This window comes from Apodemus sylvaticus, chromosome 20, assembly GCF_947179515.1.
Source record: "Apodemus sylvaticus chromosome 20, mApoSyl1.1, whole genome shotgun sequence".
Taxonomy (NCBI): Eukaryota; Metazoa; Chordata; class Mammalia; order Rodentia; family Muridae; genus Apodemus; species Apodemus sylvaticus.
In genome coordinates, this window is record NC_067491.1 from 47,212,758 (window position 1) to 47,356,936 (window position 144,179).

The 144,179-nt window shown below is 40.4% G+C and overlaps 3 protein-coding genes across 6 annotated transcripts; 1 reads left to right on the plus strand and 2 right to left on the minus strand.

Moving 5' to 3' along the window:
* Nucleotides 1-9,154: 9,154 nt before the first annotated feature.
* Nup37 (nucleoporin 37) lies at nucleotides 9,155-38,421 on the minus strand. Of its 2 annotated transcripts, none has more exons than XM_052165022.1 (10): nucleotides 38,330-38,421; nucleotides 37,001-37,218; nucleotides 31,758-31,882; nucleotides 29,110-29,182; nucleotides 24,852-24,946; nucleotides 13,528-13,618; nucleotides 12,916-13,097; nucleotides 12,537-12,587; nucleotides 10,364-10,457; nucleotides 9,155-9,416 (listed from the first exon to the last, which is right to left on the minus strand). In XM_052165022.1, the coding sequence occupies exons 2-10, from the start codon at nucleotides 37,154-37,156 to the stop codon at nucleotides 9,303-9,305; spliced, it is 981 nt and encodes a 326-aa protein (XP_052020982.1). In that variant the 5' UTR covers nucleotides 37,157-37,218; nucleotides 38,330-38,421; the 3' UTR covers nucleotides 9,155-9,302. The 2 variants fall into 2 exon arrangements, with proteins under 2 accessions (XP_052020982.1, XP_052020983.1); XM_052165023.1 differs by lacking the exon at nucleotides 38,330-38,421 and adding an exon at nucleotides 38,232-38,323.
* Nucleotides 38,422-38,449: 28 nt separating this feature from the next.
* On the plus strand, nucleotides 38,450-87,901 carry Parpbp (PARP1 binding protein). 3 transcript variants are annotated; one of them, XM_052165019.1, is made up of 12 exons: nucleotides 38,456-38,549; nucleotides 40,306-40,350; nucleotides 41,618-41,773; nucleotides 45,280-45,510; nucleotides 50,241-50,342; nucleotides 58,479-58,649; nucleotides 59,799-59,953; nucleotides 76,285-76,465; nucleotides 80,615-80,778; nucleotides 82,020-82,101; nucleotides 85,582-85,717; nucleotides 86,117-87,901. In XM_052165019.1, exons 3-12 carry the CDS (start codon nucleotides 41,621-41,623, stop codon nucleotides 86,446-86,448), a joined length of 1,707 nt encoding a protein of 568 aa, XP_052020979.1. In that variant the 5' UTR covers nucleotides 38,456-38,549; nucleotides 40,306-40,350; nucleotides 41,618-41,620; the 3' UTR covers nucleotides 86,449-87,901. The 3 variants fall into 3 exon arrangements, with proteins under 3 accessions (XP_052020978.1, XP_052020980.1, XP_052020979.1); XM_052165018.1 differs by lacking the exon at nucleotides 40,306-40,350 and having other exon boundaries at nucleotides 38,450-38,549; XM_052165020.1 differs by lacking the exon at nucleotides 40,306-40,350 and having other exon boundaries at nucleotides 38,450-38,549; nucleotides 85,585-85,717.
* Pmch (pro-melanin concentrating hormone) lies at nucleotides 87,379-88,151 on the minus strand. The gene is made up of 2 exons (XM_052165056.1): nucleotides 87,903-88,151; nucleotides 87,379-87,585 (listed from the first exon to the last, which is right to left on the minus strand). The coding sequence occupies exons 1-2, from the start codon at nucleotides 88,149-88,151 to the stop codon at nucleotides 87,379-87,381; spliced, it is 456 nt and encodes a 151-aa protein (XP_052021016.1).
* Nucleotides 88,152-144,179: the final 56,028 nt, after the last annotated feature.

Here is a 144,179-nt window from a genome sequence, read left to right on the forward strand (position 1 = left end):
TCATCCGTCATCATGCATAGTTTCTGACAGCAGTGCCCTTCTTATTCTAAAAATGGAATTTCTAGGACTAGTAAAACCCAATCCATACCTAGCAGTTTTGGCAAACTACCAGGAATCTTCTGACATATATGCTCTTGTGCATACTTTCCCCGCCCTGGCAAAAAAATTAAAACATATTGCCAGATCTCATTTACTATGGTGAATTTTGGAAGAAGGCCGAGCAGATCATAATGAACACTGACTTTAAGGAGACAGACTTTACCTGTCCCTTCTTACATTTTTTTTTCACCTAATAAAACAGTCTTTCGAATTTTAAGCACTTACTTTTGTTTTGTGGGTGATTGGTAGATGGCTGAAATTTAATTTTTTTTTCTCAGATAAGTTCTTATCTGTTCTTGGTGGAACAGATAAGAAATAGGCTTCCATTTGCACTCTTTCACATGTTTTAAGATGAAGAGGTCAGAAGAGCACAGAACTGGTTCATAACCCCAGAAAGAAAGAAATGGCTCTTACTCTTACCCCCTTCTCTAGGCCCCATTCCTTAGGAGTGATGTAACCCCTCTGCGGAGACTCAGTTAAGGGAAGGAATTGTAGTCTAATTATTCCAGTGTGTCTGTTTGAGCCTACTGCTAAGTGATCTGGTTTTCTTAAGGCCACTCAGAACACTGGGCCATACATTTATACGCTGCTGGTGGGAGACTAGATTTAGAAAGCCAGTCACCTCAAGGGAAGGGGCCAAAACACATTCAGTCAGAAAGTCCTCGGTAAAGCAATAGATAGCTCAATGTTATTCTCCAAGTTTTTAACATTTTATTAATTAGCTAATTAAATAGTAAAATGTTAAAAGTCTTTGGAGGAGGAAATTCTGTCTCACTTTTCTATTCCTGGGACTTTTACCTAAGGAGGTGACTGATACAGAGGAGCTAGTAGCATTGGAAGTGTTACTGGTCAGCTGACTAGGGTCTTTCTTCTCTACTAGGTAAGAATTGTAGGTATGTGGGAAGCCATTATGGTGCTGGAAAATCTAGGTAAGTGTCTGTCTTAGTTTGAGTTTTATTGCTGTGAAGGGACAACATGACCAAGGCAATGCTTATAAAGGCGAGCATTTAATTAGAGCTGGCTTACAGGTTCAGAAGTTCAGTTCATTATCATCATGGTGGGAAGCATGGCAGCATCCAGGCAGACACGGTACTGGAGGAGATGAGAGTTCTACATCTCCATCCAAAACGTAGCCAGGAGGAAGGTTTGATTGGTGGAGCCTGAATCTAGGAGTCCTCAAAGCCAACCCACACAGTGACTCGCCTCCTCCAACAAGGCCACACCTCCTAATAGTGCCACTCCCTGTGACCCAGCACTGGAGCACATGAATCTATGGGGACCAAACCTATTCAGACCACCACAGCACCCAAGTCCTATAGCTGGGATTCACAGACATAGTGGCTTACAGTTCCTTCGGGCTCTAGGATACGAGGCTGAAGGCTCATAGCTCTGGGGCTTAAGGACCGGCAGCCCTGGCAGTTGTCACCGTTAGCTTCAGTGAGCAGCAAGCAGAAGTATGTGACATCTTCTAGTCCTGCTCTCTCACACAGGCTGTGAATGTCCAGGGTCACAGCTCTTGAGTTCGGATTCTTGGTCCTCTGGCTTGGATAACCTCTGCTTGTCCTCCAGTAAGGAAAGCCTGAAGTGCCCAGTCTCGAGTTCTTTCCCTCATCTGCTTTTCTTCTGTCCATCTCATCCTCCACCAATGCTGCCTCGGCTGTTCTCGGGAGCTCCCCGACAGCTGTGTCACCGCTGTCACCACTGCAGCGTCTGCTGCTGTCCTTCCTTCACTCTGCTAAGGGTGAGAAATCAAATGCAGGCAAGAAAAGACCTCTCTCTAGAGAAGTCATCGAAGGGTCTCAGGTTGCACATCGCAGGGCAGTACAAGCGGTAGTCTTCCTGCCCCACCTGGGTATCCATCCCATAAACAGACACCTAGAAGTGCTTGCTGACAGGAGCCTGAGATAGCTGTCTCCTGAGAGGCTCTGCCAGAGCCTGACAAATACAGAGGTGGATGCTCACAGCCAACCATTGGACTGAGCATGGGGTCCCTGATGGAGGAGTTGGAGAAAGGACTGAAGGAGCTGAAGGTGTTTGCAACCCCATAGGAAGAACAACAATGTCAACCAACCAACCAACCAACCAGACCCCAGAGTTCCTAGGGACTGACCCACCCACCAAAGACTACACATGGAGGAACCCATGGCTCTAGCCGTGGATGTAGCAGAGGATGGCACTTCCGGGCATCAATGTGAGAAGAGGCCCTTGGTTCTGTGAAGGCTAGATTCTCCAGTTTAGGGGAATGCCAGGGCAGTGAGGTGGGAGTGGGTGGGTGGGTGGGGACCACCCTCATAGAAGCAGGGGGAGGGGGGATGGGTTAGTGGGGTTCCAGAGGGGAAATCAGGAAAGGGGATTAACATTTGAAATATAAATACATAAAATATCTAATAACCTAATGAACCTCCACTTGACCAAGGGTTTTTTGATGGCACAAAGTTCCGTGTGAGATGTTTAAAACAATCGCTAACTGGGACAGGGCCTTTAGGAGTATAGTTATGACTCTGTGGTTACTGGCTAGCCTCCTCAGAGTGTCCACTGCTGGCGGGAGGGCGGTCCAGCTACATGCTAAGCTGACAGTCCTCTGCTAGAGGCAGCCAAAACACTAGGGAAGGGTCTGACGGTTGTCAGTTAGGGAGTCCAAGATCCCTGGCTTCCAATACCTGGCTCAAAGAAGAAATGAATATGGAGAGGGTGATTACAATAGACACATCATTAGCAGTGGTTGAGCTGCCCACACCGACTGACACTGTGGCAAGGCTAACTCTGCTCTAGGGAGAGGGACCATGACCTAACCCCTAACCACGAAAAGGAGGCAAGACTTCACGTCATGCCAGTAAGAGAAATGCCAGACCTTGGTTGGGAGACAAGGAAACACGAAAGCCTTCACTGAGGCTTTTCTCATGAAGTCAAGGCAGGGCAAACAGCTTAGGATTAACTAGTTTAAATGACTGTGGAGCTCCTGAAGTCAGCATCAGAGCTGCCATTTGTTTGGAGTAAGAAACACGGCAGACCTCGGTCACCAGCCTCTGCTTAGTTCTGCCCACCTTTAAAGAAAAGGTCTATTTTTTAAAATGCAGGGAGTTTATGCCACTCTCAGCTGCTTTTCATTAAGCTCACCTGGCTTTTTCTGTAGGTGACTCAGCACCTGGACCTCTGAAAGCAGTCAGGTTATTTTGAATCACAGCTTCATCCAGGCATTGAGATGGACCCCTAGCAGCTCCGCATCAGCGTTTCCTCTTGAAGCTTTGTTTCTGGACTTCAAAACAACGTTGGACTTGTGTTAGAACTGATTAAAAAAAAAAAAAGACGAGTCCAAAAGTTATGAGTACAACAGCTCAGAACAGTGGTAGTGTGGGCCAGCATGAGAATCACTCTTCTATCCTGTTTTGATTTCTACTTTTTTTTTCATTATTGGAGACCATACCTTGGGGCCTTCCATGTGCTAGGCAAATGCTTTACAACTGAGCTATTTCCTGAAGTAGAGAAGGACACAGAGGGGGAGAGGGAGGAGGAGGGGGAGAGGGAAGTATGGTGAGGCATCTAATAGTCACCGGACAAAAGGAGACATATTGCTGAGGAAATATGCATATTAAATGGAAACGAAAAATTATTTCTGGAGATCAATGAACAATATCTTGTCTTTCCTCCTTTATTTTCTAGGCTAGATTCCACTAGTTTACCTTCTGTACCTTGCTTTAGAAAGCCTTTCTCCTATGTAACTGTGGCAGAAATGACTGAAGTATCCTGAAGTATCTCAATACCAAAAACAAACCCAGAACCACATAAAAGCCACCAAGAAGAAAGAGCAACCTGGATGTATTAACATTAGGAATGTAACTTTCTCCAGATTGCTGAATAAGGACTCCACATGCCAACGTGTTGAAGGCTAAAGGCTTTACTGGTAGCCTTATTTCCCCTTCCTAGTTTAAAATTTTGGCGGGAGGAGGAGGTGGCAGATATCAGGACACATTATATCAATGTCTGCTACAGGTATGTAAGCAGTTTTGATTTTGCGGTGTCTTATTATTCCAGGATTCTAAGAAATTGTCATTTCAGCCAGGTGGTGGTGGCGGCGGCGTACGCCTTTAATCCCAGCACTTGGGAGGCAGAGGCAGGCGGATTTCTGAGTTTGAGGCCAGCCTGGTCTACAGAGTGAGTTCCAGGACAGCCAGGACTACACAGAGAAATCCTGTCTTTAAAAAATGCTGTTTCTAAGGTTTTAGTAGTGATGCTATGAAATTATTTCTTGTCTAGGTCTTTTTCCTTCAGTGGGTTTAAGGAACAATAATGTAAGGTCTTGTTGAGATTATCTCTGCATTTCTCAGAGGTTGTAGCATTTGGGTGGTATGGTGCAGAAAGGACTTCACACCTTCAGAACTGCTTGTCACACATGAGTGTAATCTATCTATCAGGCAAATCCAGGGAGCGAGAAGACCACTGAAGTAGATGTTCACATGATTTGTTGAAAGTCAAGATCCAGGGGACTCTTACGAGATAAATAGAACAGAGCTCTACATACTACAGGTGAGGGCTACGTCCACACATGTTCTCCAGGGCCAGGCAGCTTGGAGAGGATGCATGATTGAGCCTTCATTACACAGCTTGAGGTACTAGTGTTCAAGTCTGAGGACAACAGCCCACAAGAAATTTGGCAAGGTGCATAAAACCCCTGAGTCTAAATATTATTGAAAAAATGATTTTCTTTGTTAAAATACATCTGCTTTGTTTTAATGAACAAACAATTCATTTTCACTAGGATTAGTGGGAGAAAGACCAAAGAAGTATTGCCATGAAGTTTATTAAAAAGAAACTTATTTTGGTCTACTTTAAACTTGATGTGAACTAAGAAAAGCAATTCCTCAAGATTACGGTCTAAGCAGAAATGAACCAAAATGAACTACTTTCTACATCTTTATCGCTGTGGTAAAAGTCACCATTAGTTACCTCTGGCTTACTTTAGAGGTTGTCTGGGTCCTTATTTCTTTTGTGCACTGTCTCAAAAGCAGAGGTTTCCTAAAACAGTTATTAGAAAGCTCTTACTTGAGATGGCTGCGAAGATTAACCTTAACTTTGGCCGGAGTCTAATCTTGTCTGCAGTTTGCTCAATGATAGGACGACAGCTGTGTTTATAAGAAAGATCAAAGTTTTGTAGCTAAGCACTATCATAAGCAAAGCAGCCAGCAGCTTTTGTCTTTTATTACAGAGAGACTTAATAAAGCATTCTAAATGCAGATGGGAGACATGCTTGTCTCATAAACAATAACTCTACTGCGTTATACAAATTGTAAAGGTTAAGAAACCTGGTGGCCTTATTTTGCTCTCTATTCCTTGTTCATAAGGAGTTTATAAGCTTATATAAGTGTTATGAGTTCCAAGATCTTCTGTCAAAAATTACCCCAGGATGCAAAGCATGACCTGAGAGGCAAGCATGGAAGCAAGTTGATCCAAAGAAATTTCCAGATGAAAATGTCACCAGTTCCTACTCAGAGGGGCAACTGTTTTCCCAAGGTAGTTACAGAACAGCTGAAAAGGTCAGAAAGTAGTTTAATGCTCTAGTTTCCCATAAGGACCGTGTCCACATGTGCAACAGAAACCACTCATGTAAATACATCATAAAACATGTTTTTTTCTTTTATAAAAATGATACCAAAATGAGAGCCTAATGATTTTATTGTATTACATTGCTTAGGTAATAAATGTTCTTTAGAAAGTCATGTTAATTGAAGAAGTCTGGGTCTTTATCTTACAAATACTAAGCATGAGGAGCCCTTCTTCTTTCAGTTGTTGGTCAGGGTTGTCTAGAGATTATAAAACCATTATTGGCTTTTGCCCTTATAGGGTATTGCCTTCATTGCCTACCAGAAGTGGAAGGTTCTCTATTGCTGAGAACAACATGGACTTTGGACATAGGCTCAGAGGACCCAACAGGGCTAGGACAGAAGTAACCAACAGCCTTACCTAACTATAATGCCTATGCACCAATGTGACTAGAATGGTATGGTAACTTTAAGGGTGTAGTAGTGGCACACATATATTGGTGGCAACCAACAGGACTTAAGACCTGCTTAACAAGAGGGAAATTGTGATTCGTACTAGAAACCCAGTCAGTTATCCAGGGCTAGTGGAATCAAGGACTTCGGAGGAAAACTCACGAATAAAAGTTTAGTAAACCTTTATGATTATCCCTAACTATGTTTTAAAATGTTTGTTCTGCCCACAGATAAGTGTAGTCCTCATCCCCTCATCAAGGAAACTTAGTACAAAAAAGAAAAAATAGTACAAAAACCCCACAACCAATCAAAATGGATAGTTGTGGAGTCAGGTTTCAACTGATACATTTATGACATGACTCTCACATCTATGGTTTGGGGGAACATTACAGAAGAGCCGGTGGAAAGATTTTTAAGAACCAGAGGCTCCCCAGAAAGTTTGCTGCGAGAACTGTTTCTATAATAATTTCAGACGCTACATCAATAATGTCTCAAGCAACATGACTGCCTAAACGTGAGCTTACCTCAGCAAGGATAAGTGGCATGTCAAAGTGGATAAAGACCAGGAGGCCTCAACCCTCCACAAGGAACTATAGGCAGCCACTGAGTGTTTGCTTAGAGTAGGAGAAATAGTCTTCTTCAGGGAAGAGCATACTAATTGCTTATCTAACACTAAAACGTCAGCTCAGACAATATACATACAAGTAACATTACAGGGACTGAGCAGGCTGCATTTAGGTGTTTAGGAGTCAAAAAGGCGTCCATAAATCTGAAAAGACAGCAGGGGTTGGGAGTGGGCACATGAAAGGATTTGGAGGGAGAAAAGAAAAGAAGGTGTAGAGGATAGAAATTAAGAACAAGAATGGCGGTAAAATAACAAAACCAGGCCCGTGTCTTAGCGTTATAGTTCTTTAAACGTGCAATTACATTTAAAGATGTAGATGGTTTTCAATCAGCAAGGTGTACTATTGAAGAAACTGCTCCCTGCTGTCCTGTCGCTGAGCGCACGGGCAGTGAAGAGTTATTGGAGCAGAACACTAGTTCTAAGGACTCAACTGAACTGCTCTAAGGGAAACTGAGCAACCGAAAAGTCGTTTCCACCTTGCAAACCTATTTCTGCTGAGAGTAAAGATCCTACTAGTTGGGTCAAACCGAGTTAACGTCTACACTATAGGAAATTATGGAAAGAGTCTGGAATAGATGTTTCTTTCCTTTTGGGGGAATGATAGTATCTTTTAACTCTCCTTTCTGCATTTCTGGGAGTGTCTCCTTCTGGACAAATTAGAAGCAACAACAACCAAGTCACATATGTACAAAAAAAGATGTCAATATTTTTTTCTACTGACATGAAATTTAAAACAGCTTCAGGAAATGTGTCTAGGTCAGTGTCTATAGTCACAAATTATCAAAGTAAGAAACAAACACGAGTGTGTGGTTCTGTGTTTTGGCATGAGAGGCACTGAAATTTCCCAACAGCCAGATCATAAAAGGAGACTAATGACTCCATCATCTGGAAAGGCCGGGATTAGTTCCCGTATCCTGCGGATTTGTGACCTTGTTCAGCAGTGTCAAACAATGCAAGGTCTGACAAACAGGCACAGCTTTTCCTCTTTCCATGATGTCTGTATGTGAGGCCATCCTGAGGGACACTTCAACAGAAGGAAACCCTCTGAGACATGTTTATAAACACAGGGAAGCTAAACCCAGGAAACACTCAATATCAGAAACCAAGTTATTTACCAAGAACCAGAGTGATGACTAACAGGTCCCCATTGGCATTTTCTCCAGTCTGTCTGTCTGTCTGTCTGTCTGTCTGTCTGTGTCTGCCTGCCTGCCTGTCTGTCTGTCTGACTGACTTACTAACTCACTAATAGACAAGTCTGACTCTGTAGCACAGGCTGGCCCTGAGCTAGTGACACCCCCTCTTAGGTCATGGCTTGTGCTTTAGTCCAATAGAAACATACTTCAAGGAACAGGCTTACTAAGGAAAGTGCCAGGACACAACCGAAAAGGATACAATAGAGTGACAGGTGAGAAGCTGGGCAGTATCCAGTGACGTGTGTGTAACTAAGGGCAACAGAGAACTCTGTTCTTCCAACTGAAGGTAAAGAAATCCCTCTCAATTCTTGAAAATGCTTTATTATATAGTAATATTATAATTTACCACTGGAAACAGCATTTTCTCCCCCTTTAGGTTAATACCTCCTGTCCCTTTTTGGCACAACTACATTTAAACATCTATAAGTCATCTTTTTCTAAGAAAGTTACCTTTAATAAACAGATGGCAGTTAAATAGTTTTAACAGCCAAGTCGTACATTCTGGATTTACTCTAGGCAACCCATCCTGGATCTCAACTTCAGCATTCTCATGTCCCCAATCTCAATTCCTAAGTGCAACTAACTTTGTTTTCATATCGCTTCATAAATTTAAGATGACAATTTTCAAATATTTAAATATCTTCTGGATTCTCAAGTGTTTTTATCTTAGACAATTAGGAAAAGTATATATACACTTAAGTTGATACAAGATGATTAAAAATATCTGGATATATGTACACACATTTGGTACTCAGCAAATAACAACAGTATAGTAAGAATTATGGTTTCATTAAAAACCCAGTTATGTTACTCTTTTTGTTTGAACCCCAGGTGTGGGATAAGCGCTGTTTCACAGCAGGTGACTATGACTTGCCTAGTGCAATACAAGGGGCGTGGGTTTTGCCAGATGCAGATAGTTTACATTTGGAATTCTGGGAACTTTCGAAAGGTTACAAAATTGAGAGCACCGAGAGGGCCTTGGCAGCCTCCCGTGCTGCCGTGGTTTGTCAAGTGGTTGTGAGCAAAGGGAGAAGAAGAAACTGGATGGCCTAACAAGAGAAGATTGGACTTGCCTCAAGGAACCTAATGCCCCTAGTCAGCAGGAAGCAGCCTACGGAGATCTACACCCCTTTCCCTCTAATCTCCTTTCTCTCCTACCTAGTGTTCGGGGTTGGAAGGGAGGTAGAGTAAAAAACAAAAACAACCACAAAAAAGTAGCTCAAAACGTACACGACACAACAGGAAAATATTTTTCAAGAAGTCTTTATTATTTTATTTATCAGAAAAGACAACTGAGGCATTTCTAGGTTTACAGTATGTTTGATATAAAAATAAGGATTTTTCCAAAATATATACTAAAAATACAAAGCATAGGATCAAAAATACAGAGGAAAATCATATTTCTGTCACCCAAAACAAGAGCTTGTGGTCTCCTCCAACTGCACACAGTGGGAGTGTTCTATGCCAGGAAAGACCAGATCCGACAGCTATAGAACCAATGAGGACGGGCTGGAAAACATGGAAATTGAGGAAGCACAGTGAAGTCTTAACTCAATAACAACAAAAAACTTATTGTATTTTTTAAATACAGAAATGTATTTTACATTTAATAAAATAATAAATGCTGGTAAGTAAGTGTTGGTGAAATAATTATTATTACTTATTAGATTATCTTGAGAGGCAGAGGCAGCATCACAGAGGAGATAGGGCAGGAGTTCAGAGACAGTAGAGGTGCGCCTCTGTGAGACACACGTGCAGAAGAATAATTACAAAGCCATGGACCCCTTGCCAGCCACTAAACTATGATTACAAACAGAAACTGGGTCTAGAGGGGCAGCTTAGTGGTAAGAGCACTTTCCGAAGACCCAGGGTTCAGAACCTATGCCCCACACAGCTGTTCATAACCATCCCTAACTCCAGTTCTAGGGATCCTGAACCTCTTCGGACCTCTGCAAGCACCAGGCATGCATGTGGTGCACATACACACACCCAGGCAAAACACTCATACATGTAAAATAAAAACCTAAAATAAAAAGTAAGAAATGTATTGAAAACTATGTTGGTAGCAGAAGCATAGTAATGATGAGTTATACATTATCTATTTGCACCTGACTTGAGTGAAAATCTAAGCTACCTATAAATAATGGGTATGGTCCAGAATCAAAAATTTTTGCAGTCTACACAATCTAAGCATGCAAAATCAATACACTTAAATGAAAGATAAAATGCAGATGGAACTGATAAAATATGATTTTTACATTAATTTTGAAGAAAAATAAATCTATTGCTACTGGTGATCAAAACATTAAAAGAAAAAAACCTTTTGGTTTAAGCAGATAGCAGACATAAGTATTTTTAGTTAGTAACTGTAAATTTGGGAGCCATGGATAGAAAAGTAAAAAAATCCAGTTTGAAAACCAAGTACCCAGAAATGCCAGGAAACATTTTTGTATTACCTGAGCGTGCCCTAAATGATGAATCTGAAACTGACTGGACATTTTGCCAGGATATCCAGTGGTTGCAAACAAGTTTTCACTGATGGCAGACCACCTAAGAGAGGACAGAACAATGGTAAGCAGTGTCCTACAGACAAGAGTGTTCTAAAACAGGCTCCATCTGTGTAAGAGTAATTCCACAATCCTGAGTTTGTTAGTATGACTTTCCATGCATACCTCCAGTTTGTTTAGTCATGAATACTTTCTTGTTCTGTATATTTGTTGAATGCTAACTCTAGGTCTGAACTATGTGTTAAAATCATGCAAGGGTAACATCGTGTCTACAGATGGAGACACAGGCATCTGCATGTGACAGAGACACAAGGCATCTGTCACATAACATGGTCTCTATAGTCACACAAGGCATCTGCCATGTAACATGGTCTCTACAGACACACAAGGCTTCTGTTATGTAACACAGTCTCTTCAGACGGAGACATGAGACATTTGCCACGTATGGAAGTTTTGAAGATGAAAGCAATTGTGAGCTGCCGTGTGGGTGCTGAGATTAAACCTAGATCCTCTAGGAGAACAGCCAGTGTTCTTGACTGCTGAGCCATCTCTCCAACCCCATTTATGTGATACTTCTTTTGAATTTGTGTGATACACTTGTATTTAAGCCATTTGGGATGAAATAGCCACTTAGAATATCAAAGCCTTCAAAGTATCTCGGTCACTGTATTTTCCCAAGTTAGTGAGTGCTAGTGGCCGCTTGACAGATGACTAGTACTGCCAGTGTGGTGAAGAAGGCCTGAGAAAAAGAATTCTTTGATAATAAATTACCTGGTCTCAGACATCATTAACTGTTTAACAGCTCTTCTGTTCTTTGTCTATAGCAAATGAATTTCATCTGTGTTCTGCCAGTGTTCAGCTCTAGGGGCCGAGATATAACAAGGAAGCCATAGCAATGCAACATGTATGGAGTGCTCCTCTTTGTCCTCCGGTCGCTCAGTGAGCCACAGCTTCACCATTCATTCCTTATAGGCCGGCAGGCCAGTGAGCTCCTCGGATCCACCTGTCTGCACTCCCCAGTGCTGGGGTGGGGTAGGAGCTTTGAATTCAAGTCTTTATACCTGCATAACTACTCTTACCCACTAAGCCGTCTCCCCAGCCCTGAGTCTTGAGTTTTTAATGAACTGGAAGAGCTGCTAAACCACGCTGAGATGAGAAAGCCTTCTTTACAGTTCTCACAAACCATACATAATTCATTGGTTTCAAAAACAATATTTTTGAATAATCATCATATCTCTGAAATTTGGATTATTTCATAATAATCTATGGAAAAAATTTAAATATATAAGTTATTTTATATTCACTGGTGTTTTGACTGTAAGTAGGTCTGTGTGAGGGTGTCAGAAGCCCTGGAGCTGCAGTTACAGACAGCTGTGAGCTGTGGGTGCTGAGAATTGAACCTGTGTCATCTAGAAGAGCAACCAGGGCCTTTAACCATTGAGCCGTCTCTCTGGACTCAATCTATGGAATTTTAATACTATGATGAACATATTTCATTCTTAATAATAAGGGAGTCTTGATGATTTTACTAGGGATATTTCAGACGTGATTTAAAGAAAACAACAACAGTAAATTACAAATGCCTCACTGTTCTCAGTCTTTTTGCTCTTCCTGTTATTAAAACTGCTTAATGACTATACAGTGGAACAGAATGACGAAAACCAAGATACGTTAATGCAAATAAAAAACCCAAACATAACCAAATAACATGAAACTAGCATGTTAAGACATATACTAGTTTGTGTGACTGTGTTTCAAATACGTTGATACTTGTGTGTACACATGGGTCTGTGTGCACTTGTACAGAGCAGTCCAGGGAAGGAGGCGGCACAGCCCATCCTGACCTAGAGGCAGACTGGTAGACAGGCTATGTGGTTTCTGTGAATTATACACATTTTCTAAGTGGTTGAAAATAAATCTCCTGCTCACCTAAAGCAAAAGACAAAGCAACTACTTAGTAAGGAAAGCAAAATAACCCTTATAAAGCAACCAGACAAAGGAGGAAAACCAATCCCCCATGTAGAGAAACTCCAGCGTAGAGAAGAGGGCTGAGAAGTTATTCTGGTAATGGAATACGGCCAAGTCAAGGATTCACACAACTCCAGCAGAAAGAGTACATTACCTAAATAAGTGTGCTCGATCCATGTGAACAGGTCTTGTCTCTTGAGGATAACTAAAAAACAAGAGTTTGTATTTTGCAAATTATGTGTTAGAGTCAAGTAGATGAACTTGAATGAAGGTTTTAAAGGTGTTTTTCTTTGCGGCCCAATAAATTTAAGCTGTAACAAAATTCTGAGTAAGCACTCAATTGGAAATAGATAGCAAAGAATGGGAATGACTTAGAACCACTCTGGAGCAGTGCAGGGACAGCATTTCTCCTCTTTTGTCTACAGGAGACGTGTTTTCATTGGCCATGGAGGCCTACATGTACAAGGGTGACTATATGGGCCATTTAACAACATATTTATGTAATATAACAGACAGCCATACTAAATAACTACCTGGACCGAGTGATATCCCAAATAATCCAATCATTTCCTGCAACAGCGCCAACTTTGAAGGTGTTTTTCAAGCACCAGTGTGCTGACATTAATGGTGTCTGTTCTGACTGAAGAGATAAAATTGCCTGTTGGGCCATTAGATCATAAAACCGGATTGTTCCATTCTTCTCTGCAACCATTAGCTGTAATACAGGGTGAAAAAGAAAATTCTACATGTATCTCATTAGCCAAATTTAAGAAAGAAGCAGATTCAATGTCATAAAAGATAAATAAACATATATCACGCACATATGTACATATCATGAACAGAAGCCAAGTGCATAGGAAATAAAGTATGTGAGTATCACAGGTACCTAACTAGATTGAATACCAATTTTTAGGCTGTAATCTGCCAAAGGCCAGGAAAAGCACACTGTATATATAAATGATGATTGTAAAAAAGCTAACAATTTTAGAGAAACTATTACTTATTTCTATAAAAACTCAAATGTAATTATACTAATTTGTGTAATCTGAGGTAGAAAGTCACTGGTTCTTTCCTTTGTGGGTCTGGGTATTATACCTGTGTGTCTTTTCAACTTGGTAAAGGAAAATTAAGTTATAGATAATAACCTTGAACGTTTCCTCAGGATGCCAGCATACACTCATTCCAGGAGAATGAAGAAGAAAATGAGCTGTCTGCTTTCCTTCCAAGTTCCAAATCCTAATAAAAAAGAGTATGATGTTAAACACTCTTGATACATCACTACCAATAAAATAAATGAAACTTTGCCAAATGTATTTAAAGCCATTAACTACACATTATTACATACATTTGTATTTGATAAATATCTTTGAGGAAAAAATAGTGATGTTGGAAAATATAAAAGTAGGACACAGAATTTAAAGTTTTTCATGCTTAATTATGGGAACAAAATCATATTTTCTAATTAACTAACATAATAACATATTACTTAATTATTTATATATTCATTGTAAGCAAAATCAGTATTTTTGGCCACTAATCAGGTTGCAAGCCTATTAAGTCATTTCAATTAACAATCATTCCTATTAAAGGTGTTTATTCTCATTCACTCCCCCCCAGCCCTCGCTCTCTCATAACCTTTCTATTTTCAAAGTAACACATGCCAGGTGGTGGTGGCGCTCGCCTGTAAAATCCCAGCACTTGGGAGGCAGAGGTAGGAGGATTTCTGAGTTCCAGGCCAGCCTGGTCTACAGAGTGAGTTCCAGGACAGCCAGGGCTATACAGAGAAAAAAACCTGTCTTTAAAAAACCAAATTCAAAATAACACATGAAGAAGCAGATGTGGAGTGACAGGCATTTAGTAGGACAGCCATTTCCCACAGTGCATGTTCCTTCACCTTTGGATATGTCCTATCTCACAATTTCTCATCTGGCTGACCTCTCTAGTGTTTTCTCCCACAAGTAGGCCATGCTTACCAGTTGCCAGATTAAAGGTGGGCTAAAGAAGCAGGTGCTTGGTTCTCTACTGTCTATCAACAAGCATCAACTTACAAACAGGGCCCTTCATCTCAACGGCTTTTAATCTCATCCCTGGGAACTATGCTGATTGGCTAGCTCACGCTCTCACTCAGCCAATGGTACACTGTGCCGAGCAGACTCAGCATGGCAGGACACACAAGTTCCAGGACTGATGGGAAAGTCCCAGCGCCCCCAGCACTTTGGTCCTCAGGTGAACACGTTCAAAGCTGAGGGTGCAGCGCAGTGGAGTGCGCGTTTAGCACACGTGAGGTTCTGGGTTCCATCCTCAGCAGTCTCCTAACAATAATCAAAAGCATTCATGGGGATTTCTATTTTCTTGTAGGTTTTACAGTTTTTGATTTCTTTAGGACTGTAAAGAAGTTTTAAAAATTGAGTAGGCAAAGATTTTTTTTCTAAAAAGTATAGGATGTCAAATTTGACATATCATAGTAACATCTGAAATAGCAGACATATTTCTAAGGATCATCTACTTGATTAAATATTAGAATCATCTTTTACCAAAAGTCACTTTTAAAAGAGACAGTTAAGGTGTAATTGAAGAAGCAAATCACTAAGGTTTACGCTCTTGTCCTTCAGTCCCTGGAACGAGATTAGACATTAAGGCAACTGAATCTACTTCCTACTACCATTTCCATAATGAAGTATCGGGCTATCACATATTTTATCACTATTGGGATAGTAGAAATTTGTCTTCTCAGTTAAAGGCTCTCATTAGAGGGTGGGCTAAAATATCCATTCCTTTGATTTTATTTTAAAATGAATTTGATTTTTGTTGGCTATTATATAAATTGAACAAATACACATCAATATTTTCACAGTTCTTTCCCCCCTTTCAAATCCAGAAGACAAAGAGGTGAAAAAATAGAGACAGTTATGAAAATAAGTCAGTTAACTAAGCATATTGTGGTCTAATGAACCAAATTTCAGTCTAATTTAAGCAGTATTTTATCCTGATCAGAACCTGATGATCTTTAAAAAAGAGAGCTAGCTCATGCATGAGGAGGCTCATATGGACTGTATTTCAGAGGACTAGGATACAATGATTTATGGTTTGTAATTATACACTGATTCAATAATTCCCACTGTTACATAATCTCAGTACTAAGTATGCAAAATACAACAAATTGGACTAAAATAATTTATCCTAACTAAATCAGCTGCAGATGGTACAATTTAAGTTGTTATGTCTTATTTCCCCTTTTGATAGATTCCATAATTAAGCCCTCTGAAATCCTTTTGTGAAGTTCAACGTATTTTCTACCTTTAAGGCCATCTGATGAAGTCACACCTCTTTTCCTGTTTTGGAAGTAGACCATACATGCAAACGGTGCTTGAATGTTAGTACACAAAGCAGAGTCCTCTCATGGAGCAGCGGCCGGACCTGGAGCACCGACATCAGCCTCGCTCTGTTCGAGCTGTGTCCTCACTCTGAGGGAAGCTGAAGGCGTCACTACAGTGACTTCTAACAAGGTAGCTTAGATAATAACAGCAAATGAAGGCTCACAGCGGGTGCTTCTTTCACTCACCCGTGGGCTGGGTGGAAATATCTAAGAGAACTGCTCGGGTCCGAGTCTGTCCACTCACTGCAGAACTCTCATTACCATCCACGACAACAGATATGCAGACTATTCTCAAGGTTTTAGCAATAATGCCATTGTAACCTTCTTGTACATGTCTGGCCTTAGTGAGTGCACACCTCCACACAACACCCCCTCTGCGGTACACAATGGCTCCCACACATCTCTACGCTATGCTCAGAACATATCCAGCATGGGAATAGCAGATCACAGTTTACAAATGTATTTGACTTTGGCAACACACACATTTGTCAAAGTGTTTTTCTCCCACACATATTTCTTTTTAATTACTACTGCAAAAAGGTAAAACTTTTATTTTATATTCTTTCTTTCTTTCTTTTTTTTTTTTTTGTTTTTTGGATTTGGTTTTTTAGAGACAGAGTTTCTCTGTATAGCCCTGGCTGTCCTGGAACTCACTCTGTAGACCAGGCTGGCCTCGAACTCAGAAATCCTCCTGCCTCTGCCTCCCAGAGTACTGGGATTAAAGGCGTGTACCACTGCCCAGCTTTATTTTTTATTCTAATAAAAACAATCACTTGACTGAATCTCCTAAGCTGAAGTTTTCCAGATGACCCTATTTTGTAAGCTAAATTTCATTCTAAGAATTTTTTTCCTCCAAATTGTGCATGTTTTTCTACATGGATGGATATGCACAGGTATGTGCAGGTGCCTGCAGAGGCCAGGGGTACCCGATTTCTCCAGAGCTAGAGTTATAGGTGGTTTTGAGCATCTTGAAGTGGGTGCTAAGAGACAAACTGTTCTCTCCAAGGATGCTCTTCTACAAGGGCATTAAGCATTCTTAACCAGCCAGTCATCTCTCCGGGCCTAAGGTAGAGTTCTCAAGTCACTACTCTTCATCCTTCTGCATTTAAGTTATTTCCTTGTTCTATGCAGAGATATATTTACACAAAATTTCAAACTTAGTTATCCTGATTGGTTGGTTGTCAATTCAACACAAGCTAGATTTATTTGGGAAGAGAAGCCTCGATGGAGGACATGCCTCCATCCAGATGGACTATAGGCAAGTCTATGGTATGTTTTTTTCCCCCATTAATGACTGATGTGGGTGGGCCCACCTGTTCTGAGGTGGCCAAGAAAGCGTGCTGAAGAAGCCATGGGGCGCAAGGCAGTACACACCGTTCCTCCACGGCTTCTGCTTTTGCTCCCAACTTGAGCTCCTACCCTGACTTTCTCAGTGATGGGGTATAACCCAAGAGTTAGTTAGAAGCCCTTTTCCCCAAGTTGCTTTTGGGCACAGTGTCCTATCACCACCCCAGAAACCCTTATTAAGATAGTTCAGCACAATATGCACCCGATTCTTTATGATGAATTCTTCCTAGCTCCCTCTGTGAAATCCCAAGAAAGAGAAAGCTATTTCCTACTGTGCTCTCAAATACAATGGTTATATGCTTACCAAGAAGGAATATGAGTGCTCTGCCTAGTTTAATAATATATAAACCGACAAAATATGAACAGGGAGGAGCTATGTAAATGAAATTACGTTGATAGCAAGCAACTAAAACTCAAAAAAAAAAAAAAAAACAAAACCAAAAAACCCCTAAATTAGGTACGTGAGAAAAATTAATCAAATATTAACTTCTTCTGAACTGTTTGTTAACCATGCTGTTTACATTGTAATAGCTTATTATGGTAGTAGCTCATAAAATGAGGGAGAGAGTCAAAGACAGAGAGAGACTATGAGAAAGTGCACACAAGAGCATGAATGTTCTAATGGCTATCAATGGATTAACAAGCCAAGAAAAAAAGCTTTGCTCTACTGTCAGAACCTTGACAAACGAATTTTCACATACATATTGGGTATTAAAATAAGGTGGTAGGCATGTTTCAGATGGTTTCATAGCTTTCTGCTTTTCTAAAAAAACCAAAAACCCTACTGGTCTAATTTATGTCACATAGGAGGGCTTCCTGTAAAAACCAAAAAGACACTGAAAACTGGAAATTCAGATATTAATAATTCCAAATTTATTTGTCAACAAATGTGTTATTAAAAAAAAAGCCCACCTGGTATACTAGAGAGCGAGAGGCCTGCAGTCAGGGCTCCCCCTCTGTGTCAGAGCTCATGTCTACCCTGTCTAAGGGCTTGGGGTAGAGCCCCAGCACCTCAAAGGGAAAACAAGCAAACAAACATAGATGATGCTGTCAGTACACATAATCAAATGCATGGAAAGAAACAGGCAGTTAGAAAATACAGGCTAAAAGCTATCAGGTTCAATTATTGGGGCAAAAAGCCAAGAGTTATATGAAGTGGACATGTGCATATATGTAAGTGCTTGCAATTAGATTTAGAGGTAAAGGTTTTAAGGTCTTAAAGAAGCCTATGCAATGAACCAAAGGCACCAGAGAACTGGATGATACAGGGCCATCGCCAAAGAAAAGGCAACGGCAGTTCTCACCTAGTATGATTTATAACAAGAAACTTTCCATGTCAATATCTTTAATCCATGAATTACAAGGGATTCTCATGCCAATACCATCCATAAATTATAACAAGGGATTCCCATGCCAATTATCATCCATGAATTAAAACAAGGAACTTCCCATGCCAAGACCATCCTGAAAACAAAATTTGGATTTAGCTGTAATATGGAGGAATCAAGAGTTAACTTCATCTAAATTTATGAATTATACTTAAATTTTATAGGGTTTTGCTGAAATCATTTCAGGTTGAGTGCTTTTCAGCACAATATTAACTCCCTTACCATATAGTATTAAAATGCAATTGTCATATAATTAATTAATTAAAAGATTCAACAAAGTGTGTGTTGCCAGAGAAGATACCATAGATATTTTCAAGGCTTATTTCAACCGACAATCAGTGGCAGACATTCTGTTTGAGAACTCAAGAGGGAATTCCCTGCGTACTGCACTGTTCTTTTTATTTGTTTACTGTCATTTGAGTTGGCAGCTCATTGTCTGCTAGGAAGTGTGTTGCAGAAGGACATTTCTGCAGCAAATGTTTTTAAACAACAGACAAAAGAAGGGATGGATGACATTAAGAGACACATCTGTATTCATTTGGCACTCTGTAATGGGTAAAGCCAAAATACAAACCACGGTACTTCTAAAAGACACAACTAGATCACATGAACCGGGCGTGCTGATTAATTAAGCAGGAAGAACAGAAGGCACAGTGCAGAGCTGCAGCTGTAAGGACGAAGGCACTTTTATAATGCCCCTGTGTTGACAATACAGTTTTCACTGACTTTGTTGTGATAGCAAAACGGGGACTTCCCTTCTTATGTTAGCTGATTACAGAAAACAGTGGCATATTCTTAGCTGAGGACACATTATGAAAGGAGAGTGAGTCAAAAGGACGTAACGTTAACATTGGAGATGCTACTGGCATCTCAGGGTGAAGTTCACAGGTGGGGCTCTGTAACAGAAAGCTCAAAGCTTGGAATTAAATTTATCACATCTCAAAACACATATTGCTAGTGAAGTGGTGTGCAGCTAGTTTCTATAACTTAGACTGTAGAAGACTCTGACAGCCTTAAAAGTAGAGACAATTAAATGGAATATAATCTGAAGCAAGAAATTTGCAAAGGGTATGTCAATATATGTCAGATTTTCAAGTATAATCTGAAGTTAACATTGGAACTGAGTATTATCTTTTTTAAATACTGAAGTCTACTTAGCAAGCAGTAGCAATAACTTTAATATACTAGCATATTAGTGAAAGAAATGGGTTTCTAATCACAGAGTAATTAGAATTAAAACAATAATTACCTATGCTTGCTTTCTCTTTTATTAGCATTAATTCACTCACTGAATTAATAAAGGTATGCAAATGTGATTCAGTTCTTGGTATGTTTCCTGAATTATGTAACCATAACATAATAATTAACAATACATTCTTCTGATTTCATGCTATGCTTGGAATTATTTAGGCATTGGGTATGTGGTCTTCAATGCTGGTTATTTTTAAAGAAATGTTGCATTGGTCTGTCTTCAGAAAGATCTCAGTTTCTACTTTCCTACTTCCATCAAGGGCTATTCAAAAATATTTTACATATTTTATGGTTCCAACTGGAGAAGGAGAGAAATTCCGCCATACTGGAGAGAACTTGCTGGCATGTGACATAGAGAAGTGAGATACTCTTTTTTTCTTGGAACATTCTTTTGAAAGACTATACTACTGGCTCAGTGAATCATCACTGAAGCTTAAGTCATCAGTTAGTATCCCTAGCCAGTTACATGGGCATACTTGCAAACAACAACCACACAAAGGCTAGAGATGGCCCAGAGGTGAGAGGTCCTTCTGCAGAGAGGGCCTGAGATTAGTTATCAGCACCAGGGGTTCACAGTTCCCTGGAACTGCAGTTCCAGGGATCTAACGCCACCTCCTGGACTCTGCAGGTATTGCACTCACATGTACAACCACCCCAAGCCACATAAACCAAAGTTAAAAAGAACATGGAATTTAATATGAGTCTTATCTTATTAAGAAAAAAATTGCATCCCATCCTCCCATTCCTAAACAGAACATAAGATCTACAATATCTCATATTTTATAGAGAGTGTGGATGGTATATTACATGTCTCACACACATTGGTATTAAACTAAGAGTCTCCTGTTTGCAGAAGTCAATTTTTCCTTCATTGTAAAATTTTATCCAATATTTTTAAGGCTGGGGGGGGGGTGATTTCCTTCTGACAGCTTTTGTAATTACAGTGAACACTGAGTCTACTTCTTTTGTATTTCCCAAAGTACTAAATGTTAAGTATACTAACATGTTTAATAAATATTTGTTGGTCCGACTTGTTCTTACAGAATGACACTGTTTCTAATATTCAAGAACACCTGTAGCCGGGCAGTGGTGGCGCACGCCTGCAATCCCAGCACTCTGGGAGTCTGGGAGGCAGAGGCAGGCGGATTTCTGAGTTCAAGGCCAGCCTGGTCTACAGAGTGAGTTCCAGGATAGCCAGGGCTACACAGAGAAACCCTGTCTCGAAGAAAACAAATCCAAAAAAACCAAAAAAACCAAAAAAAAAAAAAAAAAAAAAAAAAGGACACCTGTGATTTGGCACTGACTAGTGCTAGGATGTTCTGCACTGAGGAATTTATAAGCTTAGCCCATTTAACCCCTTACACAAAGGCTGGAGAGGTGGCTCCCCAGTTGAGAGCACTTGTTGTTTGTGCATAGACCAAAGATTTGTCCCTAGCACTGAGGTTGGACTGCTCACACTCACCTGTTTCAGGGGATCTGGCAACGCCCTCTCCCACCCTCCGTGGGCATCCACATATATGTGGACATACAATCACACATAGGTAAAAAACTTAAAATAAAACAATGAAAAAGAGTTAACTATGTGGCTTTAAGAGCAACGGGTGCAGAGGTCTAGCAAGGTCCATAACCTGGGGCACCCAGGCACAAGGCACCAGGTCTGCCTTTCCTCTGTTGAGAAAGGTCTTGGTATGCTGTCCTGGTCGGCCTGGGACTCAAGTGGCTCTCGGAGGTTTCAAACTCAGTCTCCCAGCTGACCAAGATAGGCATGTGCCACCATACCTGGGTTTTCATGGTTTTGTCATAAGTTTTGAAAAGTTCAGTTTATTTAAAGGACTTTGGATTCAAGTTTATTTTATCTTTTAAGAATCTTCCGTAAGATGGTGCTAATAAAGTGTGATAGGTCTTTACATTTCTCTTACTAGATAAAAATTTGTCAATTCTCATAATTTTGGGAAAATTTAACTAGTCTACAAAAATAGAACATAAAAAAAATAACCCCTAAAACAAAACGCCCTCTAAAACCAAATGAACTGTAGAAAAGGTCAGAACGTCCCTTAACGGGGATGGAAGGGGCCACATGGCTAAGAACATGCATATGGCTAAGGCGTCATCACCTCGTCTGTGGCACTGAAGCACTGTTTAGGAGTCATCCAATATCGGAGGAGATGAAGGTCTGCAGAGACCCCCCTGCCACCTGACGGCACCTCCAGTGCCAAGAGTGGGCTACATCTAACTGAGTTGTTGGCCAAACAGGCCCAAAGAAATCCCCAAATAATCCAGGATATCACCAAGTTTCTTGGTGGGGACAGGGTGACAATGGTTCCAATCCTTGGCACAGGGCCCAGGTGTGGACCTCCAGGAGTATGGATACCTGCTGTGGGCATAAGGCTTGTTTGCATAATACTGTACATATTTTCACATTCCTCAGAGAAAGATCCTCTTGGTTAACACTAATGACTCCATGATAATCTGAGGTAGCACTAATACAGGAATTGAAGGTGTGGCTAATGTCATAACAAAATGGTAAACACTAGGACCTTCAGGAAAGCCCTTAAGGCTATGGAAAAGAGCTTTAGTACATGAGTGCTATAATATATATAATTTCTTAACTATGAAAATATAAGGATGCAATATGAATTATGAAGGGCTTCATGAATGTAAAGGCACAAAGGCAGCTACACTCTGAGCCAGCCTGTCAAAAAGACACAAAGGCAAGGAGATTCCTGAGTTCAAGGTCAGTCTGAGACACAGCAAGGTTAAACCCAGGGGTGGCAGAAATGGTAATTTCAGGACAGGGTTCCACCCAACTAGCTTTACATCAGTGTTTACCAAAGGCAGACAGATCTCAGAATTCTTTCTCGCAATGTTTAAAAAAAAAAAAAAAGAATGTCTGCTTGCTGTCTCCTAAGAGTCAAAGGGCTGGGTCAAAGGGCTGGGTCACTGGATGCGGATTCATAAGATAATCTATAAGAAACCTGGAGGAAATGCCTGGATTGATATGTAAAATAAGACTGGACTTATGTTCTCCAGGAGATGAGCTAGCCAGAGAAATTTTTAGGATAAAAAGAGAACTGCTGCTGGGCTGGAGAGATGGCTCAATGGTTAGAACACTGATGGCTCTTCCAGAGGTCTTGAGTTCAATTCCCAGCAACCACATGGAGGCTCACAACCATCTGTAATGGGATGTGATGCCCTCTTCTGGTGTGTCTGCAACAGTGCACTCACATATAAAATAAATAATCTTTAAAAAAAGCCTGGAAAGCTGTATCAAGCAGAACAAGGCCGTCGGCCTGGATCCACAATTTGACTTCAAGTTGTTCTTTCTGCTGCTTCAGACATCCCTTCTCTCACACCCCTTTTCCATGCCGAGGCTGGTCCTTGGAAGTTTCTAAAAGCTGATGGTAAGGATTTGTTGCTGATGACAACACATAACTCACTGATGACTGTAAGTCAAGCTGGCTGTCACCCTTCCTGACTGACATTCGTGGAACTGTAGGGAACTCTGTACTATCAGAGGAGAAAGGCAAACACCAATACAACTACAAACCTTTCAGTTTACAGTGGTGCTCTGCCTTCAAGGCACACTGATGATGCAGAGGAATAGCAGTTGTGTGAGCAGCAGACCACTAACTGGATTTAAGGACCACTCCAAAGGCTGGGACACTGCTCAGGGAGCCGAAAACAGAGACCAGATCGTCCATGTATCCAGGGGAAAATCAAACACTGCTGTTGCCAAGGGAATGTAGCCATGAAATGACTAATAGCATTCTGCTATAGTCAGAGATGAGTGCCGCGGTCAGTCATCAGAAAAGCTTGCTCCTGCAGCACAGGGGACGGAATACGGAGATCCACAGCCAGACACTACGCAGTGAGAAAGCTCGGCACGCAGTCCTAAGGGGGCCTGGGCGACTCCCTCAAACCTCTCCCCTCAGGGCTCAGGGCAGTCTGTGGAGTAAGCCGCAGATAGACTGTAGCCTCCGAGACACAACAGGACTGATACCCATATGAACAGGCCTATGAGGCAAGCACAAGGCCTGTATAGGTCCCAGTCAGATGGAGCCTCAGAACTAGGAGGGGACACGAATGAACACAACCCCTTCCCTAACCCAGTTCTCTGCAGCTGATAACTGCTCGCCAAGGAACAACTTTATCCAAGGGAGTCTCACTATGCATACCAATCACACTCGATGGCAGATCCCAGGCCCAGCAGCAGATGCTAGCACAAAACAAACTCAATGGTGTTTTTGAAAGTTTTTTTTCCAGCCTAGTCATGTTTTGTTTAAGCATTTTTTATATATATACATATATATGTATACATACAAATAAATATTAAAATATATTTACTACATAGTTATAAATATATAATATAAATTATATATGCTTATATACTACACAAAATATACTAAATATGTAATAAAATATAAACAAATATAAATTATATAATAAATATATTATATTATTATACAGGTCTTCTGCTTCTATATTAAGGTTTCTGGTTCTGTGTTTTTATGGGATTCACCCTGTGTGTGCGAATGTGTATGTCTTTTTCTTTGTTTTTTCTTTGGCTCTGCATTTTATGTTTTCTCTGTTTCTGTCTCTGATTTGTCCTATTCAGAATTGTTATCTTGTTTTATTATTATTGTTAATGCCTGCTTATTTCTAATGAGAGAACAAGAAAGGGTGTTTATTTAGGTGGGTGGGGAGCTGGGTGAAGGGGAAACATTAGAATAGATTGCATATTAAAAAAATTAATTTATTTCAATTAAAAGAAGTTAAAGCAAAGAAATATAACCAAACTAAACCAACAAACATCCCTTCCGACAGCAGTTAGAGCTGCTGTGTGCCTTGGCTGTAGCACTCATATACACGAGTGATAAGAAATATTCAGATCTAAAGGAAGAGGGCGTGAGGCCCATATGAAGAAGGGAGGGAGCACCCTGTAATTGGATGGAAACTTTATTGGTTTTGGAACTCAAGTTTGGGACATTTCTACAACTTAAATGAAATAGACTTCATTTCTGGTATTTTGTAGAGTCTATACAGAAGCTACAATGTCTTTATTAAAAAACGACAAAACAAAACTGTGCCTGTAACACAAGCAACATACCTGCAGGTGTGGTCGTCACTCACACTTGCGATCTCCTGGCCTTCTTTGGGATGGAACACCAAATCATTAATGAAATCTGAGTGGCCCTCCAAAACCTGAGAGAGAGGGGGGCAGGAGGGAGGGAGGGAGGGAGGGAGGGAGGGAGGGAGGGAGAGAGAGAGAAATGGTAAGGAAGCACAGCCAGTCTATAATGTCCCTACCTAATATTTTCACCCCATACTTTTTTCTATAATATGTTAATAAATCTGCCATTTTAAAAAGTGTGATTTATCTAGCAACTTTCCTAGAAAGGCTATCTTGGAGAGAAGTCAAAATCATTCAACACATGGCTACTAGCTCAGCCTTTCTAGTGTGCATTTCTTATAAAACACATTTTATTTAACTGCATCTGTCCTCATACCACGGCCTTTCTCACTTACTAGATAACGCTCAAATAACAAGTGAAGTTGCAGAAACACACATCCGAGAAGCTTCTTATTTCGTTTTTCTGTCGCTCTGGACACGTATAAGCACCTAGCAAATATGCACAGTATGAAGTTCGCCTCTAATGCGTGCAATCATTTGTTCAGTGTCAATGACAGCACCAAGGATAGCGAATACTAAAACCCCACTGTCACCATCAACACAAAACTCCCCTTCCCTGATGGAACTAATGGGAACTTGTGAGGATTAATACTATTCTTATATGAAAATATGACAAAATTTCAACTCAACATGAGAACTACTAACAGAAAACATACGTGTGTGTGTGTGTGTATGTATATGATACTATGTATAAAGTGTTCTCTATGCTCTCTATGAACTAGCTCAGCCAGTGCTTACAACCTTATGAGGCAAATAGATGCTATAGATAACTTTATCAATTAGGAAGAGTTTTCTTGTTCCCTGCCTGCTGTGGGGAGAACAGGGAGGGATCTATTGTCTTAAGAGGGTCTGCATTTAGTTTTCTAAGAATCCCCTGAAGAGGTCCCAGTAGGAGCGCGCACTGCAAGGATGACTGCAGTGAGGCTCGAGACCCACCCTTCAGAAGGTGTCAGGGTCATGGGTGTCATGTGCTTCTCTTTTTGGTTTTCCAAGACAGGGTTTCTCTGTGTAGTCCTGGCTTGTCCCAGAACTCACTCTATAGACCAGGCTGGCCTTTTAAATTCAGAGACCCACTAGCCTCTGCCCTGCCTCCCCCCAACACCCCGAGTGCTGGGATTAAAGGTGTGCACCACCACTGCCTGGCTTGCTTCACTTTTCTTACTGTGTTGTGAGAACCTTAAACAACATAGTACTTGTTCATGTTTGTAATTATCAATGCATATATCATGCTCATTCTCCACCCACCACCATTCTGTAATCCAGCCTAGGCTACCTGTACTCAATGGATGTTCTCTTGAAGTTACATTCCTTTCATTCTTAGCATACTCACCTGTAAACTCCTCTCTTACTTGCTCTTCCTAGCATCTGTAAGTGCTATCATAGTTTCTTTTTTTTTTATTCAATATAATTTATTTACATTTCAAATGATTTCCCTTTTCTAGCCCTGCCACTCCCCGAAAGTCCCGCAAGCCTCCTTCTCTTCCCCTGTCCTCCCACCCACCCCTTCCCACTTCCCCGTTCTGGTTTTGCTGAATACTGTTTCACTGAGTCTTTCCAGAACCAGGGGCCACTCCTCCTTTCTTCTTGTACCTCATTTGATGTGTGGATTATGTTTTGGGTATTCCAGTTTTCTAGGTTAATGTCCACTTATTAGTGAGTGCATACCATGATTCACCTTTTGAGTCTGGGTTACCTCACTTAGTATGATATTCTCTAGCTCCATCCATTTGCCTAAGAATTTCATGAATTCATTGTTTCTAATGGCTGAATAGTACTCCATTGTGTAGATATACCACATTTTTTGCATCCACTCTTCTGTTGAGGGATACCTGGGTTCTTTCCAGCATCTGGCAATTATAAATAGGGCTGCTATGAACATAGTAGAACATGTATCCTTATTACATGGTGTGGAGTCTTCTGGGTATATGCCCAGGAGTGGTATAGCAGTCTTCTGGAAGTGAGGTGCCCAGTTTTCGGAGGAACCGCCAGACTGATTTCCAGAGTGGTTGTACCAATTTGCAACCCCACCAGCAGTGGAGGAGTGTTCCTCTTTCTCCACACCCTCTCCAACACCTGCTGTCTCCTGAATTTTTAATCTTAGCCATTCTGACTGGTGTAAGATGAAATCTTAGGGTTGTTTTGATTTGCATTTCCCTAATGACTAATGAAGTTGAGCATTTTTTAAGATGCTTCTCCGCCATCCGAAGTTCTTCAGGTGAGAATTCTTTGTTTAACTCTGTACCCCCATTTTTTAATAGGGTTGTTTGGTTTTCTGGAGTCTAACTTCTTGAGTTATTTATATATATTGGATATTAGCCCTCTGTCTGATGTAGGATTGGTGAAGATCTTTTCCCAATTTGTTGGTTGCCGATTTATCCTCTTGATGGTGTCCTTTGCCTTACAGAAACTTTGTAATTTTATGAGGTCCCATTTGTCAATTCTTGCTCTTAGAGCATACGCTATTGGTGTTCTGTTCAGAAACTTTCTCCCTGTACCGATGTCCTCAAGGGTCTTCCCCAGTTTCTTTTCTATTACCTTCAGAGTGTCTGGCTTTATGTGGAGGTCCTTGATCCATTTGGATTTGAGCTTAGTACAAGGAGACAAGGATGGATCAATTTGCATTCTTCTGCATGCTGACCTCCAGTTGAACCAGCATCATTTGTTGAAAAGGCTATCTTTTTTTCCATTGGATGTTTTCAGCCTCTTTGTCGAGGATCAAGTGGCCATAGGTGTGTGGGTTCATTTCTGGATCTTCAATCCTGTTCCATTGATCCTCCTGCCTGTCACTGTACCAATACCATGCAGTTTTTAACACTATTGCTCTGTAGTATTGCTTGAGGTCAGGGATACTGATTCCCCCAGATTTTCTTTTGTTGCTGAGAATAGTTTTAGCTATCCTGGGTTTTTTGTTGTTCCAGATGAAGTTGATAATTGCTCTTTCTAACTCTGTGAAGAATTGAATTGGGATTTTGATGGGTATTGCATTGAATCTGTATAGTGCTTTAGGCAAAACCAGCATCAAACTAAATGGAGAGAAACTTGAAGCAATCCCACTGAAATCAGGGACCAGACAAGGCTGCCTCCTTTCTCCTTATCTTTTCAATATTGTACTTGAGGTACTAGCTCGGGCAATTCGACAACATAAGGAGGTCAAAGGGATACAAATTGGAAAGGAAGAAGTCAAACTATCATTATTTGCAGACGACATGATCGTCTACCTAAGTGACCCAAAGAACTCCACTAGAGAGCTCCTACAGCTGATAAACAACTTCAGCAAAGTGGCAGGTTATAAAATCAACTCAAGCAAATAAGTGGCCTTCCTATACTCAAAGGATAAGCAGGCTGAGAAAGAAATTAGGGAAATGACCCCCTTCACAATAGCCATAAACAGTATAAAGTATCTTGGGGTGACTCTTACCAAACATGTGAAAGATCTGTATGACAAGAACTTCAAGACTCTGAAGAAGGAAATGGAAGAAGACCTCAAAAAATGGGAAAACCTCCCATGCTCATGGATCGGTAGAATCAATATAGTTAAAATGGCCATTTTGCTATCATAGTTTCTAACTGGCTCCTTCTGACAACCTGGCTACTAGGGTGATGATATAGTAAATGAAACCTAGACTGCAGTCTTTGAGGGGATGGTGACTAGTAATCATCTACTTGACTGGATCTTGACTGACTAAGACACAGGCCTCTGGACTGAAGGGGAAGATCCTCACCCGGAATGGCTGGCCCCAGATACAAAGTGATCCCAGGAAGAACTGTGTTGCTTACCAGCCTGCCTTCCCTTCTGCTGGAGAGTGTGCCCAGCCTGCTGTGCCACTGTCCCTGTTCTTTGCTGACATCAGAGTGCCATGTGATCTCACTCAGAATCTTCCAGGCCTTCAACACCAATTGGACTGCTGAGGTGTCAAGCCTCAGACAGAACAGTCCAGGGTTCCCGGCCTCTTCAGCATGCAGACTGTGGCCGCTGGATGACCCAGTTCCTACTGTGTCAGTCATGGAATAAATCCACTGTTATAAATACATTCATTCTACTGCTCTTTTCCTCTAGAGAATTCCTGACTAATCCAATGGTCATTAAAGTGTCATTTTAAACCATGATAAGTACATAAGCAAAGAAAATGAACATATTTCAATGAAGATGTATTCATTATACTTGCCAATATACCTTATATTCATTTTTATCTTGAAGATCTGAAGTAAATAATCTAATCTTCATATCAGCAGCAGAAGTACAAAACCTAAAGGAAAGAGGAATCAGACTATCTTAGCCTTTGTACGTTCAAGTCCTCTCCCAGGCCATGCCGCCTTTGGCTCTAAGTCATCAAACCTTGTCATGACTCATGAGATGTTTTGGGACTGGTGACGGCAGGCTGGGGGGTTATACTGCAGTTTACACTAAAAAAATATTACAGCCATTAAAGAAAGTAGGAGACAAATGCAAGGTTGTATTTTGGAACACATAAAGGGTCAGGACATTCTGGGTTTGGGTCTTCAACCATAAACAGAATTTCATACTAAGATGGCGTTCTCTACCTTTCTCTGAGTCGTTGCTACATTAGGGGTTTACAAGTCGTCCTCTAAGGGGACCAGAACACCTCAGAGACTGAAACAAGATGAGCGATCTGAGCTCCACTGCTGAGATGAAAATGAAGCACAGATGAAAAGTGCAGCCATTCAGGCAGAGGGCAAACACCCCACCCCACCCCACCGCATTACCAACCAGAACCTCGTAAACGTCAGCTTAACAAGAGATGCTAAGCTGCACCTCAGCCACATACAAAGCCCACTATGCAGTCACAACCTGGCTACTTTATTTATTTCAGGATACTCTTTAAAAAATAGGCAGATAATAGAGCACATATATGACTATAATTATATATAAATACATATGTATATCTGGGTATCCAACCTTTTGGCTTCTTTTAGCTATACTGCATGGAGAAGTGACCTGAGGCAGACATTATAAATATTAATAAAAGCTGAGGAGTAAACAGCCTGTGTATAACTTTCAGGATATTTGCTGCCACAGATAAGCAAGAAGTCTTCACACAATAATCCTATGTATGGAGTGCCTGCTTGCAGAGTCTTAAAGCCACCAAGCTAGTCTACGTGTGCCACCCCTCACAAGAAAATGGACACATCTAAGTAACATAATATCATTTTCTTTTTCTATTATGGAAGTAAAAGGGCATCAGAAAACCAATGGGACACCTGCCATGTGCTTGAGAAACCGCTGCATCTGATCTCATGGACACTGTGACAGTTCTGGGTGTTTCGTCAGGATGCATGCCACAGGATGCTTGGATTTTACTATTAGTGTTCTATATTTTTTAAAATAGTCGCTCACACCATAGATGCTGCCAAAAAGTGATGAGGTGAATGTGATTAAAGCAAGGTATACTGATTTCCAGAAAGATGAGACTTACAAAGTCTAGTTAAAATAAAGGTAAGGAGACTTGATCAAATTTTAAGTAGGACATCAGGCTGTAACTGTATGCACCCCATTTAAAAACTGGGAGCTAACATATTCATGTTGATTGATATAATCTTTTTTTTTTTCCCAAGACAGGGTTTCTCTGTGTAGCCCTGGCTATCCTGGAGCTCACTTTGTAGAACAGGCTGGCCTCCAACTCAGAAATCCACCTGCCTCTGCCTCCCAAGTAAAGGTATATTAAGAACATATTATCTTTATAAGATATATATTTTATTTAAAATAATAAATATATGCTGTCAGCTTGCTCTAAAATATTCTTTAAATTATATAAGTTCCAAAACTGATTTGACGCAGATTACTAAAAAACAATAAATAAACAAATAAAATCCCTCAAAAATGATAAACTGTAGTAAACTCACAGAAATATGGAGAAACAAGAAGTGACACACACACTTGTCAAAGCTTGGTCTGTGTAGGTGTCAAAACACACACACACACACACACACACACACACACACACACACACACACACACACACACACTTGTTAAAGCTTGGTCTGTGTAGGTGTGTGTGGGAGCCAGAGGCATTGGCTCTCCCTGGAGAGGAGTCACCAGTGGTTGTGGGTTGTAAGCCACCTGCTATGGATCCTAAGAATTCAACCTAGGTCCTCTACAAGTACTTGATTTTTCCCAAAACCAATTTTTAAAAAATGCTTTCATCAAAACTGAAGCCCACTGAATAAACAAGACATGAATGTCATGCTGAACATGAGACTATGTCCTTGTGCACATCTGGGATCACTGTACTACTGTTTCAAACAAATGTAGTTGCTATAACAAAGTAGCACTTCATTGTTCCCACATTTACCTTGTGTGCTTCTGTGCACACACAATGGTGGGTGTGTGGAGTCAGAGGACGACTGGAGTTAGTTAGCTTTCCTTCCATCAAACAGGTTCTGGAAACTGAACTTAGGTAGTAAGGCTTGGTGGCAAGTACTTTACCCACTGTGCTATCTTGTTAGGGCTTAAATAGTCCTTTAATTAAGAGTAAGGAGTACAGGCTGGAGAAATAGTTCAGCGGTTAAGAGCACTGACTGCTCTTCCAGAGGTCCTGGGTTTGATTCCCAGCAACCACATGGTGGCTCACAACCATCTGCAATGGGATCTGATGCCCTCTTTTGGTGTCTGAAGCCAGTGACAGCATACTTATATACATTAAATAAATAAAACATCAGTCACAGTCATAAAGACCATAATCCATAATCCGTAACTGAATAATAGCAAACATCTAGTCATCTAGCGATGGACCACAGGCATGGCGCACCTGGGATGGCTCACCAGGAAGGACCATTACGCTGCACCGAAATGGTTCGACTTACTTGATGACAGGCGGCAGCGAATCAAGCTTGGTCTCTGGGCTCCAGGCAATGCCGTCAACTCGGACTCCATGGTGGAATGTCCGCAGCGTTTTATACTGAATCCCTTCAATGTCTGTTTCTTCCTCCTAAACGGATACAGCAAATGCTTTAATGTTATAAGGACAAACAATAAAATATTCTGAATTTCATCTTAATCTATAATTTATCCCAAGGCATGCATATGTTTTTGAAGAAAGAAAACATAAGAAAATTAGATATTGAGATTATAGTAGTTTATGGAGTTAAAAAGAATACTGGGGGCTTGAGACGTAGCTTTAGAGTATTTGTCTAATGTGTTCAAGGTCCTAGTTTGGTCCCCAGTGTCTTTGGAGAGAGGCAAAAGAAATAAAAATGAACAAACAAAAAAGCTGTTAAGCCTCACTTAAAAACAAAGACATAGGTAAAGCAAAGCAGTAAAAATGGCCTCCTTCACCTAGGGACATTTTATTTTCAACAGTAAATCCACTGCATAGTAATTAAAAGAACGAGATGGCTTCAAAGTCAAGTCTTCTAGGTAAATGGGTAATTATACACCAATTATCAACTGACAGAAAGATAACTGAGCACATACATGTTTTACGTATATGGAAGATCCTTTGAATGGCAATGCATGCCTCCAAATCAATGTTAACTTTTACACAGTATTATATACACATGAGCTGTTATAATTTACATGTCCTATTAGACCAGTGGTCCCAGCCTACCTCACGCTGCAACACTTCAATATAGTTCATCCATCATGTTGTGGTGACTCCCAACCATAGCTTTTTCCTTTGCTGCTTCATAACTCTAATTTTGCTACTGTTAGGAATCGTAACGTAAGCATCTGTGATTTCCGGGGATCTTAGGTGGCTCCTGTGCAAGGGCCATTGTTTCCCTAAATGGGTCACAACCCACGGGCTGAGAACCACTGCCCTAGAGAGCATGAAAGTGATATAAGGTATACTGAGTCACAGTGATAATCCTCTAGGAACAGGGAACCAGCCACACAAATTTCCAACCAAGAGAGGCAGCGAGAGAAGATACTCAGGAGTCTTGCAAAGTAATTGCTAAACTCCTAATTTTCAGACTAAGTAATAGGTATACAGGGATCTACTGTATTTATTATTTTACATGTTTCACAGTATACTCTCACATATACTGTTGTTGAGTCCCAGGAGATGTATTGATTTTTCCAAGATAGATTTTGAGATCTCAGCGAAGTCATTTTACAGGCATCTACCCAAGTCTTGATAAAATTCAAGGACTATTTGAATGTAACTTTAGATTCCAGGTAAACGTAACAGAAGGCTTTTCCATTAATCAAAGAAGTGAATTAAAAAAAAAAAAGCACTGCCAAGTTTTATTACTTCCTAATTTGTATATATTACAACTAAGCAGCTAACAGATCCGCCAAGGCAGTGGCCACTCAGCAGCCTAAAACTAAGTTTAAGAGCCTAACCAGAGCTGACTTCACAGACTGACTTAGATCCATTTTTCCATATTCGAAAAAGCTAAAAATGAATTTATATATAAAACACACATTATTTTGCTACTGTAACAACAGTGATGGAAAGCAGAACCTGTATTCATTACTCAGATTAGATGTGGAATTACTGAGCAGTCTCAGGAATAATGAAATCACGGGCACTGCACAGACGAAGCTTTATGTATGAACAGGAAGCCTTGCCCTGCCCCTGGCAACACTGTCTGTTAGTGAGCCAGCGATGACAAGGGCAGTGTGTGTGTGGTATAGACAGACATGAAGGCTATTTTGGGTTCAGTTTGGGGTGTAGGCCGTATTGTATAGGCAGGAAATTAAGAGGCTGTGGAAAACTTGCTGTAAGAGAAATTATTATAGAAGGTTCCAGCAATTTGAGGTTGAGGAACAGCCAAGTTGGTGGAAGAGCTCTTCTAGGGATTTGAAGCGGTAGGCCTTTCCACCACACCCATTAAGGACTCATACAGAATGTCAGTTAACCAAGGCTGGTTTATCTAATGCAACTCTCTTATTTAGTGCTTTCATTTTAACTCAACATCTGAAAAAATATTAAAAAAAGAAAAGAAAAGAAAACCTCTCTGAATACTTTCAATGAGAAAAGTAGCTGCTTTAGGAGAAGCAGATTCAATAGTAGATAGGGCCATTAGTGTTCTCAATGTAAGTCAGTGTTTCCATGTAAATTGTATTTAATGGCCCAGTTCTGTCTCCGAAACTGTGCAAAATAAGCTGAATTTAGTGATGTTGAACATTGACAGAGCAAGCACTGTTAGGTGAACACATTCAGAGCAGAATTAGCACCCAGTACTGCAAACAAACGCAGGTGACAGGTTAAAATTTGCCTGGCAAATTTTAGACTTCCTGGAGAGTCTAAGTCCCCTTCCATGAGTTTTATACATTTTTAATATAGCTGTGAAATTTGTTTCCGAATATACCATCTTCTTTTAATTAGAATACAATGCTGAGAGATAAAGATCAAAAACCTTCTTATCAACCTATAGAGAACTGTTGTAGATAGCTACTAGCCATATAGAGCCTAAAGCATTTGAAATGCAGCCAGCGTGTCTACTTACTTTGTAAGGTATAAAAATGAACATGTACAAAGATCTCAAAGAAATCTACCAGTATAAGACAAAGTATAGGATAACCTTTATATTAATTATATATGAAGTACTCTAGTTAAAATATTCATTTAAAATTTATTCTGCCTTTTTAATTACTTTTATCATGTTTGTGTTTGTGTGTGTGTGCACATGTGCTATAGTGCACATGCTGAAGCCAGAGGGCAACCCTCAGTCAGGAGCTGGGCCTCAGTTTCCCATTAGGTTTCAGGAATTGATCTTGAGTTATGAGGCTTGGTAAGAAGTCTGTAGTCTGTAGAAGTGTCTGTAACCACTAAGCCATCTTACTGGCCCTACTTTTATGTTCTCATGAAGTCTAAGCTTATCTTGTGGCTCATATTACATTCTAACTGGTTAGTACTGGATGAGCTCTGTTGACTTGGGGTTAATCTTGAGGTGACTAACATCTGAATCACAACTCTCCCTTCCCAGTTTTAAGTCTATTATCTTAAGACTTACAGTTATTTTTATTAACTGTTCCTTATTTGAGTTGGTCTATTAAACAATGCTTGGATCTGAACAGTTTGGCAGACAAAAAGCACTCAGTAAATACTTGTTAAATGAAGTTTGCTATTAAAGGATGAAGGTATCTTTCTGTTTCATTTTCTCCACAAAAATGTGCTGGCTTAAACCAATGCTCTCACTCAAGCCCAACCAAACTTAAATTACCAAAGAGTGAAGAAGGCTCAGACTTTTTATCCTTATTTAGTCTTTTATCAATGAGGTTGTTATAAGAGTGCACTGATTTCGGACTCTTGGGGAATAGGGAAGAATCTCTCTCCACAGTGTAGCAAACAGCAACCCTACCATATTCATTCATATTTCTGGATATATAAGGACAGCGAGAGTCTGAAAACCATTCTGCTGAAATTCACAGTTTTCTGTAGTTGGCTTCCTGATAACCTTACAGTGAAGACTTTCTTCTGATAGGCATGGGAAAACTGGTTTGATTTACACTTTTTTCTTACAAGGTGTGAAATTGGGGGCCACAGAGCTTGGAGGTTCGCGATAATAGAATGGGAATGAATGATCAACAGCATCTAAACTGACAAAAGGGAACAGGGGTTTGGTTTGGATCTCCAAGGCGAAGTGAAGAACTAATGACTTCATTTGAACAGAAACACAAGAATGGGTCTGACAGAAGAACGGACTTTCAAATGAGGTCTAACCCTTGTTCTCACTCCATTGTCAAGCATTCCCCCAAACATCTCTGAAGCGTTAACTCCATCTCCAGTGCTAAGACCTGAATATGCCTCGTGTTCTCTATGTGCTCATAAAAGACAACGCCTACTGTCTTCCCCTGGGTAACTTGCTTTGTTGTCCCCACAGATCTGAGGATCAACGAGGACAAGGTTTTTGAATGATACAAACATTCTTCTCATTGTCCTGTCTCTCCTTGTTGTCTGCCTTCTCCATCTTTCCTTTCTCTGATTTTTCTCCCATCTTGATTTCCTCTGGTTCTTCCTAACTGAATTTGAACCAGAGGTAGATATATTTGTCACTATTTGAAAATGCAACTCTATGTCCACATCTGTTAACAAAGAAAGTTGTGGCAATGAGGGGACTCAGTCCCATCTTACGTAACATTTCAACAGGTAAGTGGCCCGCATTAGAGAAAGTTTTTAATATGTCTTTCTTAAAACAACGCCACATGATTTGCCTGACACACGACTTATGATTCTGACAGTCCAGCTGAACTTAGGTCAAAGGTCATAGAAATATAGTCCTGTAAATATCATCTTGGTACACAAAGAACAGCAGAAACGAAATTCTGGGGGGTGAGGGTGAGGGTGGAGATGGGGGATAGTGGTGAATTTTCACTGCTGAGTGTTTCCTATGTGTGGCCTAGGTTTCCTGTGAGGAAACACTATAGGAGGTCTCTTGGAAGCAATTTTTCTTTGATGATTAACTATGAGGGTGTGGCTGCCGCTACTGATCTTACCAACCACAACTAAAATACACATATATGGATCACAATGTGCCGAGTGCCTTCTGGGAACTTTAAATGCACTGACACACTATTCCTCACCTTTGGAGGAGAAGAAGAGTTAAGTATTTAATGAAGTACAGCCATTCGAAACTAAGTGTCTAGACACTCAGGCTACACAGAACTCATAGGGAGCTATGATGAACTGCCGGCTGTAAATGTAATCCTATACGGTTATCTAGACATCTGCTGTAGACATATAGAGTATGAAGGCAAATTGATAAGAAAGTTGAATATTATTTATGAAAGGTAGGATTTTTTTGGAAGATAACTTTTTAGCCTTTCAGTATCACCTTGTTTCCTATGATGGATTAATGCAAGGAAACCTGCAGTAGATCTTCTAATACATATAAATACATGTGTGCTCAGTGGTATTGGGCTTAATCAGAATACAGAATACAAATCACTGTGTGAAAGAAGAGCTTCAAAGTTTTCACGTCCATCATCTATATAACGTATACACAAGTCTCAACAATCAGTAATGGAAATCCCTATAGATCTTCAAAACATTTTTTTTCTTGTATTCAAAAGCAATATACTTATAAGTTCAGCTTTGGTTTGCATACATTAATATTGATAAAATATCTTCACTGTCACTCCCTGCAGTTTGTGGACTAACCTGAAACGTACACATGCCAACAACCACATAATTACTGCCGCCATATGCAATTAGGTTTCCTGAATCTCCACTCTCAAAGGGATTAAATTCTACCACGTGCACATAATCTTCACAATCCACGGTGTAGGCAGCATTTCTTGTAGGATCTTGCTTCATCTTGCGTCCCAAAGCTGGAGCAGTTATAAGGCTCAGATAGCCTTTTATCGGCTGTCACGAAACTGTGGATCACAAGCAAAATTTAAAACGTGTTTGTCATTCAACATAAGTATTCTAATAGGGCTTGGTGCTGCAACGGCAGAGGCAGCTCAAAAGAGAATTTTGATTATATTCACACACACATATGAATAAATTTAATAAAAATAGATTCCTAAGATTATTAAGCAACAGAGATTCAGCACTGTTTGTAGTTGGAATGTTCTAATGACATTATTATACTCAAGAATTCCATAAAAGCTGGTACTACCAATTGTCCCCACTTTGCCTATGAAGAAATTTGCCAAGTTAATCAACAGGTTGAGGTTTTAGAAGCCTTAGCATGGGTTGGGCCTAAATGCTAGAGAAAACACAAATACACAATTGCCTTTCCCAGCACTATGCTACATTATTTCTTCAAACTATATGGCTTTTAACATTCTAATTTGTCAGACCACCTGAACTCTAGTCAAGGGTCAGATGAACTGGAAAGTCCCACCCCTGACACCCTAAAGACACACAGAGTCTAAGAGCCTTGAAGGATAATTATCACTTAGGGATAGTTACAATCAACAAATACCTATGCAATAAAATAAGCAGATTCAAAAACGCAGGCTCTGGAGTAATGTGTGATACTAATAACATCAGTCACCAGCCTCAACTAATTTGTCGCGAGACAGGTAGTTGTGAACCGTAGAAATTGCATTCTCACATGCGAATTTTTAGTTTGTTGTTAATGAAAAGGAAGCACCTAGGCTAAGAACAAGCACTTTAAATACCGAGTTATCTGCTGAGTTTTCGGCTTAAGTCCCATTTCAGGGAGACTGGACACGTGTTACACGGGACCAGGAGGTGAGAAGACCATAAAGCAGAGAGGTATAGGGCGTGCAGGAGACTCGGGGTCCGGATCTGATGGCAACCCCTCTCCTCCGGGTCTTTGAAGCCCGGTGTCAACATTCCCAGGGCCTCCTTAGCGTGCACGGAGAAAGCACAGTAGTCAAGTCCCTGGAGTGTGTCCCCCGCCACAACCCACTCCCACCTCGCGAGGTCACAGGGAAGAGCTCTGGGGAACAGGGAAGCGCCCCTGGGGAAGCAGCACCAAGCTGGCGACCCCCGATCACGGCGCTCCGTACGCACCTAACGCAGGGGAGGTGACCTGGGCACGGCTCTCCCGACCGTGGGCGGCCGCGGCGCGCGCCCGCTCTGCTTCCGGGTCGGAGGGCGAGCGCGGCGATTGGTTCCCGGGTCGCGCCGCGAGATTTGAAAGGGACGCAGAGGCGATTCAAACCTCTGCGGTCCGGCAGCCGGGCCTGCGCCGCTCCTCCCTCGGCTTGCACCCTCGGGGTCGCCGGACTAGGTGGGTCTCCTCTCTGCTCTGCTCTCCGGTCGCAGCTCCAGTGGTAATTCTGCTGCTGTTCTGCGGACGCGTCCCGGTGACAGCGACGTGCCTTGTGCCAGTCAGCGGCGTGGTCTGCGCAGTGGCTTCGCCCTGACTTCACAGTATCCCGCGATAAAAGACCTGGAAGGTCGCTAGGGCTCGGCTGGGAAGACCGAAGCCCATCACAATCTGCTTTTATAAAAGTCCGTTAGACCAGAATTTCTGTCTGTTGTTGCATCCTTCAGAGCGACATTCGGGACCAGCCTAGGAGAATAACTGTCACCTGTCATCTTTTAATGGAACATTTTCTAAGTGCTGGCAATAAGGAGGCTGTATATTTGCTACACTGGTGCCTCCTTATTTTGTTAAGTAGATATTACAGTCCCCAGGATGGATGTGGAGAAATTTGTGTTAATCATGCAGGGATGTTTAGCTAAGTGTGGTCCGCTCTCAACGTTACTTTCCAGCGAAGATTTCCTGTGTCAGACTTTCCGCCCCAGTGCACCAGTTTGAAAGCAAGACTTTATTCCCTCCGACAGGACACCTTTTATCTGTTCCATCCACCTACAGCATCTCATCAAGTCTAATCAACAGGCTGGGAGATAGAGCAGTGGGAGGCATAGTCCTGATTTCTTTATGGTAATAAAAGTTAGGCAGCCCTGGAAAAGCTGAGACTCCAGTAGACATTGACATGCCAGCCTGCAATGCCTGTTTGTGAGTAGCCAGGTTCAGAGCTAAACATGGTTTTACATGTTTAAATGGTTGGTGGGGGAAAAAAAGAACATTTTGAGACTTCTGAAAATTACCTGAAAAGCCTTTAAAAAACCCTCATGATGCATGATCATAACTAATGGTCTTGGCATCCTATGTATAAAAGCTTTACATGTCATTACGTCTTTTACTGTTCACAAACTATACTCAGTAAGAGCTTTGTTCATTTCACTATAAGGAATTTGAGGCAGGGAGAAATGCTATAACTTAGCTAAGATCTCCTAGCTTAGTAACTGATAGGACCAGGGGATTCAGGATGATCCAATTTTGGGCGAATTTTTATTTGTAGAAATCTAAACGTACAATACCTTCAAATAATACCAATAGGTAGGCCTTTACCAAAATTTTTATTTCAGGCAAACTAATCATATCACCCTCACGCTTTTATGATTTCTTCAATTTTGTCTTTTTTAAAGAGACAAATAGGAGATAAGCTAGGTGCTCATCCAGGAATTGTGAGTAGGGCCTGGGGAGGTGGCTCAATGGATAAAGCATCTGGACAATTAGGAGAACTGGAATCCAAATCCTCAGAGCCAACGTAAACGTTGGTGTAGCAGTCTGCTTGCCATTCCAGTGTGCCAGAGGTGTAGGCAAGAACTACCTGAGCAAGAGCTACCCTAGTAGTGAGCCTTGGGTACAGGGAGGGACTGTTCTGCAGCCTACAAGGTAGAAAGCAGCAGAGAGGACACTCAGTGTCAACCTTGGGCCTCCATCCATGTGCCCACATCTAGGCGAACACGTACATATAGCCAACTTGTAAAAAGAGACACAGAGAAGACTAGAAGTAGTGAGGAGACTCCAAAGTATGGCGGTCTAGAATACCGACATGCGAAGGCTGATGTGAAAGGGTTCTGTATACCTCCAGGAGAAGTTAGGAAAAACTTAGAAATCTTGGATTTATGCCTTTTGACTATTTACTAACATCGTGTCATTGAGCATTACTTTCTTCATGTGTCAAATGCAGACATTCGTAGACTGACATCAGCAGGACACGTGAAAACGGAGCAAGGTAATTAATAGTAAATGTTTGGGAAGTATTGGCACTAGGAAGTTTCATGCGTTAGATGACAGATGATTAGTTTGCTGTGTAACCAAACATCAAACACCGTAGTCACTGTAAAATAACAACCACGTATCTGCTTTAAATCTGTGGGTTGGCAGTTTGGGCTGGACCAGTTACTGAGTCCTCTGCCAGCCTTGCAGATGACTTGTGCTGCCGAGGCCCACCTCCCGTGTTACGGGTGCCCACAGGATTTGCTGCCTGTGTCATGGCTGAGAGTTGCTATCAATTGCCAGCCGGAACCTTACTTCTCTCTTGTAAGCTTTCTTTAGCAGCTGAATTGGGCTTGGGCGCTCGGTCTCCCTAGAGCGGCGATTTGCTAGGAGGAGCAGGAAAGTGAACATTTAGGTGTAGCTGTGGGTGTGAACTACTGTAGCAAGAGGATCGAGGTAATGCCAGTGAAGGGACCAAGCCTAGGCCTCTCAATGTCCTTATAGAGTCATACTTAATTCTCCCAGACACAGGCCGTGACAGTCATGGGAAATGTTGTCTACCCAGGAAAGTTATTTACTGGGGGGCTAGACTCATAATGTCCTGTCCAACATGTACCAAAAAAATCCAGATTCAAGGAAACTACGTACTCATCATAAAACACGTATAGTTTATTAAATCAGTTCAGCACAGTAAAATAGTCTTAATGGAAACTCTACTGGAATCTAAATTTCTAGAGCCTTGCTATATTAACTCTTTTGCACAAACCTCTTAAGGCCTAGGCTTAGAATTCTAATTATCTCATAGTCTACTACTCAAATCAAGGCCTAAGACTGTTCCCAATTCAAGTGAGTAGAAAAGAAAGCCACTCATTTTGGAACAATACACAAATGAGAGGGGACACTCCTACCCCCAAATCTACTACATATAGTACCCTTTGTCTCGAAACAACTATCTTAAAATACAGATTTAATTAGTGATGTCTGTATCTATAATTATAAATTTGCATGTCTGTTTTATGTGAATTTTCAAAATTGAAGGTTGGATTTTTGTTATTTCAAAAGATTTGGCTTCAGAAAACCTTCCTAAAGGAGAGGAAAATATGATTGGGCAGAAATTGTATTATTCTGTTTTCCTAAATTTAATTAAAAGCAATCTTGGTAAATATGAAATGGCTTCTTGTTCACTACTTGTTTTTTTCTAATCATGCTTGCTTACATATGTTAAATGTTACTTTCCAATTAAAACAAGTCACTTTAACATTGTATTCTGTTCTACCCTTAAGAGAATGGCTGTGCTTAATCAGCTGTCTGTCTTGGGTATGATTAAAGAGTTTAGAAGGAATTGGCGTACTCTCTGTAGCTCTGAAAGAACCACGTTATGGGGTCCAGACTCCATGCTTCTGGCCCTGCAGCTGTCCATGGCAGAAAACAACAAACAGGTCAGTACACTATCTTTACCTGAACTTTTTTTTAACCCAATTTTACTTGTCCAGTATAATAAGTTTGAGTGTAATCACATACATCATTTTCTTTGCAATATTTGCCCTCCTAAAATAGGGTGTTTCAGAAATGCTTCTGCATATCTGTCTCAAAATATTGCAGTTGGTATTTTTGGAAAAAATTGCCTTTATTTCTGAAATGATTCAATTTATTTCATGTGTATAATCTGAACGTGAAATGATTTGGTATCTCATGAAAGAAATCTCTTTATGATTTTTAGTTATTTTTTTTTAATCTGCAACTCTTACGGTTAAATATATTCCTATTTAATAATTGTTCTTTTGTTCTCTAAAAAAAGCTCGAGAGGATCAGGTATCATTTTTATTCAATGTAAAGTATTTTATGTCTACTGGCAGCCCTGTTGTGTGGATTGGTATTCTTAAATTTGTTTATGCATCAAAATCTTTTGGGAGGTATTAATTAGTTTTTTTATTCTTCTCTTGTATATTACATCCTGACTGCAGGTTCCTCTCCCTCCTCTCTCTAAATCCTGCCCTCCCACATCCCCTCTTCCCAGATCCAGTCCTCCTCTTCTCCCTTCATACAAGAGCAGGCCTCTCAGAGATATCAATCTAACATGATCAAGGCTGGATAAGGCAACCTGTTAGGAGGAGGGACTCGAGCAGGCAAAAGAGTCAGAGGCAGCCCCATAAGAACACCAACCTACACAACTGTAACGGATGCAGAGGACCTAGGTCAGACCCATGCAGGCTCCCTGATTGTTGTCGATTTCTGTGAGCCCCTATGAGCACTGGTTATTTGATTCTGTAGGCTGTGTTCTTATGGTGTCTTTGATCCCCTCTGGCTCCTAAAATCCTTCCTCCCCGCCTTCTACAGGATCTCATTTTTGGAGGTCTTTAAAATATACTAAGCTCATTGGAGCTTGGTGCCACAGGCCTGTAGCTCCAACTGCTCAGAGGACAGAAAGATGATGATCAGAAAGAAGTTCAAAGCCTCTTTGGACTAAAAAGTGAGCTCAAGACTAGTCCATGCCATGGGCTTTTGAGGCTCTGTCTCAAAATAACAAATAAAAGAGGGCTGGAGAAATCTCAGTGGTGAGTGGAGTGCTTTCATAGCACATAGGCAGTGCTAGGTTCAGTCTCCAGGACTACACAGACAAAGAACCTGGAGTTGCTGTCTGCCTTGTTGTCCTAATGGAGCCTTCACTGACCTGCTGGAAACAACCTAGAAGAAAATCTCTACAAAGTGATTCTTTTGTAGGTAGCTGGGCCTCTGACCTTCCAATAGAAATAGGGAATTGAGTTCATTGAGACCAGTGCTTGTTAATTCCTGTTATTTTGTTGTTATTGGTGGTGGTAGTGTTTCTGTGCTCCTTTATTGGGTTTTGCTGGTGTGACAGTATTTATTGCCTATATTTTTGTGAATGTACTTGACCTTGTTGGGTTGGAGTTCTCCTTCTTGTACCTTTTGTAGGGCTAGATTTGTGGATAGATACTATTTAAATTTGACTCTATCACGGAATATCTTGTTTTCTCCATCTATGATGATTGAAAGTTTTGCTGGGTATATTAGCTGGCATTTGTGGTCTCAGAGTCTGCTGGACATCTGTTCAGGTCCTGTGGCTTTTAAAGTAAGCTTCTTGTACCTTTATAGACATATCCTTCTTTAGGTTAGAATTTTTGTGTTATGATTTTGCTTTAAATATTTTCTGTGCACATCTTCTAGTTCTATTATTTTTAGATTTAGTCTTTTTATGGTGTTCCAGATTTCTTAGATGTTTTGTGTCAGCAATCGATTAGATTTAATATAAAGTTTTCTTTGATGTATCTGTTTCTTCTATCATATCTTCAATGCCTGAGATTCTCTTTTCCATCCCTTGCAATTCTGTTGGTGATGTGTCTCTAGGCATCTGGGGTTGGGATAATTATTGGTCTAGGTGTCGATTTCTGACCTTGCCTCTGTCTTTGTTTTTGTTTTTGTTTTTTGTTTCTGTTTTCTCTCTGGTCTTCTGGCTAGTGACTTGTGGTTGATAGAGGGTCTTTGCCTGAGTTGGAGGCTGGAGTTCTGGTGGCCTGCTGGGGGTCTTGAGGTTCTGGGTGTTGGTGTGGCGTCTAGTGGAGCAGGGGGTTTCCACTGGATGTGTGGGGCAGGATATAGTGATGAGAAGAGGGGGTTTTGGGGATAGCTGAGTGGGCACTGGGGGGGCGTATAGGTGGTTCAGAGGTTGGGGGCTTATCTGGGGATCTGGATGTTGGAGTGTCTTCTGGTGGAGGAAGGGTCTATTAAAGATATTTTAAGTCTGGATTTCAAATAACATATGACTGGTTATCATAAAAGATATAAAGATAGAGATTTTAATAATTCAAATGTTTGTTTTGGATGTATTTATTTTGTGTTACGGTTGATTAAGATTTCATTTCAAAGAACAACAGTTTCTCACTACGTAATTACCTATTCATCTTTAAATGGGACTATTGTAAAAGTCTTAGTATTAGCAGAAACTGGATAACACTTAAAACTGTGGAAGGCAGCATATATTCTATTTCACAGACCCACATATGGATAATAAAATATTTCTTTTTCATGCTGAATTGAAAATGAGAAGTTAGAATTTTTTAATGAGTTAAGGCTGGTGTTTTTTGGAATTATTAATATCTTACATATTAATCTTACATATTAATGTGGGAAAAGAATGCATTGAATAAAAAGCAAACCTTTAGTGCATTTGCTGAAAATGTATCATGTGGCCATTCAGGGAGATACTTTAAGGAAAGCTTTTATACTGAGATGGAATCCTGTCGGTAATGGTATTGGATCTCTTATCAACGACATACTAGTGTAGTTAGATCACAATCTTTTGGTTTCTTTTAGGAAAAACAAGCAAAAAAGTAGAAGAGTAAATTTGCCTGCTTAGTAGCATCTGAGTACTCACAGAAAAGAGTATAACTTGATTTTTAGCACTTATTCATTATAATCTAGTGTTTTTTAGGACCAGTGAAGAAACAAAAATCTTTCTAGGCTCTGAGTTTTGCAATGTTACTTTTCTTTCTCTGTAATAATAATAATAATAATAATAATAATAATAATAATAATAAAATGGAAATAAAGTCATAATAACAATAACCTGAGCACTAAGACTGGATTTTAAAGCCAATACTTGGAGGATATATTGTTCTGTGGGAATTCCTCATGGCACTGGGAATGTTAAGTAAGAGAGTAAAGCCCTGGACTGAGTACAGTGTATTATGCATGCATCCTCCTGTCTCCCATGGGTTGGCATTAAAGGTGCACTCCATCATGCCCAATCCCATTTACCAAATGTTTATGTGCAAACATGCCTACTTGTTTATGTTTTATCAAAATATCAAAGTTTTTGTGTTTGCATTAACAGCATGCTATTTGTATTTCTCATATCAATTAGATAAATGGACATTCAAGCAGTAAGCACTCAAATTCACCCTTGTTATTCTTTTGCATCTTTCAGCATAGTGGAGAATTTACAGTCAGCCTCAGCGATGTCCTGCTGACATGGAAGTACTTCTTACATGAGAAACTGAACTTGCCCACCGAAAATATGACTGTGGTCGCTCACTATGAAGACATTAAGAAAACATATGATGATTTTTTGAAGAATAGTAATGCACTAGATCTGATTGATGTTTATAAAAAATGTAGCAGCTTGACTTCTAATCGTGAGACTAGCACAATATCCTCTGTAAGTATTCTAAAATTCTACTTTCATCAATTAAAGATCAGCTAAATTTTTTTTTATTTTAAACTACAGATAGTTACTAGTCTTAAATAGTGGGAGGCAGAAAATATGTCTGTTTTCAGTAGTAAAGACAAAAAAACAAAAGTTGCTAATTTATTTTCCTTTTTAAATCATGTTAAAAAATGGGAAAATTTAGCTACCCAAAGCCTAGTTTTTACTTGAAAGCAATATTTTTGATAAGTTTTGTTGGGTTTGCTATATTATTATTTGATATAAGAACATATTTCTTAACAGATAAAAATTTGGCAAAGAAATAAATTTCAAATGTAGATTTCTTTTGAATTAGATCAAAGATTACCTATCTAGAACTTTACTCCTTTTTGCTGGATGTTCATGTTTATTAGGTGTGTGTTGTATGTAACAATGGTTACTGTTCTTTTACATGGTTTAATAGCTTCTACAATAGACATACCATATATTACTACCAGAAACATAATGATATAATATCTGAGATAATAGACTTCATTGTATAAACATTTAATTTAATAGATAAAAATTTAAAAGCTGTAGTATTCCTTAGATTTGTTTATATTAGAATTGATAAATTATTTGAAATCTATTTGTATATGTGCAGGTTTTATTTTTTGCGTGTTGAAAATACTTTAATACTTAGTGTGTGCTAATAAAGTAATAGGTAAATGTTGGTAATGGCTGAATAATTATATTTGGAATTAGGAATTATTTATTGTCCTTGTGAGAGATACTAAACTCTTTTTATATGGTTATTAGTAATATCATTTAAGTTCATTATAATAGAAATCTCTGATGTAAAACTATGCTTTAAGAAAGTAGCAGCTTATTTAGTTACTGCCTATAGAAGAGCCACGTGATTCTTCCTTAAATGGTCAAAGGTAGCTGTCGAAGTTTCCACATGATAGCAGTACTTGTTCTGGAGGCAGTAGGACCGGAGAAGGACCAGAGAAAACAGCTCTTGTGCCTCAGTTTAATTGTTTAAAGCTTAGTTGAGGGCAAGTGGAGAAGGCCGTCTTTATCTGGAGTAGTAATGTGCTGGGGAAAGCATGGGCTCTGTCAGTGAGTAGGGGAGGGAGGACGGGCGCCGCGGGCTGACATGGCGGCTTGCTGCCACTTGTTACTTCCTTGGTGCATCATGCCAACCTTTGTCCTGTTGTGCCTCCTTCACACGATCACACGTGCTGCTCTCCTGTCCACGTGCAGCACCTTGAACCAAGGGCTTGGCTTTTTGTTTTTGCCTAGAGGGCTGACTCTTGACTAGCCCTCCATAGTTAATGGACAAAGCTAATCCTAGGCAAGCACTAAGTTGTCGGAAGAAAACAGAGAAGATGCCTGAAATCTTGGACACAGTGTTTTCATCCTGCGCTTTTCCTGTGTATGGGATATGCATTCTCTAATACATTACCTCATTGAGCCAATGGGACAGCCTGCCCGTGTGGAAGATTGTCTGCAAATGTCAGCATCTCTGCGGAACTCCACAAATTAAACTGAAGCTGCAAAGATGGTAGTTCATGAAGAAAACTCTCAAATTCTAACAGCTTAGTCTTTGATAAATATCAGGTGTTTTCAGGATATTTCTACTAACAACAAAATTGTATAGCAAAACATATCTCTGGGTTGGTCTTTCAAAGGTTAATTAAATGTAAAGACACAAGCTGTGTCTCTAAAGTGACATATCAGATTACCCCAATTGTTCTGATCTTTATGCTCTTGAATTCATGGCCATAATAAAGTTGCTCTGTTTCTTATATGTTGTAGTTTAAATAATGCAGAGATTATTGGGAATTAAGATAAAGATGAGGTAGTTCTGGAAACATGATAAGTTGAACCTTTACTCCCTAGTTTATAAATCTTCATCTGGGAGCATTCAAGACTTTGGTTTCTAACTGGAATATCAGGCAGAGAGGTTTGGGGCAGAGTTGGATTTCACATGAAAAGAACTCTTAGTATCTGGACTGCAACATCAGAGACCTATGGCCAGCAGAAATGTACTCCAAAGAACTTAGGCACAAATCTGGGGACCCTCTGGGACCTATGTTGTCTGTGGACTGGCAGGGTTCTCTCTCTCAGGACTCGTTCTATGACTTCCTGTTGGTAAGGCTTGGGAGAACACTTTGACCTCGCTGGGGTCCAGAAGACTTGTTGCTGCAGAGAAGGTAGGCTCTGCAGAAGAGCCTACCTTCTTCTTTTTTTTCTTTTTAAAGATTTATTATATGTAAGTACATTGTAGCTGTCTTCAGACACACCAGAAGAGGACAGCAGATCCCATTACAGATGGTTGTGAGCCACCATGTGGTAGCTGGGATTTGAACTCTGGACCTTTGGAAGAGCGGTCAGTGCTCTTAACCGCTGAGCCATCTCTCCAGTCTCCCCCCCCCCCCATCCTCCCCCCCTCCTGCCCTTCCCTCCCCATGTTACCTTTTATTACTTGTAGAAACCATCATTTCAAAGAGAGAGCCAATTAAGAGAAACAACAACCCAGCCTGGGATCACACTCATCAGCCAGACAAAGATGAGTCAACTGGCCACACAGAGAGCTGTTAGAGAGAATAACACCGAGAATACACAGAAATATCAAGTGCTTACAGAAATTCACGGGTAACACAAAGCACACGACTTGCTGGATCTTACCTAACAAGGAAGATGCTGGCTGGGTATGCCGTGTGATGACGTAGGAATAGAATGGATGTTAGAACCTGCGCTCCAACTGTGCGCCTGCAGGGAGGGTACAGGCGTGGGGTTGGGGCGCAGAATCCTACCTTGAGTTCTGGATAGGAGAGCTCGTTTTTCCTGATGAAGCCACGCTTTAGAAAATCCGCACACGACAGGACTCCTGAGGAAGCTGCCCTTAGCAGTAGCCCGAGACCTGTTGGAGCCGCCCTGCACCTTTGTGACCCGAGTGCGGAAGACGGACTGATGTCGTCATGCCTTCCCCAGGACGTCCCTGTCCACACCGCAGAGGTCGGCGCCACCACCACCACGGCTGCCTCTAGGAAAAGGAAGTCCAAGCAGCCCGGTGGGCAGTCAAGGCACCCCATCCTCTCAGCTCCTGCGGACGATACCTCTGCGTCTCTCACAGCCATGTCTCCAAACTCGTGGACACCCAAGGTTCTCCACAAAACCCGCAGGGGCAAGCGAGACCCCAAGAGGCTGGCCGCCGCCATGGAGCGGGTGAGGCAGTGGGAAAGTCGCCTTCTCCAGAACCTCGAGGAAGCCACGCAGCACCAGCTCACTGTTGAAACCGAGAATCAGAAACCAGGGATCCGGCTCAACACCCAGGATGAGCCAGACGCCGCCTCCGAGGTCCACGCAGGGCGCCAGCATTTGGGTTTTTGGACACATGGACACTAAATATAAAGCTGGCGTTACTCTTATAAATATTTGTACCACCCGCTCTATAAAAAAAATTGTTCTTTTATTGTAAAAATGTAACCATCCTTGCTTTCAGCCCCATCCACCTCTCCTGTTTTACCCCAACTCTTCCTCAGGCACAGGGACCTGTGTGCTGGCTCTCCTCAGAGAGGCAGCTAAAAGCTTGTTGGTAGAGCGGAATCAGCAGTTACTGGGTGAAACTGAGAACTGAGTTGGAAAAACAGTATTGACTAAATGCCAAGGGCACATAAGGTCTAAGATGCTCTGAGAGGCAGGTGAGAAGGTTTATTTTTAAGCTTCAGTTTGGGCGGAAAATATTTCTTCTAGTTTGTGTCAGAATTGGAGGCATTTTTTTTTATTTTTTTTATTTTTGGAGAGTTACCAACCTTCAGAAAAATCAGGAAGTCTGCTGCAAATAGATGCAGGCTGGCAGCAGTAACCATTGGGATAGTTCAATATTTCATCTACCCCAGTTCTGTGTGTGGTAGGAATTTACTGTGTAAGATGTTTCAGCATTGTATCTTAATGTACTTCCCCCTATTAAATGAACTATTCAGTTGACTTGTTTTTTTTTTAATAATTACTAATATGTTATAAAAATACCAGTTATGAGATGATAAGTCTTAACTTTTCAAATAAAACATGAAAATATAAAGAAACACGAAAGCTTGTTATATAATGAAATAAAAGCAAATACATCCAAGTAATTCCTCCTAATTTTTATGAAAAATGAGCTGTTTTCATGACAAGTCAGAAAGGTATGAGGAAGATTTCCCAGTATAGCAGGTGTATTGACATGCAAATTAGTATCCTAACAGTCAATTTAAAGAGCTTAGAGGAAGAGCTACAGGACTTGAAGTGAAGATGCTAGTAGTTTCCCCAGAAGGGAATAGACCTGAGGGTGTAACGAAATATTTGTCATAACTAATAGTATTGTTAGCTGAAGAGAAACTTAGCTGATGATCTAAGTTCCAGGTTATATTGATGAGAAAAGATATATATATATATATATATATATATATAATCTGATAAAATTTCTGGACTCTCAAATATTTAAAATTCCTTAGTTATAATTTATTGAATTTATATTTAGATATGTTATTTAAAAAATATTAAATAGAAATGTCCCTTCCCAATTGTGGTAATAATTTATCATTCAGTTTAAAAGGATTTGTGAAAATATGCACACAAGAATTTATGCTTTTTTTACAACTGTCCACAAATGTCCAGCAATACTTTGCACTGGAATATCTGGGACGATGTGTGAAATTTCATGGAGTCTAGTATTCTGTGTCCTATACTTTCACTATACCGTGTATCGCCTACAGATTCAGCTACGGGATTTTCTGTCTGGCACTGAGTATGCAGTAAATGAAGCTAATCTTCATATGCCAGCGTCACCAGTGAAATGCAGCCAGAATGACAAGCAGGTACTGGTAACACTGTCAGCCAGTTAAAGTAGGATTGGACCCCGTGGTCATGAACCTGGTGGCTCGTCGGGGTTATCAATGAATCTGGTGGTTCATTGTGGTTATCAATGAATCTGGTGGCTCAACGGGGTTATCAATGAATCTGGTGGCTCAACGGGGTTATCAATGAATCTGGCCATTGTTTGTTTTTTTCATTTTTCCATGTTTTTAAATTGTTTAAAGCTGAATTTGCAAAGGGGAATACATTGGGATTGCTAAGAGTGTCATTCTAATCCATGTCCTTATGGTTTGGGCCAAGGTAACCAACGGACACTGAGCAAACACAGGCACAATTCAAGGTGCCAGGGAAGTGGTTACGGTTCAGGTCGTCAGATTGATTTTTAAAGTAAAGCTCACATCTGCTCTTTTAGATGACTAATTCTTGAGAGACTATGTTCCATAACTGATGGCGTTCTTACGGCAGTCTATTGTGTGCATGACTCAAAATGAGCACCATGTACACACAGGGTTGTTCTAGTGAGGCTTACCTTTCGATGAATAGTGTGCCGGGTGCCTCCGACCTCCACTAACCATGAGCTGTGTTTATGAAAGTTTCTGTGTTTAATAGAATTGCCGTTGGGGGGAGATTAAGAATGCTGGCAAAGTCTATAAGCTGTTTGATGTAGTTTTGAAATCCTACTTTCATGGCCGTCTGCTCCAATACAGTTAGCACATTCGATGAATCCCTCTCTTCGTTTTCAGGGAACATTGCTCACACATAGCTTAAAACAACACACACACACACACACACATACACACACACACACAGAGTAAAAAGGAGACTTTTTTTTAAAAAAATAACTTGATATAGAAAATACCTTTTGCATACTGTGTAGTCACCAGAAGTAGGGTCATAAAATGCGCACACTTTACTTGGCATCTCCAGAGCCTTGAGCTGACCATGCCGGCTCCGTTTAGGCATGTCTTGTCTACAGAGCTGTTCCCAGCCTTGCTGACATCATCGGCCTCCCCCTTTCCATGTTGGGTACCTTGTCTCCTTTCTAGGGACTGTTTTGTTTTTTTTTTTAAATAAAGATTTATGTATTTATGTATTTATGTACACTGTTGTTCAGACCCACTAGAAGAGGGCATTGCATCCCATTACAGATGGTTGTGAGCCACCATGTGGTTGGTAGGAAGTGAACTCAGGACCTCTGGAAGAGCGAGCAGTCAGTGCTCTTAACCACTGAGCCATCTCTCCAGCCCTCTAGGGACCCTTTTAAGGCTCGTGCCTGACTTACAAGATGCCTTTCAAAAGCAGTATAGTTAAAGTTCTAAAGAGACTTTTGGAGATGCAGCATTGCAAAGGTATATTCTGATTATCAGATACTAATGGTACACCAAAATCTTCACATGGAGCAGTAAGATGAATTTAAGAAATACTCTTTATTTAATTTATTTTCCCACCTAAAGTGTTAATCTATTGCTTTAGAAATTCTAAGGGAACCAAGTGGGATACACGAAAAGGCTCCCTGCCAGGTCTTTAAGCAAATAAAAAATTCTTAATGTAATGAATTTTTTGTCGTTACACATAAGCATTTATGTGCTAGCCAGGAGCATAGTTAGCAAGGAACACAAGTAAAATTTTTGGTTTAAAAATCCTGACTTCAAATTAAGCTTGGGTATTTGCATCTCAGTAGGAATGAAAGGAGACTATAGGCAGAGTCAATTTATTAAGCACATAGAACAGTACTCCCATTTTTGATGTCTTGCTAAAGCTCTAGTCTTGTGGATTTTTTCAATTTAGGTCGTTGCTTCTGGATGTCATAACTGTATTTATGGACTGCTTTTCCAAGGAGCCTTTTACAAACTCACTGCACATACAAGAGCGCAGAAACCATAACTGCATGCTATCTGACCATAATGAGAGGGCTGTAGACCAGCTTCAGCCAGAGCTTGAAGGAGCCCGCCATCTGCGAGGAGGACTCCAAGCTGCTTTTCCCCAGAGTTTGGCCAGCAGCATAGATCAGAGAGATGGAATTTGTAAGCCCTAAAGACTAAGTTGTAGGTGTGAAAGCTTAAAGTTTGGCTTCGGGCGCACCTCCCCTCCCACCCCCAGGCACTGTTGTTCCTTGCAAAGACACGCTTCTCTGACATAGGCCAAGAGCTGCACTAGTCTGTGCATACAAACACAAATGTTCAGAAGGTGGGTTGACAACATGACACTGTGTGTTTAGTAAAATGACAGTAATAGATCTTCCCCCACCTCTCTCAGCCTTACAACCTCCCTAGTCACAGGCATTTGACCAGGTTTATAGTACTAGGCATGAATTCCATTCTATAATATGAGTCTCAAATCCAGTCAGAAAGTGCGTGGTTATTCCCGTAACAAACAACCAGCACTCTCGTACCTGTGGGTACATGTTTCCTAGCATGTCCTTTTGGTGGCATGCATACTGCTAGGTAAGACCACTGGCAGCCTTTCCCTACCAGAAGCCCTTCTGGAACTATGCAAGAACTAACGAGCAGTCTTGCTCTAGTTTGAACCAGAGTGTGTTGTGGCTTCAGTAATAGGGTCTGATTCTCTAGTTCTGATAGGCAACCAGGAGCAGTGATGGTAGCCTGTATCGTTCTAAGGGTTTGGGAGTCTCCTTAGCCAAAAATCCATAAGGAGGCATTCCACCACTTACACTGGGCTAAGAAGATTTAAATAGAGAATATACTTTCCTTGAGTTTGGAGAGGATAAATACATTATGGGGCTTCAGACTTCTGATGTTATTAGAACATCTTGTTTTGACTGTGAATTGAGCTCAGCATTTGTAAATCCATTTTCTGAAGGGATGGACTAGATTGCAAGTATATGATATGACAATTAGAACCAGAAGCAAATGATTCCAGAGCTGTAGGTGGCAGTCACAGTTGAAGGAAAAGAACACAAAGAGAGTTCATAAGAACTTAATTTTGTTGTGGTCTAGTTGTCTTTCTTCCCTCCCTCCCTCCCTTCCTCCCTCCCTTCCTTTTCTTGATTATGCTTTGGTGTCACATCCAACTTCCCTGCCCAATGCTAGGATTTAAGGATTTTTCTCCTATGTTTTCTTCTAAAAGCTGTACACCTATATTGTAAATTTAAATTTATGATCCATTTGAGTTAATTTGCATAAAAGGTGTGAGCTTTGACTGGGGTTCGAGTGCCGCCATAGGAGTGTTGGAGATCTGTTTTCCCAAGCCCGGTGACGATACTTTCGCTGCTTTGTGCTTTTGTTGCGGTGGCTTTGTCTGTCTGCTTCTGGATTCTTTTCAAATTCTGCTGACCTGTGTATGTCTTTTTGTATACACTCCTCTATCTTGATTATTAATAATTTTGTAGGAACTCTTAAGATTATTTCATATATTTAATATGTTGTTATTGATTTGCATATTTCTTAGTGAATTTGTTAATGCTCCCAGAAGTCAGTTAATATCAACTCACTAAATTTCATTGTTTTCTAAACATTTGTTTCATTCGTTTTGATATTTAGTTATTCCATTATATCAAAGTCATTATCTAATAGTTCTCAAAACTTAAGTATTTAACTTTAGCTTTGTGCCTGACATCATAATAAGATACAGACTTTGGTCCAATAAGATGGTTCCTGCTCTAAGGTTCTGGAAACTGCGTCTTTGGCTGTTATTTCCTGGAAGGCTTATGCAGGGAAATAAGGTGAAATCTCACAAGAAAGGCCTTGTTGCACTATATCCTTTTATATCATTTTGTAAGAGAAGTGTTTCAGTAACCACTATAGTTAGTATATGCTTGTTATTAAGTTCAGTTCAGTAAGAAAGAGCATGTTGTTGTCCAGTTGTTTCCAGTTTGTCTGGCTATTTCTTTTGCCTAAAGAATGGGATGTAGTGTTGTGATTACATGATTCTATATATTATTTTTTTTAATTTTTAAAAATACTTATTTTTATTTCCTGTGTATTCATATTTTACTTGCATGTAACTATGTCTTCCACGTGAGTGTCTTGGTCCCATGGAGCCAGAAGAAGGCATCAGATCCACTGGAACCAGAATTAAGGACAGTCATGAGCTGCTGTGTGGGTGCTGGGGACCAGACCCTGGGCCTCTGGAGCAGCAGTCAATGCTCTTAACCCTTGGGTCACCTCTCAAGCCACTCCCAGAGAACCCCGTCCTCGTTTTTAACAAACAGCTTTCAAATTGCCACAAACCTTATAAACTCTGTATTGGAAGTTTATGGCTATTGTGGGTGCTGGGATGCCAAATGAGCTATTATTAAAGGTCAATAACCCTTTAAGAATAATGTTATTGAGTCTTACAATGTCTCTTGGCAAAGAGCAGATCAAATGTTTTCCAATTACAAAAACTAGAGTCCAGACAGGTGCTGCATTATATATCCAAACTTCCATGGTGGAGGTGATGATTGCTTTCATGGCCATCAGTAAGTTCATGGTAAGAGGGAGGGAAAATCTGGGAAGAGGTGAAGGAAACAAATTAGCCCTTTCAGGGATGACTTCCTCTTCACACTGCTGCTCATTCTCACACGATTGTTTTATTGAATTAGTTAATGAGATTCAGAAGTCTGTAATGAAATACCTATGGTGCATTACCATTCTTACGGACTGATTTTTTTTGGGGGGGCAGAGCAAAGAGTTTATTTCATCTTATATCTTACAATACATTATGAATGGTAGTCGGGACAGGAAATCAAATATAAACTTGGAGGCAGGCAGTGAAGAAGAGGTCATGAAGGAATAGAATTACTATCTTATGCAGACTGATTTCTTATTCCAGCTGTTTAGCGATGGCACTTGAAATTGTAAATCATCAGTCAAGAAAATACTCAATGATCTTTTGCCTACTAGATAATCTGATGGAGACATTTTCTTAACTGAAGTGTCCTTTTTCAGTTTGACTCCTGTTAGACTATATTTGATAAAAAGCAGAGAGAGAGAGAGAGAGAGAGAGAGAGAGAGAGAGAGAGAGAGAGAGAGAGGGAGGGAGAAAGGAGAAGGGAGAAGGGAGAGGGGGAGGGAGAGTGGGAGAGAGAGAAGGAGAGGGAGAGGGAGAGGGAGAGAGAGAAGACAGACAGACAGAAAGATTTTCTCAAAGAACCAGCTCCTGGCTTTGTTGATTCTTTGCATAGTTCTCTTTGTTTCTAATTGGTTGATTTCAACCCCATGATTGATTATTTCATGTGATCTATTCCTCTTGAGTGTATTTACTTCTTTCTGTTCTAGAGCTTTCAGATGTGCTGTTAAGCTGGTAGTGTAAGCTCTCTCTAGTTTCTTTTTGGAGGCACTCAGAGCTATGAGTTTACGTCTTAGCACTGCTTTCATTGTGTCCTGTAAGTTTGGGTATGCTGTGCCTTCATTATCATTAAATTCTAAAGAGTCTTTAATTTCTTTTTCTTCCTTGACAAAATTATCATTGAGTAGGGCATTGTTTAGCTTCCATGTGTATGTGGGCTTTCTGTTGTTTTTGTTGCTATTGAAGACTAAGGCTGGTGCCTTAATCCGTGGTGATCTGATAGGATCAATCTACTCAGTTGAGGACTGTTTTGTGACCGATTATATGGTTTTGGAGAAGGTACTATGAAGTGTTGAAGTCTCCCACCATTATTGTGTGTAGTGCAATGAGTGCTTTGAGCTTTAATAAAGTTTCTTTTATGAATGTTGGTGCCCTTGCATTCAGAGCATAGATGTTCAGAATTGAGAATTCTTCTTGGTAGATTTTTTTTTTGATGACTATGTAGTGTCCTTCCTTATCCTTTTTGCTTGAAAGTCAATTTTATCCAATATTAGAATAGGTGCTCCAGCTTGTTTCTTGGGACCATTTGTTTGGGAAATTGTTTTGCAGCCTTTTACTCTGAGGTAGTGTCTGTCTTTGACACTGAGGTGCATTTCCTGTATGCAGCAAAATGCTGGGTTCTGTTTACATATCCAGTCTGTAAGTCTATTTTTATTGGGGAACTGAGTCCATTGATGTTAAGAGATATTAAGGATAGTGATTGTTGCTTCCTGTTATTTTTCTTGTTAGAGGTGAAATTGTTTCTTCTTTTAGGGTTGTTGCAAGATTACTTTATTGCTTTTTCTAGGGTATAGTTTGCCTCCTTGTGTTGAAGTTTTCTGTCTATTATCCTTTGTAGGGCTGGATTTGTGGAAAAAATATTGTGTAAGTTTGGTTTTGTCATGGAATATCTTGGTTTCTCCATCTACGGTAATAGAGAGTTTTGCTGGGTATAGTAGCCTGGGCTAGCATTTTTTTCTCTTAAGGTTTGTATGATATCTGTCCAGGATCTTCTGGCTTTCATAGTCTTTGGTGAGAAGTCTGGTCTGATAGGTCTGCCTTTATATGTTACTTGACCTTTTTCTGTTACTGCTTTTAATATTCTTTCTTTGCTTTGTGCATTTGGTGTTTTGATTTTTATGTGATGAGAGGAATTTCATTTCTGGTCCAGTCTATTTGGAGTTTTGTAAGCTTCTTGTATATTTATGAGCATCTCATTCTTTAGGTTAAGGAAGTTTTCTTCTATAATTTTGTTGAAGGTATTTACCGGCTCTTTAAGTTGGGAATCTTCGCTCTCTTTTTATACCTATTATTTTTAGGTTTGATCTCATTGTGTCCTGGATTTCGTGGATGTTTCAGGTTAGGAGCTTTTTGCATTTTGCATTTTCTTTGACTGTTGTGTCAATATTTTGTGTGTTATTTTCTGCACCTGAGATTCTCTCTTCTATTTCTTGTATTCTGTTGGTGATGCTTTCATCTATGACTCCTGATCTCTTTCCTAGGTTTTCTTTCTCCAGTGTTGTCTCCTTTTGTGATTTCTTTATTGATTCTCTTTCCATTTTTAGATCCTGGATGGTTTTATTCAATTCCTTCACCTGATTGGTTATCTTTTCCTGTAATTCTTTCAGGAATTTTTGTGTTTCCTCTTTAAGGGCTTCTACCTGTTTACCTATGTTCTTCTGTATTTCTTTAAGGGAGTTATTTATGTCCCCTCCCTCCCTTTTTTTTTTTTTGGTTTTTTTTTTGAGACAGGGTTTCTCTGTGTAGCCCTGGCTGTCCTGGAACTCACTCTATAGACCAGGCTGGCCTCGAACTCAGAAATCTGCCTGTCTCTACCTCCCAAGTGCTGGGATTACAGGCGTGTGCCACCAAAGTCCTCCATCATCATCATGAGATTTGACTTTAAATAACTCCTGCTTTTCTGGTGTGTTGGGGCATCCAGGGCTCACTGTGTCGGGAGAACTGGGTTCTGATGATGCCAAGTAGCCTTGGTTTCTGTTGTTTATGTTCTTGCCCTTGCCTCTCGCTATCTGGATATCTCTGGTATTAGCTGGTCTTGCTGTCTCTGACTGTGGCTTGTCCCTCCTGCAAGCCTGTGTGTCAGTACCCGTGGGAGAATTTGGGTATGGAGAGCTGTGGCACAGGGTCAGCTCAGGGGTGCAGATGAAACCTGATGGATCCTGTCCCTGGCTGCTCTTTGGTTCCTGTGTCCTGATGACTCTGGGCCAGTCACTCTTGGGTCAGGAATCTGAGAAGAAGTGGTGTCTTACCTGTGCACACAGGTGTGTCAGCACTCTCGGGAGACCAGCTCTTTCCTGGTGGTATTTGGATATGGAGAGCAAAGGTCCAGCACCAGGTGCAGACCAGAAAACCAGAAGAATCCTGTCCTAGGCTTCTCCTTGCTTTCTGTGTGCTGAGGTCTCCGGTGGGCTCCTCGGTACAGAAGTGGTGGTCTTACCTGTGCTCAAAGTGTACTAGCTCGCCTGGGGGACCAGCTCTCCCCCGGGATTATTTGGGTATAGAGTGTTGTGGCACAGGGTCAGCTCCCAGGGGGGAATTCTATATTTTCTTTTCTTTTTCTTTCTTCTTTTTTTTTTTTTTTTTTTTTTTTTTTTTTTTTTTTTTTTTTTTTTTTTTGGTTTTTTGGATTTGGTTTTTTTGAGACAGGGTTTCTCTGTGTAGCCCTGGCTGTCCTGGAACTCACTCTGTAGACCAGGCTGGCCTCGAATTCAGAAAGCCTCTGCCTCCCAGAGTGCTGGGATTACAGGTGTGTGCCACCACTGCCCGGCGATTCTATACATTCTTACTGCATATTTAAGAAAACATTTTAGAACTGCACTAAAGAAAATAATGACTATTTTTCTGTACAGGTACGGCTATTGGCAAAGAACATTTTCTTTTCATATTTGAGCCTGCTAGTGAATTCAAAGAACGACCTGGCCCTGGCTTACATTCTCAACATCCCTGATCGAGGACTGGGGAGAGAGGCCTTCACCAACCTGAAGCATGCTGCTCGACAGAAACAGTTGTCTATGTTTTTGGTATGGATGCTTGTATTTTCAGGACTTATAATTTTAATGAAACAACTTTTAAGGAGTTAGTTTATGTCTTATCTTCGTATTTGAAAATCCATTGATTTTTCATTTTTCCTGTGTCTTCCAAGTTTAGCAAGTGAGAATTCCTGTTAAGCAATATTTCTTACAAACATATATTCCATAGGCCTTTACTCCTTAATAAATAACTGTACGGGTTTTCTCCACTTTTCTCTTAGTTTCTCCTTCTTTCTTTCCTTTGAGGGGCTTGGCTATGTGGTCCATGCTGCTCACAGATTCTTAGTCCCCTGGCCTGTGTATCACAAATGCCAGGTTAACATGCACTACTGTGCCTGGCTTTGATAGACTCTTCTTGAATAAGTATTTCTAAGGACATAGCATATGTGGTGTTTGTTACATTCGTATCTGTATATCAGAAACTCTGAGAAGCCCTTCAGTGAAGGGACATGTCTTATGAATCAGCTGTGATTCCTCAAGCTGTTTGACTATAGAACTTTCCCACAAATGGCTGATATTCCATAATGTGCTTCAAAAAAGCTAATTTGGAAGATACTGCTTTAGGAACATCATCTTTTCGATGAAGATGTTCTTGGGTGTAGCTATCACTACACATTTTTGTCAGTGTGAAGACAGTTCATTCAACTGCTTATCCTGGGATGTGAAAGCTTGCTGGAATCTAGTGGTTATCTGGTACAAATCTTATTTCATAGCAAAGGTAAAATAAAGGTTTGGGCCCATTGGAAACAATGTAGTTGACTTTGAAAATGGATTTCTTGAATGTAATGATTTCAATAGCTAATTATCCATCTAAATGAAACTATATTCATGAACAACATCTGCGTAGTCAAAGGTCTGCCTTCAATACGAGCATGTTCCTTCATCCTTCCTTCCACATCTGACTTGGCCTATCAGTTTCATCCCCACTGCTAGCTGTCAGGCTCACCCTACCTAGGATGGGGTCCACGTGACACCTGCTCCTGGTGTTATCTGCTCCTCAGTGCGTGACATGATCCATGAAATGTGCTTCATCAGTGCTGCACCCCTAGGACTATAGAATGTCCCCATCTTCATGGTCTCTACTGTAGTTTAACCTTCAGAATCATTAAAAGTTGCTATGTTGTCTGTTTTCCTTCACAGATGGCCACGTCATTTATTAGGGCATTGGAGCTTGGAGGGAAAGGATATGCACCCTCACCGGCAGATCCTCTGTGGGCGCATGCAAAAGGCCTGTCGGAGTTTATTAATTTCATTGACAAGCTAGATGAAATTCTTGGCGAGATACCAAATCCAAGGTAACAATTGATAAATCATAAATGTTTGTTGTTAATCCATCTTTAAAACTTCATAGAATCAGAGGTAGGAATGCAGATAATACTAAAATCACCAAGCATCAGACCAAAGCACAGGGAGAAGAAATAAAATACCAAAATGAAGAAATCGTAACTACATGACCATCCTCTAAATATCTACCTTGTGTGTATGAAAACCCAAAGATAGATTCAAATTGAGTTATTATTTATTGTGATCTAGAAGAAACAGGTTTTTTAGAACTGGAAATGATCAAGTAATTTTTTTAAAACTGTTTTAGTTAGCAATAAAGGAAACCATTATCAAGAATGAGGAAGAAAGTGGAAAAGATAATGAATTCCATATTCTGGTTTTTTTTTTTAATATTTTTATTTTCTATATTCTTTGTTTACATTCCAAATGATTTCCCCTTTCCCGGATCCCCCCTCCCCATATGTCCCATAAACCTTCTTCTCTCTATCCCTTCTCCAATCACCTCCCTCCTTTTTCTCTGTCCTTATATTCCCTTCCCATGCTAGATCAATTCTTTACAGGATCAGGACCTTCTCCATACTTCTTCATGGGAGTCATTAGTTAAGCAATTTGTGCCTTGGGTATTCAGAGCTTCTGGGCTAATTAATATCCACTTATCAGAGATTGCATTCCATGTGTATTCTTTTGTGATTGGGTTACCTCACTTAGGATGATATTTTCCAGATCAAACCATTTGCCTAAAAATTTTGTGAATTCATTGTTTCTAATTGCTGAGTAGTATTCCATTGTGTAAATATACCACATTTTCTGTATCCATTCCTCCTTTGAGGGGCATCTGGGTTCTTTCCAGCTTCTGGCTATTATAAATAAGGCTGCTATGAACATAATGGAGCATGTGTCTTTATTACATGCCGGGGAATCCTTTGGGTATATGCCCAGGAGAGGTATAGCAGGGTCCGCTGGAAGTCTCATGTCCAGTTTTCTGAGGAACCTCCAGACTGATTTCCACAGTGGTTGTACCATCTTACAGCCCCACCAGCAGTGGAGGAGTGTTCCTCTTTCTCCACATCCTCGCCAACACCTGCTGTCTCCTGAGTTTTTGACTTTAGCCATTCTGACTGGTGTAAGGTGAAATCTCAGGGTTGTTTTGATCTGCATTTCCCTAATGACTAATGATGTTGAGCACTTCTTAAGGTGCCTCTCGGCCATTCGAATTTCTTCAGGTGAAAATTCTTTGTTTAGATCTGTACCCCATTTTTAATAGGGTTATTTGGTTCCCTGGGGTCTAACTTCTTGAGTTCTTTGTATATATTGGATATTAGCCCTCTATCAGATGTGGGGTTGGTGAATATCCTTTCCCAATTTGATGGTTGCCGTTTTGTCCTTTTAACAGTGTCCTTTGCCTTACAGAAACTTTGTAGTTTTATGAGGTCCCATTTGTCAATTCTTGATCTTAAAGCATAAGCTATTGGTGATCTGTTCAGGAACTTTTCCCCTGTGCCCATGTCCTCAAGGGTCTTCCCCAGTTTCTTTTCTATTAGTTTCAGTGTGTCTGGTTTTACATGGAGGTCCTTGATCCACTTGGAGTGAAGTTTAGTACATGGAGGTAAGAATGGATCAATTCACATTCTTCTGCATGCTGACCTCCAATTGATCCAGCACCATTTGTTGAAAAGGCTATCTTTTTTCCACTGGATGTTTTTGGCTCCTTTGTCGAAGATCAAGTGACCATAGGTGCGTGGATTCATTTCTGGATCTTCAATTCTATTCCATTGGCCCACTTGTCTGTCACTGTGCCAATACCATGCAGTTTTTAACACTATTGCTCTGTAGTATTGCTTGAAGTCAGGGATACTGATTCCCCCAGAATTTCTTTTGTTGTTGAGAATAGTTTTAGCTATCCTGGGTTTCTTGTTATTCCAGATGAATTTGAGAATTGCTTTTTCTAACTCTGTGAAGAACTGAGTTGGGATTTTGATGGGGATTGCATTGAATCTGTAGATTGCTTTTGGCAAGATGGCCATTTTAACTATATTAATCCTGCCAATCCACGAGGATGGCAGATTTTTCCATTTTCTGAGGTCTTCTTCGATTTCCTTCTTCAGAGACCTGAAGTTCTTGTCATATAGGTCTTTCACTTGTTTGGTTAGAGTCACACCAAGATACTTTATATTGTTTGTGGCTATTTTGAAGGGTGTCGTTTCCCTAACTTCTTTCTCAGCCTGCTTATCCTTTGAGTATAGGAAGGCAACTGATTTGCTTGAGTTGATTTTATAACCAGCTACTTTGCTGAAGTTGTTTATCAGCTGTAGGAGTTCTCTGGTGGAGGTTTACAGGTCACTTAAGTAGACTATCATGCCATCTGCAAATAGTGATAATTTGACTTCTTCCTTTCCAATTTGTATCCCCTTGACCTCCTTATGTTGTCTAATTGCTCTAGCTAGAACTTCAAGTACTATATTGAAAAGATATGGAGAGAGAGGACAGCCTTGTCTAGTCCCTGATTTTAGTGGGATTGCTTCAAGTTTCTCTCCATTTAGTTTGATGTTGGCTACCGGTTTGCTGTATATTGCTTTAATGATGTTTAGGTATGGGCCTTGAATTCCTGTTCTTTCCAATACTTTTAGCATGAAAGGATGCTGGATTTTGTCAAATGCTTTTTCTGCATCTAATGAGATGATCATATGGTTTTTTTCTTTGAGTTTGTTTATGTAGTGGATAGCATTGATGGATTTCCTTATATTGAACCATCCCTGCATCCCTGGGATGAAGCCTACTTGATCATGGTGGATGATTGTTTTGATGTGTTCTTGGATTCAGTTGGCAAGAATTTTATTAAGTATTTTTTTTAAAGATGTATTTATTTATTTTATGTATGTCAGTATACACTATAGCTGTTTCTCAGACACACCAGAAAAGGGCATCAGATCCCATTGCAGATGGTTGTGAGCCACCATGTGGTTGCTGGGAATTGAACTCAGGACCTCTGGAAGAGCAGTCAATGCTCTTAACTGCTGAGCCATCTCTCCAGCACCTTATTAAGTATTTTTGCATCAATATTCATAAGAGAAATTGGCCTGAAGTTCTCTTTCTTTGTTGGATCTTTGTGTGGTTTTGGTATCAGCGTAATTGTGGCTTCATAGAACGAGTTGGGTAGAGTTTCTTCTGTTTCTATTTTGTGGAATAGTTTGAAGAGTATTGGTGTTAGGTCTTCTATGAAGGTCTGATAGAACTCTGCACTGAAGCCATCTGGTCCCGTGCTTTTTTTTTGGTTGGGAGACTTTCTATGACCCTTTTTATTTCTTCAGGTGTTATCGGACTGTTTAGTTGGTCTATTTGATCCTGATTTAGTTTTGGTGTCGGATATCTGTCTAGGAAACTGTTCATTTCCTCCAGATTCTCCAGTTGTGTTGAGTATAGGCTTTTGTAGTAGGAACTAATGATTTTTTGAATTTCCTCAGTTTCTGTTGTTATATCTCCCTTTTCATTTCTAAGTTTGTTAATCTAGATACTGTCTCTGTGCCCTTTGGTTAGTCTGGCTAAGGGTTTATCTATCTCTTATTGATTTTCTCAAAGAACCAGCTCCTGGTTTTGTTGATTCTTTGTATGGTTCTCTTTATTTCTACTTGATTGATTTCGGCCCTGAGTTTGATGATTTCCTGCCTTCTACTCCTCCTGGGTGAAGTAGTTTCTTTTTGTTCCAGGGCTTTCAGGTGTGTCATTAAGCTGGTAATGTATGCTCTCTCCATTTTCTTTTTGGAGGCACTCAGGGCCATGAGTTTTCCTCTTAGCACTGCTTTCATTGTGTCCCACAGCTTTGGGTATGTTGTGTCTTCATTTTCATTGTGTTCTAAAAAGTCTTTAATTTCTTTCTTTATTTCTTCCTTGACCAAGGTATCATTGAATAGAATATTGTTCAGTTTCCACGTGTATGTGGGTTTTCTGTTGTTTTTGTTGCTTTTGAAGACCACTTTTACTCCATAGTGATCTGATAGGAGGCATGGGATTAGTTCGATCTTCTTATATTTGTTGAGGTCTGTCTGTGACCAATTATATGGTCGATTTTGGAGAAGGTACCATGAGGTGCTGAGAAAAAGGTATATTCTTTTGCTTTAGGATAGAATGTTCTATATATATCTGTTAAATCTAATTGGTCCAAAGCTTCAATTAGTTTCATTGTGTCCCTGTTTAGTTTCTGTTTTCCTGATCGGTCCATTGAGGAAAGTGCAGTGTTGAAGTCACCCACAATTATAGTGTTAGGTGCAATGTGTGCTTTGAGCTTTAATAAAGTTTCTTTTACGAAAGAGAGTGCCCTTGCATTTGGAGCATAGATGTTCGGGATTGAGAGTTCTTCTTGTTGTATTTTTCCTTTGACCAGCAAGAAGTGTACCTCAGAATCTCTTTTGATGACTTTGGGTTGAAAGTCAATTTTATCTGATATTAAAATGGCTACTCCAGCTTGTTTCCTGAGACCATTTGCTTGTAAAATTGTCTTCTAGCCTTTTACTCTAAGGTAGTATTTGTCTTTGACCCTGAGGTGTGTTTCCTGTAAGCAGCAAAATGTAGGGTCCTGTTTACGTATCCAGTCAGTTAGTCTATGTCTTTTTATTGGGGAATTGAGTCCATTGATGTTAAGAGATATTAAGGAATAGTGATTGTTACTTCCTGTCATTTTTGACATTATTTTTTAAATTTGATTGGTTAACTTCTTTTGGATTTGATGAAAGGTTACTATCTTGCTTTTTCCAGGGTGAAGTTTCCCTCCTTGTATTGGTGTATTTCCTCCTATTATCCTTTGTAGGGCTGGGTTTGTGGATAGATATTGGGTAAACTTGGATTTGTCATGGAATATCTTAGTTTCTCCATCTATGGTGATTGAGAGTTTTGCTGGATATAGTAGTTTTGGCTGGCATTTGTGTTCTCTTAGAGTCTGCATGAGATCTGCCCAGAATCTTCTAGCCTTCATAGTCTCAGGTAAAAAGTCTGCTGTGATTCTGATAGGTCTTCCTTTATATGTTACTTGGCCTTTTTCTCTTACTGCCTTTAATATTCTTTCTTTGTTTAGTACATTTGGTGTTTTGATTATTATGTGACGGGAAGTATTTCTGTTCTGGTCCAGTCTGTTTGGAGTTCTGTAGGCTTCTTGTATATTCATGGGCATCTCTCTCTTTAGGTTATGGAAGTTTTCTTCCATAATTTTATTGAAGATATTTGCTGGCCCTTTAAGTTGTAAATCTTCACTCTCATCTATGCCTATAATCCTTAGTTTTGGTCTTCTCATTGTGTCCTGGATTTCCTGGATATTTTGGGTTACAAGCTTTTTGCATTTTGCATTTTCTTTAACTGTTGATTCCATGGTTTCTATGGTATCTTCAGCATCTGAGATTCTTCTATCTCTTGTATTCTGTTGTTGATATTTGCATCTATGTCCCCTGATTTCTTCCCAAGGCTTTCTATCTCCAAAGTTGTCTCCCTTTGAGTTTTCTTAGTTGTTTCTACTTCTGATTTTAGATCCTGGATGGTTTTGCTTAGCTCCTTCACTTGCTTGTTTGTGCTATCCTGTAATTCTTTAAGAGATTTTTGTGTTTCCTCTTTCATGACCTCAGCCTGTTGACCAAAGTTCTCCTGTATTTCTTTCAGTGTTTTTTGCGTTTCCTCATTATTGGCTTTTGTATTCTCCTGGATTTCTTTCAATGATTTTTGTGTTTCCCTTGCAAGGGCTTCTAACTTTTGATCCATTTTCTCCTGAATGTCTTTAAATATGTCCTTCATGTGTTCCTGTACTAGCATCATGACCAGTGATTTTAAATCCAAATCTTGTTTTACTGGTGTGATGGGGTATCCAGGACTTGTTGGTAAAGAATTGGGTTCAGATGTTGCCATATTGCCTTGATTTCTGTTAGTGACGTTCCTGCATTTGCCTTTTGCCATCTAGTTCTCACTGGGGTTAGTTGGTCCTGTCAATGCTGGACTCACCAGTGCAAGCTGCCCCTTCCCAGGTGGCCTCTGTTGCACAGCTTACCTCCTGCACTGCCTGGAGACAGGGTGCTGTTGCCCAGGCTGTTCAGATCCCGAAGCAGACACCTGAAGGCTCCCGCTGGGGCCTGCTGGATTCACCAGAGCACACTGACTTCTCCCCGCTGGCCGCCCAGCCATATTCTGGTTTTTAATAGTTTTTCATCTTCTTACATCTGCAAATCTTTAGTTTATCTAGAATTTGTTTTAGATAAACAAATGTGATAGGAAATGTGACATTAAATGAACATTCTTTTTAAATCAAGAAGACCTGCATTTATAATAGAGATATGTTGGATGTTTATAGTAATTTGGGGCACTGGAGTAGATTGTACCTATTAGCTATTGTGGATTGCTGTCATTTTGATTGGTGAGCATTGTTCAAATAAAAGTAGCTCTCATCCTTACTGAACATTGCCTTGGGCATTGTTTTAAACTCTTTTCTGTTGATTATCCCTTGGTCAGTGTAAAGCCTCACATGGTGGAGACCGTTATGGTTCTCAGTTCTGAGATGAAGAGACTGCAGTGTGGGCATGAAGCAGTTTGCCCTGGATTGCACTGCCATTGAGTGCAGAGCGTGGTTGGACCTGATTCACTCAGTCCAGTTCCTGCTACTCATTCTTTGATCTCATTCTGAGGAACTTATTTCCACTTTATTCTACATTATTCATTCATTAAAATTCCATATTTGTTTATTTTTTATTTAACTTATGTGTGTACCTTTATGGATGGGGTGGAGTACATGTGTACCATGACATGGGACTGGCGGTCAGAGGACAATCTGTAAGAATCCATTCTCTCCTACCATATGGATCCCAGGGATTGAACTCAGGTCGGCAGGGTTAGCAGCAAGCGCCTTTACCTACTGTGATATCTTGCTAGCCCGGGATTCCATATTTTTAAGGATTTTTTTTTCCTGAATTGCATTGTATCTTATGTGGGTATCTATCACATAAGGGTATCTGCACTCAGGAGGAAGAGAGGAGAAGGAAGAGAAGCCAGGGTATAAAGCCGCAAGATCCTTTCCAGTGGGCCACTTCCTCAGAGAGGCTTTGCAGCCTTCCCAAACAGCTCTCCCAGGTGGGCGCCCACTCTTCAACCCGAGCCCAAGGGGGAGTCCACATTCAAAACGTCCTTTTCTTTGGGTTTCTTTCCTCTTCACTTTTCATCAATTACTTGCCAAGCTCGACAGATTCAATATTTATCTTCCTATGGGTCCATCCTCTGCCCCGAGGACATTCCTTCTGCTGGCTCCTTTAGTAGTCACTGCATACCTTCACCCGCTGGGCCTTCTCAGAGATGAGGAACTAGACTAGAGCGCTCCTCAGCTCCTTGGGGGTTTCCTTGCCTGCCCTGCCCCTGGACCTCGTGGTTTTGCTTCCCATTGGTAAGGTTTGCTTTGTCACACGGCTTCTTAGCAAACACTCGGACAAGTGAGATGCTCAACAGGTAAAGGCACTTGCTGCCGAAACCTGATGACAAAGTTGATTCCTGCAACTTACTGTGGGATGAGAGACCAACTCCTGCAAGTTGTCCTCTGCCTGCCACGTGAGGGCCACACATACTCTGCACCCCAACCCTGACAATAAGAAGCACAAAGCAATAAGCATACATAAAAGCAAACAGGAAACCAACACCTTTATTCTCACATTTGGTTGTATATAGTTTTACCATATTTTATCTTTGTAAGATTATTAATTAACTTGACTTGGATGTACTGTAGCAGCAGCAGCAACAACAATAAAGGAGAAGAAAAGAATTGCATTGTCATCTGCTATCTAGATGGTGCTTGTTGATCTAAGTATTTTTTGCTAGCATTTCCTTTTGTCCCGTTCAGTGTTAGAGTATCCCTAGAACCTGTGTCTTCCTGTGTAGAAGTGAGGCCTGTGACACTGGTGAGCAGCTTGGTGTAGTGGGCGTAAGGACAGCATGGTGACCAGTCGGCCCTGTGGTTAGGGACTTAACTGTGCAGATGTCAGATAACGGTACATCATTTCTTTGACTCTTTCTGCAGATCCATCCGTTAGCCTCTGAAAGCCACAGTTCAGGCCTGTGGCCTGTGATGGACGCCCAGACACTGAGCTCACAGTTCAGTGTGAAGATATGATTCCCTTTATTTTCCCTTGCTTCCCCAGATTGGGTCCTGCCTTGCTTACTCTTTGGGTGACCCTGCCTTCCATGCCGTGGTGGAAGAGGCACCCTGACTTCACTGCAGAGAGTGAGACAGGATCTCGGGTACCAGTGTCCCACATGCGCACTCAGGTTTTCAGCATTTCTTGCTACAGGGTCTTCGGGCTCTGAAGTCCCCACTTGTCCTCAAACAGTGACCTGCGTTTATCGTGTGTGTGTATGTGTGTGTGTGTGTGTGTATACACACATATGCATATATATAGTTCTGGGTAGTTGATGTAAAGCCTCTACTATTACTAGTATTTTCTTTTTCTGAATTTATTTAAAAAATCTGGTTTGCTCTTTTTTTGACTTCAGTAAAGTTTAGGGAGAAAGCAAGATAAATGCATTTACTTTAGTAAATCTGTTACAACCGGGTGGTGGTGGTGCACGCCTGTAATATCAGCACTCTGGGAGGCAGAGGCAGGCGGATTTCTGAGTTTGAGGCCAGCCTGGTCTACAGAGTGAGTTCCAGGACAGCCGGGGCTACACAGAGAAACCCTGTCTCGAAAAGAACCAAATCCAAAACAAAACAAAACAAAACAAAACAAAATCTGTTACAATTTTAGTGGGCTGTATGGTTGGGAAAATATGCCAAATGGTTAGAAATGCATTTCTTTTATAGGCATCCGTATGAGAGAATATATTTCTTCAGTTTAACAACCATTTAAAGTATTGAATAATTACCCCATTTTCTGGGGAAAACACTAAAGAAGTGGATATCTAAATAATGTCTTCAAATGGGAGTCGATTTGAACAATTTTGTTTTCTTCTTTTTAAATAGTATGTTAATTTTATTCATTTGTCTTTTTTTTTTTCCTCCAGAGCTGGGGACCAAACTCAGAGCCTTTTGTACTTGCTAGGCAAGTGCTCTACCACTGACCTAAATCCCCAGCCCCCATATGTTAATTTTATAATTCTAAATAGCAAGATTCCTAAAGACTACAGAGGAAAGATACCTTGAGAAGGACCTACATTGGCCTGGTTTGTTGGCGTTTGTGATAAAGATGTCAGGAAAACATGCCTGGAAAAATGTTGCCACTGAGCTTAATCTAAAGGATGAACTTGCAGTGGGCCAGATGTGGGGTGTCACTAGTTAGAGGATGTTTGCTCCACTAGTTATGCATGTCATCTTACAGTTTTGTACTTTTTCTTGACTTGTGCATTATCCACAGTCTATAAGGAGAGTAAGAAAACTGCAGCAAGCTCTGTTTTCTGTTCTAGTTCCTTCTCCATCTTTTTGCTCACACTCCTAAAAAGTGCTGTGCTTTATTTCCCCCTTCCGTTTCCGGGCGTGACTCAGTTCTTTCCAGGCAGCAAGTGTAAGAGTTTGCTGGTTGCCTTCACTGACTGTGTCAGCACTGGAGTGTGCCAGCCCTCGCGCAGGCGCTGGGGCAGACGAGAGTCCAGCTCCTGTTTGCTCTGGAGCGGCACGCACGCACGCACTGCTCTCCTTCCTTCCTGTGTTGGTGCTATTCCGGGATCTGGATCTGGCCTTTGTTACCATGGGGAGGGCCAACTAGCTCCTCACGTTTGGTCACTTGTCAGAGTCTCTTCCTGTAACTCCTGTGGCTCAGCTCCCTGAGTTTAAGTCTTACACATCTCTGCCTTAGCTTGACTCTTATGTATTTCTGTATTATTTATGTGTTTATTTATTTACTTACTTACCTATTTATTTTTAGCATGTTTGCATCTTGTGCCCCTATCCTTGTAGCCACAGCCGTATTTCTGGGTTTTGCTGTCGTGTTCAGTCCTATCCTTTCTTCTCTGGGCCTTTTACATCTCTGAGTTGTTCATCCTGCGTCCATTCCTGCCCTGCTCAATCCTGTTAGTGCACCTAGGTCAGTCAGACTGATCTTTCTGAAATGGTTTTTGATGGTTCCGGATTCCATACCAGGTACAGGACAAGACCTCAGGAACTGTGGTCAGTATGCAAAGTGTGTACAACCTAATTCCCACCTCTCACTCTGGTTTCTGTTTCCTCTTTGTTCCTTTATCTTACAACTTAAGGCATAAAGAGAGATTTAATTCTTGTGTCTGAGGGTAAGTTTGTGCTTGTCTTACAAAGGAAGCAGTGTAATAGTCTTTTATTCCAAGGATGAATGATGAGAAGTAGATGGGGGGGGGGGGGGATACCATCCGAGATGCACTGTCCTTGGCCTGCTCTTCATGAAGCTGGTTTAGCTAAGCTGGCTGCATTTCTGAATTTTGCCAGTAGATGCCACCATAAAATGCATGCTATGCTTTTACCTGAAAGATGTCTCGGAAGCTCCAGTTTATATAAATTAATTCGGTTCTATTGTTAAGAATTTAGAAATGCTGTACTTTAAGCTCACTGCACAGCTTTTTAATGAATACCTATGTTATATATTAGGCTAAATATGTAGTTACAGAATATTAATTTGGCTGGAAATTGCCCATCTCATGTATTGTTATTGTTTTGTTTGAAAATACCTCAGAAGAGTGTTTATACTACTTAATGCACTTTTAATCATATTTAATTTTAAAAAGTATTAAAGCAAATAGTTATCAAATTCTGGAATACATAATGGCAGAGTCAGACACTGTATTCAGTAAAATAAAGAGACTAACTTAGCTGGAAGTGTTGGCTCTAGCAGTGCCTAGTACTCCGCCAGCTACTGTCCTTTTGAACTGTCTTTTTGCTGCCAGCCTCCCTGCGCCTTCTGCCTGGGACTTAGTGTGGTGGAGCAGGGAGCCACGCCTAGTTCTCTGACTGGATTCTCCTTTGAATGTTTATCTAAAGGAGCAAGAAGGTGTGTTTGGAAAGCGACTCCCCCTTCCTCCCACTTTCCACTCAGCTCCCTCTATCCCTTCAGTCTCACTCTGCTCTGTCGCCAGCTTTGCTGTTGGTGAGAAGCCAGCACACAGCACAGAAAACCCTGACGGCTGGGTGCCAGGCGTCCGGGGCTCCCAGGCTCCAAAAGCAGCCACTTGAGTGAAGCGACTGGACCACCAGATAGACACTAGAGAGTCTGATGGTTGGCTCTATTAGGAAACACGGGAAATAGTCACAGTAGCAGTGTATAGAATGTTTGCTAGTGGCTAACATGTTAGCTTTGGCAAGTAGTTGATATATATAAGTCTTGTAAATCTTTTCCTAGGAACAGTTCTGGCAATGAATTACCCATTTTGAGGATCCAGCAATTTTTTTTTTTATTCGATATTTTTTTATTTACATTTCAAATGATTTCCCCTTTTCTGGTCCCCCACTCCCCGAAAGTCACATAAGTCCCCTTCCCTCCCCCTGTTCTCCCACCCACCCCTTCCCACTTCCCTGTTCTGGTTTTGCCTTATACTGCTACACTGAGTCTTTCCATAACCAGGGGCCACTCCTCCATTCTTCTTGGATACCATTTAGTATGTGGATTATGTCTTGGGTATTCCAAGTTTCTAGGCTAATATCCACTTATTAGTGAGTGCATACCATGATTGATCTTTTGAGTCTGGGTTACCTCACTTAGTATGATGTTCTCCAGCTCCATCCATTTGTCTAAGAATTTCATGAATTCATTATTTCTAATGGCTGAATAGTACTCCATTGTGTATATATACCAATATATACCACATTTTTTGTATCCATTCCTCCGTTGAGGGATACCTGTGTTCTTTCCAGGTTATGGCTATTATAAATAGGGCTGCTATGAACATAGTGGAGCATGTATCCTTATTACATGCTGGGGAATCCTCTGGGTATATGCCCAGGAGTGGTATAGCAGGATCTTCTGGAAGTGAGGTGCCCAGTTTTGTGAGGAACCACCAGACTGATTTCCAGAGTGGTTGTACCAATTTGCAACCCCACCAGCAGTGGAGGAGTGTTCCTCTTTCTCCACATCCTTGCCAACACTTGCTGTCTCCTGAGTTTTTAATCTTAGCCATTCTGACTGGTGTGAGGTGAAATCTCGTGGTTGTTTTGATTTGCATTTCCCTAATGACTAATAAGGAATGGGGGAAAATAAATGATAACGTTCTTCCTAAAATGTAAAAGTTTTTATTTACAGGTAAGGTATTATTTCATCTTTAATTATCCTTTGAATCTCTACCAATTTTTTATTAGTTTATTTGTAGCTTTAATAAACATATATAATTGACTTAGCTACTTCAATAAAAGGATACACTTAAAAACCACTTGGAAGACCATCTTTAATATAAAGGATTTTTCCTGGGCTAGTAAGCTTACCCAGCATTACCTTAATTGGTAGAAATCCTGTGACTTGTAGCTACTGTGCTCAAATTCCTGTTAGTATTTATTTGGATTATCACTTAGAGGGCTCCTTAACATGAGGAATCACGTAGGTATAATATGCATAGCATTTCATGACTACAAGAACAAGTTTAGTGTAGTTAGGGGGAAAACCAACCAGAATTGGAATTACACAAACATTAGTGACCAAGACGTCAGTATTTGTAACTATAAAACATTTAGTTTAAAATGTAGATACAATATACATACAATAGCTATATGTGCATATAGTATATTCTATAGTAGTCACGTTTTTTTGGATAGTCATCCTTAATGGCTCTAAACAAACACTATGATCAACTAATACTAGTTTTATTTGAAAGGACTGATTGCATGTTTATCAATTCCTGTACATCAATAGTTAACCACCAAGTCATTAACATACATCAACATACATCCGTCATGTGAGGAAAAACCAATTCTGTCCCTCAGCAGCAGCTCATCACTGAACCACGTCACTGCATCATTGGAGTCTGTAAACCATGGCTTTCATATTCATCCTGAGTGACAGAATGACTTAAGGGCATATGTCATGCATCGTAAATATTTTTTACAAATAAATGAAACCAAAGTACTTTACAGAATTTACTACAAAAACTCCTTCAGAAGAGGAGTTCCCAGAAAAAAAAAACAGAAAGTGCCAAGGTGCTAGCTATGGATTTGTTTTGGCTATAGTTCATCCAATTTGTCTGTTCTTTTACTAGAAATATAAGTTTAAGTTTAAAGTAATAGTTGAAAATAAAGCTCTTATATAACTGAAGTGATTCCTAGTACCAGCCACGACTTCTGATTGCAGAAGTAGGACAGACAAAATACCAGGAATTACCCTTTTATTAATAAAAATTTAATAATGCTGGATAACATTTTAAAATGCTTCTTAATGCTTTGGATGAGTAGGCAAATAAAATATAGGCCAAGAATCAGGTGAAGAAAAGTCAGAGAGACAAGTCAAAAATGGAGCAAGTCACACAGTGGACCTGGTGAACTGGAGATTGTATTCTGTGTGTGGTGGTGATGGTGGTGGTGGTGGTGGTGGTGTGTGTGTGTGTGTGTGTAGGTGTGGATCTGTCAGTGGGTGCCAGAGATCAACCCCTCTAGGAGCTGTTCACCTTGGATTTTGAGGCCTGGCCTCACGGCGTCTGGGTCTTGCCTAGTAGTCTGTGGTAACTCCACAGTCTCGGGGGCCTGCTTGTCTCACCTTCCTAGTTCTGTGAATACTCCAGCACTGCATTACACTGGGCCTTTTATGTGTGTGCTAGGGATCAACTTCTGGTACTCATGCTTGTGTGATAAGCATTTTACAGTTTTTACCCACTGAAACAGTTTTTACCCACTGAAACAGTTTTTCTCCAGCCCAGAAAAAATTCTCTTTGGATAGCCACTAACAATATGATAGCACAGTATTGGGACAGCTCAAATTGCAGGTCTGATAGGAACACATAATCACTCTGCAGGGTTGATCCCTCAGCGTAACGATGAACTAAGAACGAAGACTGTCGATTCCGATAAAGGGTTCCTATAAAAACCTAGTTATTATAAATTGTCTTAGCTTTCAATTTAAGAGCTCCCGTATCATCATGTCTTTGCAGCCCAGTATTTGATGGGCAGTTCAAATCAGTGTCGCAAGAAAAATAAATGGTAGGTAAGATAATTGAAAGAAAACTATTTGGTAGCTATATGATTATATACGTACAAAATTCAAAGACTCTAAAAGAAAAAACATTAAAGTAAGCAGTAGAATTTAACTATTGCTCTGTTTATAGTGAATAAATTAAAAAATAATTGCATTTCTTTTTTTTAAATTTATTGATATATTTATTTACATTTCAAATGATTTGCCCTTTTCTGGACCCCCACTCCCCGAAAGTCCCATCAGTCCCCTTCCCTCCCCCTGTTTTCCCACCCAACCCTTCCCACATCCCTGTTCTGATTTTGCTCTATACTGCTTCACTGAGTCTTTTCAGAACAAGGGGCCATTCCTCCATTCTTCTTGTACCTCATTTGATGTGTGGATTATGTTTTGGGTATTCCAGCTTTCTAGGTTAATATCCACTTATTAGTGAGTGCATACCATGATTCATCTTTTGAGTCAGGGTTACCTCACTTAGTATGATATTCTCCAGCTCCATCCATTTGCCTAAGAATTTCATGAATTCATTGTTTCTAATGGCTGAATAGTACTCCATTGTGTAGATATACCACATTTTTGCATCCACTCTTCTGTTGAGGGATACCTGGGTGCATTTCTTTTTTTTTTTTTTTTTTTCGAGACAGGGTTTCTCTGTGTAGCCCTGGCTGTCCTGGAACTCACTCTGTAGACGAGGCTGGCCTCGAACTCAGAAATCCGCCTGCCTCTGCCTCCCAAATGCTGGGATTACAGGCGTGCACCACCACGCCCAGCTAACCTGGGTGCATTTCTATATTGTCATTCTGTAGGAAGAAGCTTTAGAAAAAACTTCCCAAATTAGAAGTTTGCCCTCTCCTCACTCTACCCCCAGAAGGTAATACTAAGACAAATTTGCCTTCAGGAAATGGCTGAGTATTCCGCTCATTTACAAGTCACAGCTCACCATGCTAGCGCTGTCCCAGGGGAAGATTGGAGATGTTTGGTGATTTTTCTCTAATCTTTCCAAGCTCAGTGAGACGGCTACTCAAGGTATAGATTACTTCCTCAGAGCTGAGTTTGGCATGAAATGCTTCCCACATCACTCCAGTGTAAGGTCACCTGTGGTACTAGTGCAGTTACATAGCACCATTCTTGGAGAAAGTGATTCAGTAAGCTAGATCAGGAGTTGGTGTTTCTAACACAACTGAATATGATTCTTATGCTAGGAAACGCGGCAGAGACTGGGCTAGTGAGCTGCCATCGGACTTTCAGTTCTCTGTGATTGTCTCACAAATTGCCCTTTCCCCTTGGCCCGAATATTTACCTGATCAATCTTACTTCACCTGCTTGTTAGAATACCTAAGATGTATAATCTGGTCCTAGAGAGGCAGAGCTGTCCCATTGGACACAGCCTTTTCAGGATACCTCATGGCTCCATGTCAACCCAGTTGCTGTTCCATTGGACACGGCCTCTTTAAGGATACCTCATGACTTCCATGGAAACCCCACTTCTACTGTTGGACACCTCTAATTTTTTTCTCTAGAACAGACCAAGATCCATCCTCCTGTGCATTTCTCACAGTGACCTATGCCAGTCCTGCAGAGCAGGAACTGCAACCCAAATTCAGACATAGAAAGAAACACTGATTGTAGGTTTTGAAAGACACTAGTCCATTGGCCATAGCTAGTTTAGTTTTTGGTTTGTTTGGGGTCAATATTGAGTTGCTTAATTTCCTGTTCTGTACATAATAGTCCTTCATGTATGGTGGTATAGTATTTCTTTTGGGTTAGCTTTCTTCTTTCCTCCTCCTTTTCTGGAACACCCATGTGATCTAGGACAAGTTATTTAATCTTTTGAGACTCGAGAGCATCTTATTGAGTTGGTTTTAAGATTAACATTCTATGATGTTGTAAATGACTGTTTTTGTTGTCTTAGTACTGTGTAATTTTAATTGTCTAAGTATTGTATACTTAGTATTGTGAAATACTTTTAAGTATTTCAGATATATAGAAATTCATCTGATCTGTCATTATATTTTATACATAGTTAAAATATGTTTTTCAGCTTTCATATTGAGAAAGATGTAATAATGTATGACATTTTGGGTTTTAGAAAAACTTTTTGTTTTTCACGGTTTTTATTTTTTCCTTAAGTGCTTTGCTGTGTGATCTATAAGATCAAAGTTATGTTTTCAAAAGGTGTTGATTAATACTGAGAAATAAGTTTGAAGCTTATAAGCATACTATCACTTACAAAACTATTACAAGCAAACTCTTATTTCTATTTCCAGCCTTGCAGGGGGTCGGATATTATCAGCGATAAAGATGCGGTTGATCAAAGGCCACAGCAGTGGGGAGCCTTTTTATAAAGCCGTAGAGGAAGTTGTTCAGGACTTGAATTTGAGGATTAAAAATATTATTAATTCTCAAGAAGGTGTAGCTGTCAGCACCACCAACATCAGTCCTGTCCCGGTAATGGATTTATTCTTTATTGACCTATATAAAACATAACCTCTTCTGTTCATTGTAGAAATTGTTTGAAGATGTATTTTCTGTGTTTTAATTTTCTTAATAGGATTATGTTCAGCTTAGGATAAATCATAACATCTTTAGTGAAAATGTATTTGTTAAAAAGGCATTGAATAATCTCTGGTATCTCTTAACACTTAAGGTGCTTAGGGCTACTTTTCAATAATTATTCCCATAATACCGTTCTTTTTCTATTTACTTAGATTCATAATAATAGTCTGGTTTTTGACCAGTACTCTTCTCCCTGCAAGACAGCAATGGCCCCATTAGACCAGGTTTGTAGTCAGAAGTTTAGTTTTCATTTATAGTGCTATATAAATTTTTATTACTCACTGCATTTCCAGTTGATTACAGTTCAATCTTTCTTATACTTGAGAATCTTATATACTTCTTCCTTGGCTTTCTTGCATCAATAATCAGTTTTAATAGATTATTGCTACAGAAGTAAGCTACCATGACTTTAAATACAGAGCAGAACCTTAGAGTATATATTATAGTAGATCTATTTTTTTCTTTCTTTTTTTCTTTCTTTGTTTTTAACTGAAGCAAGGTCTTACTGTGTAGCCTAAGTTGATTTCGAACTCACTGTGTAGCCCAGGCCAGCCTCAAACTCTTAGCATAATCTTCTGATGCTGGAATTACACATGTAAATCATTGTGCCTGACCATACTGTAGTGTTTATGGTTGGTTAACAAAGGCCCTTTCATTAGGTATTACCATGGAAGGCAGTACAGGAAGGAAGACTTTTGCTTTTCCTATTACTCATTCTTTCATCCTCAGGCCTTGGTAATCATTTTTTTTTCTATTTTCCTGCAAAAATGTGGCTTCTTAGATTTACTTCAAAGGCATCCTGGGGAAGATTCTGGGATTCTCCCCTATTTAATGTGCATGCCAACATTTTGGTGACTGTGTTGGCACGAAGCACAAGGGAGCTCTCACTGCAAGTGTAAGCCAGGCACTACTGCCATCTCGGGTCGCTCAGTGCCAGCCTCCCATCTATACGCATCAGAACCCTGACCCAAGTCACCTCTTGTTTGTTTCCCACTAAGTCACAAATCTTGACAATCCAATCAAATGACACTCATCAAAGGTGCTGCTAGCAATGTGGCACGTGCTGACACTGATGTATAAATAAGTCCTAAATCATGGGAGGCTCCTGGTTTTACTTTGAATAGTGTTGTGCAGAACAGTTCATCGGGTGGCCTGAGCTGCCAAATAGAGAAAAGAAGCCAAACCATGTTGCTGAAGGCTGAGGGGATGGCCCAGGCCATGTTGCTGAAGGCTGAGGGGATGGCCCAGGCCATGTTGCTGAAGGCTGAGGGGATGGCCCAGGCCATGTTGCTGAAGGCTGAGGGGATGACCCAGGCCATGTTGCTGAAGGCTGAGGGGATGGCCCAGGCCATGTTGCTGAAGGCTGAGAGGATGGCCCAGGCCATGTTGCTGAAGGCTGAGGGGATGGCCCAGGCCATGGTGCTGAAGGCTGAGGGGATGACCCAGGCCATGTTGCTGAACACTGAGGGGATGGCCCAGGCCATGTTGCTGAAGGCTGAGAGGATGACCCAGGCCATGTTGCTGAAGGCTGAGGGGATGGCCCAGGCCATGTTGCTGAAGGCTGAGGGGATGGCCCAGGCCATGTTGCTGAAGGCTGAGGGGATGGCCCAGGCCATGTTGCTGAAGGCTGAGGGGATGGCCCAGGCCATGGTGCTGAAGGCTGAGGGGATGGCCCAGGCCATGGTGCTGAAGGCTGAGGGGATGGCCCAGGCCATGTTGCTGAAGGCTGAGGGGATGGCCCAGGCCATGGTGCTGAAGGCTGAGGGGATGGCCCAGGCCATGGTGCTGAAGGCTGAGGGGATGGCCCAGGCCATGTTGCTGAAGGCTGAGGGGATGGCCCAGGCCATGTTGCTGAACACTGAGGGGATGGCCCAGGCCATGGTGCTGAAGGCTGAGGGGATGGCCCAGGCCATGTTGCTGAAGGCTGAGGGGATGACCCAGGCCATGTTGCTGAACACTGAGGGGATGGCCCAGGCCATGTTGCTGAAGGCTGAGGGGATGACCCAGGCCATGTTGCTGAAGGCTGAGAGGATGGCCCAGGCCATGTTGCTGAAGGCTGAGGGGATGGCCCAGGCCATGGTGCTGAAGGCTGAGGGGATGGCCCAGGCCATGTTGCTGAACACTGAGGGGATGGCCCAGGCCATGTTGCTGAAGGCTGAGAGGATGGCCCAGGCCATGTTGCTGAAGGCTGAGGGGATGGCCCAGGCCATGTTGCTGAAGGCTGAGGGGATGGCCCAGGCCATGGTGCTGAAGGCTGAGGGGATGGCCCAGGCCATGGTGCTGAACACTGAGGGGATGGCCCAGGCCATGTTGCTGAAGGCTGAGAGGATGGCCCAGGCCATGGTGCTGAACACTGAGGGGATGGCCCAGGCCATGGTGCTGAACACTGAGGGGATGGCCCAGGCCATGTTGCTGAAGGCTGAGAGGATGGCCCAGGCCATGTTGCTGAAGGCTGAGGGGATGGCCCAGGCCATGTTGCTGAAGGCTGAGGGGATGGCCCAGGCCATGTTGCTGAAGGCTGAGAGGATGGCCCAGGCCATGTTGCTGAAGGCTGAGGGGATGGCCCAGGCCATGGTGCTGAAGGCTGAGGGGATGGCCCAGGCCATGTTGCTGAAGGCTGAGGGGATGGCCCAGGCCATGTTGCTGAAGGCTGAGGGGATGGCCCAGGCAAAGCCGCCTGAAAGATTATCTCTGCTGTTTAGGCACTGAGTCACTCACCCCAGAGGGCAGGGCTTTGTTCCTCTTTTGCCATTGACTACATACATCATGAACATAGACAAGTTAAGCATCTCCTCAGAGTCCTGCAGTGGACATAATTAGTTAGTAGGATATTTCAAACCTAACAAAAGTGCTGAGTTTATGTTCATATCTACCTGCATGTAATTTTGCATTGCCAGATTACCTATCACATTCATTTATTCTCTTAATTACTACATTTTACAGCTTTTCCTTCTTAATCTGTCTTCTTTATCTCTAGTGCTATTTAGTTCAGGCTATTTCATTTCAAAACTAAGTTATTGTATTCTTTTAATCTGCTTCAGCCATGTCCATATTTGACAAATTTTACCCTAAAATATATTTTGCACATTGCTATTGTTGATTTTTCTGAATTCTAAAATAGATCATTATACTTGCTTAATAAAGCAAGACATGTTGCCTTTGTAGCAGGGTTCGTGCATGACATGCAGGGTTTCTTCAGACTCCTTTACTCACCTCCTTCTCACCTAGGGACCTAGACTTCTCCTCCTACCTTAGGCTGAGCTCCTTCCTATCTCTCTGTGACTCCTCTCCAAGTCTATCCTTCACTCCATACAGCAGTGACCATAGTCTTTTGGGTGCTTCCACCGCAGTGTATGTACACACTGGAAATACCACAGCACTGTAATGGAACTGTGATGACCTATTTATTTTATCAAGGGAACTGATTTCTTTGAAGATACTGGTTTTTACCTTTGAAGCTTTAGTTTCTTAAAATAAGGCTTAGAACATAGAGTAATCATACATTTTTATTTAATTAACTCTTTTGGTTTTGCCTTTCGAGACATGGTCTCATTATAAGCCAGGCTGATCTTCATGTTAAGTGACTGAAACTAGTCTCAAGTTTATGCTCTGCCTCTGACTCCCCAGCGTGGGGCACAGGCATGCACCACCTCTGGCTCTTGAGCACATGTGAGTTTGTTTTGGATTGCCAGAACCCCAGCCCCCTTTTGTATAAGAGAAAAAAGTACACAGAGATTAAGAGGTAAAGTCATGGGGTTGAGGCCTAACTAGGTAGTAATTAGATTTTTCTATCTTAAAGTCTAATGTTACTCTTATCAGAAATAAATGCCTTCCTTTGATGATACTCTTTTATGTCTAAAAATTGGTAAGATTGATCATAGTGTAGCTTAAAGGAGAAATGTCTACATATCTTATATCCACTTTTTATAGCTGATTTTCTGTGATTTCAGCAAGAAAAGAAGAGTGCCATTTGAAATAGAAATGTATGGCTGATTTACCTAGCTGGTATGATTATTCTGTATACTTTAATTTTTGTTTCAGCCAAAATCTTTTGCCATAAACCATGATACCGCATACTGTGGCAGAGATGCTGTGAAAATTTTACTAATTCTTTTGGATGAAGATGCAGCTAGTGCTCCCACCAGAAATAAAGCAGAGCTTTTATACAATGACGAAAGTGGAACATCTATTCTCACACTCTTTAGGTATGTAATATGGAAGTTATATGTGAAAGCACTAACTCAACTTTTTTTTTTTTAAATAAAAAGTACATTGTGGATTATCAGAGAAACTTACACTTATGGTAGGAGAAAACAAACAAAAGCTAAAGGAAGATTGGGCATTTCACTGTAGCCCAGTTAGGGTTACAATGTAGCATTAAAGAGTGTTTTCAGTATATTGCTTTACAAATACTTATTAGTTTTGGTATATGTCAAGAACTTTGTTAAATTATAGCCCTTAAAGCAATTCTTCTTAATAGCATTCCCAGTGTCTAGTGAAGAATTGAGACTCAAGAGTAATTGTAAAATATGCCAAAGAGAGCTCAGTTAACAAGTAGCAACGGTTTCTTCTTCCAAACTTGAACGTTCTTTATTGACCACTGTTCTGCGTAATAGCAGAATGAGGCATGCACACCGTATTCATAGCACGGTCGGCATTTGTTGGCTTCCTTGCTAAGTGAATGCCAGTGTTCCCTGAAGACCTTGGCACTGCCTACGCACAGCTCCTGCAGCCATAAGTACCATAGGCAGACACAGACCGCCCTGAGCAATGGCCCGGTGTGAGGGGAGCAGCGGAGGTGGCACTGGGTTCTGGTGAGAACTTTGCCTCCTTTGTTTTCCTTACAGGAGCTTTTTTATTGTATGCACGTGTTTTCTCTCTTGCCCCTTTCTTACCAGGCATTTATCCTATCCAGTTGAGAGGTTACCCTTGGAGATCTTTAACTGCAATTGTCTCTTCAATTCAATACAGTCACATTTAATGGTTAAATAGTCACAGGGCAGGGTTTTTCTCTTGTAAATATGCCTATGAGAGTAGGGAGAAAACTAGTTTAAAAGCTTCTCTGGCTTATGAGTGTCATAGTTCATTTGAGTTGCTACCAAAACGTATCTTGGACTGGGGAACTTACAAATACCAAATTTATTTCTCATAATTCTGTCTAGAAACTCAAGATCACAGTGTCAACAGGCTGATTGTCATTGGTAGGCAGAGGCCTGTTGGTCATGAATTGCACCTGCCCATGCATCTTCATGCGGCAGAAAGGTCTAAAGGACAGCAATGAGAGTGAGACTCTCCAGTGCTCTCACTAATCCAAATCCCCGCTCTCAGCACCTTCTAAAGGCCTTCCCTCTTAGTAGTGTTCTGGTGGCGGTTAAATGCCAGTGTACAGTCTGAAAGGACAGAAACATCAAGCCCTATTAATATGTTTCGTCGTTTCCCCCCATAGGTCTCCCACACAGGTGAAAAATACATCAGTTAAACCTCTCAGAGAGCGAGTCCAAAAGTCACTGCAAGCAGAGAAAAATAAGGTATCAATCATAAAATGATAGATATTGTTTTATTTTGAAAGAAATGAATATATAAAACTGGGTTGAATTTTGTAATTATGCAATTCATATAACACAATAAGGAGTAAATGAAAAATTGGCACTGGCAGTTTGTGTAGAAGAACATTGCTTTTATATAACCTTGACCCATCTGTGGCTTTTTAATTTACTGGAAATAAAATGAAAGAAGGAAGTAGGTAGTAACTATTGTAACTGTTACATCAGTGTGTACGAATGAGTGATTGTCTTCTGCTGTCATCTGCCAGTTTGGGATCTCCACTAAAGAGTGCTGTTTGCCACAGAAAGACCTAACAAAGGAGGGAGAGACACGAGTGAGGGAAGCTCTGTGTGTTTTGAGAGGGTGACCACCATTTGAAAACCTGCCTAATATTCAGCAGTGTTTTTTTTTTTCCCTACCAAGAGCACTTAAAAATTCTGTCCTAATTAACCCTTATTGACTCTGGAAGTTAGTCTACAGATCACACTGGTAGCAAGTAGCAGGGTAAGGTTTTACATTTAGGTTCTAGAGTTGAAAGTTTGGTTTATTGCCAAAGAGTAAATGAAAGGCTCATCAGAATATATAAAATTGTGAAGCTGTCTATTGCTTAGATAGCTTTTTTATTTACCTGTGTAGTTATATTTTCTCTGATAGCAAAAAAATATTATTTTATATATGTACAAATTCTTCAGTATCAAATAAAGACATAAAATCTCTATTCTTTTGAAAATGTGGTAATATAAGAATGAAAAGATAAATTTGTAATAACTTATTTAAGATACATAGTTAACAGGTATTTTGAGGATAGTTTCCCTTTTCAAGCTTGTTAATTGTCTAGTGGTAGCTTAAGACTTAATATACTTAGCTCTGTCTGTGCCTGGCCAGAGGTAACTAGAGTCACGCTTTCCTATGTGAAGTATTATTTTCCTCTACTGGGAACCTCCTAATAATTGAAATTTAAAAAGAGGTGTGGCAAAGGACTTTCCCAGTGTGTGTGGCAAATCTGAAGTTCATTATAGTTTTACTGTGGGTAACAATCTTCCTAAAGGAGAGAAATTTCGGAAAAGAAAACTTCCAATCCTTTTCTCTCATATGACTTGAACATAAAATGATTTTAACAGCAATGCATGGATCTGGACGTTATTCTGAGTTGTTTGGTACTTCAAAAGCACTTTTAAGAGGGGATTGTTTTGTTTATTTGTTATTCCAACTAAAATATACAGATTTGGAAGATTTGCAACAGGAAGTAATCTTATTTCTATGTGACCACTAATCTTGTGCAGAAAAGTTCTGCTCTTATGAACAAAGAAAAAGCATTCTCTTTCAAGTTATAAATGCAAGCCAGTGTAGCTTATACTCTCTTAATAATTGAATAAATTTAATAAATGAAGAAGTTGATTATAAAGTCCTTGTTATGAGCTACATTCTATTATCCTTTCAGGATTGGCCTGGACCTGAGAAATCTGATCCAGGCAAACTTAGGTTATAGGGATGCCTACTTCATCTGTGTTATAATAACTATCCAGTGTCTGCATTGATCTCCTGAATGAACATGCACATCTTATATATGTCTCCATATATATAAATTTGTATATATACATATATATCCACATATATTCATAATCTCTATACCTCTGCACTTTGGTGTTTGAGACAAGAGGACTTTATATACTATTATACCATATTCTCTCTCTCTCTCTCTCTCTCTCTCTCTCTCTCTGTTTTTGTTTTGTTTTGTTTTTTTTGTTTGTTTGTTTTTTTTTTTTTTTTTTGAGAGACATGGTCACTCCCTGGCTCTCATTGTCCTAGAACTTGCTTTGTAAACCAGGCTTGTCTTGACCCTACAGAGATTTGCCTGCCTCTGCCTTCTCAGTTCTGGGACCAAAGACGTACATCATGCTCAGGAATGTTTACGTTCTTTTTTACTTCTACAATCTAGCAATTCCATGGGGTGACTATCATTACCCTATGTGTGGACATGTTAGAGGTTAGTGGTGTATTCAAGTTTGTCTAGTAATAAGAGTCTGGCAAGATGGTACAGTGGATAAAGGTGCTTGGTTTCTTTTAATTTTTAAAAGTTTTTGTTCTGTATTTTGATATATATTTCATGGTTAATCATTTTTTTCTCACCTGTATCTGTCCTCATTACTATAAGAACCCACTGCATTGTAACTATAGTTTTCTGAATTTTATACTTTTTTGCAACTTTTCACATATTTGCAGTTAAAAACCTCCATAGTTCATGGAATAATATGGAGCAAAATTTAAAAAAAATACAAATTTTTTATTTAAAGTCCCCATAGTTTTAACTTTTTAAAAATTATTATTACTAATTTTTACTACTATGAGAATGTCTTTGATTACATTTTAATCAATAAGTACTCATTAATATCCAGCATAATGTAAGTATTGTTTGAAGTGTTAAAAGGATATGAGGTAGCGTCTGATTGTTTGGAGAAATTTCCCATAATAATGAATGGTTATAAGCAATGGGAAGTCATGCCATTGGTGACTTTCATAGTATCTGTGTAGACTGCTTTGGTCTGAAATCTTTTCCTACTTCTATAAAAAGCTCCTAGTCTTCTTTTGCAGAATGCATTTTAAAACTGCTTGTCTTCCTGTCTTATTTTATAAGTTAACTTCCCTTCTCCCTCTTTCTGCACCTCCGCCCTCCAGTGTCTCAGACTATAATCCAGCCCTCCAACGCTGATCCTCCTACTTTATCCTCTGAGTATTAGGACTACAGCGGTGTGTCCACATCCCTCTTAGAACTAACTATCTGTGTGATTTTCTTCTGTTTATGTGAACATTGAGCTTTAATCTCTTATATCCGAGGTTAAATGCAAGTGTATATTTTAAAGTTTTGACCATTAAAACTCTCCCTTGCATCTTTCTAGAATGACAATGACTTTGGTTTGATCAAACACCTGTTTTAACCAAGAAGACACGACCTCCCATTGTTTATGTTCTTCTTGCTCAGCATTTGCTATTTCTGTTTCTTTTAACTTTTCAGCCCTAATTTTTGTCTTAGCATTTTTCCTTCCACCAATGTCTTTAATCACATGTCCTATCTTTCAAAGCTTTGCACTCCTTGTAAGATATAGAACTCCCATCCTCTTTAATGATTGTATGTGTATATATTATTACTTCAGTTATCCTAACACCCACTTCAAAGCAGCTCAAAGGAATGTATTTCGAAACCCCTAAGGAGTAAAATATTAAATATAAGAACTGTTATAAAAATATAAAGTATGTGGATAAAGCTAGTGTCGCTAAACAAAGAGGCTAGTCATAGTAACAAGTAAGTTTGAAAACTGAATCAAAGTAGGATTAAAAGTTCCAAGTGAGTGATGGGACTTGTACGGACAGTCGTTACATTATGTGTCAATCACTAGGGACCATGCCTAGAACTAAGTGGAAAATAAGACAGAATATAATTGCATATTTTCTTCTGTTTTTGTTAGCAGATGAGGCAGACATTAATTAGATCACAGTTTGCTTGTACTTATAAGGATGACTACATAATGAGCAAGAAGAAATGGGATGTTAATTCATCATTCAAGCCGTTGTCTGCTCCTCACTTGGAAAATGATGTTTCTGGTAACTGACCTTGTTTGAACGATTAGTCAAAAACTAGATTATTTCTGCAACAGAAATATAAAGATGTGGGTTTTTTAGGCCTGGATTATTTAAGAAACCTAAAGTACAGATTTATGAAAAGGAGTATGATATAATTTAATCTAAGTAGATTTAGAAAATACTTCATAGTTTTGTGTGTTGTGTTTTTATGTAGATATTTATTGTTCAGGCTGCTAGGTGGCATAGTAACGTGAAAGTTAATGTGATGACAACTCCTTTCTGGCATTTAATTGGTAGGATTATTATATTATAAATAATGTTTTTAAATGCTCTAGCCATATTTAATGTTTACTTCGTAAGTCTCATGATTTATAATACTAAATATCATTATTCTTTCCCCCTTGTCCTCCTTCATGACAGAGGGAGCACAGTCATCCTTTGGAAAAGCAAGAATTGAAATAAGTTCTGAAAATATACATATGGACAGAAGTAAGGAGGACAAGATACCAAGAAAATCCACAAAAAGGAAGATATTGGAGAGGAAACAGCTGGATTTAGACAGTGAGAATATTCACTGTGACCATGGAAACGAACTGTACCAACATAAGAATGTTAAGATCACTAAAGTGCCCTGTGGCTCACACAGTAATTCGGGTGGCAAACTAGCCCAAGGGGCAAAAGGCAACAGGTGGGCTGCCAAAGACAGGTTGATTCCTGGCCAGACCAAGTTGACGCAGTATTTTATGCTATGATTTTGTTGTCTATGGGCTTTAGCTTTAGATAAGACCATTCACCAAAGCCCTGAGCTAACTTTTTAAATCTTGAGACATAATTTTTTTTTTATGAATGCTTTCACCTTTGTTTCTCAATATACCTGTGATACAAACAGTTCACATGTAGTATTGTTTAGTGACTTGTGTGAATTTTATACACAGACCTGGGTGGAATGAAGGATAAAGACTTTAATTTAGCCCAGCTTCCAACAAATCAAAGAGGGTGCCCAGAGGGTCCTCGCCCACATCTTCAATGTCCTCTATTCCCCGGGAGGACAATGACTCCTTAAAATGTAAGGAGGGAAGAAGATCTCTGTCTCTTGAGATCCAGTTAGTTATTACATGAGATGTTCTATTGTGATGTTTTATGGTTTTGATAAATGTATGTGAGGCTCACATATTAACCACCATTCAAAAATGCCAGTAAGTCAGAATTATGCAGAATTTTTGTGAAGTTTAATGCACAAATCAAGCATATCATTTACATTATTACATATCTTAACCAGTTTCTCTTAAAACAGACATTTAGGATAATACACAAGTTATATCAACATTAAGGGCTTTTCTCTCCACTTGCAATGAATCGTTTTCTCAAAGGATGTTTTAGACCAGCAGGTATCAGACTTGCCAACAGGGTCGGTAGACTCTTCCCAGCATACACCTGAGCACTGAAAGGGAACAAACAATGACTATAATTACCACACAGAATTAAGAAAAACTGTGCACTTATAAGGAATCCATAATAAACAAACTCTATTACTGATTTTGAAAAATCTCCATTTTGACATGGGTTGCCAACTATTTGGTAGAACTGAACTATGGTCTTGATTTTGTTATGGTCAGATCCAACTCAGTTAAGCTTAGAGCTCTTTTATAAAATTAATATGTAGGAATTGAATGTTGAGAAGGCTACTCACTGTCAAAATCTCTCCTTCCTATGGGAAATTTAGCTGAGTTTTCTTCATCCCCAATTTCTCTCTTTTCCTGTGTGGACTCAGTATTCTGAACTCCATTCTCAGCTGGGAAGGCTACAGATCCTTTCAGAGCGAGGTAAGGTTTTACAGCCAGACTCAGTGGCAGACCATGAGTTACGAGATTCTGTTTGGAGCCTGTGTTCTGTGAAGAGAAGATTGGTTTGTATCCCAGCTGTCTTCTTTAAAGTAGAGCTAAAATACAGTTGTACAACATTCCTGCTGATGTTCTACACTGAGTTCACCTCCCAACATGTGAGATACAAGATACAAAGCTTTTGGATAAGGTGGGGAAATACCTGGTTTGTATGACATTTTCCTAGTTATCTTAATGCACACGATGACTGTTTGCATGTATGCCTATTTATAAAATTAAAATACAAAGTTTACTTCTGGGTGGTTTATAATTATAAAAGTTGTCTTCAGTTCTAGAGCAATAAAAGACAGGCTGCATATACTTACCTTTGAGTTCTTGTTGTCATCATCATTCATGAAACTGCTCTGGTCGTTTTTGTACTGTTCCAGAGAAGGAGCAACAACTGATCCTTCTGCTGCATCTTCCTTCTGAAAGGCTTTGCCCATCCTAAAGGTATTAAACACTATGTCGTCTTCTAAATTCCTTATGGACTTGGAAGCTGAAAGTAAAATACCTTGAGAAAACAAAGAGAAAGCCAGCATTAACATGTAGGAAGAGAGATTCATCTTTGCCATCCTCGGTTTGATGCTTGCATAAAGCCAAACGAGAATGTGTCGGATGAAAAATTTCACACTCTGCCTGTGGCTAGATGAGTCCTACCTTTATATACTTTCCACCTGAATAGAAAACACTTGAGGGTCTTATCTTCCCATTTTAAAATGACTCATCCCGTAGAGCCTTGCCTTTGTAAAGCTGCTAATGCTTGCATTGTTTTGGATTTAGTGGGCCTGTTGTTTATTTCATGTGTGAATTTTCTCAGAATCTGATTAAGGTCTTAGAGAGAAGGCTTTCTGTGAGTAGATTATAGGCTCTTCAAAGTGGGATGTTATTAAGAAAGACCACAGGACACCAGGCTCTCCTAATATTACAGTTTCCTTCTGTGTACTTTCCGATTAAGATATTAAAACATGTTATTTAATTCATGGATAATAAGGATAAAAGTTTTATGCCCTTTTAATCCTTATTATAGAAGTTATCTCTAGAAAAGAGTTTCCTTTGTAAATACTTGATATGGTCTTTTGTGATTAAAGTACATATGCTTGTCAGTATAAGCAACAACAAAAATCCTGTTCATACTTCATCTAAAACTTATCTGGTGTTTTATTTTTTTACCTGAGTTCCTCTTAGTGAATTTAGTAAATAACTGATAAAAAGTCTCTGAAAAGAATATTCATGGTCTCTAGAAGGATTACTTTTGGAAGTTTTAGGTTTTTGCTTTGTTTCTATTTTATTGGGACAGGGTCTTGCTGTGTATCCCTGGCTGGCCTTAAAATTACCTCACTTACCAAGTGCTGGGATCACAGGATGTGCTGTGTGCAATAGCCAGCTCAGAAATTGTGTTTGTGAATCGTATTTCAAAATTAATTTCTAAGATTCTAATGGGTAATACATTCACACGCATTTATTCGTGTGTGTGTGTGTGTGTGTGTGTGTGTGTATGTGTGTGTGTGTGTGTGGCGTGTGTGTTTACAAAGCTGTGTTTCTAGGTGTGGAATTTCTAGGGCATAGACTACGTATATGTTTGGCTTTAGAAATGCCAGATGCTTTTCAAAATAATTGTAACCAATTTAGGCTTTTATTTAGCAGGGTACAAGAATCCCCATTGCCTTGTGTTTGACCTTGACAATATTTAAAAAAAAAAGGTTCGGTTTTTAGTTGTTGCTGTTTTATATGCTCTCTCTCCTTGTTCTGAGATTTGAGCGTAGGGTTTGCACATGCTAGCCAGATGCTCTACTGCTGAACTGTGCCTCTAGCTCTTCTTTCCTTTTGGTTTTATTTTTTAGATGGTGTAATACTCTTTTCCTTGATCTCACCCTGTAACCCACATAGGACTTACATTTTCAGTCCTCCTTAACATTTAGAAGACCAAGAAGACCAGGCCTGGCTTTTGATTGTCTTTTGATAACTGATCATAAACACTCCTTACACGCCATTCTGAATATACATCTTGGAAATATTTTTCTTGGTTTGGGGCTTGTTATTTTAACTCGTTTGTGGTATGTTTCAGTGACCCAGTCTGCTTAATATTAATATATCAATTTTTTCATGTTTGATTATTTCTAATATGTTGTTTTGTTAAAAGTAATCTTTCCTAACTCTGCAATTATTAACATTTCCATTTTTTTCTTTTTAGAACGTGAATATGCTTATTTTCACATTATTAATCAAATCTAAAATATTTAGAATGTTGCAAACGGTGATATATTTGGGCTTTTATGTTTCTGGTGTCTATATACTCCTTGGCCATTATGCGCCCTCTTTCCTTTCATCTGCTGTACCGTCTGCAGGATGACAGGCTTCCTTGACTGTGTGGGTCCCTTTCTGAATTGTTCACCTTGCTGTCAGATCAACCACCTTATCCATTTATATTTTAATGTCTAGTGGTTGAAGCCTACCAGCCTTATCATCAGGAATCCATTTCTCTTAAGTAGTTCCTTGGCAATTATTGGACAATTCTTAGTTCAAAAGCATGTGGATTCCCATAGGACTTTCTCTGAAGACACACTAGCTCAGACTCCCAGCAAGTGTTCAAATGGATGGAGTAGATATCTTTGCAGTAGTAATGATTTTATAGAGAATAGTAACACTTTATCTTGGAGCACAACCTTAGATCTCCTGTCTACTGTCTAAATGGCAGGAGAGTCCTGTTTCTGCCTTACTGACAGTTTTGCCACAAATTGTTGGATTTTATTGAATACTTAATACTATATGTATTTTAGAAATGATTGTATAATTTTCTTTAGTCTTTAGTAAGCTAATAGATTGCTTTCTAGTATTAAAGGTTCCATATGCTTATTAAACAAATCTTTTATTTATATTCAACTTGGAAATATTTCATTCAGTAATCTTAAATTTTATCATGAATGTGACCTATAAGTTCCCTTTTTAATATTGAATTTGTCCAAATGACATTGGATTATAATAACTTTGTAAGATGTAATGAGGGGGAGCCTACTCCTTTCCTGTTGAGCTATATGGGAGAGGGGTTCTCTTGGTAGGATTTAAATTGTTTTTGTTTTCTTTGTTTCCATCTATAGATAGGTATTTAATTTTTCCTTTTTTGTTCAAAGAATTTACATTCTACGACATATGCAGTGTAAATTTTATCAGATAGGCATAGTTAATGCCACATCACTTGGGGCTACCAAAATCATAATAGGCAAGTGTTTTCTGATGTTTTTGTTCTTAAGAGAGTACTTATCTGTTTTTTGCTGTTGTTTGTTTGTCTCCTTTTGATCTTCTTAATGCCATTACTCATAGCCTGGTTTGTTTTTTAGCATTTAAAACCTGCTTTGGAGGTGTGTGCAATCTATAGAAGTGCGTGTTAATACTAACCTTTTCCTCTTCTTCTTAGTTGCAGTCTTGGACAATAATAAATATTAATAATTATATATTTTGTTTTAAGTTTCTACTGGGTGAATTATTTTGGCTAGGCTTCCTCAAAGATTAGGGCCAAATCCAAACCATTGTGACAGTTTAAAAAATTAGTGTTTTTCTTTATTTTGTTTAAACTGTTCTAGCTTCTAAGCACTATGAGGTTTCCCATAACTATTTAATTATGGAGATAGTTTCCAATTTTTAATGATAACTTCTTTTACATCGGTTACTCTGATGTGTAATAGAGCATGGCAGATTTCTTTTTCACTGATGCTGAAAATGAAAGTCCCTCAAGTGGAAGGAAGCAACTTTTTTTTTTAATATTTTTATTTTCTATATTTTTTGTTTACATTCCAAATGATTTCCCCTTTCCCAGATCCCCCCTCCCCATATGTCCCATAAACCTTCTTCTCTCCATCCATTCTCCAATCACCTCCCCGCTTTTTCTCTGTCCTTATATTCCCTTCCAATGCTAGATCAATCCTTTCCAGGATCAGGACCCTATCCATACTTCTTCATGGGAGTCATTAGTTATGTGATTTGTGCCTTGGGTATGCAGAGCTTCTGGGCTAATTAATATCCACTTATCAGAGATTGCATTCCATGTGTATTCTTTTGTGATTGGGTTACCTCACTTAGGATGATGTTTTCCAGATCAAACCATTTGCCTAAAAGTTTTGTGAATTCATTGTTTCTAATTGCTGAGTAGTATTCCATTGTGAAAATATACCACATTTTCTGTATTCATTCCTCCTTTGAGGGGCATCTGGGTTCTTTCTAGCTTCTGGCTATTATAAATAAGGCTGCTATGAACATAATGGAGCATGTGTCTTTATTGCATGCCGGTGAATTCTTTGGGTATATGCCCAGGAGAGGTATAGCAGGGTCCTCCGGAAGTGTCATGTCCAGTTTTCTGAGGAACCGCCAGACTGATTTCCAAAGTGGTTGTACCATCTTACAGCTCCACCAGCAGTGGAGGAGTGTTCCTCTTTCTCCACATCCTTGCCAACACCTGCTGTCTCCTGAGTTTTTGACTTTAGCCATTCTGACTGGTATATGGTGAAATCTCAGGGTTGTTTTGATTTGCATTTCCCTAATGACTAATGATGTTGAGCACTTCTTAAGGTGTCTCTCGGCCATCCGAATTTCTTCAGGTGAAAATTCTTTGTTTAGATCTGTACCCCATTTTTTAATAGGGTTATTTGGTTCCCTGGGGTCTGACTTCTTGAGTTCTTTGTATATATTGGATATTAGCCCTCTATCAGATGTAGGGTTGGTGAATATCCATTCCCAATTTGTTGGTTGCCGTTTTGTCCTTTGCCTTACAGAAACTTTGTAATTTTATGAGGCCCCATTTGTCAATTCTTGATCTTAGAGCATAAGCTATTGGTGTTCTGTTCAGGAACTTTTCCCCTGTGCCCATGTCCTCAAGGGTTTTCCCCAGTTTCTTTTCTATTAGTTTCAGTGTGTCTGGTTTTATGTGGAGGTCCTTGATCCACTTGGAGTGGAGTTTAGTACATGGAGATAAGAATGGATCAATTCACATTCTTCTGCATGCTGACCTCCAATTGAACCAGCACCATTTGTTGAAAAGGCTATCTTTTTTTCCACTGGATGTTTTCAGCTCCTTTGTCGAAGATCAAGTGACCATAGGTCTGTGGATTCATTTCTGGGTCTTCAATTCTATTCCATTGGTCCACTTGTCTGTCACTGTGCCAATACCATGCAGTTTTTAACACTATAGCCAGACTAACCAAAGGGCACAGAGACAGTATACAGATTAACAAACTTAGAAATGAAAAGGGAGATATAACAACAGAAACTGAGGAAATTCAAAAAAATCATTAGATCCTACTACAAAAGCCTATACTCAACTGGAGAATCTGGAGGAAATGGACAGTTTCCTAAACAGATATCAGACACCAAAACTAAATCAGGATCAAATAGATCATCTAAACCCTCCCATAACACCTGAAGAAATAAAAAGGGCCCAACCAAAAAAAGCACGGGACCAGATGGCTTCAGTGCAGAATTCTATCAGACCTTCATAGATACTATGAAGATACCTAACACCAATACTCTTGAAACTATTCCACAAAATAGAAACAGAAGGAACTCTACCCAACTCGTTCTATGAAGCCACAATTACACTGATACCAAAACCACACAAATATCCAACAAAGAAAGAGAACTTCAGGCCAATTTCCCTCATGAATATTGATGCAAAAATACTTAATAAAATTCTTGCCAACTGAATCCAAGAACACATCAAAACGATCATCCACCATGATCAAGTAGGCTTCATCCCAGGGATGCAGGGATGGTTCAATATAAGGAAATCCATCAATGCTATCCACTACATAAACTCAAAGAAAAAAACCATATGATCATCTCATTAGATGTAGAAAAAGCATTTGACAAAATCCAGCATCCTTTCATGATAAAAGTATTGGAAAGAACAAGAATTCAAGGCCCATACCTAAACATCGTTAAAGCAATATACAGCAAACCGGTAGCCAACATCAAACTAAATGGAGAGAAACTTGAAGCAATCCCACTAAAATCAGGGACTAGACAAGGCTGTTCTCTCTCTCCATATCTTTTCAATATTATACTTGAAGTTCTAGCTAGAGCAATTAGACAACATAAGGAGGTCAAGGGGATACAAATTGGAAAGGAAGTCAAATTATCACTATTTTCAGATGACATGATAGTCTACTTAAGTGACCTGAAAATCTCCTCCAGAGAACAACTACAGCTTATAAACAACTTCAGCAGAGTGGCTGCTCAAGCAAATCAGTGGCCTTCCTATACTCAAAGGATAAGCAGGCTGAGAAAGAAGTTAGGGAAATGACCCCCTTCACAATAGCCACAAACAATATAAAGTATCTTGGTGTGACTCTAACCAAACAAGTGAAAGATCTTTACGACAAGAACTTCAGGTCTCTGAAGAAGGAAATCGAAGAAGACCTCAGAAAATGGAAAAATCTGCCATCCTCGTGGATTGGCAGGATTAATATAGTTAAAATGGCCATCTTGCCGGAAGCAACTTTTAAGAAGAAAAACTATTGCCAGATGGAACCATATGGTTGGTTCAGGAGACCTGTGATAAGTACTAGGTTTATCTGAAATGAGGCTTCATTTTCTGATAAACTACTTCATACAGCATCTTTGTAAATAATTAGTCACTAAACTTTGCTTTCTTCCGGTTGGTATACTCCTTCTGTTCTGCATTTGCTGGGAATCACATCTGATGACTGATATATTTTGCCTTTGCAGGTGATCAGTTATCCTCAAAGCCAGGAAAGCATGAACTATATATTCAAATAGTTTTTCCTTAGTTTGTTGCTTTAGAAAAATAAAAAGTCCCATAAGTACCTAATTTAGCATACATCTTGTATATAAGATGATTTTCTCTAAGACAGACACAAAATATGAAGGTCTATTAATCATTGGTAAGCTCTTCATAGTGGGACCACTGTCTCTCCTTTAGCCATTCTTAAACATGATTAGAGATGCTTCACTGTGGTTTTAGTTCCATTTCCCAGATAATTCCTGCTGAGAAGACTTTTATCTATCAGTGTATCTTCTTTTGTGTATAAACTTTTCGCCCTGACATTTTTATAAGGCAAGTTTGCTTCCTTTTGTTATTTGAGTTGTAAGGATTATTACTTGTATATTTTTCTTTCTCTCTCTCCCCCCTCTGTGTGTGTGTGTGTGTGTGTGTGTGTGTGTGTAAGAGAGAGAGAGAGAGAGAGAGAGAGAGAGAGAGAGAGAGAGAGAGGAGAGAGAGGCTATTATCCCTTTTGAAAGAATTTTGATAGGCATAAAATTTTCCTTTTGATTAAACACAAATTTTCAACTTAAGAATTGTTATTGCTTTCGTTTTCTATTAAATACTTACTTCTTTTTAACACTTAAAAAGGTATTCTTTCACTTTTGAAGCTTTTTAAAAATAACTTATATTTAAATCTTTCAAGTTTTAAATTAATTCTTACATTTTGTAAGTGGTAAGACAGATAGTTCCTGTGTCTTTTCTTTCCACATGGAGATTCAGCCATGTCATCATATTAGCTGAAAAGGTTTTTTTTTTTTTCCTCAGATTGCTTTGCTTTGATGTTTGTGTGAAAAGTTAAATCCCTAACAAGAGTTGTTTGGGACTTCCTAACTTATTTATTGGTTGATATGTTTATTTAAATTTTATTGCTGTATTATCTTGATGCATAATAATATACACTTCCTAAGGGAGCAGATTTTAAGGGTTCTGGAATAGCTTTGTATATATCAGTTTGTGTGAGGAATTTTTATCCAGCAATATAACTGCTTTGGCAAAGGATCGCATCTAAAGACCTTCTAGTTCTGTGTGATCTGGCTGGAATGACACACCTTTCGTCCCTCTGCTTAGGATACAGACACCCCCTCAGTGTATTCCTTTAATTCTAAATAATGAAGGCAAAGTTAGTTTATAGAAGGAAGCAGCCTTGCCAGTAGTGGCGGCACATGCTGGTAGGATTTGCTGAAGGAGGCAGAGGCAGGAGGATCGTGAGTGCAAAGCCAGCCTGGACTACACAAGGGGGGAAAAAAGGAGGCAGCCATGTTTGAAAGTTACATCTAATCGAGGGGCAGGCAAGGTGACAAGTCAGGGATAGGATATGCCCAACTCTGACAAGAGGAGGAATTGTGAGTCAGTGAAGGGAGTGCAGTGGTCTTGAGTTTGTGACAGTTTGGTTGGTGGTAGTTCAGTTCGTAGAGTTCAGAGGCAGTTTTTACTAGGACAGTTTTATAGACAAGCTGAAGAGAGAACAAAATAGACACAGATGAGGACTGAAGGAGCCAGAGAATGAGGAGGAGCCACAAGAGCAGAACAAATTGGTAGTGCTAGTTTGAGGCCAAGCAGAGCAATTTAGTCAGATGCTGGGAGATGCCAGTTTGAATCAGTCAGCTGGGAGAGGAGTTAGAGCCAGAACAGCTAAATAGAGCCAGCCAACCAGAATTCAGAGAGAGCTAGGAAGGTTGAGCTTATTCAGCAGTAAGACTCCAAGACAAGAGGCAAGTAAGAGATACTTTTACAAGCTTGTCTTTATAATAATATTGAAGTTGACTAGACAGTTTGTTTCTTTTTCATGATTGCTATGCATGCTAAGCTTTGTTTTTTAAATCATAGATTATACTTTGGATGTACACTGGAATTAAGTTAGAAATCAATAGCCGAAAAATAATAAGCAAATGTTTAGAAATTGAATACCATGTTTTAAAAAAATTACATGATTTTGGAAATTAACCACAATAAAAATTAAAGAATAGTTTGGATTAAAGGTAAATATGACATAAATTGTGGAACCAGCTAATGTGCTCTAAAGGAATCATATGCTTGTAAAATTAACAAAATTAAAAATTGGCTTGCATCTTAAGCTTTCATCGTACGGAATTCAAAAAATAAATTCAGAAAATGAAAAGAATTGCTAAACATAAGAATGAAGACAATGTGAATTAATTATGCAATAGAAATTGAGCAAAAATTATTAATGCCTTTAGGGAGATTGATTAAGAAGGAAAACAAGAGTTATATCGGGAATGAAAACATTACTATGATTCTTAAAGTTAATGAAAGACAAAGATTAAATGACCAGAGATGGCTCTGTTTGTTAAATGCTTGCTGCACAAATATGAGGGCTGGAGTTCAACCTCCAGCACCCCACTAAATGCTAGGCATGATGATGCACCCTAGGAGTCCCCGTTCTGTGGAAGCCAAGGTAGGAGTGTCTGTAGGGCTTGCTGGTCGACCACTGTAGCTGTGTCATTGAGTTACAGGTCCAATGAGAGACTGCATCTCAAAAACTTATAATCAAAACAGTATGGAGAGGTATTTAAAAAGATTCTCAGCATAGATCTCAGGCCTTCAAAGACTCAAATATGCATACATAAGTATGTTCACACATGCGTGTGTGTATATACTCAAACATTTGCACACAGACACAATGTGAGCATACATGGAGACATCCAAGTGTACACACATGTTCATGGGTACACACAAAAGCATGTCCTGTGAGACCAAGATGGGAACCCTATCTTGCAAGTTAATTGTAGACCAAAACAGGAACAATACACCTTGCAGAGTAAGAATTCTGTTTGCAGTTAGGACAGTTAATAAGTTTCTGTAGGTCCTATGCAGGTTAAGGTTTCTGTTTGTAGTTAATGAATAAATTCCTGTTGGTTTGTGTTAAATTCTTGCAAGTTAAGGTTTCTACTTACAATTACACTAAATACACTAAACTTGTGACTCTCTGCCCCCCCTCCCCCAATATAACTCTCTCACTCCTGAGGATATCTTATTGATTTTAAGAGGTTGACAGGGACAGGGACAGGGACTGCTCTCTCAAATCCCTACTTAGTGCCCTAAGGAAGTTTGTAGAAGGAGACACCCATGTTTGATGTCTAATTGAGTGGCAGACAAAGTGCCAAATCCGAGGAAGATTTAACAGAATAGGATATACCCAACTCACAGGAGACAAGAGAGGAAAGGGAATCCATTTAAGGGAGAGACAGACAGTACAGAAGAGAGTACAGTGCAGGAATAGAGTAGGCTTGAGAGGGAGGGACGAGCAGCACAGAGAGCAAGAAGGAGGCAGTGTAATCAGGAGAGTTTTACAGAGACAGATTCAAGAGAGAACAAGCTAGACACAGGTAAAGATAGAATGAGAAGGAGCCAGATGAGAAGAGATTACTAGAATTAGTTGGAAGCCAAGAAGAGCAATTCAGTGGCCAAGAGAAAAGCCAGATCTGGGGGGGGGGGGGGGGATGGGGTTGAGCCAGATCAGCTGAGTTGAATCAGCCAACCAGAGCTCAGAAAGAACTAGGAAGAGGGAAGCATATTCAGCAGCAAGTCTCAGAGGCTGAACCATTCTAGGCCTAGATTAGATTAAATGGGGTGAGGGGTGGCCAGAAGCGTCCAAGCCTAGCATAGGTTCGCAGACAGCAGTAGTAAGCTTCCTGGATAACAACGGGGAACTAAAAGTTACTTTTACAGTTTCATTCTGTTCTTATGGTTTTCAAGTCATGCTGGTGGATTCTAGTTTGTCTCTAGTCTTCTGCTCCTTAGTTTTAAATTTATATCCATTTTCCTCATCTTGCCTGGTCTGTGGATGTCAGCATGTAATGGATGGTCTTACTAGGCTTGTGGGATTAGCTGCAGAATTGCATGAGATCAAATCTTTGTAGCAAATCATGGATCTGTTTTTGCAAATACATGTGTGTATATGTATGATATAACTTTTCTGGCTGCACTCTGACTGATATTTATTTCAATCTTTATAAGTTTGGCATAAACTTGGTTACCAGAATCTGAAAAGAATATTACCAGAAGGGAAAAGTATAAGTTGGCCGGCCAGTCTTTCTCATGAGTATAAGTGTAAAAGTCTTCAACAAAACATTCTCGTATAAATCCAGCTATATGGAGGTCACATATCATAGATGATATTTATTTTAGGAATATAAATTTTAATTTTCAAAAATTCAAATAAAATCACTTTAAATAAATAGATGAACATATGTTGAATAATGCATGGAATAACCAACTGTGTTAATTGCTGTTGTGTTTCTGAAAACCGAGATTGTTGAATTATTCATATGGTGGTCATTAGTGACCTGGATCAAACATTTTTAATGATTCTAGTAGGTACTGATCCCTGAAGGGAAGAGATTTATGGAACAATGAGAGGGTAGTGGTGGAGATATTGAATAGAGATATTATGCCTGTAATTGGGAATGCATTTGGAATTCAGAAAAGTTGAATTGTAGACAAAAGAGGTGTTAAAATAAGGGAAGATTTCTGATTAAAGATGGAAGTTACAGCTTGGTGATAATGGTGATAGGACCATTGTGGGGCAAATAATAGAAGACTTCATATTCTTCTGACAGTGTAGAATGAAACCTAGAAGTCTCAACTAACCTGGACCCCTGAGATCTCAGACACCAAGTGACCAACCAGGCATCATACACAAGCTGGTCTGAGGCCCTGGTGCATATGCAGGAGAGCATTGCTTGGTCTGGCCTCAGTAAGATAAGAAAAACCCAACCCTCTAGAGACTTGAGGCCCTCGGGAGTGGGGAGGCCTGGTGGGGGTTTGCGGGGAGAAAGGGATGGACATCCTCTTGGAGACAGGGAAGGAGGAATGGGATGAGGAACTCTGGGAGGGCAGACCAGGAGTGGGGGTAATGACTGGACTGTAAAATAATAATAATAATAACAACAACATTCATCTTGCTTCCCAATTCTTAAACATATGTGGTAGAGATCAGTGAAGTAGATAAAGTTCTAAATGTGCTTGATATTCAGATACCATAGTTTAAAGATAAAAGAAAAAGAGAAAACATTTTTAATGGAAATGAAGGCATGGGAGAACAGGTAACAAAAATGATGTCTGTATGTTGAGTAGGTACAATAGAGCACATACTCCAGTAGGCTTGGCCTGTGGGAGAAGTCATCCTGCTGCGCCTTTCCCAGGGGTCTCTGGGCTATGTTATATAGTTAACAGAGTAATGTCCTTTTGGCCACTCAGAATCAACAATACTTAATTGGATATGCTGGTTCTCACCTACAATCCTAGGATTCTACAGGTAGAAGCAAGAAGCCATGATTTCAGTGCCAGTCTCAGCCATACACAATGAGGACAATCTGGTCTTAGATCTTGTTACCAGATGGCTTTGTTGTATTTAGAGTGATATAAACAGAAGCCAATCAAAAAGCCAGTTGTAAAGAATAGAATATACTCAAATAATAGAAGTTTAAGCTGATATTTTTGAGAATTCCCTTCATGCTTTTGTCAGAAACCAAGATTTAAGCTACATTAAAAGTTGACGAATATGCTAAAGATAATATGCATGACCTTTTTTTAGTTCCTTGAAAACATGATTTTTGAATTTTGTTTTAATTCCTAGCAATTTTGGAGTCATCTGATATCTTTCTTCCAGAAAAACAATCTGATGATAGCTTTCAACATTGGGTTACCAACAAGGATTGTTATATTTATACATTGATTCATAATTCCAGGTTTCTTCCCATTATTTACTGTAAAGCTACATTGAATCTTCATTGTTATGCATGTTAGGAATCTTAGGTTTGTACTCTCATGGATGTCTTGCCCTTCAGACATTCCTACTTATTATATTTCAAACTCTAGACTCCTAAAACATTTTTACAATGTAGTGGTTTCTTCTATATAGGTTAAATGTGTGACTCATTTGTAGAACTACATTTTCCTGTGTGTGATGATTAGTGAAAGCATCCGGATAACTGGTATACCTGCTGTCTTTTCATCATTTCCATGTATAGTAAGTACTTTTTACTATCATTGCTGCTTTATTCACAATAATTCTTGCTCTTAACATCCCTTCATTTTGTCTAGCCATTTGTCAATTCATTCATCCAGCTGTCCATCTACCCATCTGCCCATCCATCCATCCATCCATCCAGTCATCCATCCAAATCTTAAATGTCCTTCAAGATCCTTCTTATGTGGTTGGGATGATGGCTCATTCCATGAAATTTGTTTCGTGCAAATATCAGGACCTTGATTTGATCTCCAGAATTCATTAAAAGAGAAAGGCATAGTAGCATATATCTGTAATTCTAGTACTTGAATATGTATAATAGGCAGATACCTGGAGTTCACTGGTGAATTCCAGGTTCAGCAAGAGAGCCTAGCTCCCAAAGTAAGGAGGAGAGCAATTGAAGAAGATACTTCATGTTGACTTCTGGTCTCTAAACATGTACATTTGTACCTGCACAAACATGTGCACCCACATACATTCACATATCACCACATATGTGCACAGCCAGCCCATAAATATACTTTGCATATATATGTGTGTATATATAAACAACATATAAACATATGTTTATATGCACCAACATATAAACAAGCAAAGACCCTTCTTCTTTCAGCTTTGTCAGGGCACTACAACCAAATTTTCTATTTTGAGTCTTCAGTCTTGTAATACATTATTATAATTAAAATTATGTATTTATTAGTCTAGAAGAGCTATACTTGTTTGCAGAATCTTGCCTTCACGACTTCATTATTTGCTATAGCCATGACCACCATGGGCTCCAGTTTAGCGATTAGCCTCCACTAAGGGCACATGTATCAAATATCACACAGGGATATACTAGAAATACAGTTATATTTGGGAAGCCTTTCCCACCCCAACCTTTGCCCCATCATCATAAGAATATTCACTAGCTAGGAGGACCATGAATAAGAATATTCACTAGCTAGGTCTTCCTCAATCAGCAGACATCGATTTAATCACAAGATACTAGAGTAGGGCAAGTTGAGATCGGCCTCTTTGCCTAGCTGGTTCTTAGTTGACCCCCAAAACATAATCCATAAATATTGTTGAACGCCTTCCGAAATTTTGCATCCTTTTGTTACATGTGAGGAAAATTAGTCCATCTTTCTAATGAAAGTAATTGTAATCATAGATAACTGGCTTAAATGCTCTCCCTCATGCCTGCCTTGTTGAGTGTACCTCTTACTGGTCTCCTCTCTCAACACTCTTAAGCCATGTTGTTCTTTCTATTGCCATTTTATGCCAAGATCAGTTTTGATGAGTCTTCTCCTCCACCATTACCCGTCAGAAGCATCTGCCTTCTATTGGTGTGAGCATTTACCACCCATCACCATGAGGCCCATTCAACTGTCATACCTTCTGAGGGCATTTCCTTGGTTACATGAGATAAGAGCCCCTCAGCCCAGTCTTGTACAACTCTGCCTACATCCTTACACTGTTCTCTGTGCTTCTCTATAAAATCATCTCATTTGTTTACATCTTTATTGTCCATCTCATGCAATAGTGTTTTGTTTACTCCCCTTTGCTTGAAGAAGAGCAACATGTAATAAGCTTTCAATGCATATAATATAAAAAGTATGGGTGCTTTTTCTTGTTAAGATACAAGGTGATATAATATATGATAGATATTAGCTAATTATCTAGTATCTGCTGTAACAATGGCCTACAGTTCCAGAAGCCACAAGTCAGAACTCAATATATGGAGAGGCCTGTTCTCACCCAGATGCTCCAGTGAGCCATCCTTTCTTACCTCTCCCAGCTTCAGATCATTGGTAGTTTTCATTGGTTTGTGGTCACATCGTTTTCAGTTCTGCCTTTAACGGTGTTCTCTTTGTGTCTGTCCTTAATACTCCTCTGACTTTCTTCTATAAGTTTTCATATGATGGTGTTTAGTGCCTGTTGTCATGACCCGGAATTATCTCCTCATCTCAAAAATCTTTAACTTACTTATATTTTCATTTACTTTATAAGTGTGACATTTACAGGTTTGGGGTATCTGATAACTAGTATGTGGGAGGCAGATTAGCTTGTGAAAGCACATACGGGTAACAGGAGCATCATTTAAGAACACATGCAAGGGAGCCTAACATCTCTAAGTTAACTCTCAGAGATACTGCTTAGATGGACATGACCGTGTTACCTAAGATTGTTCTGTGCTTATTCTTTCTTGGCAAGACACTGATAATAATACCTATGTTAGAACATTGTAGAGATTGGTGTGTAATCACTGAGAACAGTTAAGCAGTCACTGACTGCACTTGAAGAGAAATGCCTTGTATTAACTACGTACCAAGTCTCTAAATGCATGCTGTGTTTTAGCTAACCAAACTATTACGGCAGAGACAAAAATCATTACTCAAAATCATACATGGAGCTTGTGGTTCAGCTGAAATTCAGTCACACACCGCTTCAGGAGTCTGAATGATGCTGTTATTTTAAAATTATTACTGTGAGAATAGAGTTGGCTCTTAACGTTTCCAGGAAAACTAGAAGTTTCTGAGGGACATGGGAATCACAGAGTATAAGCTATGAATCTCTGCAGCTTTGTGTTAAGTTGACTTCCTCTGGGCAATGTAATTGCTTATTAATCTCACTTTCTGTGAAACATGGATTATGGGTGCATGTTCTAGAGACATCCATCTCTTTGGAGACTTAGGCAAGTAGAATCAGTTCATCTTTCCATTTTTCATGTTGCTTAATAGAAAACGTATTTGGTTCTTTTAGTTTCTCCCCTGTTCTGATGAAGTCATTTGACAACACAGTGTAACGGTTTAGTCTGCCTCACAGCTCAAGGATGTAGTCTATCATGGTGGGGAGAACATGGTAGCAAGAGCCTAACAGCTAACATTCACGGTTGGGAAGAAGCGATGGGTACACCCTGTTGCTCATGCCCAGTTCTCTTTCTCCATGTAATTTAGGCTCCTGGCTGGAACATGGCACCACCTACATTGAGCAATTGATGCCTCAATCAATACGATCAGGGTAATTCCCTATGGATGTTCTCAGAGGCTCAAATCCCAGGTGATTCTAGATTCTGTTACCTTGACGAGTTGATGGCACTAGGTATCACAGCGTCCATATCTCTAAGATCAGCTTTTAACAGATTATACATGTTAGCTATAGATAATATATGAATTAAGAAAAGGCCCTCTACTCAAGAAGCCAGACTCCAGAAGCCAAATAACCCCATTAAAAATGGGGAACAGAGCTAAACAAAGAATTTTCACCTGAGGCATATCATCAAATGGCAGAGAAGCACCTAAAGAAATGTTCAACATGCTTAGTCATCAGGGAAATCAGATCAAAATAATCCTGAGATTTCACCTCACACCAGTCAGATGGCTAAGATAAAAAAAACTAGGGAGAAAACAGGTGCTGGCGAGGATGTGGAAAAAGAGGAACACTCCTCCACTGCTGGTGGGGTTGCAAGCTGGTGCAACTACTCAGGAAATCAGTCTGGTGCTTCCTCAGAAAACTGGGCATAATACTACTGGAGGACCCTGCTATACCACTCCTGGGCATATACCCAGAGGATTCTCTAGCATGTAATAAGGATACATGCTCCATTATGTTCGTCACAGCCCTATTTATAATATCCAGAAGCTGGAAAGAACCCAGATGTCCCTCAGTGGAGGAATGGATACAGAAAATGTATATGTACACAGTGGAGTACTATTCAGCCATTAAAAACAATGATTTCATGAAATTCGTAGACAAATGGATGGAATTGGAGAATATCATCCTAAGTGAGGTAACCCAGTCTCAAAAGAACACTCATAATATGCACTCACTGATAAGTGGATTTTAGCCTAGAAGCTTGGAATACCCAAGACACAATTCACATATCAAATAAAGCCCAAGAAGAAGGAAGGAGAGGCCCCTGGTCCTGGAAAGGATCAGTGCAGCAGTGTAGGGGAATACCAGGTCAGGAAGGTGGGAAGGGGTTGATTGGGGAACAGGGGGAAGAAAGAGGGTTTATGGGCCTTTTGGGGAGGGGGGATCCAGGTAAGGGGAAATCATTTGAAATGTAAATAAAGAATATAATCGAATACATTTTTAATAAAAAAAAAAAAAAAGAAAAGGCCCTCTATTAAACTGAGTAGAATTTGTTCCTGGCTATTCCAGTATATGTATGCCAATTAGAGTGTGAGAAAGCAGAGGATGGCGGAGTCTTTTCTGTTCTAGTCCAGTCCTCTCCTCTTACCTGTCTGCTGCCACCTACCCTCAACATCCGTGTTTAAAATTTCACACCCAGAGTAGACCTTTGAAAGTGAAAATTGCATCACTCTACGTGTCTATTAGAAACCTTTCCAGGCATGCTATCACACACCTCTACTCCTACTCCCTAGGAGATGGAGCTAGGAGGATCAAGCCAGCCTAAGCTACATAGCAAGTCTGAGGTCAGCCATAGCTTCATGAGATTCTGCCATCAAAAATAAATAAAACCTTAGGAACTGTATTCTAAGGGTTGCGATTAAAGTCACTGTAGCTGTTCCCCCAGCTTCTTCTCAGTCCAGTACCATTTCTGTTCTCTTTAGTGTTTGTCTTCATTGTGACTGTGTTTGTGTTTCAAATGTTTGACTTTGTAATCCTAACAATGCTGCGTGCTTAAGTGCTGTCGGTATGCTGTACTGCCAAGAGTGGCAAAACCCTTTCCTCCTCTTTCTTTAAATATAACTTAGAGAAGTACAGTTCTCGTGTAAACAATCCACACTGATTATCATTCTTGGATTTTTTTTCCGGTTGTGTATATTTTGGGTGTACTGGCAATGGGGATGGGAAGGGAATCTTTCATCCCCCAAACATAATTTAAGATGCCTCATTCTCTACTCCAAACCCTGAGACATTCCTCGGTGAATGTTTAAGAAACACTAATGGGTGCTGCATTGCTGGATGGCAGTGAGGCATTGTGGTGACACTACAGTGGCCACATTTCAAGGTCTCGATTGCCACGTGTGAGTGGTAGTTACCATGCAGGAGGATGCAGATGCAGAACATTCTCATCAGGGGAGGGGGTGGGGGTGCACTGTACCATTCTGGTTCTGCTTTTAGATGCTGATCTCTCCCCATCACCTCTCTCCTTCCAACTCTATCGAACAGACCCTGCCAGTCCTTTTCCTAGACTTAGGGCTTTTGCTTCTGTTTTGTGATCCATTTGCCTTAGCTAGGGCCATCTATGTGAGTGTTGGGTTGGGGCGATCCATTACAACCTGTCGGGATCACTAGTGGGTGTACACATGAGGGCAATCTATCAGTAGCACAAAGTTCAGCAGTGAGGAGTAAGGTCCCCTAAGCCCACCGCCATGCCTAACTGTTGATAGGTTAGTTCTTGTGCACAATCTGAGCATGCATCCAGATACCGAGTTCCTGATTGTAATGGACGCCTTGCCCAGATGATGGTAGGTTGGAGCCCTTCTCCTATCTTTTGTGGCTTACATTCTTTACATGCCCCTTATGCAGTGTTCCCCTCGGCCTAGAGGAAATGTTCTTACTCTCCATCCCCCCTATATGTATGTACATGTACACACACTTGTGCATATAAGTGCAGAGGCCAGAGCAGACCAGAATTTAATATCAGGTGTTTCTCTCTACCGCAATTCACCTTACTTTGTAAGACAGGTTCTCTCAACAAACCAGAGGTTGACCAATTTGGGTGGAATATTTGGCTAGGACCTTGTCTTTGCATGCTCCAAGCACAAACTGCTGTGCCCGCCTTTTTCCTGGGCCTCTGGGGGATCTGAATTTTCACATCCTATGTACAGCTAACACTTTCTTCACAGACACCTCTGCCCAGCCCTGTTTTATGCCTTGCTTCCTCGATAGGAAATAAGAGGAAATTTGTGTCTTGTAGTTTTCTTATACCTATATTCACTCAGCAAATGTTTTTGATCATACATTATATGCAAGTCACTAAATTAAGCGCTGGGAATTCTGTTGTGGATAAGATAGCTTCAAGCCTTTTTGTATGGAGCATGTATTATAGTGGGAAAGGCAGTCATTAAGTAGTCAGATAAATAACCAGAATTATATCGTGAGATATATCATAGCTGTTTGAGTGACTCTTGAGGAATTGACTAATGCACACTGTCCCACCAACTTATTAGCTATAAGCACAGAAAACTAGATAGTAATTTATGGCTGAGGCCTATAGACACCATCAGCATTTTAGTGCAGTCAATAAACTAAGTAGTGTTCAGGCTGTGTTCTGTGTTTTTCTTGTTTCTGACACAGAGCAATGATTATGTCAGTTGCTCTGTGGTTTAAAGCCACAGTTATTCTGGGAGGACACAGTTGACATCAGTGAGCAATGACTGATCCAAAAGAACTCCGGCCGAGGTCTTGCCAGTGATGGAGAGAAATGATATGTTCTAGAAGCTGCTGAAAGTTATGCTTTTCTAGCTGATGGCAATTTTTCTGTCTTGAAACCCTTTCTGTATTGTGACTCGTGCCCACATGACTGATTGCTGAGAAGCAGAGATCATGCTAATTCATTGAACAGCTTTTGTCCACAGATACCTTAAAGTTATCTGGATACCTAATAGATGTTTTTGATAATGGCATCCCAGAGAGTGATGTAGAAGATAAACCCGGAACACTGGAGCTTTGCTGCTGTTCGTTATTTTAGTTGTCTTTCTCTCTTTACACCCTCAGTGCTGTTATTCTGGGAAGTCCTAGCAGACTTCTATAGTACATCCTGAGTGAGGTAACCCAATCACCAAAGAACACACATGGCATGCACTCACTGATAAGTGAATGTTAGTCCAAAAGTTCAAAATAAACAAGTTACAATTCACAGACCACAGGAAGCTCAAGAAGGAGGACTTAAATAAGGTGCTTTGGTTCCTCTGAGAAAGGGAACAAAATGCTCACAGGAGCAATAATGGAGACAAAGTGTGGAGCAGAGACTGAAGGAAAGGCCAACCAGAGACTGCCCTACCTGGGGATTCATCCTATAAACAGTCACCAAACCCCAACACTATTATATATGATAAGAAGTGCATACCAAAAGAAGCCTGGTCTCCGGAGGGGCCCTGCCAGAGCCTTACACATACAGAGGCAGATGCTAACAGCCAACTTTTGGACTGGGTGTGGGGTCCCCAATGGAGAAGTTGGAGGGTGAACTGGAGGAGCTGAAGGGGTTTACAGCCTCATGGGAAGAACAATGAAGTTGGCCACCCAGACGCCCCAGGATTCCCAGGGACTAAACCACCAACCAAGGGGTACACATGGTTCCAGCCAAAAGTGTGGCAGAGGAGTGCCTTGTTAGGCATCAGTGGGAGGAGATGTCCTTGGTCCCGTGAAGGCTCAATAGATGCCCCAACAAAGGGAAATCGAGGGGGGAGGTGGGAGTGGGTTGGGTGGAGGGACATATACTAAAAAATAAACAAACAAAGCAAAACAAAACAAAACAAAACAAAACAATGACTTCCTGAAATTCAAAGGCAAATGGATGGAACTAGAAAATATCACCCTGAGTGAGATAACCCAGACACAAAAGAACACACATGGTATGCACTCACTGATAAGTGGATATTAGCCCAAAAGCTCAGAATACCCATGATACAACCCAAAAACCATATGGAGCAAAAGAAGAAGAAAGACCAAAGTGTAGATGCTTCAATCCTACATAGAAGGGGGTCAAAGTAATCACAGGAGATAGAGCGAGGGAGAGAGGAGAGGGAGGAAGTCCTTTAATTCTCATTGGGTCAATATAGTGACTGGGTTCTTTTCTTTAAAGTCATGTGGTAGTTGCTACAGTTCCAGCCGCTCCGGATTCCTGCCTGGAGGATGCTGGAAAACAGACAAAGGCAAAAAGACAGATATTGTTGATTCAGTCATTCCCTGTAAAACCCTTTTCTTGAAGCCCAATGGGTTGATCTTGCCTACCTCTCCTACTATCACCTATCATTGCAAGGGGTGGCAGGAAAGGAATCCTAGCTGTTGTCAGCTGTCATGCCAAATGATGTAGTTTCAGTATAAGGGACCTTAGTAGCATGGAAATTGTGTTGCAGCTAGGCAGGCTAGTGCATGTGTTAGAGAAGCAGAGAGAGAGAGAGAGAGAGAGAGAGAGAGAGAGAGAGAGAGAGAGGAAGGAGGAGGAGGAGGACAAAAGGAGAGAGAGGGAGAGAGGGGGGGAAGGGAGGGATGGAGGGGGGAATGGAAGGAGGGACGGAGGGAGAGAAAGAGCTGGCTTGTGGAAATTCTGTTGCACATTTCAATAGCTAAGTAAAGAAATGGTGCCGGAAGCTTCCCATCATACTACTAGACAGTGGTTTCACTGGCGAACAGTAGAATGGGCAAGAGGAAATCCAGTCTTAATCTCATTTTTAATGTTTTTTATTTGTTAGTTATTTAAAATCAAGTTTTAGTTACTAAAAAAAGCAGTTTTAAGAGCTCTTCTGGTGTGGGAATAACTAAATGTGCATTAAATGTAGCTCTAAAAAATGTCTGTTCTCCTGTTTGTGCTAAGTGCTGCTGGTAAGCCTCGTTTAACCTTTGCTCATCCAGTTTAACCCATGACCGTCAGTATTAATCTCTCAGAGGAGAAAACTTGGTATCAAATAAATATTATTGAAATGGATTGTATGGACTTGTCTTTCTTTAGAAATCCTTCTGTAATAATCCATATACCATTACATGGACTGTGGATTATTACTGGTTCTTGGTAGAAGATGTCATCAGAAGTTAAAGATCAATTTCTTGGGTTTTGAGGGAAGGGAAATTGATTATTTTTCATTTTTTTTAAATTGTCTGTACCAGAGTGTTCTCTCTGCCTGCCTGCCTGCATGTATGTATGTATGTATGTATGCACGCATGCATGTATGTTTGTATATATGTATGTACCTTGTCTGTGTGCTTTGCCCCAAGCTAGAAGAGGAGTCAGAGTTCTTGTAACTGGAGTTACAGACTATTGTGAGCTGCCATGTTGCTCCCAGACATTAAATACGGGTCTTCTGCAACAGCATCCCGTGATTTCAGCAGCTGGCCATCTAGTCTAGTTTTGTGCGATTTGGTTTTCAGACAGGGTCTCATTGTATAGCTCAGGTTTGCCTCAGCCTCTCTGTGTAGCCGAGGATGATCCCAATGGATAGTTAATCCTCTTGGCACTCCCTTCTATGTGAGCCCCACCACACCTGTTGCATTTCTTTATAGTTAAGTTTCTTCACTTTCAAACCTGACAGGGGACCTGGGTCCCCTGCATATATGCTATGACTCTTTCTCAGTACTCTTGTGAGATTCCTAACAGTGGAGCCAGTTGCTGTCTCTGATTCTTTTTTTTTTTTTGTTGTTGTTGTTGTTATGTTTATATGACCAAATTTAATGAAAATTGGTCAGTGGGTATGTATAATCCATGGATAGCCATATGCAACTGTTACAGAAAGGCAAACCAGTGGATGGTGAGGAAAATGGTACACAGCCATCATCTGTTTCATCTTCTTGCCTGCTTTTGGGACCCTTCTTCTTCTGCTGCTGGGTTGCTGTGTCCAGCCCTGATGTGAAAATATATGCCCAGTCTTATTGTAGCTTGTTATACTTTTATTTGGTTCATGCTCCTGGAAGACTTGCTCATTCCTGAGGAGAAGTGAAGGAAGTGGGGAGGGGGTCTGGGAAGGAAGGGGTTAAGGTGGGGGAAGGAAACTGGGCGGAGGGAAGGGAGGGAAAACTTCAGTTGGGATGTAATGTAGGAGAGAAGAATAAAGAAAAACAAAAGAAAAACTAAGAAAAAGTGTCAGCATGGGACCAGCTCAATCAACACTTTGGCTATTTAAAAAACACCAACAAACCAGCCCATCAACCAACAAACAACCATGACAGAATGCCTATCAAGTTCCTATCATAATGGTTCGATTTCTATTCAGCTAATAAAACACAGGTAAATAATAAATTCTCATGGTTGACGTTTATTGTCAACTTGTCAGGTTCTAGATTTACCTTGTAGACAAACCTCCATGCACACCTGTGAGGACATTTCTAGAATGTTCTCTGGTCATTAACTGAATTGGGAAAACGTTAAATAGGGGAGGTACCGTTTCATGGGCTAGATTTCTAGATGGCACAGACGGAGGAGGCAAGCTAAGTGCTGGCAATCTTCTCTCTGCTTCCTGACTGGATGCAGTGTGAGCCTCTGCTTTATACCTCTGCTGCTCTCCGTCCCCTCCCATGATGCCACTCTACCCACAGGCTCGAACAGGAGGCCAAAGTAAGCCTTCTGTGAGTGGCTTTTGTAAGGCATTTAGTTACAACTACCACTATAGTGATCTAATGGCTAATTTATATTGTTTATATATATATATATATATATATATATATATATATATATATAGTGGTTTATAGTGATATAAACCACTATAGTGATTTAATGGCTAACAATTTATATTGTTACTGTATATATATATATATACATATATATATATAGTGATTTTTATCATTATACTATACAAAATACATTGTATTACACACACTCAAACAGAAAATGAGACATGTAAGGCCAAGTGAATTAAGAGATACAGTGACCACAACTCAAGTCAAGAATCAGAGCATTTCCGTGTCTTATTACCCAAGGCTCCCTGGGCTCACTCACCTTGTCACCCCTGCTTCTGCTCTCAAAGGAACTATTTTTCCTGCTGTCATCATTATTAACTTATTGAATTTCAGTGTTTTTTATTGTTGAAATGTAAATGTCATAATTTAGAATTTAGTCTTGCTGATTATAAAGATGTTTTTCCTTTACATATATATGTATGTGTATATATGTATATGTATATGTATATGTATGTATGTATATATATATATATATATATATATATACACTCTTTCATTTTCCATTTCTCAAAATTCACCCAATGAAAGAACCAGAAATGCTTGATCTGTAGAATCTCCGAGTCAGAATTTTGCTCATAGTGTGCAAATAGAAGTAATAAGCAAAGTTCATCTTATTTATTTCCTTTTCATACAAATTAGTAAGAGTGTTTAGAGAATTAGTAAGACTCATGTTTGGGCCCCTTGACAGGGGTCCAAGTGAGTCTTTTTGTTTCAAAATCAGAAGTAATATAATTATTAGTTGTTGATGGTTAATTAACTGGTGGTTTAACGTAATGCGATTCCAGCTTCTGCCATTATAAATAAGGCTACTATGAGCATAGTGGACCATGTATCTTTGCTATATGTTTGAGCATCTTTTGGGTATATGTCCAGTAGTGGTTGGCATAGCTGGGTCTTCAGGTAGAACTATTTCCAGTTTTCTGAGGAACCACCAGATTGATTTCCAAAGTTGTTTAACCAGCTTGCAGTCCCACCAGCAATGTAAAAGTGTTCCTCTTTGTCCACATCCTCTTCAGCATCTGCTGTCACCTGAGTTTTTGATCTTAGCCATTCTGACTGGTATGAGATCAAATCTCAGGGTTGTTTTGATTTGTATTTCCCTGGTGACTAAGGATGTTGAACATTTCTTTTTGTTTTTTACTCTTTAATCTTGTTTTATAGTCCAGTCTTTATCCCCCTCCAGGTCTGCCCTTTGACTGCTCCCTGTCTCCAAGAGGATGTCTCCATCCCTCATCCCCACCCCATCAGACCTCCCCACTCCCTGGGGCTTCAAGTTTCTTGAGGGTTACATGCATCTTTTCTTCCTGAGTCAATACCTAGCAGTCATCTGCTGTATATGTTTTAGAAATCTCATATCAGCTGGTGTATGCTGCCTGGTTGGTGGCTCAGTGTCTGAGCAATCTTGGGGTGAACATTTAAGTGCTTCTCAGCCGTTTGAGATTCCTCAGTTAAGAATCCTTTATTTAGCTCTGTATCCCATTTTTAATAGGGTTATTTGGTTCTCTGAAGTCTAACTTCTTGAGTTCTTTGTATACACTGGATATTAGCCCTCTACTGAATATAGGATTGGATCTTTTTCTAATCTGTTGGTTGCTAGTTTGTCCTATTGACAGTGTCCTTTGCCTTACAGAAGGCAAATTTTTAATTTTTATGATGTCCCATTTGTCAATTGTTGATCTTAGAGCCTGAACCATTGGTCTTCTGTTCAGGAAATTGTCCCCTGTGCCGGTGTGTTCAAGGCTCTTCCCCACTTTCTCTTTTATTCTCAACAGAAGAATGGGTACAGAAAATGTGGTAATTTACACAACAGAGTACTACTCAGCTATTAAAAACAATGACTTCCTGAAATTCAAAGGCAAATGGATGGAACTAGAAAATATCATCCTGAGTGAGGTAACCCAGACACAAAAGAACACACATGGTATGTACTCACTGATAAGTGGATATTAGCCCAAAATCTCAGAATACCCATGATACAACCCCAAAACCATATGGAGCAAAAGAAAGAGAAATACCAAAGTGTGGATGCTTCAATCTTATGTAGAAGCTGGGACAAAATAATCATAGGAGGTAGAGGGAGGGAGAGAGGGGAGGGAGGGAAAAAAGGATGGGCAGGATCAGTATTGGAAGGGAACAGAAAGAAGTACAGAGGATTAGAAAATTGGATAGAAATATGTAGCAGTGGTGGATTGGGAAGTGGGGGTAGTCACTAGAAAGTCTGAGACAGCAGGGAATGAAGAAACTCCCAGGACCCAATGGAGATGAGTTTAGTTGAAATACCCAACAAAGGGGAGAGACAACCTGTAGAGACCACCTGCAGCAGATAGGCGTGGTCCCTAGAGTTGAGGGATGGGTACCATCCACCCATCTCGAAATTGTTAGCCCAGAAATGCTCCTGTCCAAAGGAAGACAGAGACCAAAATATATAGTGGTAGTGACTGAAGGAAAGGCCAGCCAGAGACAGCCCTACCTAGGGATCCATCCCATCTGTAGACACCAAAGCCCAACACTATTGCTGATGCCAAGAAGCACTTGCTGATAGTAGCCTGGTATGGCTGTTCCCCAAGGTTATACCAGCACCTGACCAATACAGATGCTGATACTCAGCCAACGTCAGACTGAGCTCAGGGTCCCCAATGGAAGAGCTAGGGGAAGGACTGAAGGAGCTGAAGACGATTGCAACCCCATAGGAAGAACAACAACTGGACCATCCAGAGCCCCCAGAGACTAAACCACCAACTAAGGTGTATACATGGAGGAAGCCATGGCTCCAGCTGTATATGTAACAGGGGATGGCCTTATCTGGCATCAATGGGAGGAAGGCCCTTGGTCCTGTGGAGGCTTGATGCCCCAGCATAGGGGGATGGTAGGGCAGTGAGGTGGGAGTGGGTGTGTGGGTGGAAGAACACCCTCATAGAGTCAAAGAAGATGGGGGAGAGATGCAATAGGATAGGGAGTTTGTGAAGGGGTAACCAGGAGGGGCAATATCATTTGAAATGTAAATGAATAAAATGATTAATAAAAATAAAGTAATGCAATTCTCTTTTTGTAATTATTTTACTGGAAAAATTATGGATGGGCTATTTTTCCTGCAGGCATATATATCATATGCATATCTGTGGCCTAGGGAGGCCAGATGTAGGCATCAAATTCCCTGGAACTGGAGTTACAGATGGTTCGGAGCTGCATGTGGCTTCTGGGAATTCAACCAGGGTCATTTGAAAGAGTGCTTCGTGCTCTTTACCACAGAGCAATCTCCAGCTGCATATCGTTTCTTTTCCACTTATTATTTGGAATATTTTTCAAGGAATACACACCCTTCTCTGTCATTTTGTTACTCAATGATGTGATTTATGCAAGAAATGAAGAAGTTCTTGATTATTTTTATTTATTACTGCATTCGAAATAAGGGGAGGAGGGTGGTGCGTCTTATCTTCCGAAGGTGGCCAGTTCCTTTCTAGGCGTCAACAGAAACCTGTGTACCTAAGTGTAATTCCTTATTCACTATGCTGGTATCATCTATCCTAAAGCTCAAACTGCCCCATCTTTGGCATTGGAAGAGTGTTTTCTTGAGCACAAACCTTCTTGCCAAGGCATGATACATAGGCCAAACCCATCTTGTACATTTCTTGCCCTAGGCTTAAAACCTGTCACTTTTTCAGAAGTCTTGAAGTGAAAATTGAAATTCCAATGGAATGTTCTTGGTTGTAGGGACAAATGCTCATTGAGATGATCTTTCCTAGGTCTCTGTGGTGGGTAAGAACATGAACACTGTGCTGACTGAAGCATCTCATGATTTCATACTGATGCTTCTGGCTAAAATCTCTACAGGGTTTGTACATTCAACCTCTTCCCTAATTTTGTTTCTCCTTTCTCTTGCCCTGATAAAAATCTCAATTCCTAACTTTAGAGCTGATATTAAAATGTCTAATAATCACCCCTTTTTTTCCTAAATCACTTACAACTTTAAAACATAAACCTACTTCTACTTCCAGTATAGTTACAGAGAAGAACCTGAGAGGTTCTTTTTGTATATGCTGTCTTTGTTTCTTGGAGTTGTAGGAGAGTTCATTATCTGAGTGCATAACCATCTTGTATTGCTGGCTTCCCTTGAATTGATCACTTAGACTTAATCTTATAATGTTTTTCATTTTTATGTATGGCTATAGTATAGTATAGCATATATAGTATGATATAGTATCCGTCTTATTATATTTTAAACATCTATTACTGTCTATACTGACTGGTTTTGTGTATCAACTTGACACAGGCTGGAGTTATCACAGAGAAAGGAGCTTCAGTTGGGGAAGTGCCTCCATGAGATCCAGCTGTGGGGCATTTTCTCAATTAGTGATCAAGGGGGAAGGGCCCCTTGTGGGTGGTACCATCCCTGGGCTGGTAGTCTTGGGTTCTATAAGAGAGCAGGCTGAGCAAGCCAGGGGAAGCAAGTCAAGTAAGAAACATCCTCCCATGGCCTCTGCATCAGCTCCTGCTTCCTGACCTGCTTGTGTTCCAGTCCTGACTTCCTTTGGTGATGACAGCAGTGTGGAAGGTGTAAGCTCAATAAACCCTTTCCTCCCCAACTTGCTTCTTGGTCATGATGTTTGTGCAGGAATAGAAACCCTGACTAAGACACCATCATTTTGGTTGTATGAGGTAAATTCTCAGCAAGGGCATGCAAGAATATTAATTTTGATCACTTTTGCTGCATTTAAAATGAGCTCATCTTATGTCCTTGAGTACCTCAGACATGACTTTCTTGGTTGCTATTAAAATATTAGATTAAATCCTTTAGCTATAACTGAAAATTAATCCTTTTTGTTCAGGTTTACTGTGTTACAATTTAATTATTTTGTATTAATTAATTTACTTATTTATTTTACATCCCTATCTCCGCTTCCCCTTCCTCCTCTCTTCCTGGTACCTCCCTCGCCTCTTCCCTCCCACCACTTCCACCCCTCTTTCCTTTCTTTTCAGAGAAGAGGAGGCCTCTAATGGCTATCAAACAGTCCTGGCATATCAGGTTGTAGTAACTAGACACACCCTCTATTGAGGCTAGACCAGTTAGCCCAGTTGGGGGAAAGGGATCCAAAGGCAGGCTATGTAGTGAGAGACAGTCGCTGCTCCTGCTTTCGGGAGTCCCTCATGAGGACCCACATGAAGACACAACTGTTACATACATGCAGAGGGCCCAGGTCCATCCCATGCATGCTCTGGTTGGTGGGTCAGTCTCTGCGAGTCCCTATGGGCTCAAGCTAGTTGATTCTATAGGGTGTGTGTGTGTGTGTGTGTGTGTGTGTGTGTGCGCGTGTGCGTGTGCGTGTGCGCGTGCGTGTGTGTGTGTGTGTGTGTGTGTGTGTGTGTGTGTGTGGTGTCCTTGACCTCTCTGGGTCCTTCAATTCTTCCTCCCCATCTTCCACAGGATTCCTCAAGATCCACCTAATGTTTAGCTGTGGATTTCTGCATCTGTTTCTATCAGTTGCTGGGCGAAGCATCTTTGATGACAGATATGTTAGGTTCCTGTCTGTAAGTATAGCAAAATATTAATGGTGTCAGGGGTGGGCTCCCTCTCCTGGCATAGGTCTCAAGCTGGGACAGTCATTGGTTGGTCCTTCCCTCATTATGGCCCATGTTTTACTCCTGCACCTCTTGTAGATAGAACAAATTGTGGGCCTTGGATTTTGTGGCTGGATTGGTGTCCCAATCCCTCCATTGGAAGTCTTGCCTGGTTATAGGAGGTGGCCAGTTCAGGTTCCATATCCCCCATTGCTAGGAGTCTTACCTAGGCTCACCATTTAGATTCTTGCGGTTCCATCGTCCTAGGTTTCTAGCTTGGCCCACATTTGCTACCCCCTTACCTCCAATCCTGTTCTCTCCCTTGGTCCTTCACCAACCTCATCCTTCCTGTTACCATTCTCAGATCTCACTGAGAAGGTGAAATAGATTAGACATAGATGGAGGGAGTGGAAAATAAATTTCAAATTAAGGAATAACACAAGAAAAAACCAATATAATAGTTTGCATTGAAATATTGCCACTATTGTCAGGGGAACAGCAGTATGGCAATTGTCATCCATGACCATTGTCTTAGGAATTGCAGCAGATTCATTAGTAAGAAGCATGTGGTGGCACACGCCCATAATCCCTGCACTTGGGAGATAGAAGCTGGAGGATCAGGCATTCAAGGAATTCCTCAGCTGTCTCCTGAGGTCAGGGCCACCCTGAGCTACATGAGACAGTGCTAGAACCAAAACTAATGACCAGTAATGTAGAGACTCATAACTGTGTGAAGTACAGTGACTGACTGACTACTGGGTGCTCAGCTCTAGACACGGCATCTCCATCTACCCCTTCAAGGCTCAGGGAATATGGTGGAAGGGGATGGAAGGAATGTAAGAGCCAGAGGAGAGGACCAGTGCCAAAGGATGCTGTCTTCTCCGTATGACTTGACCCCTGTACTCATGAGCAGTTGTGACTACCCGCAGGAGCTCTGTACAAGGGTGGACCCATCTATCTTCCATCCTGGGTGAGGAGAGGATCTCGAAGCTGCACCTCTCCTTTAGGAGTTACTTGCAGTGAGTCCTTGCTGAGGGGATGCAGAGGGAGAGGATGTCTTTTTGGCAGTGTAGCCACCAGTAATCCACCACCCATGCTCATGGAAGCAACCCTAGTTCAGTCAGCAGGTCACACATAACACATGCATACACACACACACACACACACACACACACAGGCATGCATGCACACCCGCACTTGAATACACACACAGAGGCAGCGGTGGATTCATCAGGAATGAGAAAGGGAAAAGAGAGGTGACTGATGGGTGAATATGTGTGACCAAAATGTCTTTTTATATGTGTGAGATTGTCAAACACTAACAAAATATGAAACATTTAGAAAGGGTCAGACAAAGTTGTCATTTTTACTGATATTGTTAGGCCTCTGCAGGGGAAAAATAATCCTGAGTAGGGCACTATTAGTAATTAGGAAAACTTACTTGCTTTTGTTATTGTGTGTGATATGCATTTACATGTATATATTACATATGAGTGATATATAGGGTCTTGGTGCATGCTTTTAATCCCAGTACTTGGGAGGTAGAGAAAGGCAGATCTCTTTGAGTTCAGTGCCAAATTGGTCTACACAGTGAGTTCCAGGATAAACAGGGATACATAGATCCTGTCTTACAAAAGCAAAACAAGGGCTGGAGAGATGGCTCAGTGGTTAAGAGCACCAAGTGCTTTTCCAAAGGTCCTGAGTTCAAATCCCAGCAACCACACGGTGGCTCACAACCATCCATAACAAGATCTGATGCCTCTTCTGGTATGTCTGAAGACAGCTACAGTGTACTTAAATTTAATAAATAAATAAATCTTAAAAAAGATTAAAAAAGGAAAAACAAAACAACAGTAATTAATAATAATAATAATAATAATAATAATAATAATAAATGTATGTATTTGAAGCAACAAAATCTTTGAGTACATTAAAAATAAGCTTATATTTAATTTTTTATATGTGTTTCTTTAAAGTTGTATACTTAGCAATACTACTTCTCAAAGTAGCATTTGTGATACATGTATGATGTATGATGTATGAGGTATAATTATCTGTATTCTGAATTTTTTTTGGTTTTTCGAGACAGGATTTCTTCGTTTAGCCCTGGTTGTCCTGGAACTCACTCTGTAGACCAGGCTGGCCTTCAGCTCAGAAATCCGCCTACCTCTGCCTCCCAAGTGCTGGGATTAAAGCCATGCGCCACCACTGCTGGGATTGTGTTCTGAATTTTTAAAAATTAAATTCTATTATATAAAAATGTGAACTCACCAGGCAGTGGTGGTGCACACCTTTAATCCCAGCACTTGGGAGGCAGAGGCAGGCAGATTTCTGAGTTCGAGGCCAGCCTGGTCTACAGAGTGAGTTCCAGGACAGCCAGGGCTATACAGAGAAACACTGTTCTGAAAAATACCTAAAAAAAAAAAAAAAAAAAAAAAAAAAAAAAAAAAAAAAAAAAGTGAGCTGAAATTACTTTTACTATTTTGGTTTTATTAGAATCGCAAGAAGCTTGCTTTGCTGTGGATCGCTATTTCGGTGTTTCGGTTGATTTGTCATTGCACTGCACTGCTTGTTTTAATCAGTGGCTATCCTGTGCTGATTCCTGCTGACCCAGAGTCCTGGACTGAGACTTCCTTCCCCTTGTACCAACGCATAATTTGAACTGTTTCCTTCATCTTCAATATTCCCTTCCTGTTTTATCTGTGATTAACAGCTTCCTCTTTGTCACGACCCTAGGACTCCTCCCCATACCTGGTGACTGACCTATGGTCAGTTTTGTTGCACTATGCTGCATGTAAGACAGTTATAACTACTCAAGAGAACAGTCACAAAGGTTTATTGAAGCTTCAAATATTGCTGGAGATAGTGATTAAGAATCCGAATAGGGGACACACACACACACACACACACACACACACACACACAAAGAATCTGAATAGCCTGCACCAGTCTTTCCTCTGTTAAGTTCTTTGGAAGAATACCAGGTTATCTTTAATTGTGTTTCTGTTTGGGAAAAATGAAGAGATCTGTATTCTAGTATTTCTTAAAGATTTATTTTTAATGTGTAGGTGCATCTGTGTGTTGGTATGTTTGTGAGGGCAATTGCTCACAGAATTTGAATTTATTGAGACTAGCACAATCCTTAATCATCTGTCTAACCCATGGCTTGCATTGTCTTCCATGTTCCAAATGGCCTTCTGTGCTGTTACTTTCTCTTACCCTGGAGTTTCACACATGGCATCTTTGCGTTACGCAAGTCTACATTCTGCTGAAATACCTGTGGAATTCAACAAATCTTCAAGTTCAAAGGTTTAAGTCTGGTTACCCATTTCTCTTTCACTCATTTCTTACAAACCGCATATACTATGTGTTTATATTTCTTTAATACTTAATTGTCATTTGTAGGATAGCTGATAGCTATCTTTTCTGAACAAAAATTCATGACTTTTAAATATGATTTTGCTAGTGTAAAATTTAAGTGGGAGCAACTAGGAGACTACATTCTAAGAGAAACTGTCAGAATCAAACATATGTATTGTTCCAAGGTAGGTGTGATCCACTTCACCCCTTCCTAGGCCTGGCCTCTCTCCCTGTCTTAAGGAGGATGCTTAGAAGCTGGCTGCTTCTAACACTGGCACCAAACTGCTCAGTTTTTCCACTCTTCCTCCCAGAAAAGATCAGGAAGTGCAAGAAGGTTGATGAAAATTTAAGCTTGAAGTTTAGAAAACTCAAAACAACCCAAACCCTCAAGCATTCAGTTTGGTTTGAATCTTGGACAAAAGTTTGCTATGCAACAAGTGGCCTCAATCCAGTTTAAGGGCTGCAGTAACTTCATTTTCGGGCCAGTGACGGGGGAAATTATGAAACCGTAACTTGGATCTCATTTTAAACAAAACCAAGAAACAGAAACAGTTCCTGGGGAATCTGCTTGGGAAAGGGGGGCCCTGCCTAACCCCGTCGCTGCTGGTTCACTGTGGAAGCCCCTTTTACTATAGGAATTATAAAAACCATTCTTCGCAATTCCCCCTAGAGACAGCTTCACTTTTGAACGTGATCAAGTAGTCTGCATCCAATTTATAAGCCTCCGGATGTGCATGGCGGGGGCTGGTCTTTCATAGGTGGTTAAATCTAACAGAGCTAAGGCCTGTCACATTGATTTCCCCTGTGGTTGGCTTTCATTTCCAAAGCCATCCCAGGAGAACCACTGGAGCGTTCTACCTAGTTAACTCCTGAAAGAAATTTTCTGCTTCAAAGAGAGCTCAATAATTTAGACCCTACCCACCTAGTGTACAATTTATTTCTCTCAGGAATAAGAACTCAGTTCAATGACTATTGAGTGGCTCCATTATATTTAGCAGGTCGCAATTGTTCTAAGTGTAGCTATATAACAGGAAAAAACATTATCAAAGGTTTTACACATAAACAGTACTTAACAATGAAAACATCTTAGAACAAGCCAAGTATGGGGGAAAGATTCATGCCGGAAAGCAATCAGAAGACTCAGGTTGATTAGAAATGTTAAGCATGCGCAGTAGTCTTATCTCTTTAGAGCTGATCAGCTATCAGCTTCTACAGAGCAAATTGAAATTAAGCTTTAGCCTCTGCAGATGTGAAAGACAGCCTGAGGCAGTGCTGGCCTTGCTGAAGTTGTGGAGCATACAGTGGCAAAAGAGTGCAGAATTTGCCTAATCACCCAGTGACTACCCCGACAAAGCTCCAGTAACAACTATTTACTCATAATATCTACATTATTGAAGCACATCTTTAAATTGTGAGTGCATTTAGTTAGTGACTTAGTTGGATTACATCACATTAATGTTTCTTTGAAATGATCACTTCTGCTATTACATGGAATCATGTTACCATGAAATTTGAACTAATTCACATGAAATTTGTGAGTCACAAGCCAGGGAAATGTGGTTAATGATATTGGTGTAACTTGAAAAGTTTTCCTTTTTGCATTTCTTTTAAAATAAAATAGTGTTTGAAATATTACGCTCTGATGACATCAATAGGTAATTCATCTCCTTCTCTCTGTTTGTCTTTCAGAACCACAGGAAGAACATCTGCTTCTTAGAATACAAATGCATCTAACTAACTTTTCAACATTCTGATAGTTCTTAGAATTATTTTTTGGCTGAATAATGATACAATAACGATTATAGTTGACAGTGGAATCATAGAAGTCTAGTTATACATCTTGATTCTGCATATTTACTGAGCTCTATCCAGCTAGTCAATAAATGTACAGAGTACCGTGGTGGTTTGAACAGGTTTGGCCCCTATAGATTCATGTGTTTGAATGCTTGGCCAAGGCCAGTGACGCTATTAGGAGGTGTGGCCTTGTTGGAGTGGGCGTGACCTTGTTGGACTGGGCGTGGCCTTGTTGAAGGACGTGCTTCATTGTATGGGTGGGCTTTGAGGTTTCCTATGCTCCAGATCCACCCAGTGTAGAATTTCAATCTCTCCTGGTTGGATCAGGATGTAGAACTCTCAGCTGCTCCAGCACCATGTCTGCCTGCATGCTGCCATGCTCCCACCCTGATGATAATGAACTAAATCTCTAAACTGGAGGCCAGTCCCAATTAAATGTTTTCTTTTGTAAGGGTTGCCTTGGTCATGGTGTCTCTTTACAGTAATAAAGTCCTAACTAAGATGAGGTCTATACTTAGGCACCGACCCGTGCTTAAAGAAATGAAATAAGCCCGAAGGTAAAGGTTTACTAAGTGAGGAGGGCAATCAGTTCCAAACACAGAAATGATCAGATCCAGACAGAAGGGAACCAAATGGTCACAGAAAATGTGATGTTGGCATTAATAGGTGTATGAATTTTGAGAGAGTTGAACAGCCTATTTCAAATTGGAAGGATTGGTATATCAGGGACTGGAAATGCACTCCATGTATTGGGGCAGTGAGGAAACCACAGCCTTCTACTCAGTGAAAATGGGAGAGTAATAAGAGTTATGGTTTAAACTGTGGCACGAAGCCAGATTTTGGATGCCCAAGGCAAGGTGTGTGGATACAAAGGACAGTTCTAAATTAATAACAAAATTTTGAACTGCTTTGCACACAAGCAGCAGTGGAGATCTAGAGAGACGAGATTCCCCCAAAGGTCCTAGAAATGTTAGGAATGGAAGAGCGGATGTCCCAGCTATGAACTGAGGGCGATAGAGAGAAGGTAGGGATGGAGAGAACCAGAACTGGAGAGAATTACAGACTAGCAGTCAAGCAGGCCTTAACAGACATTGTTATAGGCAGTTCTCCTGCACTAGAAAGGCTTGGCAGAATGAGACAGGGAAGGACTCTGAAAGAAAGTGTCTTTGGACCAAATTAAGAATAGCTTTCCTAAAGGAAACCCAGCTGAATGGGGGAAAATGGAAGCAGTGATAGGAAGAAGTGGCAGTTAACTTAACCCTCTGGGCAAGAAGGACAAAACGGTAGCGGGATGCACTCTGGTCTCCCTCTCTAAAGCCTCACGAGCTTCCTGGGTTAGGCTGTCAAGGCCTGTCTATGAATTACCATTTATATGCCAGAAATCTTCAAAATTATATCTCAGGCGTAGGCCTCCTTCAAAAAGGTCATAATGTCTGTGCATTAATTACTCCTGGGATGCCACTTCCATTCCTGAAACCAGACTCCTGTTCTCCCTTTCAGACCAATGCAATGCAAAACAAGCTACAAATGACCCCGAGTAAACAGCCTGGCAATTCTGATTTCTGTATTTCAGAAGTGATACTACATTCTGCCTCATGCTGGTGCTGGAGACCTCGAGGTCATGTTTTTTAACATTTAGGAATTAAATCATAATGTTTTGTTGATGTTTTGGAGGTTATTCTTATACCCCATTCTCTCTTCATTTCTCTTGTCTAAGCTGTTGCCAAGTTCTTGTGACTTCCCTTGTTAGTGGAAGTTGCCATCACCTGGATTAACATTCAGTAACTTTCCATCTGGTCTTCTGTATCCTCTCTTGCTGTTCACATAACCCAGGGTCATACTTTACAATCATAAATTAGATCACTGTCATTCTCCTGCCTCACACCATCCAGTGGCCCCTTTCATCTTTCAAGGCAAGTGATGTTATGGACTTCATGATGGGTAGGGTACGGCACTAACTCCATATGAAGAATCAGCGAAGGATTCGGTTAGAAGCTGACCTATGGATTGCTCTTAGACCTTTTTAGAAGAATTGTGTAGGAACTGAGAGAAGCGTATGGGGGAAAACCATTTCAGTGGGTGAGTACCGTATGCCAGGACAACAAGTATTCAGAAAACAGTGACAACTTCGGAATGGATGGCTGCAAGTGTCAGGGATGGAGAGATTTTTTTTTTCATTTGTTGTTTTGTTCCTGTTTTGTTTGGTTTTGGGGTTTGAGTCAGGGTTTCACTGTAATCTTCTGGTTGTCTTAGAACTCACTTTGTAGACCAGGCTGGCCACCTTTGACTCAGAGATCTACCTGCCTCTGCCTTTGCCTCATGAATGCTGGAATTCCTTTTTTAAAACTATGATATTTTTATTAATTCTCTGATCTCTGATCTCAGAGAAATTTGTTGTTTCATACACACACACACACACACACACACACATACACACATAATATAGTCTATAATACAATATATTTTTATCACATTCATTCCTTGTTCTTTCTCCTTAGTCTTCTTCCCTTTTGCATCCTGACCATGAAGTTGTCTCTGCCATGTGTTACTTCCATGTTACTTGCTTATGGTCCCCAAATAATGAAGTCAACTAATCACAGGTTAAAAGCTCCAGAACCATGAACCAAAGAGAACCTTTTCTTATTAACTTTACAGTGCTTGCTATAGCAATAGAAGGCTAGCTAACACTGGAAGCTGCTAACGAGAAGTGGAGTGGACTTTGGCATTACAGTGTAGGTGGTGGCATGGACGTGCCTTTGGACTTGGTTTGAAGGAGGACTTTTGAAAGTTTATTGGAATGGGCTAGTAAGAGCTAGAATGTTGACTCGAATACTAGTCTGGCGAGGTTTCTGTTGATAATTGAGCCTATTTGTTCATGTTATATTGTGGCAAAGAGTTTAGATGCATTTTTTCATTCTCTGAGTATTTGTGGGAGGGTGTACTGGCTGGTTTTTGTGTGCCATCTTGACACAGGCTGGAGTTATCGCAGAGAAAGGAGCTTCAGTTGGGGAAGTGTCTCCATGAGATCCAGCTGTGGGGCATTTTCTTAATTAGTGATCAAGGGGGGAGGGCCCTTTGTGGGTGGTACCACCTCTGGGCTGGTATTCTTGGGTTCTATAAGAGACCAGGCTGAGCAAGCCAGGGGAAGCAAGCCAGTAAGAAACATCCCCCCATGGCCTCTGCATCAGCTCCTGCTTCCTGACCTGCTTGAGTTCCAGTCCTGACTTCCTCTAGTGATGAACAGCAGCATGGAAGTGTAAGCTGAATAAACCCTTTCCTCCCCAACTTGCTTCTTGGTCATGATGTTTGTGCAGGAATAGAAACCCTGACTAAGACAGAGGGTAATCTCAAGGAAGATGGACTAGGCCATTTGTTCAGGGAGAGTTCAAAGCAGCCAAGCACTCAGATAGTTACATGGGTGCTACAATCTTTATTTAGCCAAATTTATTGTGAGAATCAGGAGCAAAGAGGGACAGTGTGTGTGTGTGTGTATAAACATGCATACCTGTATATGTATATGTCAAATGTGTAATATATATTTATTAATAACATACTATATAATGTAATGTATATAGTATGTGATATATGATATAGAACATATAATATATGATTTATAAAGAATACATATCTTATATAATTATATATAATATAGTATATATTATAGATACTATATAAATATAGTATATAATTTTGTATTGTTTATTATATTTATTACATTATACACAGGTATTATATTATTCATATATTATTAATTTTAGACATAATTATATGTGTATTTATGGTATGGCTAAGAAAGAGACAGTGTTTGCAATGAAAGAATATAAAACTTGCCTTGGAGGCAGCTAAGCAGTCTAAAGGCTATTGTATTCATCACAGGCTCAACTATGTGAAAACTTAGATTTTTTTCAGACTTTGATTTGAGGAAAGCTGCTTCCCTAGGCACATTCAGAAGCAACCTGTGATTCCTGTTAGTGTGCGTCCAGCAAAGTTTGCTCAAAGGGCCCTGTGGTGGCCATAATTCTGGCGGGCCCGGCAAAGCCGATCTCAGCGTTATCCGTATAATGCTGATTTTGCAGACATTCATTAGAGTTGGGAATCACTGAAGCCTGTAAGAAAATTTCAAAAGAAAGCCTGGAGGTCAGGCGGCATTATTTGTATGCTTAGTGTTCTGGAGGTGGCCCCTGATAAGTCTATACTGCATAGGGTTTACACATGAAACTGGCACTCCAGTAGAGAATCCATGAAGGCACAGTGCCAGAGACATAGACTGCCTACCAACGGAAGCTAAGACAATGCGCAAAGCTAGCTACCTAGAGTATCCAAGTGGGAATCCACAAAGCCAGAGGGGAGGAGCTGGTCAAACAATTCTTGGGAGCCCATATCCTGACACACTGGTTCTTAGACAAAGACATCGACCAATAGAAATTAATGTTTTCTCTTCTGGATTTCAGATTTCCCTTGTTTCAATTCCTTGGGGCTTAATTTTTCAGACTGTGCCTACGCCACTAATGTATTTTGGAAGTATGTAGCGTTCTATTTTGATTTTAGTAATAACTCGTATTTCACTGCCTTGTATTTCAGAGAACTTTGGACGTAGACTTCTAAGAAATATTTAAACAGTTAAAGTTGGGATTTTTGAACATGGGGTGATTGTAATTTTGCATTGCAAGGTGAACCTCTACCCTTGAGAGTCAGAGGCAAATTCTGTATGTGGATAAGTATCACTCAGAGCTCCCCCCCCCTCTGAGTGTGTGTGCGCGTGTGAGTATGTGTGTCTCCTCTCATACACACAGAGAATAATAGTAATAAAATAGTGAACCCGGTGAACATTCCGTGTCACTATAGGGTTTTCTACTGGTGAAAACTTGCTGGAGGCTCTTAAGCCATTGGGAATATACTCTAAGGAGATGTCGGATTCTGGCATCTTCTCTGTTGTATCCTGGCCATATGACAGTGTGATTTTGCTATGATACATGCTTCTACCCTGACATGTTGTTCTACCAGAAGTCCCAAAGGAGAGGGACAACTAACCTCAAAACTCAAACGCGCCTTTTCTCTTTACCAATCTATGAACTCAGGTATTTGTTATATTAACAGAGTTGACTAACTTAGCTAGAAATATACACGATTTAACCAAATCCAAGTTTCTTTTCTGTATGAAGCCCTGTGGAGAGGAGACAAAGAACAGCAAATAAAAGAATGCTCTATTTATAATTGCCAGATGCTGGAAAGAACCCAGGTATCCCTCAACAGAAGAGTGGATGCAAAAAATGTGGTATATATACACAATGGAGTACTATTCAGCCATTAGAAACAATGAATTCATGAAATTCTTAGGCAAATGGATGGAGCTAGAGAACATCATACTAAGTGAGGTAACCCAGACTCAAAAGGTATGCACTCACTAATAAGTGGATATTAACCCAGAAAACTGGAATACCCAAAACATAATCCACACATCAAATGAGGTACAAGAAGAAAGGAGGAGTGGCCCCTTGTTCTGGAAAGACTCAGTGAAGCAGTATAGGGCAAAACCAGAACGGGGAAGTGGGAAGGGGTGGGTGGGAGGACAGGGGAAGAGAAGGGGGCTTACGGGACTTTCAGGGAGTGGGGGGCTAGAAAAGGGGAAATCATTTGAAATGTAAATAAATTATATTGAATAAAAAAAATCAAAAAAAAAAAAAGAATGCTCCCACATGAATAAAGCACATTTCGTGTCTTGCGAAAGCACATTATTTGATGGGAAAACCTATTGTTAATAAATGCCTCAGGTGAGGAGAAGAGAGTTACCTATCCATGGTCAGCATTGTTACATGCGGACCGTTACAAGCGGAGCCCCTGTTTCCTGCACTGCAGTGAGGCAGGCGGGTTGGAATTCAGGCCACGGGTCCCAGATAGCTAATCAACTTGTCTTTGGCAAATGCATACAAAGAATTTTAGTCAAGGCCATTAACCAACTGAGATCACAGCTTATTGCTCATATAGAAAGGACAAAGGGCAGACTCCCCCAAAAATGGTTCGTTCGGTTGTATATAGATATCGTCTACATTTTCTTGGCACGCCTGAGATGAAAGCTCTATGGAGTTATGCAACTGTGGCAACATATTTTCAACTGCGGCGTTGCCTGCCAAGTCACCAGTAGAGCGAGTGCAGCACTTAGCAGGCAGACAGGCGTGCTGGCGTAAACAACACTGAGGCAGCAGACTAAACTGAGGTCTGATGAAGGAATGGTGCTTTACGGCATATTTATGTGAATCGAATTTGTTATGTATATCATATCCAGTTCTCCGATGAGTGTCATTTGATTTTCTGGGTCGAGGAGATAACAGACCTGGGTTTCTACAGTTTCACAGGGTGTTTATGCTATTCAAAATCTTGATACAATAGCCTGTCTGCACAATTCGCTCTTCCAGGCAATAACTGTTTTCTGGTGGTGAAGTGATATTCTTTACTGGTTTGTCTTTGTGCTTTGAGAGTAAATGACAGGTGAAACAAAGTTGGAGTAGTCATAGATTTACTTTTCACTTTTAAAGAACACAAGGGTGGGGGATGGGCAATTGCTTAGCGGATGAGGGCCTTCGACCAGAGGTCCTGAGTTCAATTCCCAGCAACCACTTGGTGGCTCACAACCATCTGTAACAGAATCTGATACCTTCTTCTTGTGTGTCTGAAGACAGCTACAGTGGACTCACATACATAAAATAAATAAAAATAAATCTTAAAAAAACACAAAAAAGTAAATTGTGTGTGTGGTTGTATACATTTGGTAATATATTTTGTATCTTCATCAAATTATGTGTGTAAAGGAAAGTTGTGAAAACTGTGACAAATGTTACTAAAATTTTATGCTTTGGTATTATTTGATTACTATTATTCTCTGTGTGTGAGAGAGGAGACACACACCCTCATACACACACACACACACACACGCAGAGAGAGAGAGAGAGAGAGAGAGAGAGAGAGAGAGAGAGAGAGAGAGAGAGAGAGAGAGAGCAGTCCTGTACCATAGTGCCTGGTCACATGGAGGGTAGAGATAACTTTGTGTAGTCAGTTTTCTCATCCCACTTTTCCATAGGTTCCATAGAACCCAGCTTTCCAGCCCCCCATAAGTGCTTTAACCCACCAAACCACTTCACTAGTCTCCCTGTGACTTTGCAACCCTATTAATAACTTTCAAAATGTATAACCTGAATGTGACAAGAAGCCCAGACCACTCTCAGATATGTTTCCATCGTCTCGAAGCCTCTACTCATATCCTCATGCATGTGTACAAGCATTTTACCCACTGACCCACATCCTCAGCACCATTTCTCTCTCTGGGTGTGTCTCTCTCTCTGTCTCTCTGCCTATGTCTCTGTCTGTCTCTGTCTCTCTGTATCTCTGTCTCTGTTTCTGTCTGTCTGTCTCTCTCTCTGTGCCATGTTAAATTATAGTGGGAGTGACAATATTAAGGCATTGTAGGATGGATGAAATGGACTATGAGCCATCACTCTCTCTTGCCTAATCTGACCTAAAAAACTGAGAGAAGCAGAAGCTAAGTTAATCCACTTAAAAGCAAGGTGTCTGAACCAGGATTCCACACAGCTGTCAAACACAGCCAGGTCTCGGGCTTATAGCCAGCCCATCATGCTGCCTGCGGGTCATTCAGCAGTGCTTGTTATGGCTTTAGCAAAACCCAGTGTTTGAGTGGTCATGTTGGACAGTTGCAGATTTAGAAGAGTGGTGTGGAAAGGAGAGGAATTTGTGAAGCCCTCCCCCAAACCCTCACAGACAGCTGAGTGAGGGCCACCAAATCACAGTGACCATAAGCAAAATGAACCTTCAACAACAAAAGCTGCAAGAACACTGGGACGCTTGACTTGAGAGGCCACCCTCTTCACTCTTTTGCCCAAATACAAATTCGTGTGCAAAAACACTGTACTGGCTGGTTCTGTGTGTCAACTTGACACAGGCTGGAGTTACCACAGAGAAAGGAGCTTCAGTTGGGGAAGTGTCTCCATGAGATCCAGCTGTGGGGCATTTTTCTCATTTAGTGATCAAGGGGGGAGGGCCCCTTGTGGGTGGTACCATCTCTGGGCTGGTGTTCTTGGGTTCTATAAGAGAGCAGGCTGAGCAAGCCAGGGGAAGCAAGCCAGTAAGAAACATCCCTCCATGGCCTCTGCATCAGCTCCTGCTTCCTGACCTGCTTGAGTTCCAGTCCTGACCTCCTTTAGTGATGAACAGCAGCATGGAAGTGTAAGCTGAATAAACCCTTTTCTCCCAACTTGCTTCTTGGTCATGATGTTTGTGCAGGAATAGAAACCCTGACTAAGACAAATACTTTTGCATAATATTCAGAAAGCAAATCCCCACGTGTAAGCTTTCTAAATCTGCAGATACACATATACTTGTATTGTGCTTTATGAAAGGGATGTTCTTCTGTTAACAAACATTTTTCTTATCCTATCCTTAGAACTTAAAACTTTATATGTTATGTTTTGCTTGTTTATTTGCTCTCCGAGTCACAGTACCTAGAAAAGTTCAGTGTAAATATTTGGGAGGCCAATGACTTATTGCATAAATGAATAAAAACTTTCTCCTTCTATTTTTCCATACTGCCCAGAATCTTGGAGTCATATTTGAGTGTTAGAAAAGGGATGTTTTAAGGGGAAGGGGGCAGGGAGTTCTAAATGGCTATGGAAATACCGATATGCTTTATCATTTCTAGTCCTGCTTGTCAAGAACTGGGATTGACAAAGTCAGTTAGAATCTGGTACCTTCGCTGTTTCCAGCAATAAAGAGGAGCCAATCAAAAGAGAGTCAGGGGCAGTGCTCACTCTCTTGCTCCTTTGTCGGTTCCGGTATCCACACACATAGGAGTACACGGCCCAACACACACACATGCACATATGTAAACTTAATATTTCTTTTGTCTATTTGTCTAGTCAGCTCAAATGGGTAGACTCGTGTTTTGGCTCCTACCACCAAACCAGACTCTGGCTCTCTCTACCTGAGAACTTTCTGGCCTGCTTGGATAGAGTGAAGTGGTTTGAATTTCTGAGAACAAATAATTCAGCTCTAGGAAAGGGCCGTGGTTATACAAAACCCATTCGTTTCTGCTTCTGTGGGTTTTGGTGTCTCTGTAAAAATGAAGTTAGACGGGGACAATGCTCAGCCACTTGTGCTGCAGGATGTTTTCCCTCGAGTGTTATCAGAACATTAGTGAGTGGCTTCTGAGTGTGCTAGGCTGTGGAGCTAAGACTTTTGGATTACATTGACCTTTGTCCAACATGCAGTTGGAACGTATTTGGTGTTGGTGTGGAGCAGAAAGCTGACTTCTCCTATGTTCCTATTCTTGGCCTTTGGGGCAGTGAGATACCACATTAAAAGGGGACATGTATGCTCACATATGTTGTGCTCATACTATCCATGTGGACATTTTATCCACCGTATTCTCATTTCCCCCAAGCTTTTTAGATTCTTTTCCAGACAGCAAGAACATGGAAAGCTCTTACTAGTGCCACCGCCCATAGACAGTAGGGATGCATTGGGTCCCTTGAGTTGATTTTCAGTGAGAAGAGGCAGGAGTTACATCAGATATGTGAATGTATGGAGATGTATAAATCTCTCCTTTAAACTACTCCTCAGTGCTGGGATCACACAGGACCTTGTGCACAGTAGGCAACTCTTCTAGCATTGAGTTATATCTTCTGGCTAAACCAATTTTCAACATTTAAAAGTAGGCCCAAAGAAAAATGTCATTGTTGTGACCTTTCTTTTTTCCTTTATGAAGAAGAAAACACCTAGAAAGACTCTATATAGGCCTCTTGCTTTGTTTTCAATATTTCTTTTTGTGTTTTAAGTGTGTGTGTGTGTGTGTGTGTGTGTGTGTGTGCCCAGGCAAGCCACAGATTCTCCATATCTGGAATTGTGAGCAGTCTGACATGAGTTCTCAGAATGTTCTCTGCGAGCTAATGATGACGAAGGAGAGTCATGGCTAAACAAGGACACGTCATCGATGACATTGAAATCTCCAGGGAAATGGGTACAATGAGTGCAGGGCAGATGAGCTCTACCTTCCGACACATAGGACCAGAAAACCAGATTGTGTGCTACACCAGGAGCCTACGGATGGGTCCGTGGGCGGCTGTCCTTCCACTCCTTATACCTGGATGAGGAGGCTTGCTCCCTGGAGGATAAGGACTTAATGGAATTGAACGTCTTCTGATGGCTCTACCTTGGGCTTCCCAAATGGCCACCAGCAAACACAAGAAAGTAAAACCATACTGCTTCTGGATCTTCCAAGGCCCTTCATTCTTTCTGCTACACGAGTAGACTCCGACTTGAAGCAGTCTTTTGATATTTGAACTTCTATGCTTTATTATTTTATATCTTACTGGAACATTTCCTGGTTTAATGGTTCATTAAAAAAAAATCCCTTCTGCCTTCTGTATTTTTCCTTTCTGAAAATGTTCCCTGACTCTTTTCTTTCCAACTGTGTCTACCCCAGCCCAAATCCCACTCCCTAGAGCTTCCCTCTTGAAATGTTTTGATGTATATAGCCTTCCAAACCTCTTCAATTATTTTATATGCTTCAATTATTTTATAGACTGTTACAGCTGGAAGAGACCCTGGTGGTCATCTTCCCTTCTCCCCATTTCTGCCTTGGAGGTTTCCAAGAGATAAATGTCCCATCTAAAATCTCACTGTAGCGTGGAGCTGACCAACTAAAACTTAGGTCCTTTCTCCTCTCACAACTTTATATTTTGAGTCCACTGGATGCCTCAGAGAAGCGGTTTCTGTAAGGTTGCTGGAATGGCTTGTGGTGATTTCCTTTACAAGGTGAGCATCCATTTTCTAATGGAAGGCAGTGGCTCTCCTAACCACACAGCAATGCCTGCAGCTTTTCTGTTGGCCAGAGGCTGGTTCCACAGGCCTGGCTCTCTACAGCCTGGAGAAGCACTCTTGGAGGAGATTGTCCTTAAGTCTCTCTGTCATACAGAATCCCTTGCCTCTACTTCAGTCTTTTACCCCATTGCTTTGGACGCAGTTACAGGTCTCCCTACATTTGCCTCAAGTGCTTCTGGAAGGAAGGAGCTTAACCCAGCCAGGCCGTTCACACAGCAGACTTTTTGGCTATCTTTCTGAATGTTCCCCATAAAACCCAGGATTTTCTTCTGGTGTAGAACATCTTGGTTTTTTTTTTTTTCACTCATGTACCTTCAGATGAAATTTATAGCTTGCTTAGGAGGGTCTGACCTACCTTAGACATCTAGTCTGGCCTTCTTTTAGGTTTTTAAAACAGATCCTCCCTAAGGTTTTTGCTCGGAGTACAAGTTGAGCTCCTCCCGTACAATAGAGATTGCACATTCCCATGAAATGGCCCTAATGGGAACCTTCAGATCTGCTCTCTCCTCTTCCCAACCCTTCTCAGAACATCTCGCTCACCTGACCCACTTGGGCATCTTATGGTGCCTTTTCTTCCACCTGGCATAGAGCTTTAGTCTTTGTCCAGGCCTAACGTTTCTCCAGAGTTATAATGACTACAGTTCCTTTGACTATAGCCAGATCAAACCAATAGTAAATTTTGGATAAAGTTTTGTTGTTGTTTTAGTCTTTATTTTTATTTATTTTTGCCAGGGATACAGATTGACCAGTGTTGAACTTGAAAGGAGGAACATGCTAAGAGGAGGTATCGTGGGGGGGGGGGCACTCTGCAAACATATTTTGCAATGAACAGGCTAGCTCTTTGGAGCATGGTGTGGTGGTTATTGTGTAGGGACTTTTCTCTCACATTAGTCTCTGCCTGATGTTTCTCTGTGTGTGTGTGTGTGTGTGTGTGTGTGTGTGTGTGTGTGTTGCGTGGTATGTTAAACAAGTGTTATTTTGTTTCTTGAAACTACAGGATAACACATTCATGTTTACCTTTCATATGCACTTTAAAAGGATGGGATGTGTTTTACAACTTGGGACCGTTGCTACGAGCATTCTGAAGCTCGGCCTTCAGTTCAGGCTCCTGCCTTAATCACAAGCAGATGCTCTTCTGAACCAAGAATTCCCCTCTCTGCCTGTTCAGCCTGAGCAATGAGCTGCCTAACTTGGATCCTCCGGGCTTCTTGAAAAACTCCACAGGCTGCCTCACTAGCAGGCTGGTAACATGCAGAAGATTGATATTTCCCACGCCCAAGCAGGACTTTGAAATAAAACCTATCCCTTGCAGAGAGCTATTTATCTTCCCCTCCTCTCATACGTGTTTTCGAATACATGATCTCATTGTATCCTGCACTAAGTCCTTGGACTTAATCAGGAAAAGTAGAATTTTCCCCTAGGAACCCGAGGTCCTGATGTTATGTAGCTTTCTCAAGGTCATGCAATGAGCTCGGACTCCTGGTCTGGTATTCTTTGTACCAAAGTGACACCAGTATTTACTTTGTCCTGTGTCAAAGTTGTTCAAGCTGTTTTTTAGGAGCTGGCATTGAATCCAGGCTGCCTATGATTTATAGGGCTTAGATTTAAGTTACAGTGGAACATCATTTACTGTTTTGTGTTTTCTCCTAAGTCTCAAGCTATGTGTCTAAGGCAGTAAGTCAGTGGTCCTAAACTTTTGGGGAGTAGCTTGTTTGACATATACTGGTTCAGAATATAAAAAGAGATAGACCCCAATTCAGCATAAAAAGAAAAGTATGCTTGACCAGTGAGCCATCTCTCCAGGCCCCAGGGTTTTAAGAAGCTTGATCTGTGACTCTCATCTTTTTAGCATATACTCTGTATGATACACTTTTTTTTTTCCTATAGGAATTAAGGAGGCTGCGTTTTATCTCAGGATTGATATACTGATATATATTGATAGTATGTATCATGAGCTGAGGTTAACATAGGAGCTGGTCTTATAAACTTGAAGTCTTGGGGAGAACTGTGGCCATCTAAAGACTCAAACTGAAGGCTTAAATCCATATGTGTATCCAGGTACGAATATGGAAGTGGACTGTGTAAATATGTGCCTGCGAACACAGAGATGCTGAAACAGTGTGTTTGAAATACCCTCATGGCTGTCGCAGAACTAGGGTACAGTGGGGGATCTTATAATTAAGGCTTCTGTCATAGAAGCAGATGTGAACCAGGCCACCTGCAGAGTTGGTGACAGTTAAGAGCTTTGAGCTGGACTTCCAGCTTTAGCCCATTTTGTGTAGCTTTTTAGCTTAGCTCCAATATCTTTATTCCCTTTTCTATGCAATGTATAATGGTAGTTCTCTTGAACTGCTGACGCTTTTAATCTGAAGCCAGGTCCAGGAAATTGGGAGCGTTTTTTTTTTTCCCTTTCCTTTTTTTTTTTTTTTTTTTAAACATCTGGAAATATTTACCTCAGGATCTTGAGAAAGAGTTCTTGGTTGAATAGAGGAGAGGAGCAAGGCAGAGGAGAGGACCCAGAATCAAAGTGTTCATTTCCAGCTCAGCAAACAACAGACTGTGCTCACAATCAGAAGGAGCAGAGATGTCCTCCTTCTGAGCCCATGAGTGTTCTGCCTTTGATACAAGGACCTTATCTATGACAGAGTTCCAAACCAGATGGCAAGACTGGGCGAGGCTGTTTCTGTTTGACGATTACAATCATCTTGGTAAATACATAGTGCCCTTTACTGCAAGGTGAGAGTGGGAGTACAGAACTCTGTGGGCTTCACGGTTAGTGTCAACAACTCTAGGAGAAAGATGTTGTAGGAGCAACAACAACTTAACACTGGGATTGCCAAACAGTGCCTGACACAGCCCTATATAAACAACTAAAGCTTCCGTATACTTCCCAATGCTGGCGCAGTCCTGCTCCTGCTGAGATTAGTGTTGTGAAGGAAGTTTAGGCTGTCATGTATAGGAGATAGCACTGTATAGAACTTTCCCTATCCTTTGGCTCTCACATTCTCTCCGACTCCTTATTTGTGATGGTGCTGAACTGAGCCTTGGTGGTGGGTTACTATAGATGTGCCCATTTAGGGCTGGACTCAAGTTCTTATTTTAGCACTTTGTCTAGTTACATATCTCTCCATGGACTGCTGTTTGCTTCCTCTCAGATCAAAATTGAGAGTGTCCTTTTATTTATGGGTATAACCATAAATATTGAGAAGGCCATTTGACAGCATGGTCCTTCAGCAAAATTATAACAGGTTCTGTCCTACGGCCCATGATGCCCCGAGCTGAGTGTTTGACCAAGAGTCTAGCAACATGATTGAGAGTCCCCCATGGAGCATGTGTCAAATTCATTCACAAATCAACTAGTTGCCCTCATGGTGCTCATGTCTCTCTTGAACCAAGAAGCACATTAGGGCCCAGCACTATGTGAGACTATTGATACTTTTTCTCCCCATTGGCTTAAATCACACCTTGTGGCATGTTGAAAGCTAGCCAGTGTTGTAATATCTTTGTTGGTGGAGATTCATTCCTCTAAGTTATGCAGCCAATGTAGTAATATCTTCAACAATAGATAGCATCTTTGTTATGTGGTTATGGCATATAACCAAGGGCAATGCAAGGCCTGCGATGGTTTGGAGATCTGTAGGGATTCCTTGACCATAGCTCAATCCCATGCCTTGTATTGTGATTTTCATTTAATAACCCATGCCTTCTGAAAGTAGAATTTTCCACCTATGCAGGGCAATTCCATTCAAACTATATTTTTAAAGTTGTATTTTGAAATTAGCTTGCTAATCAGTGGGTTTCTATAAGGCATTTTCATAGATCCTTGGTTTTAATCAATGCCTCTGTTTACTCCTCCTTTCCCCATTCCGACTTAATTAACCCTTTAGCCCCCAGTAGCTCCCCCTCTTCTTTCATTTCACATATTCCACTAAATTTACACATTTTTTTTTTTTTAAAGTTGGCTTGTGAGATAGCAGGCTTCCACGTAGCTTTTCCTACTTCCTCGGTTCAGTTTAGCCTTCTCCTTTGACACTTGACTGCCCTATAATCCCTTTCCTGTTTAAGCCTTTCTGCCTCCAGAATTTCATCTCACTACTTTAATCTGTAATGTACCATCCCCTCTCTTAGCACATTCCTAAAGGCCCCTTTCTAGTTTCCTGGTTTCTACCTTGATCCAAGTTAAACACAGAAAATAAAGGATTTGAAGAAAAATTTAAATATATATAAATTATAAATTTATATATAATTAAAGTAAATAAAATATATATATACATAAATACATGCAATTATATGCTGCTTATAATGATTTTTGTAGATACAAGTTCTCATGTAGCTTTTTTTTTCTGCTGAAAAGCATGAATATCTACTGAATACAGATCTCCCATAAGAAAGTCTCAAAATGTGTATGGGTTTGAGTAAAATACATCAAATTCACCCTCAAACTTGAATGTTAATTCTACTGGCTCCAGAATCTTAGATTGACAGATTTTTTTTTTCTTGGCATCTGGAAGGTATGTGGCTATCTTTTAGGTTGCACAATTTCAATGAAAAGTCTTTAACTGTGAACCTCTGTTTACCTTGGGTATTTCTCCTTCTCTGGATATTTTAAAGAGTTCAAACAGTTTTCAACAAGTTACTTGTATTTTCAGACTTCCCTTATATTAGAAGTTACCCTTAGACCTCTATAATGTGTTTTCTCACTACTTGCAAGAGATTGCTTTAAATTCTTGAACATATTTAGGATAGATAGTTGTTTTAAAGCTCTGCTGTGCTGGAATCTGCATGTATTAACCTCTTTGCTTTTCTTTCTCTTGGGCATGTGCAGAACTTCTGTATAGGGGGTTCATCGCTAACTGGCACCTTATACTGGCACGTTTACAGTGCACCTGTTGCCTCAATTTGTTACTTTAGGGAGCTAATTTGCTGGTATACTTGTCTCATATTTTGCAAGGCCTTTAAAATTGATTTTTTTTGTTTAACAGACTTTTGGATTACATTCATTTGTTTACACATGTGCATATTGTACAGTGAGCATGGGGATGTGAAACAACGATTTGAATGTCGCTTTCTCCTTCCACTGTGTGTCTTGAGAATGGAACTCAGGTCCGTTGGAGGCTTTCCTGGCTGAGCCGTCTCACTGGCCTGAAGACCCTTTCCTAAACACGTGTACCACAACTAAGAGGTGAGTAAGTCCAGGTCACTAGTCTTTCCATTGCTTATTTTCCTATGGCTTTTGGCTGTTTGTTTCCATTTTCTCCTGCACTGTCACTTACAACTGAATAATCAACACTGCATAGAAGAAAATTATAAAGATCGTTTGAGGATATAAATACAATCCTTTCATGTAGAGAATATTTTTATTGGCTTTTGGTAGGAAGTCTGCTTTAAATCTAGCCTGACCCTGAGCTGGTTTAAGAATGGAGTTCAACATGTAATGGAAGTTTATCTCCTAATTTAGGCTACCTCTTAAAGCTTAAGTTTTCAGGGGACCTCACTAAATGCTTGGTGTGTTTGTCATAGTTCCTCTCCTTTGATGGCCTTTGAGCTCTGACTTATGTCTCTCAAGTTATCTGTAAACAGACCAGCCTAGTTTTTTGTTTCATGATGAAAAAACTGAAGGCTGAGTACTTTGTAAACAAAAGAGCTTTATTCAATCTACAACGTGGGAGCCTGAAAGTCTAAAATGCGTGGTACTTGCTCTGAGGAGGGCCTCGCTGGGTACATGACATCAAAGCAGGGGGCATCGTGCGGGAGCTCATAAGAGGAGGAGAGGGAGCAGGTCAAGACAGGGAATGGCCAGGCATGTGTGCATAGTGTGTATGTGTGTGTGTGTGTGTGTGTGTGTGCGCGTGCGCGCAGGGCTGAAGTAAGTTACAAACAGTTGAGAGCGGCCTGATGTGGGTGTTGGAAACTGAGCTCAGATCCTCCTCAACAGAAGTTATGTGCTCTTAGGCACAGAACCATCTCTCCAGCCCTGCCAGGTTTATTCTGAACAGCAATTGGTCATGAGAACACAACATTCCACCAGAGTACCCTCCGTTCCACGTGATTTCCACCGGAGGAAGAAAATAATTTCCTAATAAAATACACTCTCTCATCTTACACATTTATACCTTTTATCTTATCTAGTCAAAGATAGGACCTTCAAAAAAGTTTTGCAAGTATAGTTGTAAATAGGAAAAAAATATTTTTGACTTATCTATACGATTGCTTTGAGGATCAAGCTGGGATATAACACATAAAATTAAAGTGTCTTGAAACCAAAAATGAGATGGTACTGGTACTGATTATATTGATGGTAGTGGTGGCAATAATTATGGATATTGTCATATCATTTCTGACTGTGATGGGGGATATTCACAAGACTCTCCCACTAAGCACCACATTTGCCACTGGCCATATTAAAGATATAAAGGTGTATGCATTTTTCCTTTTCATAAGGAATTGTATTTTAATTTAGAACCAATATCAAATTTTACCCAATGTCTTCACCTTATTTATAAAGCAAAGTGTACATTTAAAATTTAAGAATAGTATATGTTTATATATTTTCTTTTCCTCTACTTTTTCGGTCTCTATTATATATATGTGGTGTGTGTGTGTGTGTGTGTGTGTGTGTGTGTGTTCATGTAGGTTCAGGTGCACAAGAACATGAGCATAACCGTGTAGAGGCCAGAAGCCATTTTTCAAGAAATATCTTCTTTGTTGAGACAGGGTATCTCATTGGCCCGGAACTCACCAAGCAGGCTAGGTTTACTGGCGAGCAATTTCCAGGGATCCACCCATCTCCAGATCCCCTGCACTGGGATTAAAATCACTATGCCTACATCCTCCCAGGTCTCTGGCTTGTCCCTGAGATGCTCCCTGCCCACCGATTTCTATTCTTCTTCCCAGCCCTCTCACCCCCAGCTAACTCTCACCACACCTGATCTCTACATTCACTTCCCTCCCCATCCCCCCTCTCACCCAGTTCCCCCTCTCTATCCACTTCTGATGTCTTATTTTATTTCTCCTTCTGAGTGAGATTTGAGCATCTTCCCTTGAACCCTCCTCCTTTGGGTCTGTGGATTGTAGCATGGTTATCTTATACTTTATGGCTAATGTCCACTTCTGAGTATATACTATGTGTGTGTGTTTCTGGGTCTGGGCTATTTCACTCAGGATACTTTCTAGTTCCATCCATTTGTCTACATATTTCATGATATCCCTGTTTTTAACTGAAGGAATGGCCAACCAATAATGGGCTCAACTTGGGACCCACTTCATGGGAGAGAGCCAACCTATGAATGATATTTGGAATGCTTGCAGACATGCTTCCATAACTGTCATCCAAGAGGTTTCACCCAGAAACTGATGGAAACAGATTCAGAGACTCACAGCCAAACATTAGGCAGAGCTCTGGGAATCTTGTGCAAGAGTTGAGATAAAGATTATCAACTACAGAGTCAACTAACCTGGGCTCATGGGGGCTCACAGAGACTGAACCACCAACCAAAGAACATGCACGGACTGGATCTAGGCCCCTACACATATGCAGCAGATGTGAAGCTTGGTCTTCAAGTGGTTCCCCCAACAATTGGAAAAGGCACTGTCTCTGACTCAGACTTCATTACCTGCCTTTGGGTCCCCTTCTCCTAGCTGGGCTGCCTTCTCTGGCCTCAGTGGGAGAGGATGCTAATAGTCATGATGAGACTTGATGTGCCAAAGTGGGTTGGTACCCAGGGAGAGGAAGAAATGAGAAAATGGGATGTAAAGTGAACAAATAAATAAATTCATGAAAAAAGAGAATAGAAAAAAAAAAAAACAAAAAAGATTTCCTGATATTCTCAAGCTCTCATTGTAAGGACTTAACAACTGAGCTATCTCCCAAACCTCTTTTTATAGTATTTTTAATTATTAATTTCTGCTTCCTATGCACTAAACTCAAAGCTTATGTTGTCTACTGTGAACCTGATATTCTGGATGGATTTAGTTTTCTTCGGTTTGTTTGTTTTTAAAGCCATCCAGTTGATGCTTCATCTCCTACATTTCTCTTTTGCCAGCCCCCCCCCCCCAAGTCCTTGGGTGCCTCATATTCAAAAGCACATAGGTAGACATAACTTTTATCTGAGCAGTAGCCATATTCTCCTGGGATGTGTGCATCTGCCACTTGTTTTCCTTCGTATTTCATGCTTTTTCTGAAAGGTCACTTTGTGTAGATGCTTGGATGGCTTATTCGGGGCTATTCTATAGTTTGTGAATGAGGCGGATGCTTTCAGTTATTTGTAAGAGGCTATTTCAAGTGGAATTGTAGAACAGTGCTCCAGGCAGGCAGCACCTCTCCTGAGGTCACAGCTAAGCCCTTCATGACCGGGGCCTCAGTGTGTGTGAATCATCTGACCCTCCGCTTCCCTAGAGTTCAGTTGTTGAGCTGTTCATAATTTAAGGTCCTTTTCCCTCACCCTGCTTCAATGACATATGGCTTCTTGACATGAGTAATGTTTCCTTGTTCAGCACCACCTCCTCTATGTTCTTTGGGGTCAAAGAGAGGTTACAGAAGCTCCTCCCAGAGGAGCGCCCTCTTCCTATTCCTCAATAGTGCTTGTGGTTTTGCCCCTGATGGTACGCCATATATCTTGGAGAACGCACTGTTTGATATTTGTGATCCTTGATCCTCAGGCACATATGTCTTGGTAGGTGTCCCACTGTAACCTTTGACCTTCTCTGCAGGCAATTCTTCCTCAAATTTTGTAGGTCAAGGTTACAGGAGTTTCCTCACTTTATCAAAGGCTGTTTTCTTCTATTTAGTTTTCATTGATGTTTTGAGTCTATTTCTTAGCAGAAACCATTGAGAGACCATTTTAATCAGGCATTTTTCTAATCAGGCATCACGGATATCTGTTTTGGGAAACCCATTCTTATTTTATGAGGATTAATTGATCTCAGGGCTGTATTTAGATATTTTAAGAATTCTGAAATTTATACAAATGTCACATGAAGTTCATACATCTATCCTTGTCCTCTGGTACTTACTGCCTTCCATTTTTCACATGTACAAGGAGCTCTGCCTCTTTGCCATCCTAACATGATTTTACCTCCTAAATTACAGTTGTAACCATTGTGTGATTATAACCTTCTTTTGAGAGTTTTCTATTGTTGTCCATTAATGTTTTTTGTTTCTTTTGATAGCTTTTCAATTTTGTGTGAATCATATGAGCTTTTAGTTCAAGGTATAGGATATATCTACTTCTCATCTATTTGTGTTTTTTTGGTGTAATTATTACTATTAATTTTATATTTGATATTAATATGCACAGATCATACAATGTATTGGATTGTATTTAGCCCTTACTCATTCTTAGTTTCCTCCCACTCCTGTTGGCCCCATCTTAACTCATCCCTTTTCTACTCTCATGATTAAAAATATTATTATTCTAGATTAACTTCAGAATCATGTGTTGAGTTTTCAGAAATAAACCTTCAAGCCACTGGGACTGCAGAGAGTTTATTTATTTATTTTGGGCCTGGGGAACTGACATCTTGACAATATTAAATCTTCTTTGTTGGTAACATGATATAGTTCTCCATTTAAAAACATTTTTCTTTTATGTCCTTTAATAACAACATTGTGGTTTTCTTCAAAATTCTGCCCATCCCTAGTGGCTTTAACTCTTAGGTAATGTTTATTGTCATGCTGCTAGTAACGTGACTTGTTTTCTAATTCATTATTGCTGAGATGTGGTGAAATATTGGGTTTTATTTTGTAAAGACTATTTTTGATTTTACTATCAAAATCAATGGGTATAGTGTCTCCCATATATAATATAAATATAAGGTGGGCTCCCTATAGGCATTTTTATCACAGTAGGAAAGCTTCTTCTACCTTATTGTTACTGTATTTATATAGACCACATATAGGTGGAACTATTAAAAATACTTTTAGTGAACCCAGAGAGTGTGGTGACCTAGAAGTCAAGTGAAAGATGCATTGGATGGATGAAGCAATAGTTACCTGTGTCAAATACCAATGATTAGTCAAGGAAGAAAGGAATGTGACTAACCATCAGATGTAGCAAGCATTAAGGCCACAATGATTTTGACATAGGTTGTTCCAGTGGAGTGATGGGCTCAATATATAACAAAATTTTAGTAGTTATGTGAAATAACAATATATAGATGAAATATTAAAAACTGAAAATAAAAGTGAAGACAGAAATATTAAATGAACTTTGAAAATGATAAGTACTCCAAAGTGGTAGACTTTACTTAAACTCAAGAAAGTACTTCAGTGAGATTGCATTCTGACTACTGATCAAATCTTTAGGTCCAAGACTTAAGGTCAGATACATAGTATTCTTAGAGAAAAAGGACAAAGCCTAGTGCTGTGATAGTTATATTACCACAGAAGTACTTTTATCATCAGAATAGCCAAAATGAATCCTTTTCCCTCCCAAGACTTTGATGGTCCATCTGGTCAACCTGGTAGGATGGAGATACATCAATGAGATAAGTAAAGCATATTTCTGGGTATCCTCTATGGATCCTTCTAGATAGGATTCACAAACATGGGGGTACTTGCCCTAATTGTGGGTGACACTAATCCACAGGCTTGAGACATAGGTGGAATACTAGAGGAACTTGGAAAAAGTTCACAAGCATGATATTCTCTCTCTCTCTCTCTCTCTCTCTCTCTCTCTCTCTCTCTCTCTCTCTCTCTCTGTGTGTGTGTGTGTATGTGTGTATGTGTGTGTGTTTGTGTTTCCTGGCTGCTCTCGTGTGAGGTTCCTGTCACAAAAGGATGACATCTCTGACACCAGAAGCTAAAACAACCAGCTGAGTTGTTTATGCCAGATGTTATAGCATGGTAATGAAAAGTGACTGTGAGACATTGGCAATTTTCGTGGTAATTGTAGCAGCTGGAAGAACAATTTAGTAGCTATTTGAAGATTACACTGAGAAACTGTTCATGCAATATAGTAAGAAAATTTGAAACAAAGAATGCTGAAAATAGTTAGATTGTTATAGCTACATTTTAAACAATACCATTTTATTTTATTCTGGTATTTTAGAATTATAGTCAGTGAAGCTGATATTTGATTTGGCTAGATATTGATTCTACTAATTTCTTCAGATATTCACACATTTTCAGCCCCACTTATCCAGTCTCTTTCTTTGATGAGTAGGTTTTCTGATTTCTGACACTTGGAGTTTTGCATCCCCGCCCACTTTAGTAAGCACTTAGTTCATGGTTGATTCAGTGTTAGGATTTTCTGGTCTGCTACACGGTTCCACTTGTTTGTGTGCCCCCTTCTTTCTAAATTTGACTTGCTTTTATCTCCTACTTATTTTCCTTAAAATCTGGCTCTGGAATTACCTTCCCCATGAATCAGATCCATCATTCCCTAAGGAGTACCTACCTCTACATCTCCTTTCTCTCTGTGATTCTTTAAGTAGTTTCCTTATTGAAGTACCTTTCCACATAAAACCTGGCTCCATTTTACAGTATTCCTTGAGGACCTATATATTCATGCTATTGCTATGCCACCAAAGTGCAAGTGACGTAGAGTGAATGCCATCCACAAGCCAGGCTTCTAACCAGATAAAAGAGTGAGAGAAGAAATGAAGACAAAACCCTAACTATGGAAAGTTTGTCATAGTAAATCAAAGACTGTTAACCCTAATCAAATGAGAAGGAAGACAGGAAGAAGCAGGTCAGTGAGACAAATGTTTACTAATTAAAGACCATGCGCACTGAACTGTGAAGAAAAACCAGCAAATTACATTAGGTAAATTACAGTTTTGTAGATAAGATACCAACAGTCAGAAGCCCTTGCTTGTTTTAAAATAATAGTCCTCTGACCAACTAGCAAAGTCTGTGAAACTTTTCTTAGAATAATTAATTAATTGGATAAAATA

What these genes read in the sequence shown, in the direction of transcription:
- Nup37 (XM_052165022.1), bottom strand. Translation starts at nt 37,156, where the DNA reads ATGAAGCAAGATCCTACAAGAAATGCTGCCTACACCGTGGATTGTGAA. An exon ending in TTGGCATGTGTACGTTTCAG is followed by an intron (nt 31,883 to 37,000) that starts GTTAGTCCACAA and finishes GTATCCGTTTAG; the next exon opens with GAGGAAGAAACAGACATTGA. An exon ending in AAGATAAAAATGAATATAAG is followed by an intron (nt 24,947 to 29,109) that starts GTATATTGGCAA and finishes CCTCTCTCTCAG; the next exon opens with GTTTTGGAGGGCCACTCAGA.
- Parpbp (XM_052165018.1), top strand. Translation starts at nt 41,621, where the DNA reads ATGGCTGTGCTTAATCAGCTGTCTGTCTTGGGTATGATTAAAGAGTTT. An exon ending in TGGCAGAAAACAACAAACAG is followed by an intron (nt 41,774 to 45,279) that starts GTCAGTACACTA and finishes TGCATCTTTCAG; the next exon opens with CATAGTGGAGAATTTACAGT. An exon ending in CCAACATCAGTCCTGTCCCG is followed by an intron (nt 76,466 to 80,614) that starts GTAATGGATTTA and finishes TTTTTGTTTCAG; the next exon opens with CCAAAATCTTTTGCCATAAA.
- Pmch (XM_052165056.1), bottom strand. Translation starts at nt 88,151, where the DNA reads ATGGCAAAGATGAATCTCTCTTCCTACATGTTAATGCTGGCTTTCTCT. An exon ending in ATGACAACAAGAACTCAAAG is followed by an intron (nt 87,586 to 87,902) that starts GTAAGTATATGC and finishes TTCTCTTCACAG; the next exon opens with AACACAGGCTCCAAACAGAA.